The 116,289-nt window shown below is 32.4% G+C and overlaps 8 protein-coding genes and 1 non-coding gene across 12 annotated transcripts; 4 read left to right on the top strand and 5 right to left on the bottom strand.

Moving 5' to 3' along the window:
- The first annotated feature begins 22,521 nt into the window (after positions 1 to 22,521).
- Positions 22,522 to 23,564, top strand: LOC137823164 (uncharacterized). Its single transcript, XM_068628316.1, has 2 exons — positions 22,522 to 22,963; positions 23,108 to 23,564. The coding sequence occupies exons 1-2, from the start codon at positions 22,606 to 22,608 to the stop codon at positions 23,446 to 23,448; spliced, it is 699 nt and encodes a 232-aa protein (XP_068484417.1). The 5' UTR covers positions 22,522 to 22,605; the 3' UTR covers positions 23,449 to 23,564.
- Positions 23,565 to 28,727: 5,163 nt separating this feature from the next.
- LOC137823163 (outer envelope pore protein 16-2, chloroplastic) lies at positions 28,728 to 30,875 on the bottom strand. The gene is made up of 7 exons (XM_068628315.1): positions 30,529 to 30,875; positions 30,386 to 30,437; positions 30,189 to 30,263; positions 29,866 to 29,897; positions 29,711 to 29,744; positions 29,053 to 29,120; positions 28,728 to 28,975 (listed from the first exon to the last, which is right to left on the bottom strand). Exons 1-7 carry the CDS (start codon positions 30,664 to 30,666, stop codon positions 28,832 to 28,834), a joined length of 543 nt encoding a protein of 180 aa, XP_068484416.1. The 5' UTR covers positions 30,667 to 30,875; the 3' UTR covers positions 28,728 to 28,831.
- Positions 30,876 to 31,744: 869 nt separating this feature from the next.
- Positions 31,745 to 47,952, bottom strand: LOC137823162 (uncharacterized). 2 transcript variants are annotated; one of them, XR_011083073.1, is made up of 26 exons: positions 47,840 to 47,938; positions 47,642 to 47,697; positions 44,245 to 44,325; positions 43,791 to 43,890; positions 43,615 to 43,699; positions 43,465 to 43,514; positions 42,792 to 42,871; positions 41,451 to 41,510; positions 40,800 to 40,899; positions 40,635 to 40,712; positions 40,415 to 40,482; positions 40,222 to 40,290; positions 40,067 to 40,144; positions 39,886 to 39,981; positions 38,488 to 38,558; positions 37,814 to 37,894; positions 37,633 to 37,726; positions 36,429 to 36,527; positions 34,698 to 34,891; positions 34,494 to 34,608; positions 33,427 to 33,558; positions 33,241 to 33,348; positions 33,060 to 33,169; positions 32,875 to 32,979; positions 32,068 to 32,783; positions 31,745 to 31,976 (listed from the first exon to the last, which is right to left on the bottom strand). XR_011083073.1 is itself a non-coding variant. In XM_068628314.1 (25 exons), exons 1-25 carry the CDS (start codon positions 47,895 to 47,897, stop codon positions 32,285 to 32,287), a joined length of 2,667 nt encoding a protein of 888 aa, XP_068484415.1. In that variant the 5' UTR covers positions 47,898 to 47,952; the 3' UTR covers positions 31,745 to 32,284. The 2 variants fall into 2 exon arrangements, 1 of the variants encoding a protein (XP_068484415.1); XM_068628314.1 differs by having other exon boundaries at positions 31,745 to 32,783; positions 47,840 to 47,952.
- Positions 47,953 to 57,842: 9,890 nt separating this feature from the next.
- Positions 57,843 to 66,359, top strand: LOC137820218 (dihydrolipoyl dehydrogenase 1, chloroplastic). Of its 2 annotated transcripts, XM_068624169.1 has the most exons (16): positions 57,880 to 58,339; positions 58,800 to 58,946; positions 59,060 to 59,194; positions 59,359 to 59,467; positions 62,687 to 62,811; positions 62,977 to 63,102; positions 63,178 to 63,258; positions 63,927 to 63,989; positions 64,085 to 64,159; positions 64,244 to 64,322; positions 64,397 to 64,497; positions 64,705 to 64,818; positions 65,405 to 65,518; positions 65,704 to 65,775; positions 65,878 to 65,962; positions 66,154 to 66,359. In XM_068624169.1, exons 1-15 carry the CDS (start codon positions 58,040 to 58,042, stop codon positions 65,923 to 65,925), a joined length of 1,689 nt encoding a protein of 562 aa, XP_068480270.1. In that variant the 5' UTR covers positions 57,880 to 58,039; the 3' UTR covers positions 65,926 to 65,962; positions 66,154 to 66,359. The 2 variants fall into 2 exon arrangements, with proteins under 2 accessions (XP_068480269.1, XP_068480270.1); XM_068624168.1 differs by having other exon boundaries at positions 57,843 to 58,339; positions 65,878 to 66,359.
- A 1,581-nt stretch (positions 66,360 to 67,940) lies between these two features.
- LOC137820219 (large ribosomal subunit protein eL29z) lies at positions 67,941 to 68,677 on the bottom strand. Its single transcript, XM_068624170.1, has 3 exons — positions 68,562 to 68,677; positions 68,358 to 68,461; positions 67,941 to 68,228 (listed from the first exon to the last, which is right to left on the bottom strand). The coding sequence occupies exons 2-3, from the start codon at positions 68,457 to 68,459 to the stop codon at positions 68,145 to 68,147; spliced, it is 186 nt and encodes a 61-aa protein (XP_068480271.1). The 5' UTR covers positions 68,460 to 68,461; positions 68,562 to 68,677; the 3' UTR covers positions 67,941 to 68,144.
- An 11,275-nt stretch (positions 68,678 to 79,952) lies between these two features.
- On the top strand, positions 79,953 to 82,567 carry LOC137820325 (small COPII coat GTPase SAR1A-like). Its single transcript, XM_068624355.1, has 3 exons — positions 79,953 to 80,414; positions 80,508 to 80,639; positions 81,987 to 82,567. The coding sequence occupies exons 1-3, from the start codon at positions 80,286 to 80,288 to the stop codon at positions 82,305 to 82,307; spliced, it is 582 nt and encodes a 193-aa protein (XP_068480456.1). The 5' UTR covers positions 79,953 to 80,285; the 3' UTR covers positions 82,308 to 82,567.
- Positions 81,414 to 81,535, top strand: LOC137823249 (small nucleolar RNA snoR83). The gene has a single exon (XR_011083102.1). It is a non-coding gene; the product is annotated as a small nucleolar RNA snoR83 (small nucleolar RNA).
- Positions 82,568 to 85,327: 2,760 nt separating the features above from the next.
- LOC137820789 (conserved oligomeric Golgi complex subunit 4-like) lies at positions 85,328 to 93,250 on the bottom strand. Its single transcript, XM_068625034.1, has 3 exons — positions 92,552 to 93,250; positions 86,695 to 87,661; positions 85,328 to 86,042 (listed from the first exon to the last, which is right to left on the bottom strand). The coding sequence occupies exons 1-3, from the start codon at positions 93,175 to 93,177 to the stop codon at positions 85,413 to 85,415; spliced, it is 2,223 nt and encodes a 740-aa protein (XP_068481135.1). The 5' UTR covers positions 93,178 to 93,250; the 3' UTR covers positions 85,328 to 85,412.
- Positions 93,251 to 95,278: 2,028 nt separating this feature from the next.
- On the bottom strand, positions 95,279 to 107,109 carry LOC137820251 (calmodulin-binding transcription activator 5). 2 transcript variants are annotated; one of them, XM_068624222.1, is made up of 15 exons: positions 106,899 to 107,109; positions 106,598 to 106,745; positions 103,244 to 103,369; positions 102,636 to 102,751; positions 101,369 to 101,457; positions 101,153 to 101,198; positions 100,186 to 100,315; positions 99,684 to 99,800; positions 99,544 to 99,602; positions 98,671 to 98,707; positions 98,324 to 98,541; positions 97,338 to 98,035; positions 96,499 to 97,045; positions 95,691 to 95,990; positions 95,279 to 95,595 (listed from the first exon to the last, which is right to left on the bottom strand). In XM_068624222.1, the coding sequence occupies exons 2-15, from the start codon at positions 106,659 to 106,661 to the stop codon at positions 95,536 to 95,538; spliced, it is 2,607 nt and encodes an 868-aa protein (XP_068480323.1). In that variant the 5' UTR covers positions 106,662 to 106,745; positions 106,899 to 107,109; the 3' UTR covers positions 95,279 to 95,535. The 2 variants fall into 2 exon arrangements, with proteins under 2 accessions (XP_068480323.1, XP_068480322.1); XM_068624221.1 differs by having other exon boundaries at positions 98,324 to 98,707.
- Between the last annotated feature and the right edge of the window lie 9,180 nt (positions 107,110 to 116,289).

Raw genomic sequence — 116,289 nt, 5'->3', positions numbered from 1 at the left:
ACTTTCTTCTTTTCTAGAGTGGAGAAACTTCCACAACCGCTCGTACGACAGAAAAGAGCCGTGGCTTCTATGTCTGGCAGAGATGGCGCACTATAATTCATCCTAAACGAATCATATGAAGCAGATGATAATGTAACCACGCTAGACAAAACATCGCACATGTTATTTCTCACGAAGCTCATGCTCGTTTGGGTACCAGTACTCTCACCGAATTGTTCCCTCACGTCGATATTTACTGAGTATACAACATTGTCTTTGCATTTTTCAATTATGTTGAGAGCACAAAATCGCTTACCTACACAGAATGCGGTGCTCCTTTTCACACAGAACACGCCCTGTTCTTCACCGTCGGGGTATTTCTGCGTTATGAATTCTTTCACTTGCACAGGTGGACCGCCACAGTTAAGCTTAATAAAATACTTCTTCGGGTCTTCCATGGCTTTAGACATCACTAGTGTATTTATATATAATATGCTTTTTTGTTGGATTCACGTGGTGAGTTATATGATCCATTGCAGCGCTAGGGTTCATTTATAGGTGAAACTGCTGTATCTACAGATTTGGAGCGTTAGAAGAAAGCATGGAATATATGCTAAAGACCCACCTTCCTTCAAGATAACAAAGAGAACCAAAATGTTCTATTTATACATATCTTATGTATTTCTTTTTACAAATTTTTTTTTATTAAGGAGATTTTTTCTTTTTTAAATTTTTTTTTATTATAAATATTAATATTTATTGTGGGTTTACGAGCTTGAGTGTCAAAATATCATAACTTTTTTTTATAATGATATATTGACAATTCTCATTTTTTCATACAACCACATTACAACTTCCAATATTATTATTTTAATATCTTTTTCATATCTCCAAACCTACCCTTTTTATATATATTTATTTCTAAATTCATCATATTAAGAGTTGTATACAACTCCATAGGTTGTCAAAGTTGTTAGAATGTATGACTTTAAACTAGAGGGGTGAATGGTTTAAAGAGGGTTTTCACAAACTTTTAAGTCTAGAATGAAATTACTTCGAGAAAGACTTGATTAAGAAATCAGTTTGCCAAAACACAAAGCAAATAAGCATAGCACCAGAAAACAATCGGTTGTTTATACCAATTCACAAATACAAACTGAAATTAAAGAGTTCAAGGGATAGAGAGATTGAACACACAGGTTTATACTGATTCACTCTTAACCAAGAGCTACATCCAGTCTTCCCAGAAACCCCTGGGAATCCACTAAGCAATCAACCCTAGATTACTTACAACACCACCAAAGAAGTGACATTGATCCCCTCAAGACACACACTTCCTTTGGCTCAGCACAAACACCACTAAGAATGCTGATCTTGACAACCTCAAGAACACACAACACTTCTCAGCTTCACACACGGAGTTTCTTCAAAGTACAAAGGATTACACTTGTTACATAAAAAAATCTGAAATCAATACAATATGAAAATCCTATATCACACTCTTTGATCAAAGCAATCTCAAAAGCAAAATCATTGAAAAACTCAAATATGTTTTTCTTTGATTAAATCTCAGTTGTTTTTTGATACAAAATTTGAACAAAGTATTTATTGCATTCAAAGACTGGTCAAAGCATTTAAAACTGGAGTGTATTCAGTTATAAAATCATTTAATGCTCAGTCAAAGCACAAAACAGTTTTCTGTTATGGTCCCAAAACAAACAATCGGTTGAATGCTTAAATCAATCGGTTGTTTTGGTTTGACAGCAAGTCAACCATCAAAAACAGTTTTCAACCTTTCTAAAAACACTTAAGTATAAAACAATCGGTTGTTTCGACAAAACAATAGGTTGTTTTTCACTTAGTTTGAAAAACACATTTCATTTAAAAGGTTTGAGAATGCTTAAGCTTTGGATTCAATCAAGAGTGGATTTAACATATATAATCTACCGTAGATCTTATCTAAAGACAGCTTCAGCAACAACAAGCACATCCAGCCTTCCATCAACCTTCAAAGGGTTTGGATTCTTCAAAGCTTGAACACACTTGATTCAACAAAAGTATCATTTTCCATTTTTTTCTTCTAACCATAATTGAAATTTCACTTTAATAATTTACTTTATATTTTAATGCACTACAAGAAAATCATTAAATAGAAACTAATTTTAGAGACAAAAAATAATTAGTTGCTATATTGACTAAATTATATATCATTTTAGAAACTAAAAAAAAATTGGTTTGTAAATTAGTTTCTTGTTAAATAGTTTCTAAATTGGTATCTAAATAGCTACCAAAGTTTTAACTACCAATTATTTAGATTCTAAATTTGGTAGCAAAAACTTTGATAGCTAATTAGATACCAATTTAAAAAATATTTAACAATAATATAAACTAATTTAGAAACCAAATTTTTTTTTAATCTCTAAAATGATCTCTAATTTAGTCAATATAGCAACTAATTATTTTTGGTCTCTAAAATTGGTTTTTATTTAATGATTTTCTTGTAGTGATACTTAATAAAGTGAAATTTCAATGGAAATTTTATCTTTGCACCAAATTCACCAAACATATTTGAAAAAAAAAAGTATGTAAATAGGTAAGTCGTAATAGTTGATTCCTAAGTCTGATAACCTGTAACAACTTACCAATTATAGACCCATCTTGTTGGTAGGGTGCGTGTACAAAATCGTTTTGGAGATTTTGGCTATCAGGATGAAAAAGGTGATTAATAAAGTCATTGACGTTAGGCAATCTGTTTTTCTTGAAGGGATGAGGCTTTTGGATAGTGTTCTAGTGTCCAACAAAGTATTAGAGTTGCGTGTTCTAAAGTTTTATTACTAACTTCTTATTAAAAATAATTGAATATAAACCAATTTTACTAACCAAAAATAATTAGTTATTCCATTTTAAAAATAAAAAAAAATTATTGGTTTCTAAATTAGTTTATATTATTGTGAAATAGTTTCTAAATTGGTATCTAATTAGTTAATAAGATTTTTGCTAATAAATTTAGAATTTAAATAATTGATAGTTAAAATCTTGATAACTAATTAAATATCAATTTAAAAACTATTTATCAATAATAGAAACTAATTTAAAAATTAATAATTTTTTTAATATCTAAAATAATTTCTAATTTAATCATTATAACTGTTGGAGATCCCACATCGACTAGAGATTAGAGCCTTTCATTGTATATAAGTGGGTGCAAACCTCAACCCTATGAGTCAGTTTTATGGGGTTGAGTTAGGCTTAAAGTCCACTTCGTAATATGGTATCAGAGTCATTTCGAGCCTATCTTAGCACGAGTTGGCAGTCTCGGCGTGGGTGCAAACCTCAACCTCATGAGCCGGTTTTATGGGGTTGGGTTGGGTTAGGCTTAAAGTCCACTTCGTAATAATAACAACTAATAAAAACTGAATAAAAGTATGCGAACATAAGTTACTTTGAATAAAAATTTAATTTTAATCCTATCACTTTGGAAGGACGACATATATGGAAGAGTCACTCCTAAAAATTTGTATAAGAATCCCCTTTAATTAATTAATTCTTTGGTGTGATAAAAAAATCCTCAAATATTAAAAAAAAATGACTCATTCTTTAAATAATTCTCTTTCAAATGAAATTTTGTAAGGCTGCAAATGAAAAATCTGCTTAGGATGTGATAAAAGTTAAAGAAAATGTTTGTGGTCAAGGTTCTATTATAAGATTATAAAAATAATTAAATTGTCAAGTTGTCAACCACAGAAAAAGAATAAACGCAATAAGAAGAAAAGAAATATAAGAATTATACTTTCCACTGTGATTATTCTATTAATATAATAAAGGATGGATGCTCCTTTCTAGCATGATACTGATAATTATAGTGTAGCATAAACTATCCATTTTTATCATTATACCGTAATGATAAAATAGGATCGATGTTTTTTTTTTATTAGATACATATTATTTTCAATTTATAAAGGAATGTAGATTTCTATATTAATGAAAAAAATATTTGAAGTCCGTTTGGTCATTCAAATTAAAACCAAAATCCTTAAAACACCACCACTCCATTCAACCATAAAATAAAACTTGCAATAATAAAAGAAAATTTAATCACTACACCAAACAAATTCTTTAAAATTATTATGATTTTTATTATACTTATTATTAATAATAATATTAATAATATTAATTATAATATTGATAATAATAATAATAATAATATTAATAATATTACTAATAATATTACTAATATGAATAATATTAATCAATATTAATAATATGAATAATATTAATAAATATTAATAATATGAATAATATTAATAAATATTAATATAATTTATTTTATTATTATTAATAATAATTATATTAATATGTATAAATTATATTAATAATAATAAGTATAATAAAAATGATAATATGACCAAAGAACTTCTCTGATCTAGTGGTTAATGCTTCCTGGTCATTTGAAGGACTACTTGGGTAATGAAAGGTGCTACAAGTATGTGTGGTCAATTCTAACTGGAGCTATTTTTAGTGTTTGGACCTAAACAACAATATTTAACATATTTGAGTGTTAGGAATAGACTTGAAATGTTAATTGCTATTAAACGTTTGAGAGATTGATATAAATGATTTTTATACGGACATCAATTTCAATCAAAGAACTTAATATTGACATGCTAATCAAAATACATGAGAGTGAGAAAGATGAAACCTAATTCATTCTTTGTTTGTTTTCTTATTGATCAGTGTCAACATAACCAACTTAAAACACTTTTTTTGATTGTTTTAGTGTTATATTTAACGAATATTGTATTCGATAATTCACTATTACTTGTGGATCGATATCATATCCGTTCTTAAGGACCATTATTACTTCTGACAAACGCGGTGCACTTGTCATAAAAAGTCATCAACGACAGAGGTGGTTTAGATGTTTGACCATTTAGTATTTTAGAACTGATTAAGGGACAAAATACCTCAGAAATATTCTCAATTTATTTTATTTATTATTGATAAAAAAAAGTCTTTTTAAATAGTTAATTAATCTACTTAAAATGGTTACAAATTATCTAAATTATATATGATGGATATAGCCCAATGGGAATGACTGAAGAAGATGTGGCATCAACATAATTTCCTTCACTTGCTATAAATTAAATTAAAAATAAGAAAAACTTCCTATAAATTAAAGAGACCATGAATCACAAGCATTGCCATGCACCTTTTTTACATAACTTCAATCCGTTTAGTCATGACCTTCAAACAACATTGCTAAAAATGGAGGATGGGAGGATGGTAGGTGGCTATGGAGGTTAAATTGGAGAATGGTTAAATATGATTGGGAGCGGAATATGGAGGAAGAGTTATCTTCAAGATTGTCATTGGGTATGCTCAAGATCATCTCGTCTGGGGGAAGATCCAAAAGGCATGTTTTCGGTAAAATCTGCATACTCCCTTCTGGCCAGCATCAAACAAATGGCACAATGGATAATGCTTTTGGCCTTTTATGACCGTCGAAAGTCACGCCCAAAGTACTTATCACTGCTTGGAGAGTCATTCTTGACAGACTTCCCACCAATGACAATCTTATAAGGAGAGGTATACAGGTGAATTCGCCTTTATATGTCTTGTGCAGTATGTCAGACGAATCATCTCAACATCTCTTCCTCGAGTGTACATGCGCAACGAGTATGGTCCCACTGTTATCGTTGGATTGGCATTCTGGGGCCAACAACAAGGACATAAGGAATCATTTGGTAAACTTCTACTTAATCCACCTATCTAGTACACAAAACCAGGTGTGGAGAGGTTTATGGGCGGCAATTGTTAGAAGCATTTGGGAGCAGCGAAACCAGGTAATCTTTAGAGGAGGGATCCCCGATGCTGACAAAGTTTTCCAAAATGTTCAGTTACTGTCATGGCTGTGGTTAAAACACAAGGCAGCTGGATTCTCATATGCGTTTTCAGATTGGCTCTTGAATCCCAACCACTGCCTCCTTGAAGTTATATGAAAAGTTCTCTCTTCATGCTGTAAGCTGTCTCACTGCTTGTGTTTGTGTAAGGTCTTGTGACTAGTTGACATAGGTAGGAGTTTTGGGAGACGTGCTGAATGGAAGCGAAAATTGTTGTAACATAGAATCTATGATGGCCAAAGAAGGCGTTGCAAGGTTCTACGGTGTTTGCTGCTAAATGATGTAATGAGCATGCAGGTTCTGGAAGAAATACAGGTATGCTGAGTGCCTAATAGTAGTCATAGTTAGGAATGAGGGTGCTGCAACAAGGAGAGAATTACTATGAAGGTGGTTAAACCTTGGTGAAATCAAACCAAATACCTTAAACTCATACAGCTATCCTTCTTTTTCTTCACCGTAGCAGAGGGCATATGGGAATGCTTGCTAAAAATGGTGCAACTTCACCAGGTTTTGGCTCTTCATATGAACTTGCCTCCACAGAAAACCAACACAACGTTCATCTCTACCTTGTTTATTGGTTCTAATACTACTTAGATATAGATATCGTGTTACCAAAGCCAAAGTTTTATTACTAGCTTCTTATTAAATAAAAGTATCTCTAAACTTCTTTTTATTTAATTTATTGTTTATTGATAAAAAAAATTAAATAAAAATATGCAAACATAATTACTTCGAATCAAAATCAATTTTAATTATATCAATATGTAATAGGGGAGGGAAAGATAAAAAAGTTAGGTTGTATTGATTTTTCAAGTTTTTCTCAGTCAGAAATGTGGTTTTTATAACGTTTGGAATATCCTAAAGTATCTCTTTCTATTTTAATTTATTAATTTTTTACTGATAAAAAAAATTATATAAATATGTAAAATTTCATTAATAAATGAATAAATTCACACGTTATAATTGAAATCTAAATAATTCAAACTTAAATAATTTTTATATTTTTTATTAAATAATTTTTAGTATCATTTGTTGAAATATTACATATTAGTAACATTTTTAACGTTACCTTAATAAAAACTTTTAATAATAATTTTAAAATGTTACCCTTTTATTAAAAAACATTTACTAAATATTTTAAATAATATTTTTATTATTTTATTTTTGTATTAAAAATATTGTCAAAAATATTTAAATATTTAGTAAAAACTTTAAAATATTATCTCTTTATAAAAAGTCACTAAAGATTTTTAATAATACTTTTCCAATATGTTATTTTTTTAAAATATCACTAAAAAAAATTTAATAACACTATTAAAATGTCACATTTTTACTAAAAAGGTTATTAAAAGATTTAATAACATTTTTATAATTTTATTTATTTTAAAAAATATATTACTAAAAAATTTATTAACATTTTAAAATGTCAACTTTATAATAAAAAATATTACTACAAATTTTTAGTGATACGTTTATAATGTTATTTATTATTAAAAAAATATTACTAAAAAAACTTGGTAATAGTTTTTAAAAAAAAAATTTATTAAATAAATGTTACTAAAAATATTTAGAGATATCTTTATAAATGTCTCTGTTAAATATTTTATATATGTCTCGGTTAATATGTCAAAATTTTATTGAATGTGCGCTTTTATTCGTCACATAAAATGTTACTAAATTATATTAGGAATATAAATATTCGTCACATTTAATAAAATGTTATATCTTGTTTTGATTTAATAATTCTTTTTTATTAATTATCATATATCTAGTAGTAGTGATGTTCCGAGTATGATGTCACTTTTAAAAAGATAATTAATTATTATATTAAATAAATGAAATATTAAAAAAATATTAGTACCTTATTAATTTTTATTATTAATAAATAATTTTAAAGGTGTTATGTGGTTAGGTTGTTCATATTTTTCTGTATAAGGATTAAATCACATCTTCTAAAATCGTTCTTGTGTATGTATATTCTTGATTGTTGATAAAATAAATTAATAAATAGTTTTTAAATTTATATATAATTAGTTACCAAAAATTCTTGTTACCAATTATTTAGACACTACATATAAAATAAATGAATTAAGATATGTTTGTAATTTATTGTGTATTTATTTTCGAATGTGTTCGTAGAGAACATTTATGATAATTATTTTTTTATTTAATTTCTTTGTTTTTTCTTTACATGTTAACTTCCTTGGATGCTTAGATAATTACATGTAATTTTTTTTATCAGCAATAACAAATATATAAATACGAACCACTTTAAGGGTGGATCAATCCTTATACATACAGAAACCATCTAACAATGCCTACCAAACCAACAGGCGAAAAGCGCTGCCCCTGAAAAAACCCAAAAATACATCAAGCAATCAGACGCATACATTCCGAAGGTTCCAAACACGATCAGAAAAAGGGAACCAAAGAAAGCCGAGTTTTACAGAAATCCAAGACCAAACCTTAACTTGCATAAGATGTACTTAACTTGTGTAATATATTATAATGATAATAATAAGAATATAAATAATAATAATCATAAGATCACTAAATTGATTTAATGATTTTGGTGAAAATCCATTATCTTTGAGAAATGCCCATGATTGGAAGCTCTAGGCTTTAGGAAGCTCTTTTAGAAAAATCTTCATTATGGCCTTAAAACCTCACTAACAACGTAATTAAAATCTCACTCACAATTTTTTACATTTCACATATCCAAACTCTCATTCTATTATTTTCTAGTAACTTCTAATTTTAAAACTTACAAATTACATTAAAGTTAAATAATATTTTGTTTCTTTGTTCCCATACGCTTCAAACTATTGCCGTCCATATACCTTTCCACACAAAAATTTTGTTTAGAGTTGATGTGATTAAAAAAAAGCTCCTGAAGTGGTTCCACGGGTCATTGTACTGCTTGTGTAATCTATACCTATATATAAAGGGGATTCCCCTCTTAACTGCTCTTCATTTTTTTCCCCATTTTATCTTTATATTAATATTTAATTTTATTATTGTATTATGGTAATTGTGTCATTTCTTTTTTTTTTCTACAATATTTGGTATACGTGGGGACAGTTTTGAATTGAAAGAGAGGTGGAAGAGTGGTTTTGAATTGAAAGAGATGTGAAGGAACAATTATGAATTAAAAGAGAGGTGGATGAGCGGTTTAATTTATTTTCAAAATCAGTTACATTTTATTAATATTTTATATATTAATATTTTATTCTTATTTTTATTATTTTGTAACTGTTTTTTTATATATAGTTATTTTAAAAGAACAGTTAAATATAAAGAGAATTTTCTTAAATAACCGTTTTTTGTTATTTTGTAGACAGTTTTAATTTAATTTTCTATTTGTTGTTTTTCTTTTTGAATCAGCAGAACGGTTTTTCATTTTATTTACGAAACAATTTGAATCCGCGAGAGCAGTTCTCGATTTGATACATAACAATTTATCATTTGATTTACACAACAGTTTTCAATTTGATTCAAATAGATTTTTCATTTCCTCATTTCTTACCTTTTTATTCCTTCAATCAACGAAATCTAATGTAAACTCTCATTTTCTCTCTGTTGATGTTGTTCCGTCTCTCTGTGGATGTTGCTTTTCATTTTCTAGAGAAAGTGGAGAACAAGATCGAGAAGTCGATGTGGTTTCATGCGATTAGTCATTTAATCTTGATTTTTTTCAAGCCAAAAGAAAACTGTGAGGGGAGTCTGAGAAAAAGAGGGAGCAATCCTAACACCCCAAGTCACGCGAAGATTTCATCATCTTTCTCAGTCACATTGTGCTTCGTTGCAAGTTCGTTTTGCATTGTGATTAAAAAGGTTTTTCCTTCAATTTCTCGATTAATTTTACTCCAAAGTCAAGATGAAGACTAATGAAACTTTTTATTAGAGTTCGTGTGTTTATACTTGAATTAATACATCATGACCTATGCAGGCTGGACTTACTAAGGCTTATTGAACTTCTTCTTTATTAAATAAGCATATTTTAATAAAAATATGCTCAAAAGGCAAATGGGAATGCTTGCTAAAAATGGTGCAACTTCACCGGGTTTTGGCTCTTCATATGAACTTGCCTCCACAGAAAACCAACACAACGTTCATCTCTACCTTGTTTATTGGTTCTAAGACTACTTAGATATAGATATCGTGTTACCAAAGCCAAAGTTTTATTACTAGCTTATTATTAAATAAAAGTATCTCTAAACTTCTTTTTATTTAATTTATTGTTTGTTAATAAAAAAAATTAAATAAAAATATGCAAACATAATTACTTCGAATCAAAATCAATTTTAATTATATCAATATGTAATAGGGGAGGGAAAGATAAAAAATGTTAGGTTGTATTGATTTTTCAAGTCTTTTCTCAGTCAGAAATGTGGTTTTCATAACGTTTGGAATATCCTAAAGTATCTCTTTCTATTTTAATTTATTAATTTTTTACTGATAAAAAAAATTATATAAATATGTAAAATTTCATTAATAAATGAATAAATTCACACGTTATAATTGAAATCTAAATAATTCAAACTTAAATAATTTGTATATTTTTTATTAAATAATTTTTAGTATCATTTGTTGAAATATTACAAAATATTCATATTAGTAACATTTTTAACGTTACCTTAATAAACACTTTTAATAATAATTTTAAAATGTCACCCTTTTATTAAAAAACATTTACTAAATATTTTAAATAATATTTTTATTATTTTATTTTTGTATTAAAAATATTGTCAAAAATATTTAAATATTTAGTAAAAACTTTAAAATATTATCTCTTTATAAAAAGTCACTAAAGATTTTTAATAATACTTTTCCAATATGTTATTTTTTTAAAATATCACTAAAAAAATTTAATAACACTATTAAAATATCACATTTTTACTAAAAAGGTTATTAAAAAATTTAATAACATTTTTATAATTTTATTTATTTTAAAAAATATATTACTAAAAAATTTATTAACATTTTAAAATGTCAACTTTATAATAAAAAATATTACTAAAAATTTTTAGTGATACTTTTATAATGTCATTTATTATTAAAAAAGTGTTACTAAAAAAACTTGATAATAGTTTTAAAATATTTTTTTTTATTAAATAAATGTTACTAAAAGTATTTAGAGATATCTTTATAAATGTCTCTGTTAAATATTTTATATATGTCTCGGTTAATATGTCAAAATTTTATTGAAAGTGCTTTTATTCGTCTGATAAAATGTTACTAAATTATATTAGGAATATAAATATTCGTCACATTTAATAAAATGTGATATTAATAACATCTTATTTTGATTTAATATTTTTTTTTATTAATTATCATATATCTAGTAGTGATGTTCCGAGTATAATGTCACTTTTAAAAAGATAATTAATTATTATATTGAATAAATAAAATATTAAAAAATATTAGTACCTAGATTAATTTTTATTATTAATAAATAATTTTAAAGGTGTTATGTGGTTAGGTTGTTCATATCTTTCTGTATTGAATCACATCTTCTGACATTGTTCTTGTGTATGTATATTCTTGATTGCTGATAAAATAAATTAATAAATAATTTTTAAATTTATATCTAATTAGTTACCAAAAGTTGTTGCTACCAATTATTTAGACACTACACATAAAATAAATAAATTAAGATATGTTTGTAATTTATTGTGTATTTATTTTTGCATGTGTTCGTAGAGAACATTTATGATAATTATTTTTTTATTTAATTTCTTTGTTTTTCTTTACATGTTAACTTCCTTGGATGTTTAGATAACTTCCTTGGATGTTTAGATAATTACATGTAATTTTTTTTATCAGCAATAACAAATATATAAATGCGAACCACTTTAGGGGTGGATCAATCCTTATACATACAAAAACTATCTAACAATGCCTACCAAACCAAAAGGCGAAAAGCGCTGCCCCTGAAAAAACCCCAAAATACATCAAGCAACCAGACGCATACATTCCGAAGGTTCCAAACACCAACAGAAAAAGGAAACCGAAGGAAGGAAAGCTGAGTTTTACAGAAATCCAAGATCAAACATTAACTTGTGTAATATATTATAATGATAATAATAAGAATATAAATAATAATAATCATAAGATCACTAAATTGATTTAATGATTTTGGTGAAAATCCATTATCTTTGAGCAATACCCATGATTGGAAGCTCTAGGCTTTAGGAAGCTCTTTTAGAAAAATCTTCATCATGACCTTAAAACCTCACTAACAACATAATTAAAATTCCACTCACAATTTTTGACCTTTCACATATCCAAACTCTTCACTACAAGAAAACAAGTTATTAGCTTCCAAATATTTGCGTGGGCCAGCAACGGACGCTAATATCGTCAGCTAAAATGACGCAAAACCCATGCAAAATAGCATTCAACGCAAAACGAACGCACTTGTGGATTTTTTTATTTTATTTTTTTTAAATTCAGTTTGCGTCGGTCGTGGCCCACGCATATGCGTCGGCTTGCATCGGCTGCGGCCCACGCATGTTTCACGTTCCCCACATTAATAATAATAATATTAAGTACAATAAAAATCATATTATGACAAAAGAATTTGTTTAGTGTAGTGGTTAAAGTTTTTTTGTCATCCAGAGGATCTGGGTTCGAATTTTGCCCACCCCAATTTGTGTGTAACATGATTTGCATTACATATGAAATTTTATTTTTTCATCCTTTATGTGTCGTCCATTTTGCGTGGGCTTGCCCCACGCAACCTGGGCCAAAGTTTTTTCGTCCAACTGTGGTCAACGGAAATCCGACGCATAAGAGTCTATTTTTGGCCCACACTAAATTCTTGTTTTCTTGTAGTGCTCATTCTATTATTTTATAATAATTTCTAATTTTAAAACTCACAAATTACATTAAAGTTAAATAATATTTTGTTTCTTTGTTCTCATTGCTTCAAACTATTGCCACCCATACACCTTTCCACACAAAATTTTGTTTAGAGTTGATGCAATTAAAAAAAGCTCCTGAAGTGGTTCCACGGGTCATTGTGCTGCTTGTGTAATATATTATAATAATAATAAGAAGAAGAATGAATGTAAATAATAATAATTATAATTATAATATGATGATTTAATAGTTTTGGTAAAAATCCATTAACTTTGAACAATGTTATTTAAAGTAAAAAGGTATAATATATGAAGAATATCGAAAGTTGATTATCTCTTAATTTTTTTTTAAATAATCCTATGATTTATTTTTATTACGTTCATTTATATGATTATTTAAAATATTACAAAAATATTTTTATAATTTCAACATAATCTGAAACATCATTAATACTTATTATTTTGTTATCATCCTTTATTCAAAATATCACATAATATATATATATATATATATATATATATATATATATATATATATTCTCCACTCATATTTACAAGGGGAGAGTTGTTCATAACTAATCTCTATTACCTTAAATACCTTTAGATTAAAGCACTCCCTAATCAAAGGAAAAGTTTGAATTTTTTTTTATCAGGAATAAAAAATATATATACACAACACCAAAGAAAAAGTTTGTAATAACAAATAAAACAGAAGAAGAAGCATAATTTATTTATATATTATGAACTAAGGTCACTTAGTTCAAACATTACATTATTTTATCTTACAACAACAAAGTGTATCGAGATTAATAGATAATTAGATTTAAACATACTAAGAAAAGATTCATTTAAAACCAACATTTCGAACTAAATATACCACCATGGATCGCTCTCTTTAGTGCACACCTCTTACTATGGCTCGGGGTTCTCGTAATACCTAACCTTGGGTTGGAACTCACACTGCTCCTTATAGGACACCAAGGACGATGCTTGCAGGTTCGGATCTCTGTTCTGTTTCACACCGGAGTCACTGTCGGAGACATTTCTTAAAATCGACAACATATTATTCCGTATTTCACGTTCCATCTTTTCCTCCATTTTTTCAAACACCCTATTCGAGTAATCCGTTGTTTGCTTCACCGGGCGCTCCATCTCCACGCGCAACCCTTTTCTGTCGTTTGTTATCTTCACTTTCACACTCACCGTTTCATCACCGCCGAAGAGGAAGGCGTGTGTAGTCTTCACCCTCTCCACTTGGTTCGCATCGCGTTTCTTCTTTTCTAGAGTGGAGAAACTTCCACAACCGGTCGTAGGACAGAAAAGACCCGTGATTTCTATGTCTGGCAGAGATGGCATACTATAATTCGTCCTAAACGATTCATATGAACCAGATGATAATGTACGCACGCTACACAAAACATCGTACCTGTTATTTCTCACGAAGCTCATTCTCGTTTGGGTACCAGTACTCTCACCGAATTGTTCCCTCACGTCGATATTTACTGAGTATACAACATCGTCTTTGCATTTTTCAATTATGTTGAAAACACAAAATCGCTTACCTACACAGAATGTGGTGCTCCTTTTCACACAGAACACGCCCTGTTCTTCACCGTCGGGGTATTTCCGCGTTATGAACTCTTTCACTTGCACAGGTGGACCGCCACAGTTAAGCTCAATCAAATACTTCTTCGGGTCTTCTATGGCTTTAAACATGGTAAATGTGTATTTATATATAGTATTCCTTTTTGTTGGATTCACGTGGTAACAGTTATATGATCCATTGCAGCGCTAGGGTTCATTTATAGGTGAAACTGCTGTATCTACAGATTTGGAGCGTTAGAAGAAAGCATGGAATATATGCTAAAGACCACCTTCCTTCAAGATAAGAAAGAGAACCAAAATGTTCCATTTATACAACAACCTGACATAAATATTTTGGTATTTTTTTATAATAATATATTGAAAACCTACATTTTACCCTATTACAACTTCCAATATTATTATTTTAATATTTTTCATATCTCCAAACCTATCCTTTTTATATACATTTATTTCTAAATTCATCATATCAAAAGTTGTATACAACTCCATAGGTTGTCAAAGTATCATTTTTCATTTTTTTTTCTTCTATCCATAGTTGAAATTTCACTTTAATAATTTCACTTTAAGGATTTCAGCTGGTGGAGAGACTTGAAGGGGGTTTGGGGATGGAGGATTGGGGTAATTCATTTGAGAATTGTTGCGAGTGGAGAGTGGGAGACGGGAAGGATATTTTGTTTTGGAAAGATGTTTGGTGGGCAACGAAGATTTGAAAAGTAAATTCCCAAGATTGTTCTCTTTGTGTGGTAATTAGAAGGTAGTTTACAGTCTTATGGGGAGTGGGTTAATGATAGATGGGAGTGGAAGTTAATTTGGAGGAGAGGTCTGTTTGATCGGGAAATATGCCAGGAAGTCCAGCTGTTACAAGAAGTGCATGGAAAGACCCCTATCTTGAATTCTGCAGATAGTCGAGTTTGGAAGGCTGATAAGGATAGTGGTTTCTCGATAAAATCTGCCTATGCTCTTTTAAGAGGCCCTGTTGAGGGAAAAAGTGTGTTTGTCTTCCTCTGGAAGACTATTGCTTTGCCCTCAGCACAGATTATCGCTTGGAGGGTGTTGATTAATTCGATTGCCACAAAAACTAACTTGGAGAGGCGTGGGGTTTTGGTGGATACCAATCTATGTAATTTTTGCAGGATGGTTGTGGAGTCGACAAAACACATGTTTTTTTATTGCAGGATTGCTTGGTTAGTCTGGAATCAGTGCTATACATGGTTAGGGATTGCGTCGGTTGACCATGTTGTCCCAACAACTCACTTCTTGCATTTTAATTTGCTAAATGCTCCTGTCCAGGTTAATGTAGTTTGAAATTGTGTTTGGATTGCTGTAGTTAGTGAATTATGGAAGCACAGGAATAAACATATTTTCCAAGGAGGGGTGATCGATCCTTCGGAAGTATTCACTTTGGCACAATTAAAGGCTCGGTCTTGGGTAACTTCTAAAACTGTTTCTGCTAGTTTTACTTACTCTGAGTGGTGCATTGATCCTAGGGCTTGTATGTTTTCAATAAAGTGAGCTTTTATAAGAGTTTACTCCTTCGGTTGGGTTGTTTGTTGTTCTAAGCTTCTAGTGTTCTTTTTGCCCCTTGTTATGGTTGCAAAGAGATTGTATTAGGTTTGGTTTTGAGTTTGTACGGGTTAGATTTGAATTTGTACGAGTTAGTTTTGAAATTGTATGGGTTGTACGGGGTTTATATTGGTAGATTTGTTTGTCTCTTTCTATTTGTTGGTTTGGGAGACCAGTGAATTTGTCTCTTTATTTTTAGTGGTTCCTGTTATTCAATCCTTATTGCTGATAAAAAACAAATTTACTTTATATTTTAATACACTACAAGAAAATCATTAAATAGAAATCAATTTTAGAGACAAAAATAATTAGTTGCTATATTGACTAAATTAGAGATCATTTTAGAGACTAAAAAAAATTTTGGTTTCTAAATTAGTTTCTTGTTAAATAGTTTCTAAATTAGTATCTAATTAGCTACCAAAGTTTTACCTACCAATTATTTAGATTCCAAATTTGGTAGCAAAAACTTTGATAGTTAATTAGGTACCAATTAAAAACTATTTAACAATAATAGAAACTAATTTAGAAACAAAAAAAAATCTCTAAAATGGTCTCTAATTTAGTCAATATAGCAACTAATTATTTTTTGTCTCTAAAATTGGTTTCTATTTAATGATTTTCTTGTAGTGATACTTAATAAAGTGAAATTTCAATGAAAATTTTATTTTTGCACCAAATTCACCAAACATATTTGAAAAAAAGTATGTAAATAGGTAAGTCGTGATAGCTTATTCCTAAGTCTGATAACCTACAAAAGCTTATTGATTATAGACTCATCTCGTTCATAGGGTGTGTGTACAAATTTGTTTTGAAGATTTTGTCTATCAGGTTGAAAAAGACGATTAATAAAGTCATCGACGTTAGCCAATCTATTTTTCTTGAAGGGAAGGGGCTTTTGGATAGTGTTCTAGTGGCCAACGAAGTCTTAGAGTTGCATGTTTTTTTAAAAAAACAGTTAAAAAGTTGTTATATAAACAACAGGTTGAATTCAAAACAAACAAATTGTTTTTCAGAAAAACTATCAGCTCATCTTAACTGAAATAATTGTCTGAAACGAACTTTTTGGTGCCCTAACAGAATTTTGAAAAACTTTTCCGCAGTTCAAAAATAAATCTATTCTTTTACAAATAAACAAATTTATTTTTGTGCAATAACCTGATTTTTTGAGAAAACTTAAGAGTTTTTTGGGAAAACATTTAAAAACTCTTTGTGCTTGATCTTACCACCTTGATTTGGCATATAGGGTAGGTCATGAAGCAAAAGGCAACCTTAAACTCACTCTATCCTATATACAAGATCACCTAATTACACATTACAACCTTCAAAGCAAACTAGCTATTTTCTTCATCAAACACATACTAAGACATGGTACAGAAGAAGCTTCATCCATCTTCAACAGTTTTCTCTTTCTGTTTCTAAGGAGGCGAATCTATTTGACTGTGGATATTGGGTTAATGGTGTCTGGGTGTAGAATTTAATTTGGAGAAAGGTTTTTTTTTGCTTGGGGGAGGATCAGGTAAATCAGTTTTTCGATGAGATTTCTAGTAAAAGGCTCAGGTTGGAGACCATGGATAGATGGTTTGGAAGGATAGCGAGACAACAGTGTTTTCAGTCAAGTCTGCTTATGGTTTATTTAGGGAAGAGGGAGTTGAGGAAAATATGCGGATGTACAATTTCTTCTAGAAGATTAAGGCTCTTCCTTAAGCTCATGTCACAACTTTGAGGGTAATTGAAAAAAAGATTGCTTCTAAGGTAAATTTGGAAAGACGAGGGATTGGGGTCGAGAGCAACCTTTGCTGCTTGTGCAAGGAGTCAGAGAAGTCAACAAGTCATTTGTTCTTCAGATGCAGAGTCACTTGGCTAGTGTGGAATCTCTGTTATGATTGGTTAAGAGTGAGTTCGATTGATCCTCTTGTTCCTGGATCACATTTCGAGCAGCTCAAAATCCTTAATGCGTCTATTTCAGTTAATCTGATTGTGGGTAATGTTTAGATCGCATTAATTAGTGAGATTTGGAGATACATAAATAATTGTTCATTTAAAGGAGGAGTGGTTGATCATTCTGAAGTTTTTTCCCTAGCACAAGTTAAGGTTTGGTCTTGGATCTCTTCAAAGATACAGTTAGTGAGTTTCTCGTTCTCTGACTGGTGTATAGAACCCCTGGTATGTATGCAGTCAATTTAAAGTTACTATTAGGGCGGCGAGGTTGGTCCTTGATGTTACTGTTGTATTTAGTTGGTAGTGTGGAGGTAAACAGTAGGCGGATCTTTTGAGATTTTGTTTGAGTATGGGAAAATGTGTTTTAGTATATCCTTCTTTTGTATGAGGGTTAGACCACCCCTTTAGTGGGTCTGTTTAATTTATTTGTTTCTTGCTGATAAAAAAAAAAGGTAAGTCATAATAACACGACTTCATTTCTTAAGAAGGCGTTATTCTTAAACACAGCTTCAATTTAGTACAAAAAATTTCCACAAAAGTCATAAGGCACAACTCGATTTGGTTCAATGAAAAAGATTGAAGATGTCGTGCTCATTGAGCATAACTTTGTTTAATGTTGATTAGTGTTCTTAAGTATTTTTAAAAGGTGAAATCGTCTGACTTCGGTGTAACACAAAAGTCGTGCATAGGGGTAACGACTTATGTGTCTTATTTTTACACTAAAGTCAGCATAACCCTAACAACTTCAGTTCAAATTAAATAAAGTTCAATCCCACCGTTTAGATCGTCCCTTCTATAATGTTGAACGAACAGATTAGACAATCTGGTATAAATAAGACGGTCTAGACGATCATCGTCTTCTATGCATTATTACATGGTCTTCGTCTTCTCCAGACTGTGTATAGTCTTGTATCTTTATGTTATAGTAATTTTAATCAAATGATACAATTCTTCTTTCATTATTTTGCCTTTTGTCTTCTCTTTCTTCCTATCAAGAGCCAGTAATGATTAATTTTTAAATTTTTCCATATCTTTGTATCTTCATCTTTCTAATAGTAGACACTCAAGAATAGAAAGTCTGGATTCACAATTTTTCAAAATTTTTTTTCTTCAAATATGTTTATAAAAACTAATTTGAGAGCAATTTCAATATAGGTTAGTAAAAAAAACAAAGTAATCTTCTCGTTTCAGATTTTTCACAACATTAAATATTTCTAGTTGTTCAAAAAAGATAGAGATGTATGCGCAAACATGATAAAAGATAAGTGCAAATGTTAATTTAATCAAATTTGTTTAAGAAAAAATAAACCTCAAAGATATCTGATAAATAGAAAAAAAAATTGTCGACAAAGAATTAAATCAATTGATGAATACTCCAACCCTTATACAAAACAGCCCTCACAACCTATGTATTCACCTACAAACCGTCATATGGGTAACTCAATTTGATTAACCAAACACTCTTCGTACTGAAAAACAGGGATGAATAGAGTGATTTCGTGATTTCAAATTTTAATGTTTTTTTTTTACAAAATCTCTTTGATTAAACGTATATATAATATATATATATTCAAAAGATTTCGCTCAACTTATTAGTCAAAAAATTTTACTCATTTAATTTGTTCATTAGACCGTCTATAATGAATATATGTTATATATATTCAGGCTATCTAATAGATTGTATATCATAGGACACTCACTTCAGCCGTAGATACAATGAGTAAACAACTTTCCATTCGAATTAGCTTTTGTAAACATATTCGGAAAAAAATAAATTGAAAAAAAGTTGAAGATACAAATATATGACAAAATCCAATATTAACCAATGACTCTTGATATATCATAAAAGGACAGAAGACAAAGAAAGAAATAATGAGTAATCAATATAGATTTCAAATTAGTTATTTTTAAAAATATTATAAAAATAATTAAATTGAAAACAGTGCATAATATTTATTTTAGTTAAGAATTTAGAATAAAAACGTGTAAATATTAATATTTTTCCGTTGATGAAAGAATAATATTATCCATCTATAGGTATGACAAAGAAATATATTGTATTCTATTATTTTATGTCAATCAATTCACGTTTCTTTTTAATTGGAAAACAAACAAAAAAAATTGAATTTTCTTCCATTTAATTTTCCTAAATTAAAATATTGAAATTTCAAGTTGTCAACCACAAAAAAATAATAAACGCAATAAGAAAAAAAGAAATATAAGAATTATAATCCCACTATGATTATTCTATTCTATTAAGATAATAAAGCCTAGATGCTTTCTACCATGATATTGATTGATTATAATGTAGCATAAACTATCCTTTCTATCATTATACTATAATGATAATATAGGATCGATGCTTTTTTTTATTGGATATATACTATTTTCAATTTATAAAAGGAATATGGATTTCTATCTATATTAGTAAAGAAAATATTTGAAGTCAGTTTTGTCATTCAAATTAAAACCAATCCCTAAAACTCCACCATTCCATTTCAAGATAAGAAAGATAAAATAAAATTAATAACATTTCATTATTTTTAAATATTAGATTTAGGCTCTGGACAAAATAATGAAAGTTTGTATGTGTCAATTTGTGTATATTTTTTTCTATCGACAAGAAAAAATAAATAAATGTGATCCACTTGAAGTGTGGTCCAATCCTTATGCAGAACAAAGAAACAAACACTTCATTCTCCACATACATCAAACTTCGCATGAAAGCTCCAATACTAACACTAGCAAAACCAATTAAGTCCTACTTCGCCCAACTGTCAAAAAAGCTAACTTCCCTAAAAAACAAAACAAACACCAACATGTTACCCTAAAAACTTTTTTTAATCGAAAGCATACATACATGTGGTTCTAAACACCAATCGAAGAAGAAAAAACCACAGAAGGCAACTTTGAGGAAATTCAGGACCAAACATTTAATTGTGTCAATATGTGTATATAATTGTGTGTGCACGTCACATGTGATGTGCATGTGAATGTTGATGTGTGGGTCTTTGCTTACGAGTTTTTTTTTTTTCTTTTTTTTATCAGCAAAAATGTGTACATGCTTGTATGTGTGTCTAGGTCTAGATTTGAGTGTGGGTGTTTGTGACTATTGTGTGTGTGAGTGTGGTTGTGGGTGTAGGTGAGGGTGTGCTTGTATTCATGTGTATGTGGGTGTATACATTTATATGTGTGGTTGCGATTGTGTGTAGGTGTGGGTATATACATTTATCTGTGTGTGGTTGCGATTGTGTGTAAGTGTGGGTGTGAGTGTGTATGTGGATATGTGTGGGTTTGTGTACATGTATGCATGTGTATTTATGTGTGTGGGTGTGGTGTAGGTGTAGGTGTGTGCACATGTGTATGTGTGTGTCTATGTGTGCATTTTTGTGTAAGTGTGGTTGTGATTGTGTGTTCCTATAGTTGTGGGTGTGGGTTCTTGTATATACATAGGGTGTTGATATGTTGACAGTAAAAACATACATTTCACATCTCAATAAATTAATATTTTATTTTTAATTTAAAAGATTATTATATTAATTTAAGTGTTTGTTAAATATATGTTTTTCACTATTTATGGTGTTAAAGAAATTTTTTTTATGTACATATATGTGAGCTTGCTTACATAAGTTATGTGAAAACGTCTACGTGTATATGTACGTGAGTGTGGATGCGAGTGTATGGGTGGGTACGTGAATGCGTTTATGTGTGCTTGTGTGTATGTGCATCTGTGTGGAATTGATAATTTGTATGTTGTATACGTGTTTGTGCATGCATATAGGTGTACGGTATGTGTTTGTGCATGTATGAGTTTCTATATGTGTAGTGTTTGGTTGTGTGCCTTTGGTATTTCTTTCTATGTTTCTATTTGTGTGGGTTTGGGTGTGAGATGGGAATGTGAAGTGGTATGAGATATCGGCAAAAAAAAAAAATTAATGTAGGTATTTCAGAGATACTTCAAGACCAAATTTGATTGACAGCTTCACTTTCTTTAATCAATCTAAATTGTGCGAAGTGTTTGTTTGGTTGATGGTGAACCGTCGACGTCAAACCCACCCACTCGTAGCATTTTGACCAGATCAACCAAGCTACCATACAAGTATAGAAAAGATGTGATGTTGTTTTCGTTTCCTCCTCACACATGCTACAAATACTATTCTCCAAAAATATCTCCGGTTTGCCAAATTTACTTTAGATGATATTTTATCCTCCAACACCCCTTTAAAATGTGTTGATGGTTGAGTTGGTGCGGGTGTAAAATGATTTCAAATTTTGTACAAATGGAAAACTGCATCTCAAGAATTAAAGGTGTGCATGTAAAGTTCTCAAATTTTGAACAAATGATAATAGGAAAACGTTTTGCTAGCACTGCAGATAGTAAATAACAACATTCAACAACCCTTTATAATAATATTTTAATATTTTAAATTAAAAATTAAAATGAAAATAGTTAAAATATTAATTTGTTTATTTGTTAAGCGTATGTATTTACTGTATGCCGTGTGAAGTATTCAATAATATGTATTGGAAAAGTGCATCTTAAGAATTAAAGGTGAAAATAACAGTCCATTTCAATTAACATTCTCTAGGGTTAGTCAAAACAAACCTTATCCAAAGCATAGCGGAAGATAGACGCTACCTTCCATGTAAGACAGTGACATGTTTTATTCCTTCACCAAAGCACCAATATTCACCATTGTCATAAATTTCTGAGTGCAGAAGAGAGACACAAAGGTTCCATTCCATTCCATTCCTCCATGGGAAACACTCAAAGTAGCAACTACTCTGAGCAGTATCCTCTGGGCAATTCACCTCTGATTTTCCTTCGCAAGACCAAGTTCGGGAGAGGCCCTGAGGCTCTCCACACTTGGACTGCTCACTACAACTCCTTCAGAAGCACCTGTGAACTCGAGTTGACCAAAACCAACGCCGATTACAACCAGGATCAAGAGTTAACCATCTCAATCCACGACCACGCATCAACCCACCCAAACGACTACTTTAAATTTACGTTAGACGTGACTGTTAAACAAGGTCTTCTCTTGGGAGATGCTAAAGTTACCGGAACTGCAAGCGTGCTGCGTCTTCCGGTCTGCAAAACTCCTATGGCGCAAGGTGGGGTCCTCAAGGCCTCCTCCTACTTATACGGAACTCACACGGACCGAAAGGGTCTTGTGGTGTTGTCAAGAGCAAGAACACACGATGATGATAAAGTGCTTCCTTACATGATAACTGTAAAACACTATTTTTTCTCTGCAGATTATTCTCACGGTGTCTCTCTTGTGGCCACGATTTGCAGTACTAGCGATGATGGAGGCTTCAGCGTTGAGATTGAGAAGCCTTCAAAGCATTCGAAAGGTGAGTTGTTGAAGATGTTTGATGATGTCAAAGCAAATGGGTGGTGGCCTCATCCCACCACTTCTGATTGGCCAATCCAGCTTCCAAACCAGAACAACAATATTCCTGCAATTCCTTCTTATAATAACAACAGAAGCATCAACAACGGTGGATCTTTTAATGGCAATGGTAACGGTTGTTATACAGTTAATCAGCATTTTTACGGTCAAGGATATCAAAGAATTGCGTTCAGAGATTTCTAGAGTAATAAGGTGATCACGTTTTCTTAGGAAAGGTTTATCATCAACAACTACATGTTCTCTGTATGATGTACCCTTCGATTCTGATTGTTTAACTTTGCTAAACCTTTTTCTTAGAATGTTTGCTTTAACCATCTCTTTAGTTAGTAAATAAATATATTACATGTTAGTTTTTTTTATTAGTAAATAATAAATAAAAATAAAATGAAATAATTCAACGATGTCTCAATCCTTATACAAGAATACTCAAATCAAATTACATAGCAATCAATCAACTGGGTTCCAATAAACTCTAAAAAATCAACTGGGTTCCAATAGACTCTAAAAAGACAACAACCAGAGTGTCATAAACATTACTAAACATATATAGTCATGACTACATCCGTACACAAATATAACATCATTACAAAAGACCCTAACACCTTTCAGTCAAAATAATAAAAAAAAAAAAAACTCTCACAAAAGAAGACAAGATGGAAAATCATCTTACAACCTTCTCCAACTTGTAAAGGGTCTTTACCAATAAGCTTAAGCGAGTCAAACCAACCGAGATCAGAAGTACAAAACAGACCTGTGAGATACTATGAAAATAAAAAAGTCTGAATCACAATAAAACTTCTAAATAAATCATTAAAAAGAAAACCACGAACATTACTCTTTATCACAACCCAATACCAAGTTTTCCTTTGTACCATAGTAACCAAATCAACTCGCTTATTCCTAAAAATAAACATATTCCTATGTTTACAAATTTTGCCTATAATTGCTACCGAGATCCCCCAACATCTAATAGCAGCATCCTTCAAACTTATAAGGATGGCAATACGGGACGGGTCATGCGGGTCGGCCCGCAAAGCGCGGGACGAGCTCAACCCATTTAGGCTCGCCCTCAAAACCCGTAGCCCGTGCGATGACCCGCATAAATAAAAAATTATTATTATTTTATTTTTCTGAAAAAAAAAATCATACATCACTCATTCATCATTATAGTGCAACTTTTATTTTATTTATTTTATTTTATTTTAAAAAAATTAAATTTAATGTACTAAAAAATGAAATATTTTATTTTAATCATCTAAAGGAGTTAGTATTAAGAGTGATAGTTATTACGAAAGAGTGGACTTTAAGCCTAACTCAACCCCATAAAATCGGCTCATAAGGTTGAGGTTTGCACCCACTTATATATAATGAAAGACTCTAATCTCTAGTCGATGTGGGATCTCCAACACACCCCCTCACGCCGAGACTGTCAACTCGTGCGTGGGACTATATATTATGGGTGGTCCGATAGCGGTCCGATAGCGGGTGGCACGATAGGCCCAACAAATACTCGCTAGGATAGGCTTGAAATGGCTCTGATACCATATTACGAAAGAGTGGACTTTAAGCCTAACTCAACCCTATAAAACCGGCTCATAAGGTTGAGGTTTGCACCCACTTATATATAATGAAAGACTCTAATCTCTAGTCGATGTAGGATCTCCAACAATAGTGGATCTAGTTTTAAGTAAAGTCTTATATTTGAAATTTGTTAATAAAAAAATAATATAAACAAGAGATTTCAATAAGATTCTCTTTAAAAAATTAGACATCTTCATTAAAATATTTTGTAATTAAATTTTGATAAGATACTCATACATTTATACACATATAAAGGAAAAATATATGCAAACAAAACTTTAATTATTTTTAATCAAGCATTCTAACCTCATATTTGAATTCATATTTTTATCTTAATTGATTGAATTGAAACATGGATAAAATTTTATTTTTCTAGCAGGAGAAATATTTTTTTCTTATAGTTAATGAATTTTAATTTTTTTTTCAAATATTTTTCTTATGCAAGCTGACCCGCAGTCCTGTGGACTACCTCTTATGTGGGGTGAGCCAATGCCAAACGTGGGGCGGGTCAGTCCGCATAGTCACCCCTAGACTTAAACAACTTAAAATGCATTTATGTGTCATAATGAGAGACCAAAAACCCCAACCACTCGAGACAGAGCTCCCAAATTCTTCAGGAAACCCTATACTCAAAGAAGAGATAATTTATCGTCTCCTCTCTCACATCGCACAGGGGGCAGCGGTCACATAACAGAGTGATGCCACATCTTAGTAGATTGTCCTTAGTGACGATTGTATTAGTCAACACCCTCCATGTTGTAATTTGTGTCTAAGGTAAAGTCTTTAACTTTCAAAAGTCTGCAAAAAGGTCTCAATACACGGCAAACTCCTTCCCCTTTTAGATAATTATACTTTACCTTCACAAAAAACATTTTAAACTCTACATCCCTCCAAATTCACTTATCAATCGTACATTCACCCTCTACCAATAACAACCTCTTGTTATCCAACAAAAACAGCTCAGTCTGACAAGATTTCCACACAAAGAGAACCATTCTCCACCCCAGCTTCCATGACCAACTATTGTTATTTCATTCACTAACTTGTGACAAACGACCAATATCTAGAGAGACTGAAAATAGCCTAGGAAATTTTTGCATTAAAGATTCATTATCCACCCACCTATCCTCCCATAACCTAATTTCTTTTTCATCCACTACTTTCCACCTTCCTTTGTCTTCAAAAACGTTACCTCATTCCTCCAAATTCCGTACTTTCCTAAAGTCCCTCCACCACAAAGATTTCTTGTTATTCCTAACCTAGGACCTTAAGTTCCTCCACCCACCATACTTAGAATCTAAGATATCCTTCCATAAGCCACTCTTTTTAGGCATAAGTCTCCAAATCCATTTTTCCAAAAGAATATAGTTAAACCTTCTTATATTTATAACCTATAAATCTCCTTTTTCTTTCAACTCACGGACCTTATCCCACGCCACCCGGATAATTTTTCTACTATCTAAGTCCCAACCCCACAAAAAGTTCTTTTGTATTCTTTTTACTTCCTTTACCACAGTAGCCAACATACAAAAGAAGAAAATATAAAATAGCGATAAGGAGGTAAGAACAAATTTGATGAGACATAATCTGTCAACCAAAGAGAGAAATTTACCTTTCCAAGCGTCCAATCTACTCCATAATTTATTAAACACTCCTTCTCAAAAAACACACCTCTTATGGTTTCCTTCTACCATCACCTTCAGATAAGTAAAAGGTGCCTTAATAATTTCACAATTAAGAATAAAAGCATAAAACACAATCTAATTGACGCTCACACCCACACCACCAACCTTACTCTTAGAGAAGTTAACTTTAAGGTCAGAGGCGAGTTCAAAACACTTCGAATTATTTTTAAGGTCATAACACTTTGAGTTGTGGCTTTACAAAAAAGAGAGTGTCATCTGCATATTACAACATACTCACATCCACCTGTCTTTCCTCGACCTTAATGCTCTCCACTATAACTTCTTCCTTTTCATCTCTCTTACCACCTCTGCTAGCCCCTCAGCCACAATGAGAAAGAGAAAGGGTGCTAACGAGTCCCTTTGCCTTAGACTTTTTTTGGTTTGAATTAATAGTTGGACTTCCATTTACAAACACCAATATCGAAGAAGTTTCTAAGTAATTCTTTATCCATTCAATCCACTTTCCACAAAATCCTAGAAATCCTAGTTTTCTTAACATGTAATAAATAAAATTCCAACTTCAATAATCATATGTCTTTTCATAATCTACCAAAAACATAAATGAAACATAAAAATGACCTTCTGAGTATCTAAATCCAAATAATATAACAACAGTTTCTGAATTTCGACATCCATAAACAAACATGAAATCAAGGACAATGTTAAATTTTAAATTTTATTTTATGTTAGGTGTATATCTTAAATGATACTGAAAATTGACTTTTCCAAATAAATGGACCCACTCCTACTAGACACACCCCCTCTCCATCGTATAAAATTGGGTCCAAACTCACCTAGCGGAACCAATTGAACCTTTTAATAGTGTTAGGATTTCCAGCTGTCCACCTAATTCTTTATTTTCCTCATTAATACGCCTAGGGTTTTGTAGCCTTCAAAACCCACTCTTCCATCCACATCTACACTGCACGTTTTCTCTCCGACAGCCACGTGTGGCCTCTCACAGCCACGTGTGGCCTTCCACAGCCACGTGTGGCCTCCCACAGCCACGTGTGGCCTCAACACCAAAAGTACACTGCGGAATTCTGTTATCACTGAATTATCAAAAACCTACCAAACCTGAAATTTCAGAATAGACAAATTTGATATCAATTACAAAACTAGAAAAATCGCTTTTGGCAAGCAAGACTTCCTATCAAATAAGTTGGGTTCCATGAATATGATTTTTCTTTTTTATTTTTTCACTAACATCCACAATTTTATTTCATATATCTTTTATTATTTTATTGAGTTCATGAATCGTATATGGTAAACATTTTTTTTTTGCTGCTTATACAGATTTTATTTATTTATTTCGAGAGCTCTCCAAAAGTAGATTTTAAATTTAATTCTTGACATATGCTTTAGAGATTCAATTATTTGATAATCATGTGCCAGTCTTTTTGATAAATTAACTTTCTTTATTCGCATTATTATACCTCTTTCTACACTTTCAAACATAAAAAAAAAAAACGGTGTAACTCTAAAGTAGGGTTTTTTTTCATGTTTTACTGTACAGTGAAGGTATTTATTGAAGGTGATCAAAAGTACAGAGGAAAAATATATTTGAGTTATTGAAATTAGTGAATAACGTAATATATAAAAATTATTAAATAGAAATTTATTTTAAAAATTAAAATAATTAATTATTATAATAATAAATTAAAAATCATTTTAAATACTAAAAAAATTATTAATTTTTAAATTTATTTTTATTTTTAATAAATAGTTTTAACTAAATTAATATCCAGATTTTAACTATCAAATTTATAATCTAAAAATTAATTTAAAAATCAATAATTTGTTTAGTCTTTTAAAATAGTTTTTAATTTAATAACTATAACAACTAATTATTTTTATTTTTAAAAATTAATTTAAAAAGTAATTTTTTTTCTTTAAAATAATTTCTAATTTAAAAATTATAACTAAAATTAATTTTTATTTAAAATGTTTTTCTTGCAATACTAATTAACCCTATCCTGTTTCCTGTTCACTTATACGGTGTTCACTTATACGGATCAAAAAGTCAAATTGTGAATCTTGAAAATTAATCAAATGTAATGGAAACCATATATATCCACTAAATATTCTTCCTAGAAAGAAAAATCTCTTTTATATTTAAAGGTTTTAGATGATTGTTTATTAAGGAGATAAACAGATTTACAGAAGCAAGAAAAGAAAAGAAAAAACTTAAAATCCTTTGACAAGACAACTAAAATTGAAAAGGAAAGGTCTTAAAGATGTATGATAGTGAGATTGAAAAGCATAAAAAGGTAGGTAGTGAAGTGGAAGAAGAGAGGCATTTAGAAAATCCCAGTGAGAAGATTTGCAGCAGTGGAGATAGCAGCTCCTGTGATAGCACATTGCACAATCTGTTCATGGTTCGAATCATCCAATGTAAGTGCAAGGGTCGCCCCTGTGATTGCTCCCGCAACTGCGCTGTTTTTCTGCATCAAATATAATCAAATTATAGAGAATGGATCAAGAACATAAACATGAAACCAAGAGAGAAAAAAAGTGCTACCCAGTCATGAGCTCCACGAGCTTCCTTCAACCCATATGTCAGACCTGAATACAATCCTGCAGCCACTCCTGCGTTTCAAAGAATCTTTTAAGCTCCACTACGTAAATAGGGAAAGAAATCGTGCAACACTTGACAAATTGACAAATTCAAATTTGAGATATTATAAAACATAACCTAACTCTACCTCATAAAACATAAAACATTACCTCATAAAACATAAAACATAAAACTGTCATGTCCTAACTTAACCTCGTAGATTTGCCTCATTTATTTGCCTCATTTATATGCCTCATTTATAGAAAACCTCATAGAGTTGCACTCATTTATGAAGATTTGCCCTCATTTATAGAAAACCTCATAGATTTGCACTCATTTATATGAAAATGAAATGTCTCAGATAAATGTCTCAATTAACCAAATAAGCCCATATGGGTATTCCAGATAAACTCTCTTAATATATGGAATCTCCAAACAGAAGAAAATAGAATAGGCAAAACAAGAGGAAAATAGAAAATATTGAAACTCAATTTGTCATTTGTACCTTTGGCAAATCGAAGTTATTAGACAGCTTAAAGCAATCACTGATTCTAGAAAATTCACATTTTAATATAACATAAGCAAATGCTGTCCTGATTAGGTAGAGGGAAATTTGAAATACCCCATTGTAAGGACTCTTTGCCCGTGCTCTTCACCTGAGGATTAGACAGATAAAACAACAAAATTAACAGAAAAAAAATATATATTATACAGATGATCACTCTCAGATTTACAATTCATGTTCACTTGAGGTAAACATTATAATTAAAAACTCACCATGGCCTCCAGAGATTTGTTACTGGTCTCTCCTAAATGCACAAACAGAAAAGAACAAAACATCAATACTAAGACAAATCAGAGCTTTCCACCCCACAGATGTTCAGTACAAGAATGGTAAGAGAGGGAAATAAAGAATTGAACAGAATTTCTTCTCTTTTATTCTTCTTTATTGGGTGTCAATATATATTTGTAACTCCAATAATTCTTTGAAATATCCATATTCCGGTGGACTCACACTTCACTTGAGAAAGAAAAATAAAGAGTAAAAATGAAAGCAATGGTTATTAAAACTCCATGATGACGAATCTGGCATGATGTACCTCTAAGACCTGGCAACTGATTTTTCTTTGTGCTTGAAACTTCTGCAGGCAAACCAGTGCTATTTGCCCCGTTACCTGCGAATATGCATATCATGTTTTTGTTTAGAAATCGGACAACATTTGCAAGAAAAGAAGAAGGAGGAAGTAAATGAAAAATAATATAGAAAGAGAGAGAAAGTGGAAGAGTGTTTGTGGACCTTCAACAGCTGTGAAATAAGCCTCGCGGGAGACAGCTTGAAGGGCTCCTATCTGAAAGAAAAAAAGCATGCATGCGTTGATGGAAAAGGAAGAAAGAGAAAGAAAAGGGTATTGTGAGAGAGAAGAGGTTAAAGATAGATACTCCAGAAGCTTTGACGAAGCTCTCGAGGATGCGGTTGAGAAGAGGGTGTCCAAGATCGAAGAGTCCTTTCTTGTCGAAGTTGCAGAGTTCATCAAGAAGAGACCGAGTCTCCAAGTTAGAACTGGTGTTCAGATTCATCTTCTTATCTTAGCTATGATTGATTCAGTTCACAAGTGGGAAGGGAGAAACTCAGTGTTGGTAGTAATAGCAGCAATGACGTGAATCAAAGAATACTGTGTAGAAGAGTGGGGAAGGTTAGAGGACACGTGGCACGTGACACGTGGCTTGTGAGGCTACGAGAACGCGAAGACGGTGCCAACTGTTAATGCCTACGACCAGCTCCTCTTCTGCACATTTTACAAATTCAACTCCCTATATTCTTTATTTATTATAAATAATTAAAAATAATTCATATTTTTTAAATTTTAACTTTTTCATTATGTATTATTGCATTGTATTACGTATATACAATATCTTTTTAATTTACAAAACAAATACACTTCAACCTATTTTAAAATTCCTTCAATAAATAGATAAACTATTCATATATTAAATAAATAGTTTAAACAAGATACATTAATTGTGCGTTTAGTTTATAGAGATAATTTTCCACGTTTTTTATGTCATGTTGAAAATTAATAGTTATAAGTTTGATACCTCAAACATGAATACTAACCTTAAATGTAAATTATTTTAGAATGAAGTTAGTAACACTTCCGCTGAGAATTCTTTTTGTTTGTCTGATTCCCTAGTGTTATTCTTATCCATTAGAATTTTAAGGGAATTTGAGCCTGCTAAATACAAATAATGTAAGTAGTTTAGAATATATTCTAATAATTTAAATTCATTTTTCCACTATAATTCTATTGTATTCACAATTTTTAAAAAAAGGTTCAGTATCCAATGTTATAACCTTCAGCTTGCATTTATCTAAACTAGATAATACGATATGCCCAATTTGATAAATTAAAAATTAGAAGCATCACTCTACACGTCTATTATATTACATGATCTACCACTAGTTAAAATTTATTAAAAACTATAAATATTAAGAGTATAATTCACCAAAGATTTTTCACTATAATAAATAATAAATTTCAGTAAAGAAAGTATTAAAAAATTGTGTTGGTAGAATTAATAGATTTTAAAGAATTAAGAAGCGGTCTTGGGCGAAAACTAAGCAACGATGGCAGAACTATATGGGAGTTCCAATGCATACGTTACAATTCATTAGATTTACATTGGATCATGTATTCTTCTAAGTACATTTTGGGAGAAAATGGCCCTAGAAAATCACTGCACATATCCCCTACATCACATTCACCACCAACATTGGGGAGGAGAAAAAAAGGTAAAACCTGTGTAGGGCGAATATTGGCGCCCTCTATGAATAAGTTAATATAACTTTTATAATGATAAGGTGATCAAACCCCCCAACCCAGAATCCTCTGCAGAATTGAAAAAAGAGCTGTAAGAGGTTGAGAAGGAAAGGTAAAAGAGAATTATTGCTGGTGAATGTTACACAAATGCAACAGTTACCATGCTCAGAGCCTGAAAAGCCTACTAAGGCATAGGAGCAGATCGAAGTTGCTGCATAATATCTTGCACTGTACAGTATTTCCACAATTCATCCATAGAATGAATAATCAGAACTTACCCCCTTAGTAGAATGCAATCCTCACATTAGCACAGCAACCACTTTGCACCAGCAAATCCATTGGCCACAAACAATCTGCCTGACTCTGGTTTGAAAATCTTAAGATCCATTAACAGCCATCTCTGGTGGGGATTTTGGTGAAACCATTGTATGTTCCTCACCACCCAACTGTCCGTTGTCAGGTGTGCCGTACAACCTATCAGAAGAATTTCTACATGCAGCAGTTTCTTTCTCTATATGGTTCACCTCAGCCGATGCATTGTTATTCTCATAGCAGCTTCCAGAAACATGTTGCTCCTTTTCTTGATTATCCTCTATACAAGGAACAGTAATAAAGTTGACTAAAGGTTTCTTACGAGGTAGAACAGCCTGGCTCAAAGTTGAACACAAGGCAGCAAAAACACGATCTTTAGATTTTGAATTTTTTGACAACTTTGGCATCTGTAAAATCTCGACCTTCGACAATTTTCTTTTCAGCCTGAGAGACTCCATTGTTCCTTCATACTCTTCAGAGGCTTCTGGCTTATTCCTTGATGGTGGCCTGTAGTTTTCGTCATCCTCATCATCATCGTAGTCAACCAGCCCACCAGATCTTGGACTGAAAATCATGAGAAATGCATTATACCTTACAGAAGATGATGCTGTCCAAATTAAATAGACCAATAAAATACAATGAAAAACAAGTATACCTTAACTTTGAGTAGCTTCTAGCATCTCCATTGGATAAGGCAGCTTGCCGTTGTTTCACTTTCTGATTATGTGAATTGGATGCCGAGGTTGTATCCTCTTCATCACTGATTAACAACCAAATGTCTGGAGACTCAATGCCAGTTGTACAAAAATCTCCTACCATAAATGTGAAAGGGATATATACCTGTCCTCGTTGAAGTAGTCTTCCTCTTCTTTCTCCGGAGCACGCTCATCAAGTCGTCTTCGAAGGTCACTCAAAATAGAAGTGTCATTCGTCCCATCATTCTCCAAACACTGAAGCAAGCACATAATCTTGAGTCAAAATTGTACTTCGTAAAGTGTGGGTGAATAAAAATTGGAAATACCTGCTCATATTTTATTTTCAATGAATGAATGGAAACCAAGTACTCAAATTTCACTAACTGGTCCCAGAAAGAATCAACTATATACTTCAGCAATAGTTTCATATTCTCCTGCATTATGCAATACTATCAGTTCAAAATTGCCCGAGGTAATGATATCCACAATGAATACATACAAAAGAATGATACCTTACGAATATACTCAAAAAGTTCAAGAACAGCTGAATTGAGCAGATTGTAGCGATTACCATTAGCAACAAAGGCATCTACAATTGGTTTCAGAAGATCACTTCTAACGAAATGATTTATAAGATGCTCATCCTGCAGGGCAACACTCAAAACTGTTACATGTACTGCAAGAGACAATTAACCATATTCACAAGAAACAAGAATCATACAAGGAAGTTAAAAAAATAGAATCAAGTAGTAATATCCTAAAACAAGATAATTAATTTCACATAAAAAGATTCAACCAACTATCTTAAAGGTTGAGTTTCAAAAATAATACCATGAGAACAAGTTATACAAAAGAGTTAGTGATAACAATTTACATTAAAGATACCAGCATAAACAACTTAATGCAGCTATAACAAAGTAAACTAAATTGCCCAAAAGTTACATTCTGGCTAACTGATATCTTCCGCCCCTCTTGAAAATGAAAGGTCGGAGAATAGCCTGATTAAAAAGAAAAAATTACAGCCATTTTTACAGTTATCAAAAAAGATGCTCCCAAACAGCCCAGATTTCATACTCCAAGGTCCTCAAACCTAGTTTCCTTCTCAATAAAATTAAATGTAATAAGCTCCAAATTGACAAAATGTACAACTCAACAATTCGTCCATAGAAGCTTATGGAAAGAAATAACAGAGAATAAAATAAGTTATAGGTTCCACATACAAATGATTTCCAATATTCCACTCTATATTTCATAACTTCAGACCATTCTCAAGCTTAAATCACTAACATTACTAGTCAATATGCCCTACCCTAAAAAATAAATAAATCAGTAAAGCGCCTCCTTAAAAATAAATACACAGGTATCAAGGTTCATTCTGTAATGATTGGGGGAAGGGGTTTTATTTTCTGTTGATATAAGGCTGTAAGTGTAAGACCTATATGAACCCTAAAATTACAAGCCTGTGGCAGAATATCAAGATTGAGTTGATACATATAGAGTTGGGGAAGGGGGATCTTCATCTGACATTTGCATGGCCAAAGTCAAAACAGACAGTATCTGCACAAACATTTAAACATACATGACGTGAGAGAATAGCACGAACAAACCGAACAGCGCCAACAACAAGGTATTTTTCTCTTCTCCGTGACAGTAACAGAATTTTCTCCATTACTTTATTCAAAAGAAAGTTACACCTGCAAAAAAAAGAGACCCATGTCTCAATCACATTAAGTGATCAACTACATAAAGTCATTCAGATTACTGCCTGGCAAGAAGGAAATACTTTATCCTGTATGGGTGGTGTAGAACGCAAAAGCATAGCAATTCACATATGTTTGATAGTATCTCTGGCTTTGTCCCACTCTGACACTTTACTTGGCTATTCACATGAACATTTTCTGTAGGACATGATGCTGTTATCACATCAATCAGTTGACTCAGATGCTTCTCATAGAAAATATCGATAATAGTATCCCTCTGTCAAGTAAAACTGAAAAGTTAATAAAAAAAAACTCCAGTATAACCATCTAATAACACAAGAATGAGACACATAATGCATAGCATACCAGCTTCTCAGAAACAAAATCAACAGATTATTAAATTAACACAACTCATTTTTCAAAATTTGCAACCTGCGCAAACAAACTAAAATGAGAAATAAGAGAACGAAACCAATCCCACAATTAATTTCAACAATCTAGCTTGTCCAAGTCCAACATCTCAATGTAAAATTTGCACGACAAGCAAAAAGAACAACTAATAGGACAGTCTAGTATAGCATCTTCAAACCCAGGTTGCTATGTTAATCTCAAAACCTAGCTCAAAGAGGGAGGGCTATACCCTCGTTTGATACACTATTTTAGTCGTCAAGTCAGTATGGAAACTACTACTACTCACTTACACCAGAAATGTGTTCTTGAATTCTGTAATAGTAAACAAGAAAAGGAAAAAATAAAATGGTAGTACATGACTCAATTCGAGGAAGTAAGACCAATATTAGAGGCCTGCCCATCTAATTCCTTCACAATAGTTTCTTCCAACAACTACATGCGGAGTCCCTCAGACCCCCTACCAATCCAATTATCACAAGATGCAACCTCTTCTAAACAGTAACAGGAAGCTGCATAGTAGCTCTATGAAAAATTCAACACCACAAAATCTAATTATAAGATGAGGATTGCCCCTTTTTGTATACTATAGTTTTTCTATACTTAATCAACGTGTTCCAAAAACACCTCCTTACACGAAGGGCTGAACATTTTGGGCAATTCAATAGTGAATAACACAATAGAACCAATAACAATAGCTAAAATAGTCTCTAATAACATTTGAACCTAACTCAACCCTACTAAACCGACTTGTAAAGTGAGGTTTATATTCCAATTAGATTGCAAATGTAATAACTTATTATATCCTTTCAAATTGAATTAGTAGATTATAGAAGAAAATAAATAATACTCAAGTATTTTGCTAAAAACATTAAAAAAAAATACAATGATTTCTATAATGAAGACTATAAAAAGGGAAATAGAATATTTGTCTAAAGAGGGGAAAATGGCATTAATTATCTTCACAATGAACATCGTAAAAAACAAGATATTGTCAAAAAAAGATAATAAAAAAAAAAACTAAATATCACTATTTTATAATCAAATCCCCTTAAAAAATAGGACCTTTAATATTATATATATATATATATATGTGTGTGTGTGTGTGTGTGTGTATTGAAACATTTAAATTTAAAAAAAAATGGGGGAGGACTCCTAGTAATGTGAATAGATCCATCCTAAGCATGCCTACAATAATAATAATTAATACAATATAGTTAAAATCAAGAAAAGTAATTTTTTTTTAAATATGATTTAAATTTGAAGTAAATTCTAAAATAATAAGAATGAAATTTCACTTCCATCCTATGATCACTCCTAGGATTGTTGACTCGTTTGGGTCAAGCCAAAAATTAGTTAGAAAGCAAAGCAAAATTATGAGATCAGAGAAAAGGACCAAAGCAAACCTGTGCTCCAGATAATGAGCATGGGTCTAATAGACTGCGAAGAATCTCAAGAAACTGGCAGTGCATGTCATCTCCAAAATCTGTTATCATACCTCTAACCTGTACATTACAGAACTTGATTAAACAAAACTACTATTCAGAATCCATATTTTTTCACATTTTTATTGGGAATAAATTTCATGCACCGAAGTTTATTTCCATATATTATTAAGGCTAAACTACTATCAGGAACTATAGAAAGGTCAATATAGTGGTGCAACTTTCAATTTAACTTCCAACAAACTTGAATAAACAATACAACAATGGACTACTTATCAAGTATTTAAATTTAGGAGGTTTAGCACTTTACATTGACAATTAACAGATGCAACAAATTTTAAGAAGCATTTATTAAGAATATTTAAATGTATCATAAATAGATTATCCTGGTAGTCCTTTTAAATTCATATCCATTATTTCCATTTATTATCTAGGCTAAACTACTATCAGGAACTATAAAAAGGTCAATATATAGGTAGAACTTTCAATTTAACTTGAAGCAAATGTTTGATTAGACATGAGACTCGTGTGAACATACAACATACAGCATTCTAATATATTTCTTCTATAACAATAAACAATTATTTACCAAAGCCACGTAACTTGAATTCAAATTGCAATCTCTCTTGTACGATTTCTACATCTTCTAAGTTTTCTAAAAGCCAAAAGTTAAACCTCTGTTATTTAAATCCACTAGGACCAGCCTAGTTGGTGGGGGTTTGTATCGTTTGCAGAAAGAACCTAAGTTCTGACCTTGTCAACATCATTGTACACCAAAAATACTCTTGTCTATTCACATCCCTATACCAAAAGAATCCATTGTTTCATTCTTTAGTTCCCTTCCTTCGGCTCCACATGAGTTTGGAGCCAGACTTCTGACTACCACCACTTGAACAAGGAAACAAGTCAAAGCGTGGAACTAGCCATCTTGCAGAATAATCGGTTTCACAGTTCAGATAAACAAAAAAAATGTATATTTCAGCTACACTATTGTATTTGCTAGTCTTCTTAACACTTCAAACAAGGTATTGGCAACCAAGCAACCTGTCTCGTAAATTAAACACACAAGGAGAAAGTCATACACACACAAACACCAAGGTCATTTGATTTCCACCAGCATTCATCTAGAAAGAATATGTGACTTCATTTACATTCAAAAACTTACCAATAGTCCAAGAAGTGTAATTCCCTCCTGTCGAACAACATGAGACCGCAGAAGATTAGGATCCTGATTCAAGAAGAGAATGAGGATATCTGTTCTGCAACCATCACAACATTGCCCTCTTAATAATTAAGCTTAAATGTCAGAAGGAAAAGTAAAAAACCAAAAAGGGGAGCATCAGTACCCAGTAAGCATAAGCTTTTTGTCTTGACTTTGCAAGAGTACATCAGAGATTATGTCAAAGATACCCTCATTCATCAGATCCCTACAAACATATTTTCAAATCAATGAAACAATGAAATTTAATAAGATCCCAATAACAGAAAACTTGTAGCAGAATAAAAATGATAAATAACTAGGAATTCAGGTAGAATAATAAGGCATCCATGCTGCGATGTCAAAAAATAAATGTGAGAGCTTCCTTCCTAATAAGAATTTCATTAAAGTGCTTTCATGGAGATGGCTTTGATAATTATACATAGAACTTGCTTTCTAAAGATGTTTACTGTCGTAGAAAAATCACTGGGCATACACTTTGTGAAAAATCAAAACTGAAGACATCAAATCTTCTGTAAACAAGTATGATAATAGTTTTAAAATAAAAAATTATGGAGTAAGAAAAATTAAAAGCATACGCAAGCCATCATGGCTCCACTATTGAAGATTCCGTTACCATAAAAGAAGTAGCACTTTTAGACATGCTTGATCAAATTATTCCTTAGAAAAAAACAAAAAAACAAACTTGACAAGAATGCAATCAAACAATAGCAACTGATTTTGAAAATTGGAGAACACAAGCTTAATAGCAGGCAGACACAGTGTCAACTGTCAAGCTGTACCAGTCCACATGCTACATACCGAAAGAGTCGAAGCTGCTGCACCATCTGTAAGCTCTTGCTACAACTACAAAACTCATGCAAGAAATGAACCTGTCCACCATAAGGAGAGGCAACAATATTTAACATAAGAATCACCAGTAATGCCAATAATGAACATAAAAAATGGCATTAACATTAAAGCCGTATAACATAAAAGATAGGAAAAACACTGTATTAATATATATACATAAATACAAATAAAGGTCAAGCAGGCACGCTTCATTTGAAAGAAAATAAAATTCAAATTTGGGCCAAAATCAAATTACAATCTATTTGTCCAAACACTTCCTCCATCAGTTCCATACTATTAACGAAACTCATTAGGCATGACTTCTAAGAATAAAACAAAATGATAAAAAAGAGAATAAAAGCTCGCTGCCTGTCTATGTTCTAAGTGAGAAACAAAGGGTAAGGCAACCATTCCTTCACAAAGACTTGTAGTATGGTGCATCCTTTAAGCATAGAAGAAAAATGATAGACTAGATTAGGCATTGTGTGGTCTTTCCTGTTAATGCCCCGCATCATCTATGATATGGCCAAAGAACTACTAATAATGTCTCATGCAATCCAACTCCCTAAGGAAGATTTTGAAGTTGGTTAGGCCCAGTCAATTCTCAATTCTAAAATTTCCAATCAAAAAAGACATCTAATATTACAAGGGTACAACTAATAGAAACATATCTCATCATGGGATGGCACATGTAGTGCAACAACTGATATGGAAACTGGAGAACAGGAACTTCAGTTAAATCAGGCTGAGTTTAGCTCTAAAGCATGTGCAGTGATATGAGTTCAAAACTAAAGGAAATCCTGATGTGATTGTAGCTCTACCTATTATAGAATAAATAATGCAGCTACTTTACAGAGTCCATACATGTATAACTAACTGAACTGTATTCAGTTAGCTGCCAGGCTGTCAGATAGGAGTCAGTTATTAGCCAAGGCTCTATTAAAAAGTCATAGATTCAGAAAAATAGATAATTATGATATTATCTACATGAGTTTCACAAACCCTATCCGTACTAGTACCTTGAATAACAACACAACAGTTTATGGAGGGTGGTACCTTGAATAACAAAATGCATATTTTCCAATGTTTTGAAACAAAATCAGATTCAAGAGGGGGAGCATAAAAGATCAATAGTTAATAGAATAATGACCTAAATAAAGTGTAGAGAACAACAGGAACCATTTATTGGCATAACCTCACACTGGAATTCCGTTTCTTCTTTTAGTAAAATTTCATCAAATGGGACTGCACACACAAATAATAAGCTATGCCACCAGGAGGGGAAAAGTCAACTTAAGAAATAGCAATGTCATGCCGGAAATAGTTAAGTAGTATTTGTCATGGCCAGGAGAAAAAAAAAAGACGTACCATATTTTTCTTTGATTCAGAAGAGGTGGTGGGTGATTTTAACCTAGCAAATAACTCCTGGATAAATGTGCTGTCATCCTTCAATAAAGAAACAACCTAAAAATAACAGAGGAGTCAAAGCAAAATATAACAGTCGCTATATTAAATGTAAGCCTTCTTTCCATACAAATGAAAATCTTACAATGGCATTGTTGGCATGTACAATGGAGTTAAGATTAGCAACAGTAGCCTCATCCAAAACTCTAGCCAAAACAACATCCTAAAAGCAGTAAAAAAAGGTAAGAACCAAATTACAAATAAATAGAGTAAACAAGAAAAGGCTTAGAAGGAGCAAACCTTCAAAAAACCAACTCTATATGTCTGATGTATCTTAGACAATACAATTGAGTTTCTTATAGGTATGGCCTACAAAAGAAAATAGGTAAATACTATGAGAAAGAAGTAAAAATTTCCTGGCATACCAAGAGATCTACCTACCACCTGGATTCTCTCCCAAAATAGAATAAATAATGAGATCACAAAATTATACCTCCTTAAAAATAACATGCTCCTTTAAGAATTTACGATGATGTTGAACATGGGGAACCTTTGGATCATCTAAATGACATAACAATAGATTCAAAGAAAACCCACTTTTAGTGTTTGTTCACTACATACACCCAAAAGTGCATAAAACACAATAGGATGAATGTCAAAATACCAAAAAGCATTTCACTAGCTTGAGAAAAAAAAGTGTTTAATGAACTTACACTCAAGGGTACCAATAATGTCCATCATTAACTCATCACTGAATAAACGCTCAAAAATTTGTGTACTGTTAAGCAAAACTGCAGGAGAACAAACATATATATAAAAAATGACAAATTTCAACAAAAAGGGACTAAAATTAAAATGGCACAAAAGTGAATACTGACTGATCCCTTTGATTATTTTGAAAATCATGTGAAGGCCATCCATATTTTCCAAGTCTTCACAAACTCTGAATACTTCCATAAGTTTCCCAAAAAAATCTTGCTGCATTGGAAATACAAATTAAAAAAGGGAAAATCAAAAGGGAAAAATGGAAGGAATTTACATATTTTGATTATTAAACCTCATAATAAAAAGGGGGAAGGAAATGAAACAGGATTGACTACCTAATCATTCTAAATTTGCAAACAATATCAGAATTAGTAAATAGTAATTAATGTTAGGATATAATGGAGCAAGTAAATCAACAGCATAACCAGCATCAGTATCACATAAGTATCAACTACGATACCATACATGTTGAAAACTTATTTGGAAAAATCAGAAAGTACACTTCTCTTCCAACAAACAATAAAAACATACCCAAAAAATTTATAATCCATGGTAACTTTCATCTAAATTTATTCAACTTAGTAAGAAAAAACTAGGAATGTTACATGAACGACAAGTCATGGATGACTCAAAATAATCATCTAGTCCATCCTATCCTTCAGTCCTTTAATTACTGGGTGATCCCAAATCATGTAGAATGAAGGTGCCTAATCTATGAAGACAACGTATGCACATACATATACAAGTGATTTAATTAATCTTACATCACTTAAAATTAGTTCCGCAAGTCGTGATTGATCTGTATTGCCACTCTCAACCACCATCTGTGAACAAAAAAAGAAGAGTAACTTCAGTGAAGCATGATAGATAAGTTTAAACAATCCAAAGAATAGCATAATTTGATAACACTGCACTAAAATTCAACTGAAGTATACCATAAATTGTGTGAAATATCATTAAAAGCTATACAATAGACAATTCATGCTAGTCCCCACCCCATTATAGCCATCAGCTATCAAAAGTACAATTTGCATTCTAATGAGTGGGGTGTCAATCCATTGGAATAAGAATTGCATGCTAGCCCCTGGAATTCATTTGATAAGGTCATGCTTGTTTTAGATCTTCTATTTCCTTGAGCTTGGGTGATGGTTCAAGGATTTCCAGAAGCTCCTGTGTTATTTTGAGAGGCTTTGAAACCAATAGAGATGTTAAAAGACTTTGACTCATTGATTTAATTTTACTTGGTCATTAAAAAAATTCCCTGGACAAGTGCAAAATTCATCTAGGATTGTGTAGTTTGCAAAGCTTCTCTGTAATATTCTGATGAAGCTCTAATTACGAGGGTGCCTAATCGGTTCAGGTACAAAGGAATTAGCATGCTCTGTTACATGTTTCTTACATTCCTTTTTAGGGTATAGTTTTGAAGATTTTGTATACTCTTGCACTTGTATCTCTCCTTTTTTCTTAATAAATTCTTTTTATCAAAGATTCTATAATTGTAGGCTGACATTTTTTTGTTTAGGATAGTTTATTAACATCTAGTTGTCAAACAATCTTTAATTTGGCTTATGGACCAGGTTGGTTGTCTAATGATGATCAGCATTGGACTTTGTGCTAGAAATTAGATATAAGGTAAGAGATATTTAGTTGGCTTAGTTAGAATAGTTAGTTAGTTAGAGAAGTTAACCTGTATAAATAGAGGGAACAAAGGTAGAAGGATTCGTTCAATTATTGTTATTTGTGAATTGGGCAGGCAGCACACTGTAGAAGGAAAATCCTTGGAGGAGAATTATCTCCTTTTCTTTCGTAACCACAGCTCAGTGATGGTAGGATAGGTTCAGCTAATAAAATCTCAGTATAAGTGATAAGGAACACTACTGAAGAAAAATAATTAGTAGTGAATCCACTGTTTGAGTCTATTTATTAATGATTTATCGGAATGTGGGATTTAATTTGTTATATTGTTGGTGGTAATTCCATAAACTAATGATAATTTCACAGCAAAATGGTTCCAAAAAGTAAATCAAAAACTTGCATGGATTGATGAATTTCAATTAAATAAACGAAGGCTGTAAATCAACTGAAACAAGTACTTTCATTCAAACCTTAAGAATCAAAGGAAGCGATGACAATTCAACTGTGGGCAAGTCCCTTGACTCACTGTTCACACTATGAAATGCCTCACCTGAAATACACAGTAAACAGTAAGACCAAATGGCAATATAATTGTTTCTCCCTCCTTTTTTATCTTTACCCTGATATAAGTTAAAATTTAGATGAAATTTTGATATTTAACACAGGAACACTAAGACATCGGCTTAAATTTATAGAAATAGTCATGTCATGCCTACAAATATTAAAACATGACAGTTTTTCATAAAATATATACGAAAGCTGCAGCAATCTACACCCAAAATAATGGTAGCATCAACTCAGCTCCAGGACCAATACAGTCATATCATATGAATTCTAAATACAGCACCAAATGGCACTTAAATGGTAAAGCAGTAATTATTTAAAATTAAGAATCAGCACATCAGATAAATAAATCACTAAAACAAAAAAGTATATATATTATTATAGTAGCAGAAGCAAAAAACAACTCCTAAGAATTAAATTTTCATTAATAATAGTTAACAATAAAATAAAAAACAAAAATTAAAAAGTATTAAAAAAATCAATAATTGAAAAGGTTAATGAGATATTTAGTAGATAAAAAATGTAAACAACCTCCAGTACTAAGAGAGAATAATAAGATTCAAATTTTTCTTAACTTACTATTTAAAGTATTAAAATGCATATTCCTTTGCACATTGCAAATGTGGTCCCTGAATAAAACAAGGATATGAATTAAGATCAGTTCCATAGCAGAAAGAAAAAACATACAGAAAGATGTGAAGTATTTCAATTTTAATAGTTATTTGCTACCATATGTAAGAGCAACCACCAGGTACTTGAAAGCTAAGTGCCAGTTCAGTAGCATATTCTGGATCTCTCCATGAAATAATTGTATCTGCAAGACAAAATAGTGTCCACAGTCAAACTGATAAACACAGTGAACCTTGATAGGCTTCAAGAGCAAATGGTGCACTTCTAGTCATTACCTTCTTGTTTCCTGTAAATATCATCAGGAGAGATGCGATGCAAAAGTATGTTTTCATTGTCTTCTTCATCATAAACAAATAAACCCAGATCTTCTGATCGCTGATGCATCATTCATTGGAATAAAAAAAAAATTAGATCAATCAACCACCTATTTCTGTTTAACATCATATTGTGTTGTCAACTCTAAATTGAATCTTTATGCACTAGGAAGATGAGGATATAATGGTATTGTTATCAGATATGGTAAGACATTAATTCCCATCACTGTCACCAATCATTGAGGAAACTACATATTATAAATTATTATCTTAATAAAATGCAAAGACAAAAGCCTCTGACCATACACATAACCAGATATAAAGTGGAAGTCAAGCATACAATATAGAGAAGTGCTCATATATGCAATATAAATGTTAGTAACAAGTGAAAGCTTTTATCAAAAAGTGTGCAAACCTCCAAATAATCAACAGTGACATGCCCAGTGCCTTGGTCATCCCATTTCCCATCACCATTCAAACGATAGACCTTGACACGCTGAAATCCAATAAGAAATACTTCAGTAAAGAGGCAGTGTAAACATCTTGACCATTCAAGATATCGAGATTGAAAACAATTCCTAGTAACTTCTCCAAATGTCCATATTGTATCAAGTCAGAATTCAAAGCCATATTTTTCTTTCATTTTCCCTTTTCATTAAAACATATTATGGAGGTACAAGTGGAAGCAGTGTAAACCAAGCAGCATCAGCAAGGAAAATCACAATAGAAAAGGCTTCAACAAATAAACTAAAATGAGAATGGCTTTAATTTTCATTTTCTCTTGCACTAGTGTTGAAGAAGTAAAATTGGAAGAAATACAAACAGAAAATACACAGTACAGTAATATTATAATTTGGTTATATCTCTAGTTGATGTAACGTCTCAACAATAGACAAATAAACACACCAATAAAGAGTTGATCATATATAGCATACTGCAAAAACTGTAGGAAGAAGAGGACTACAAAAACAGCAAGTGAAATCAGTAAAAGTAACTTAGATCTAATGACCTTTATGACCACTTGATTTATGACATAAGACAACGGCATGCCATCAAATGAAAGCATTAAAAATAGTGGAGATGATCTAAAGGGAGAATTTTAAGACATGGTTTATGACATAACACAGTGCCATCCTTTGTTCAGAGCAGCTGATCACACCATGTGAAAGAAGGCCTTTTGTTGAAATTGGATAGGTAAAATACAAGTAGTGAACAAGTCAAAGTTGAATCAGATGACTAAAATGTAGATAAGCTTGGTAAAACTTTCCTAAAACGCTATTCATTTAATTTGGCTGCTTATTATAATGAATATAATACAATATTAATCCAAGAAAATGTGGTAAAAAAGCTCCATGTTCCAAATAAGCAACTTCTTCACAACTTCCTTTTTGTGCTAAAAGGGCCCTTAAATCAACTTGATTCTCTTGTCTTTTTAGAAGGGCATGATGGAAAAACTAAAAAAATACTCAATTATTTTTTGTGCAAAAAATTGTATTATGAGTTTATGATAAGTAATTTCTAACTCCCAATTAAGATGGTTAAGGATAAATGCTTAATATTAATGTGACTGCCAAGAGCCATAGTAGTCAATAGTAAATAACAGTGCAGTGTGGCTGCCCCCAGTAACACTATAGTAGGATGGCCTCCATTTGAACCCTAAATAGTATTATTTAGTTGTATATGTGCTAAAAGCAAAAACAGAGAAGAAAGAGTGATGCGTCTTTGAGTTGCAATCATTTAGTCTTATTTGCAAAGATTGAGGATGAGACAGAGAAGAGACATGGGTCTTTGAACATGCCCGATATTGGAGAGAGAACTTGCCAAAATTGATGGGTAGGCACTGGAAATGAAGAACCAACCTTTAGAAATCTGAAAACTCACCAGAAGATCAGCAGTGAGTGCTGCACATGGCAGAATTTGAACAGAGGAGTTGAGAAGCAGAAGTTGCAGAACAGAGGAAGAAGTCACGGAGCTATGGCAAAAAAGTAGAGATGACAGAAGAGAAACAAGTGATAATGAAACAGAAAATGCATCAGATTTAAGATGGGAATTTTTCAAGTTGGGCCCCCAAAAATCCCTGAAAAAGGCTGGCTTTCAGGGCCAAGCTTGAGTTTTGTCGTTTCTGGACAGTAATGCCCACTACAAATTTTGGGTGCAAAATGTGCCAACAGACAGGAGCAACACAACTGCCCTTGTAGTTGGAGAAGCAGCAGGGTGCCACAACACTCTGCTCTAGCCCTATTAACACTTGATTAATGACTACAGCGGGCAAGCAAAGAGTGTAACTGCATCAAGAGATCATAAAAATTGGAACAGGAACTAGGGCATTGCATCCTGACGTGACATACCAACAACTTTCCATGTTCGATGCCAGCCTATTTCTGGTGGTACACAATATGGAGGGGGTGGGTTGTAATACCAAATCATTTTCCTTAGAAAATGAATTTAAATCTAACTAAACTCATAAAATCTTCTTATAAGATGATACATAATGACATTTTTAGTGGATGTGGAATCTCCAACACACCTCTTTATGTCGAGGACTAACTCAAACATGGAAATACAAAGGTAACCGATGGCGGGTGGCACAATAAGTCCAACAACCCTTGCTAGGATAGGGTTTGAAGGGCTCTAATATCATCTTAGAAAGTAAACTTTAAGTTTAACCCAATTTTACAAAATCGACTTATAAGATGTTATTTGCACCCATTTATATATTATAATTTGGTCATATCAGTAGTTAATGTGTTGGCCACCTCATGTTCGAACATGGGAATAAAAGTAGAACCTATAGGGGGTGGTACGATAGACTCAACAACTCTTGCTGAGATAGGATTTGATTGGCACTAATATCTTCTTAGAAAGTGTACTTTATACCTAACTAACTATCAAAATCAGCTTGTAAGATGTCGTTTACACTCAATTATATAGTATAATTCTATCATAAATCATAACCACAAGGTAAAAGAAAGTGTAAACACAACCCTAAACCACCACGAGTAATCTTCACCTTTTTCCTTAACTTTGAGAATACTTTTTATCCACCCTCATTCCATAAATCCTTAACACTATCAATTTTTTGTGACCTATTAAATTTAATATAAAAGATGAAAGAACATTTAATATACAATACTAAATTTTACTAATTATTTAGATATGAAAATGTTAAATATTTTTTTAATTCAAAGCATTATAAATGCTTAGCATTTTATTTGACACACCTATTCTTATTCCCTTATACAGTGCTCCATATAAGCACTCGTCAGCAAACCTATTATCAACTAATCATCCAAATCCAATCACGAATTAATAAAGGGCCTTGACTATCACATCACAGCCAATATGTCGGAAATCCTACTTTTTATTATCTCCTAACATACCATATAAGTTGATACTTGATACTATAAACAATCTTCGAATGGAAACTCTTTCTAGAATTTAAAAAAAAAATTAAGAGGAAAATCAAAACAATTAATAGTTTATCACACCAACAAGATACAACATAAAATGCGCATTCAAGCATGAGCACTCTCCCCCACTTCGTTGCCTTTCATGTTTCTAAAAATATCAACCAAGTAAAGCATTGCATAAAGCATAACACTAACTGAGTGATAACTAAAGATACACAGTGAACCGCTCCAACTGAATACACAAGCAGTAACACTTACTCGCACGTTCACCAATTCATCAACAAAAACAAATCGATACGGGAACTATGAACACGTCGAATAGAAAAAGCAAAATGCAATTCCATCCACTAAAACTCGAGGATAAAGCCTAGAAGCTTTCAACTACACATAAAGCACACTTGCCTGCATCGAATTAGCGTTTGTCTGCGATTTCTCCGGGGCGCCCATTGCAGACAGAGCTAAAAATTTCAAAGCAAAAAAAAAAAAAGAGATACTGAATTTTGGGGTTCAAATTAGGGTTTGGAGGAGGAAAGTAGCTTGAAAGGAGATAAGAACTATAGCAAGGGAATCGAGCTTGGGGGATCAACAGGAAACCCTAACCGCCATTGACGTAGCATGGTGAAGGTTCCACATGTACACTCTCTTCTTTCTCTCTCATATATAATATTCTCCGTGCAAGAGTGTGTTTCCGAGACTTTGATTATGCAAAAGGAGAAACAGAAAACACATACGCCTCAGGAAATACCGAAAACACCACTATGTTCCCGCTGAAATTACTAAAACGCCATTGGCTACTGACATTCGCTTTACACGTGTTCGTCGCTGGATGGATACCGACTCACTAATTCCGTTGGTCTAAATTAGTTTGACTTATATCTATTTTTCATTTCCGAAATAATAAGGAATTTTAGTTTTATCTTTATTTTTTTATAAATATTCTTTTTAACAGTTCGTCTTTACTTATTGGAAAATTCAAAAATTATGGTCAATCTAGAAAACATTTATTGCAGTCCAATTTCAAAATATAATATTTTAAAAATAAAATAAAACAAATATTATTTCTCCAATTCAAAATAGTTTATTTCACCAAAATCGAAATTAATACATTCTATAAAATCTATATTAATGATTATAATTTTACATACATTAAATATATATATATAAACTAAATTTACATTCATTTTATAGAAACTAAATAAATTCATTACGAATTAAATTTTAAAAATTATATCATAAAAATGAACTTCAATTATATTTTAAAAATATATAATTACGACTTATTTAAAAACATTATAATTAGGATGTGATTTGACTTTATATTTATCCTAAGAACAAAAAGTATTATATTTTTAGTATTCAATTCGTCTAAGCACCAAGTGATATATTTAAGTGATTCCTTAAGGTTGTATCTATTTTCAAACACTCACATTCTATGTGGAAGAAGACATGATCAGCTTCATTTCTCGAAAAGATTTGAGTTTTTCTTTAGAAGATAAGATAACTCATGGAATTTTTGGCAACATATTTAAGAGATTTTGTCGTCATTAATCCTTATTAAGTAGTTGTGACATGTGTGTTTCATCTAGGTGAGATTGATTGCATGTTTTGCGTAATTACCCATATATGTCAACTTTATATTTATTATGTTTTTTTTATTGTCTCATTATTGGAACCAATGTCCTTATTTTGTTGAATAAAATCTTTAAGCTTAATATGTGTGAGTTATGGATTTGATTATCAAGAAATCAAGAAATTTATTAAATAGTAATCAAAATTAGAAAAAAAATAATTAGTCATTATATTAATAAAATTAGATATTATTTTAAAAACTAAAAACTAATTTGTATCTAAAGTGATTTTTATTGTTAAGTTGGTATCTAAATTAGCTATCAGGATTTCAACTATTAATATTTTAGATTCTAAATTGGTCTCAAATAATTTTTTAGAGACTAATTTATATTCTAAAATATTAATAGATAAAACATTGGTAGCTAATGGTTAGATACTAATTTAAAAAATATTTTATAAATTTTATTAACAATAGAAACTACTTTAGATATTAATAATGTTTTTAGTCTCTAAAATGATCTATAATTTAGTCTCATAGTAACTAATTATTTTGGTCTCTAAAATTAGTTGCAATGTGATTATTTGCTTGTAGTGAATAATGCACTCTTGGAGCATACAATATATATGTAAAAGGATTAGGAGTCACGTGTTAACTTTATAATGTTTAGTGTTAAGTTCTCTTATTTGATACAAATTTTTTAAATTACTCTATCTATGCCTTTTCTCATGCTCAACGTGCATGGAAACTACTACAACATTCACATATTGTAGATATTAGCTTATAAATTTGGTGGGCCACTAAATGTTTAGTTTCTCTAAACATTTTAGGTTGGGTGATCACCTTTTGGTGAAAATATTAGCTTTTGGTTACTATTTAATGATTTTTTTTACTGATGGTCAACTCCATTTTTTGAAAAGGTTTGAATTTTTCTTTAGGAGGTGACTTGTGGAATTTTTGTCAACATATTTAAGAGATTTTGTTGTCATTTATCATTGTTAAGTAGTTGTTACAAATGTTTTGATCCATGTGAGATTGATCGCATGTTTTGCATAATTACCCATTTCAACTTTATATACATTTTTGTGTGTTTTTTTATTGTCTCATTATTGGAATCAATGTCTTTGTTTTGTTGAATCAAAACTTCAAGCTTAACTATGTAGGAGTTATCATGTGTAGGGTTTGATTATGAAGGAATAGTATGTTGATCAAGGATGATCTTGAAGCTTTGATGTCTTCAAATTCATGGTGTTTGATGGAAGGTTGGAGTTGTTGTGTGTGAGTGGGTTTTGGGTGGAATGATGTGTAATTCACTATTTGTTTGAATCTAAAACAATTTGGAATCAAAACCTTTTTGAAAAAAAATTGTTTTGTGAAGAAGTGGAAAAACAACCAATTGTTTAGTCGTTTCTATCGGTTGTTTATCACTTAAAGGTTTTTGAAAAGGGTTTGAAACTATTTGACTTGGTTGACTTTGTTAGAATGTATGGCTTTAAACTAGAGGGGGGGTGAATGGTTTAAAGATGTTTTTCGAAAACTTTTAAGCCCTAAATGAAATTACTTCGAGAATATCTTGATTAAGAAATCAGTTTTTCAAAACACAAAGCAAAAGGCACAGCACCAGAAAAACAATCGGTTGTTTCGCAGAAACAATCGGTTGTTTATACCAGTTTACAAATATAAAAACTGATTTAAAGAGTTAAGGGATAGAGAAAATGCACACAGAGATTTATACTGGTTCACTCTAAACCCAGAGCTACATCCAGTCTTCACAGAAACCACTGAGGAATTCCACTAAGTAATCAAACCTAGATCACTTACACCAAACCAAAGAAGTGACCTTGATCCCCTCAAGACACACACTCCTCTTGGTCAACACACCAACACTAAGAATGTTGATCTTGATCCCCTCAAGAACACACAACACTTCTCAGCAAACACACAAGGTTTCTTTCAACAAATACAAGGATTACACTTGTTACAGAATGAAATTTGAAATCAATACAAGAGAAAATCCTAGCTCACACACTTTGATCAATCACAATCTCTAAGCAATCTCAACTTTTCAAAAACTCAAAATCAGTGAAAAACTCAAATTTGTTTTTCTGTATATATCAAAGATGTTGTTTGTTATCAAATCTTAACAAACTATTAATTGCCTTTAAAGATTGGTCAAAGCATTAAAAACTGGAGCGTAAATAGTTAGAAAATCATTTAATGCTCAATCAAAGCACAAACCATTTTTCTGTTATGGTACCAAAACAAACAATCGGTTATTTCTACGAATCAATCAGTTGTTTTGGTTTTGACAGCAAGTCAACCATAAAAACAGTTTTCAACCTTTTCTAAAAACACCTAAGTATAAAACAATCGGTTGTTTAGACAAAACAATAGGTTGTTTTTCACTTAGCTTGAAAAACACTTTTCTTTTAAAGAGATTGAGAGTGTTTATGTTTTGGATTCAATCAAGAGTGGATTACATATCAAATCTACCTCAGATCCTATCTAAAGGACAACTCAGCAACAGCAAGCACAACCAGTCTTCATCATCCGTCAAAGGGTTTGGATTCTTCAAAGCTTGAACGCCACTTGGTTCAACAGACTTTGCTGTCAAACCAATTCAATCGGTTATTTCGGGAATTTAACCGATTGTTTGTTGAAAATCCATAACAGAATTTTTGTTATGTTTGCAAATCAGCTTTAAATGTTTTCTAACAGAATAGGCTTCTACTTTAAATGTTTTTAACAACTTTTGGAGTATTTAAAAAGGTTGTTATACTCTCTTAAAGTTTGATAACAGTTTTGAGACATTTGTGAAAGTGTGAAAACATATTTGAGTTTTCAAGATTTGCATTCAAGTTTTTGGGTTTTCTTAAAGAAGTGGAATAGGATTGTTGTAATCTTTTGATTTGATCTTCATCAGGTGTAATCCTTTCTGAATCTATTGTATTTCTAAATATTGGTGTGTAAGTGCAAAATCAGAAGTTACTCTGATTTTTGTGGTGTTTGTGTGCCAAAGGAAGTGTGTCTTGAGGTGTTCAATGTCACTTCTTTGGTGGTGTGTTTGTAATCTGGATTTTGATTGCATAGTAGATACCCATTAGTTTCTGGGGACTTGATGTAGCTCTTAGGATAAGAGTGAACTAGTATAAATTGTTTGTGTGTTTTTCTCTTACCCTGAACTAATTTAAATTCTGCTTTTAAGTTGTTTTTAATTCCGTTGATATAAACAATCGGTTGAATCGCAAAAACAACCGGTTGATTTTATGTAAATCAACTTAAACAATTATAATTGATTGCTTTCTGGATTTCTATATCTGTTATTCTACTTTGAACTTCATTATACCTTCAAAGTTTGCGAAAATCTTTCATAAACAGTTCACCCTCCCCCCCCCCTCTTGTTTAAGGGCATATATTCTAACATAGTACACTCTTTGAGCATACAATATATATGTAGAAGGATTAAGAGTCACATATTAACTTTATAATGTTTAGTGCTAAGTTCTCTTTTTTTATACAATTTTTTTTAAAATCATTTTCTCATGCTCAACATGCATGTAACCTACTTACAACATTCACATATTGTAGATATTAGCTTATAAATTTGGTGGGCCACTAAATGTAGTTTTTCTAAATAATTTAGGTTAGGTGGTCACCTTTTGGTTATTAGCCTTTAAATGGGATTTCTAGTTATATAGTGAACCTAAGTGATCAAATATGTATTTCATCGCTCATCTCATTCTTTAAAATATTAAAATCATGATTTTAAGGAATACACTAAAATGAAACTTAAAAGGGGTATTAGGGATTCAAAAGATGGATAAGGATTAAAATCTCTACATCAAGCATACGATAAAAAAATTAACACTTGATGACATAAAGTGTAAAAGTTGATAACTCTCATAAACTCCAAAGTATTTTGAAGAACTTAGGAAAATTAATTCCAACAACATAGTCATAATAGAATATGATTATGCAAGTGAAGTTATCCATCAAGTTGGGTGGAGATGAGTAAACATGTTGAGTGCCTCTTCTTTAAGAGAGGTGGGGAAAACTTTGCACCATATAGCCTTATTTGTAGTGTAAAGATTCATTTGTGTCTTGTAGACATTCATATGCTCATTTGGATATGTGAAACCATCATAGAGCCTGATATTAAGCCCATTCCATTTGGGCGGGAGTTGAGCCTCCATGGTTTCATCAGTAAAAGGATGTCCTTTTGGGTCATCCTCCTCATCAATAATTTGTGTTCGTTCGGTATGTTGTTTGAATGCCTGATGGGTATGAGTTCAAATGATTGCTTTTTTTTTTACTTTGGGTAGGCTCGTTTGAACGAGATTGCTCTCTACGCTCAGATCCGACAACTCGTCGTTTTAATTCCTTATTCTACTCATTGAGGAAATCTGGCCAACATCGCACACTCATACAAGAAACCCTCAGCTTCTTGAGTTAGGACTCTGATAAGGTGTTGTAGTTACAGGATGGGATGTCAGGGTGGATGACCCTAATCATAAGCTACCTTAGGCTTATAACCCTCCTAATTGACTGAAGGAAAGCTAGAAAGATCCATCGGCAAGCGTCATTTTATACATTTTAGAATGACGAGTTGTTATGAAGGTCCTTCTCGGCATCATTGTTGAAGTGTTTGGGTGAGGAATAAGCAAAATATATTCTTGCTGAGTTGCACAGAGAAATTTGCGAAATACATTATTGAGCCAGAAGCATGGCATCTAGAGTCATGAGGACAGCATTCTACTAACCCACGATTCAAAGGGACGCCAAGGAATTCTCGAAAAAATGACTGGAATGCGAAAAGTTCGACCCCTTAGTCAGTCTACCATAAGAAGATTTGCACTTCATCCTTCCTTTTTGGTCCTTTGTTATATGAGGAATGAACATACTCGGCCATTTCCCACTAGTGAAGGGAAATGTCAAATTCTTGATAGTGACAGTGAACTACTTTATCAAATGGATTGAGGTCGAGTCCTTGATAAAAATTATAGCCCAACAAGTTTAATGTGTTTTTTGGAAAAAAATCATATGTGGACACGACCTCCCATATTCAGTGGTAACTGACAACGATAAACAGTTCATTGACAAAAAATTCGAAGGTTTCTTGGTTCAACTAGGAATCAAGCATCACGTTACATCAGTCAAGCACCCATAGACCAATGGTCAGAGTGAGGCCACCAACAAGGTCATCCTAAGATAGATGAGAAAGAAACTCAAGTCGGTAAAAGGTTTGTGGGCGAAGGAAATCTTAGGTATCCTCTGGGGATATCATTGCACACCTAAATCCTTCACAGGGGAAACACCTTTTCACCTCACTTATGGGGCGAGCGTTATGATCCCGGTATAGACGGGGAAAACCTCATAGAGGAAAGGAAGCTTTGAAGAGGAAAACAACGCAGATAACCTGAGGATCGATCTGAATCTCATTCACAAAGTCAGGGAGAAGGCATAGGTAAGAGAATAAGTCGTCAAAGGAAGGGCAACCCGACAATATAACTCTCGTGTTAGAGCTCAAACACTCCACAAAGGAGACTTGGTATGGAGGAAAATCGATGATGCGAGAAGATGTTGAGAAGAAGGGAAGCTCACAATTGGCCCATCAAGGTGGTGGACACATTGCAAAATGGAGCTTACAAGTTCCAGAAGTTGAGTGGGAAATTAATTACAAGAAGATGGAATATCACCCACTTGAAAATATATTACAGTTTAAATCCACGGTGATGCACTTTTTTTTCTTAGCTCGGATTTTTCCCTAAGATGGGTTTACCGAGCAAGGTTTTAACGAGCCAAACCTAAGTAGAATAAAATCTTTGACTTTAGCGACAATCTTGTCAAGCTCCTCTAAAATAAGCTCAATCACGAGTAAAAGCTAAAAGATAGTTCAATCAAGAATTAAACAAGCATAATCATGAGTAAAAGCTAAAAAGTAATTCAATCAAGAACTAAGTAAACTCAATCATGAGTAAAAGCTAAAAGATAGTTCAATCAAGAACTACGCAAGCTCAATCATGAGTAAAAGCTAAAAAGTAGTTCAATCAAGAACTAAGCAAACTCAATCACGAGTAAAAGCTAAAAAGTAGGTCAATCAAGATCTAAGCATGCTCAATATGCTCAATCATGAGTAAAGGCCAAAAAGATAGTTAGATCAAGAACTAAAATTGCTTTATCATGAGTGGTAGTTAAAAAATAGTTCAATAAAAAACAAAACATCCCCAATCACGAGTAAGAACAAAATCAAACAAAACGATTATAAACAAAAAATTGTCTTAGTCATCAACAAAATGATCATCTATTACCTTGTCAAGGTAAAAGTCTTTGGGCTTGATGTTAGGGCTAAAATAAATAGCCTAGCAAAGAGCCTTCTTGTAGGCTTTAACATACCCAAGGGAAGAGTCCACAAGATTATTATTTTCAGCTCTAAGTTCTTCTTCTCAGGCGTTCAATTCTCTTACCTTGGCATGTAGGCGCCCAAGGCTTTCTTCGTCATCTTTCTCGACCACGATTGAACCAATCAGCTCCGTGTAGAAGTCCTCAAGATCTATTTCCGCACTCTCTAACTTGTCCTTAAAAACTTGGTGACCAACCTCGGAGTCTTCCAGTTTCTTTTTGGTCAAGAAGATTCGACGGCATGACTTAGTGCCCACCCTAGTGACGCATGATAGCCATGTAGCGAGCCAACATAATCATAGTCGAATCCGCATTGATCAGAAGATCAACGTCATAAGGGTCAAGGAAGAAATTACCTCTCGTGCTAACATGGTGACCGCGCATACTCACGAGCCACAAGGAGTTGGAATGCGACACCAAGGTAGAAATGTGGTACAATCGAGGAATCAAACCATCTTGGCTTTGAACATTCACAAGTGTGGAGAAATCTGGAATGACATGTGGAGGAAAAGGAGAAGCTGGAATTTGAGGAGGAGACTTCAGAGCTCGAGCGGAAGGCTCGGGGGAGCGAAGTATGTCTACCGGGCTGCCCAAGCGAACAGATGGACTCGATGGCTCCGAAGAGGCCCCCCCTTTTGCATTTTTTCCTTCTTGGGAGGATTGAGGTCGACCTAAATCCCTTGGCTACGAGAAAAGGCATTCTTCTTAGCCTGCAGGACTTTATAGTCGAACCCCTTTCCCATCAGTTATGTGCAAACAAAGGGAAGAATCATACAGCTAGACACACACAAAAAAATGAAGAAAATCCTAAGACCTAACTCTCACTTGTAAAGACCATGATGGGATTCTTGGCCAATAACACTCTTAGCAAAGCCCAACTATTGATAGGTCGGGGAAGGCTCTTGAGCACGACTATGTCAATTATTTCCTCCTCATTGACAAAATGTTCAACCTTTGACTTGAATTTATAAGGCCTATGCCAATACAGAGGAAACTTGGTGGAACCGTCCACATGGTAAAAGATCATTTTCCGAGGATCTTTATGGTTGAAAACCTTAAAAAATTGATTCTTAAAGCCTTTAAAGGAAGAAAAGTAGACCGTGAAGAGGGAACCGTTTTGGACACCATTCAATGACACTCAATCGACCTCAGCACCGTGTTTCAGTTGGTAGAAATACATGAATTTGTTTATAGTAGGTTGTATGTGCATATATTCACACAACAATTGAAATGACTTCAGGAAAGCCCAATACAAGCTTTCCTAAAGTTGGCTGGGAGTAATATTCATAACCAGCAGCATGCCGCTCTCAAAGGACGTTAGTGGGAAAGTAACTGCCAGTTCTTTAAAAAAGTACTCGTATACGTAGCTCAGAGGGGTACACGTATACCTCACCCGAAACCCATAGATAACTCTTGTAGGGCACATAGGGAAATTTATCCCTACACTTCTTGAGAGCCTCACTTTGATTGGCTACCTTTTGGGAAGACTCCCCCTTTCAGGTTTCCTCATGATGATGAAAGTGATGGGAGATTGCAGAAAGGCAGAAACCTCCTCCAAACGGTTGGAGAAGGTCTGACTTGATGACGCATACTCACTATCTACGAGGTCAGACATGCGAGGAAAAGAATAACTATCATTAGAAGTAGAAGAGGAAGCCATGAGACCGTACCTAAGCACAAAAGCTTGAATCTTGTGAGGAAAATGAAGGAGATGGTTGTGGAAGCAATTGTGGCGTATAGAAGCACAAACGAAATGAGGATGCGAGAAAGTTGGATATGTTAAGCGACACTCATTTTGGAAGAATATTAAAGGAAGATTCTAGAAAAAAAGCAGAATGGGGGAAAATTAATACGGGAAAAAGAATCGCCAAAAGGGGAAAATGTCCAATCTCCTTTTTCGTTATTTTAAAAAATATAAGTAATACATGTGGGAACAACTTGTTCGACCTTTACCCACCAAGCTCAGGCAGAATAACTTGGTATCTTATTCGTCCTCGATTGTTTAAACACCTCGATCTCCAAATTGAGGGCTTGTGTACCTGCTCGACTGTAGGTCGGACACAACTAATAGCTCGGGGTGACCATATGACTTCGTAACCGAGTCATCATTTACCATAAATGACCATCATGAATAAAATGACCTAATCAATGAGCCTTAAATGATGAACAACTATTTATGAAACTGTGAATAACAGTTACATGACTAATCCAAATGACTCATAACAGTCCACTCAGAGGATACCAGGTTAACCTATAAGTACTCATTCTCTAAGAAGTACATCTTATCTTATCTCATACTTTTAACTCTCATACTAAGAACTTATCATTTATGTGCTCCTATTGACTTAAGCATCGATGAGTCATTTTCTAGTAGAGCTTCCCTTTCACACTGAAGACGAGCTGAAAACTCATTCCCAGACAATATCCAATTTTGAGAGAGTTGTACTCCCAAACTTTTTTTTTAGAAATACTCCATATCAACAACACAATTAAGAAAAATGGCATAAGTTTCAATCATTTAAAAATATACTAAGAAGAAAACATTAAAACTTTCTTATCATTTTACAGACAAGATATTAAATAAAAGCAAATAAATATAATGAATATCATCTAACACTGGTCACTTATCATATGAACAAATATTATAAAAAAAGAGTAAAAGGATTCTTAAAAAATACAACAATTTGTACCTATTTTGTAGTTGGAAGTTGGAAGCCATTACTGATAAGACACATTGAGAAGAAGGTGGGTTATCCCTCTGCACTCCCAAACCAACCAACAAACTTTCACTCACAGAGAAGCATTTATTTTCACCATTTCTGATTTCCTCCAAAATGCCATCATCCATTTCTCTCTCTTCTTCTTACGCTTCCACTGTTTCGAGGCCACGTCACTCTTTTCCTCTCTCCGGTGGCACCCTCGTCCCTTCGACTCTCAATTTCTGTGGTCTCCGCAGCAAGGCATTCACTTCCAGTTCCCTCAACCACCACTGCCACCGGCGCCGGCGGCACTCCGCCGCAGTGTCCGCCGCTCTTTCCAACAACGGTACCGCTCCCACATTTTTCGACTACGACTTGCTCATCATCGGTGCCGGCGTCGGTGGCCACGGCGCCGCGCTTCACGCCGTCGAGAAGGTACGCTCAGCGCTTCTTCTTCCGACGTTTGGATCACTGAAAACCTTTCTCTCGAGCGCGCCCGCGCTCTGTCGAGTTTGAAATTTCAGCTGAATTTTGTAATGAATTAGAAAAGTTAGTTTAATTGAGACTGAAATACAGTTTTGTTCACTCGTTTTATACTTCGATTTCAGTTTTTAGCTAACTTTAAAGTTTTACTTTGTCACTCAAAGTGTATCTGTTTCCCTCAGTTTATTTGTTAACTTTTCTAGACATGAGAATGTTACACCAAACAAGTATTGGACGCGTAATCTAGATTAACAGCAAATAGCCAAGTTTTAAAACTTAGAGGACCAAGCTGAAACAAAGAAATAAGATGAGAGACAAAATGTATTTTAGCCGTTAATTAATGAAGAGATTGCGTTTTGGTAAATTGTTATATTCTTTGGAGAAGTTTTGAAGCGAGGAGGTGGTTTTGCAGGGCTTGAAAACGGCCATTGTTGAGGGAGATGTGGTTGGAGGGACGTGTGTGAATAGAGGTTGTGTTCCTTCTAAGGCACTTTTGGCTGTGAGTGGTCGTATGCGAGAGCTGCGGGATGATCATCACTTGAAGTCGCTGGGTTTGCAGGTAATAGTATTTTGTTGGAATTGATAATGAGTGAAATGTGTTTAGAATTTGAGAATATAGTGTGCTTTTGTGGCAGAGAGATTGGTGGTATTATGATATATTTGCTGTTTTAGGTTTCTGGTGCTGGGTATGACAGACAAGCAGTTGCTGACCATGCTAATAATCTTGCTTCAAAAATCCGTGGCAACTTGACCAACTCCTTGAAAGCTCTTGGAGTGGACATTCTCACTGGTTTTGGAACTATTTTGGTAAGTGACATGTTGTGCTATGTGGTGTAATAGATAATGGCTATTGTGATTGCCTTTGGAGATTGAATTATTTGTTTACCAGGCAAGGCTTGAATTTTGACCACAAAAATGCAAGAGGTAATTTTAAATTTTTTGTCTACTGCCTTGACTGTGGATCCATGCAGGGTCCTCAAAAGGTGAAAGTTGGCTCTTCCAACAAAGTGGTAACTGCAAAAGACATCATCGTTGCCACTGGGTCGGTTCCTTTTGTTCCTAAGGGCATTGAAGTTGATGGTACGCCATACACTACTTGTTTTATCTTTTCTCTTCATGACGTTATTGTTTTATGCTAGCATCTCTAGTTTTACTCAATGAAAGGATTTGATTATAGTCACATCTTCCTCCTACCAGAAACTGGGATGTACAATATCATTTATGATTAGAATCATATCATGCCACTAGTGGCATGACATAACTAGTAGAGTGCTATCAGTTATAAAAGCAGTTAGCACCCAATGGAAAAAGAAAGCTATCAATTTGGCATTAGAGAGATGTTTTGATGGATAATTGTTGTAACTTGAGAACCTTCCTAATTATTTCAGCATATTTTTATTTCCTTTTTTAAAGGTTTTGGTTACTAACTTACTACAAATAGAGATGAAGAGAATGTAACTGTAGTGGTGATTGATTTCAATAAAATAATTCTTTATTTTTCAAGTTGGTATTAAAGCCTAATTTGGTATCAGAGCTCCGATCAAGGGAGTCTTGTTTCCGCTACCTTGTTAATCGCCATCACCCTTGTTGTTCGCCATTTCCGTTGGGGTTAGTGGTGGGCCAAAAAGGTGTGCCCCACCCGTCGCTGCCATAGATAGGGTTGTCGGGACATTGTTTCCGTTATGAATCAAATGATAAGGGTTGAATCATGTCTTTGTTTTATGTTTTTCAATGTCTAGTATGAAAGCTTTTAAAAAAAACTTGGTCATTTGAAAAGAATGATTGAATCAATGACCAAGAACTTTGGATCATATACCCTACCCAAAGGTAGCTAGAGCCTTCCTTTTCCATATGTTTGTTTTTAAAATCTATTAGAGAGAAGTTGTGTTAACTGCTCCATACCTTGTCAACAGGTTACCCACTCATATCTTAAATAACATTTGTCCTATTGAGTCTTTTTTGTCTTTTGTCCCCTCTACTCCTATTGTGTCAAATCTACCTTGTCAAGTATTTTGGATATTCTGGTTTTGTTCACTCTCATAATCCTAATTGCAATAAATTAGATCCTAAAATTCTTAAAGGTGTATTTATTGGTTATCCTACGAATGAAAAAAGGATACAAATGTTATCATCATGAGAGTTGTCGTGTCTATATCACCATTGATGTCACCTTTCATGAAACCAAGTCCTTTTTTGTCATCCCTAAGCTTCGGGGAGAAATCACTTGAAGCAGAGGAACTCTCCATTCTGTCATTAACATGTATATCTTTACAAGATGCTCAAGATCCAAGTGATGATGCAACAACAAATTATGTTTGTATTGAGGAAGAAGACAAATTATTTGGCAAAAAATATCAAACAAGATAACCCACTTTGTCTCCAGAGTAAGAAAAATTGTTTGACTTGGAGGTGAGGATCTCTGAAAGCAACATTGTGGAGGTAAGTGTTACTAAGAATTTATCCACTGTGTTGAGAAAAGGAAAAAAGATCATGTGTTAATTATCCTATTTCTTAATATGTCTGTATTGACAATCTTCCTGATAGACATCGAATCTTTATTGTTGTCATTGATGCCATAAAAAATCATACCTCAGTTCAATAAGCCTTGAGAAGTGAACAGTGGACTCAAGCTAGGAGAGAGGAGATGGATACATTAGAAAGAAACTCCACATGGGAGATTGTTGACAAACCAAGAGACAAAAAAATAGGGTGCATGAAACATTAGGTAGATGGGTCAATAGACAGTTATAATGCTAGATTAGTCGCAAAGGGGTATACTCAAACTTGTGGAATTGGCTATGAGGAGACTTTTTTCTCCTGTAGCAAAGATGAATACAATTCAAGTTGTTCTTGCTATAACAACTCATTTTGTATGGGAATTACATCTGTTAAATGTGAAGATTGTCTTTCTTCATGGAGATTCCTCTCGGATTTGAAACCCATGGTGGAAGGAATAAAAAATGCCTCTTAGAGAAGGCCTTACATGGTCTTAAACCTATAAAAGTAATGATTTCCTTAAGATATAAGCAAAGTTAAGGAGGTCATACTTTATTCATAAAACACTGTTACAAGTAAACTTACACTATTGTTGGTCTATGTGGATGACATGATTATTGCAGGAGATGATGAAACATAGAAATTGGCTTTAAAGGAAAATTTGGCAGCCCAGTTTCAAATGAAAGACCTGGAAAAACTTAAGTGTTTCCTTGGAATAGAGGTTACTTATTCAAAAAGGGAATTTTCATCTCCCAAATAAAATATGTACTTGATCTCCTTAAGGAAACAAATAAGTTAGGATGTATAACCTCAGGAGTTCCTATTGAACAAAATCATAGAATTGGAAGTGAAGATAGCTCTCTTACAGAAAAAAACCCAATATTAGTGATTAGCAGGAAAACTCATTTATTTATCATACACGAGATCATACATTGCTTATGAAGTTAGTGTGGGAGTTTATGCATGATTCAAGAGAAAGACACACACAAGTAGTTGACAAAATTTGCCAGTACTTGAAGTTAAGTCCAGGAAAGGATACACTTTGATCCTGAAGATATATGCAATGCTCTGTTATTGACAGAAATTTCTTGGAGAGAGTCTAGTGACGGAGAAGCAAAAAACACGATAGAGTATCTTGTTTTAGTACAAAAGCTGAATTTCAAGCCCTTGCTTAAGGTGTGTGTGAAGGACTCTAGATAAAGATCATACTTGATGACCTTAAAATTAAGGTTGACATCCTTATGAAATTATATTGTGATAACAAGCCAGGCATCATGAGCATTGCTTATAATCCAGTCCAACATGATAAATCAAACATATTGAAATTGACAATCACTTCATCAAAGATAATCTTTGACAGAGACCTAGTGGTTACAATTCCTATTCCTAAATGATTTCAAATAGCAAGTATTTTTTTTCACTAAAGGACTTACTCAGGGCAGGTTCTAGGCAAGTTGAGGGGGAGTGTTGTAAATATTTGATTATTAGAATAAAAAATATTCTCAATATCTCTGTAGTAATTAGGAAAAAATATCTTCAAAATCTTCCTATTTATTTCAATATATTTTTATTTCCGTTTTTAGAGGTTTTGGTTTTTACAATTGTAGTACTTAATATCAATAAAATAATTCTTTATTTTTCAAGTTAGGCTAGAGAATAGTAAAATGTGTATAAGGAGATGGAGATCTATATTCAGTTATATTTTGATACTGTTCCTCACACTTTCTGTTTTTTTATTTATTTATTTTGTGTTGTAAGTTTTATTTGGTTTCAAGAGAAACCTCACCAAGTATATACATTCAGGGAAGACTGTGATTACTAGTGACCATGCACTCAAACTGGAGACTGTTCCAGATTGGATAGCAATTGTAGGAAGTGGCTATATCGGCCTTGAATTCAGTGATGTTTATACAGCTCTTGGAAGTGAGGTATACTTCTCTGCTGCTCTTTTTTTTTCTCCTTTCTCCGTTGTATTTTTTACATTAGGATGTTTGAAAGTTTTTTTTTTATATTATTTCATTGTTTGTAAAAGGTAGAAACCTAATTAGTGCATGAGTTGTATAGTTGGTAATAGTAATAATAATATACTGCAGGTTACTTTCATTGAAGCTTTAGACCAGCTCATGCCAGGATTTGATCCTGAAATTAGCAAGTTGGCTCAAAGGGTTCTCATAAATCCCCGGAATATTGACTATCATACTGGAGTTTTTGCATCAAAGGTAATGACATCCGGTAATTTGTAATATAAGATTTTGTTGAGTAGCTATTCTTCCGTCATCATGTCCTCTATATAGGTCACTCCTGCAAGAGATGGAAAACCTGTCACGATTGAGCTCATTGATGCAAAGACCAAGGAACAAAAGGAGACTTTAGAGGTACCCTAATGTTTTTCTAAGGCTTTTAATTAATCATTTAACTCTTAAATTTTCTCCATATACTAATTGGTAAAGGTTGATCGGAGAACATATGACCAATGAACACACTCATACCTTTTGTCATATTCATTGTATAGTAGGACACTCTTAATACAGCATTCTCTAACGGTATGAGAGACCTTGTAATGACCAAGATCACATTTTCAAAATCCAAGTGGTTAATATACTCAACTTCAATAAATCATAGAGAGAACTGTGTAGCAGTACATATGCATGTAGCTGTGCTGAGGTAGACAACTTTGTGGCTGAGCGTAACTGGGACAGAAGGGGTTAATAGTCAAGGATTTCACCTTCCAGCATTTTGAAATTTACATTTGACTGTGCTTAGCTTTAGAGGCCGGTGACTTTTGTATCTCCATTGAATTTTGTAGTTCAATCTCAAATTCTTGAACATTTGAAGTGTTAAGAATGGGATTTACAAGTCCGCACCAAGGCAACTATCTGAAAATTCTCAATTATAGATGACATTTAAAATATCTAGGAATCCATCTGTCTATTTATCTACCCATCCATATATGTATACATGTATGCACAGCCACCCATTCATACCTTTACATTCATATTTAATTACTGACTTCTTAAAAGATGATGCTTCTGATTTGCTTTAGGTGGATGCTGCGCTAATAGCAACTGGAAGGTCTCCTTTCACACAAGGTCTTGGATTGGAAAATGTATGCCTTTCTAACTGAAATGTCTTTATGATAAAAGGTTTTCCTCAAAGGAAATGATTGGGCATTTGGATATTTTCCTTTACTTCTTCCTCCAGATTGATGTTGTAACACAGCGTGGTTTTGTTCCTGTGGATGAGCGCATGCGAGTACTTGATGCAAATGGAAACCTGGTTTGTTTCAAATGTTTAATGTGTACATTATTTTTTTCTTGGTCTGACACATTGTTACTGATTTAGGGTATGATGGAATAATAGGTTCCTCATTTGTATTGTATTGGTGATGCAAATGGAAAGATGATGCTTGCTCATGCTGCCAGTGCGCAAGGAATTTCAGGTAAGAAGCAAGTAATTTTGCTTGTAATATTTGAGTCATTTGCTTCCTTTACCTTATAAAAGATTGTTGGACAGTGGTTGAACAAGTCACTGGAAGAGATCATGTGCTCAATCATTTAAGCATACCAGCTGCTTGTTTTACTCATCCTGAAATCAGCATGGTTGGATTGACCGAGGTATATAATATTCTCTTTTTGTTTATGTTTAAGCCTCCACCTGCTGCTTTTTTCATTCTTTCATATGCATGGCTAACTGTCCTCTCCTCTGTTCTTCTGCTGTGTTACTCCCTTTCTTTCCCTTGTATTATTTTATATCTAAAATTTCTGCTTGTTGACCTTCACTCAGATGAACTCATGTATTATGGTTAAACATATTATATGCAGCCTCAAGCAAGGGAGAAAGGTGAAAAGGAAGGATTTGAAGTAAGCGTTGCCAAAACAAGTTTTAAAGCTAACACAAAGGCCTTAGCTGAAAATGAAGGGGAGGGTCTTGCAAAGGTTATATTTCTGTATCTTTTCCCTTGATTCTATTATTCTACAAAAGCTTATTTGGGTTGGATTGTAGAGGAAATGGTCTTAAAACATCTGACTTTTAAATTATGTTATTGTGCAATGATATTTTAATTGTGATTATAATAGGGATATTTTTTGGAAAATTACTGGATTCCCCTTGCTAAAATTGATTGTTATCTTGATCTTGTTACAACCTTGAAAAAAGTGAGACTTGATTTGCTCAAACTACCCAAATATGATTATGGACTCTTCCAAACAAAAACAAACTGGGGATCTTAGCTCACTTGATTTTTAAGATCGGGATGCTGCTACTGGGACTGACGGATTTTATCCTCCACATACCTCCACCCCCTTACCCCGCCAGTTAATCTGAAGAAATTGGGACCTAGCAGTTAGATGCCGATTATGAGTTATCTACTAAGAATTATTACTTTGGTGATGTTAATGCTATTTGGTTTAGAGCAGGGAGTCCTGATTCACTTCTTGAATTCATTCTGGCCATTTTTCTCTGGGAACATTGTTGTTCTTTATCAGCTCCTTTGTTTACTATTTTTACGCTGTTTTCCTGCAGTTGATATACAGGCCTGACACTGGAGAGATACTGGGAGTTCACATTTTCGGGTTGCATGCTGCTGATCTCATCCACGAGGCATCCAATGCAATAGCGTTAGGAACACGTATTCAGGTAAATTTTTCCTTCCAAAGCTGTCAAATGTGAGAGCCTGGGATTTAGTTATTAATGGTCGCATGTGCTACATTGACAAATAAATAAGGTTCTCTATGCCATGTTTTTAAACTTACCTGTTAATAGCCTCAAGAATCTGTTTATCCTTTATGTGTGTCTGTATGGTAACTCCAACATCAATGCAGGACATAAAATTTGCCGTTCATGCTCATCCGACTTTGTCTGAGGTGCTTGATGAGCTGTTTAAATCAGCAAAGGTGAGCTACTGCATAATTTACTTCCAGACTTGCACGTTCGTACACATAAATAGTTATGCCTGGTGTTTTAATTCGTGTTCCCCCTTCAATTACTAAAATCAGGTTAAAGCACAAGCTTCTGCGCCAGTAAAGGAAGCAGTTGCAGTTTAATCTACCTCTGAGTATCCGTTTTACAAGAGAGTTTTAGGTACAATGGAGTTTCAATGCATCACATCTTCTGGCTGAATACTTCAACCCATTCAGAAACCTATAAAAAAGGGAACCGTTTGAAGGAGTTTCGGAATGGATGAGTGCCTCATATATTATTTTCTTGGCATGTTGTTAGCTTCCAGCAATGATTATATTCCTGTCTCACTTCAAATACTCGTTTTCTCCCAGTTGCAGCCTAGATGCCTTCATCTTCAGCTTGTAGCAGTTGCCTATTGTTCATGTTCGGAGGCCTTTGCGGGTACCCTATTTTTTCAATGTTTTAGTTTTGAGTGCGTACATAAACTGTCAGTTTTTCTTGTATGGTTTATCATGGTATAACCGTAACGATAATAACGCAGTCCACTACATAAAGCAATTTTGTTCTACATTTAGAATTTTGTGGCATCGATCGTTCCAATCGGATTTTGGTATGCCAAGATGATCGTCAAGAACCACGTGATCCTGTTACGATCAAAATGTTTATGCCGTCATGAATCATCTAAAATCTAGTTACACACGTTCATTTACTAACTATAAATTCTGATTACTAACTTTATCTTCATTTGTGGACTCGTCAACTTAAAACATTTACCATTTTAAACAGCTACTGCTCAGGCCACTAATAGCATGCCACTGAAGACGGGCATGGAGCATATTTAGTTCCAAATTCCTTCACAATTACAGTAGTTGCTTTACAACAGAGCCATGGTTGAATAAAGTCAATGAAGATGGTTTACAGACAATCACAGCCTGAGTTATATGCAAAATTCAGTTTCTTAACCTTCATGCAAAAATTACTTACCAAACACAGTTAATTGTGAGCCTCGAATTTAAAAGGTGGCAACTTTAGTTTATGCAATTTTAGATCATTCTCTACAAAACTTTAGAGAAAAAATTAAAATAAAATCTTCAACAATTTTTAAGGAAGAATTTCATTTCATTTCATTATTTTTTTTTCTATGCTCTTATAGAAAAGGTTCACCAAACAAATTATGATCCTTCACACAACTCCAGTAGCAAGAGCAGAGGCGTCAAGAAAACCCCCACTTATAGTGAGTATGGCAAGAGATCTACATTGCATTCACTAAACTACATAAACAATAAAAGGTGGAGTGGGCCTAAATTCATTCATACATCATAATCGCCAATACAGTAACAATCTCAAGCAGATGAATTTATTTCAGTCTGCGTAATTGTGAACAAACTTCTTTAGGCTATGATGAGCATACCACAAATAACAATTAAAAAAATTATGAAAGGATCTAGATATAATTTTAGAAGGAATCTTTTTTCTCCATCCGAACCATCTCTTGGCAATGAACAAAAGACACAAACCTTCACATAAAAAAAATTCAACACCAATCCAGCAATTCACTTTGTTTCTTGGTTTATGCATTGGAAAGGATCAAGATATAATGTTAGAGTCAATCTTTTTTTTCCATCCGAACCATCTCTGGGCAATGAATAAAAGACACAAACCTTCACATACAAAAAATTCAACACCAATCCAGCAACTTACGTTGTTTCTTGGCTTATGCATCGGAAAGGATCTAGATATAATGTTAGAGTCAATCTTTTTCCTCCATCCGAACCATCTCTGGGCAATGAATAAAAGACACAAAATCCTACACATTCATTCCATTGATAAGAAAATCCAACACCAATCCAGCAACTCTTTGTTTCTTTGTTTATGCATGGGAAAGTGTAAAACTTCTTTTCAACTTGGGCCAAAAAGGTTTTCAAGACACACTCTAAAATCAGCCATCTCCTAAACCCTTTCGACATTTTCATCTTTCGGATACAAGTCAGGGTATGAAAATCCAAGCTTCTTCCCAATTGAAACTAGATCCAAAAATATGGTGACATAGTGCTAAGCTAACCATCAACAGCAAATGCATGCAATCTCCCTTTTCTTTCCAGAATTAAGACAACAAATATTCAATTCTCACACGAACATAGCCACAGCAATGACTAAATGATACCAAAACGTTGACATTCATTCCATTTGATAAAAAAAGTTCAAGGACCTTCTCCAACAGAAACCAGGAAAACAAAACTATAAGAGTACTGCATTCTCTGAACAAATTAATTATACTACTGAAAATTGATTCCAAACAAAGTTTACCATTAAAAACAAAGCTTAAAAAACCCTAAAGGTTCCGTTAGAAAGTGCCGCCACTTTACTCTTCCTCGGAAGCAGTTTCCCCACTCTTCTTGTTGTGCTTCCTAGCGTACCTCTGGTTCCTCAGAAACTTGGGGTCCATCTACACCAATTGCCAACAATAATAAAGCATAAAAATCTTTAAAAAAAAAGAAATTTAACAACCCCAAAAAAACATATACATCCGCATAACATAAGAGAACCTACAACATTAAAAAAGTGAAAATTTTACCCCTTTGGTGGAAGTGTGGCGATGCCTCTTTGGCTTCTTGATGCCATTCTTGTGGGCCTTGTAGGACTGGTTATGTGCTGTGTGGTTCTTAGACTTCGCCATCTCTGCAATCAGAAAACGCAGAATAAGATATGAAAAGGGACAGAGCAAATTGTGAAACGCAAAATTCGAAGAACGTTGTGAGGGAAAATTGAAGACACTAACCGAAAAGAAAGTGATTGCACAGTTTAGCCGGCTAGGGTTTTTGGAAGATGGCTTTGTATATTTATATATTGAGACGAAACGTTTTAGCGTTTTTCTCCTTAATGACGATAATGCCCTGCCCGTAAAAAACACAATTATAAATGTAGGGCAGAGATTAAAATAGTTTAAGCCCAATTAATTACAACATCTATATTAATTTTATTAAATGTATATTTTATTTATCATAATTTTAAAATATTTTTTATCACAACTATGGATACATTTTTGGCAATTTCTTCCTATATATTTTCAAAATTTTCAAAAGTACCAAATAATAAATATAATTCAAAACTAAAAAAATACATTCTGGACAAAAAAAAATAATCCAAAAACACAAAATTGAAAATGCATTTTGGAATTCAAAAATATATTTTATAAATTTAAATTTAAATATTTTCGGATAAAAGATTCTAGAAGTCATTTTTATCTATATTTTTTTATTGAAGGATATTTTCGTTATTTTTAAAGAATATTTCTCATAGTAGATCGGATGCATGTAATTGATATGGTGGAGGGAGAATTTGCCTTTTTACTTCTCGTTTTAAAATTATGAAGTTCGGACACTCCTCTTAAATGTCGTCAGTCTTTACTACATAGTTTTAGAATATTACATTTCATAATATAGATGTGGTTCAATTTGATGGTAAAATCAATTTATAATTTCTATTATATAAGGATGTTTATTAGGTTTACTCATTTAAATGGCTTAATCAGATTTAAATAAATAAAAATAAATTTGCTTGAATTGTTTTTATGATTAAATAAAATTTAGAATAATTTGAACGGATCAATCTATCATGGGTAGTTATTAAGCTTAATACTTAGTTCTGATTGAAATTTAGTTATTTATATATTTAAATTTGTTTTAGTCTTAATATTGAATTTGTAATTATAACTCTCTTTTTTAGTTTTACTCATACTAATTATACAGTCTATTTTTCGAAAAATATTTTAAAAGTATAAAAGAAATGGAAATTATAAGATTTAATGAATAAAAAATTCAATATTTATGATCTAGTTCACTAAAATTAATTGCAATTTTGAAGCATCTCTAACCCTGTTTCTTAATATACTACCGAGATTAATGTTATATAATTTAATTAAGAATCCAAATAAGAAAATTTTCATCCAACCTAAAAATTCAACGAGAGTTTTATACATGGTCCCATGTAAACCTTAAAAATCTTGAAAATTAGTAACATTGCTATATTTTCATCTGTTTCATATATTAATACAAAAGATAGATAAAGATACAAAATCTTGAAATGGTTTATACAAACTATTAGTATTTTAGTGATTATAGACATTGTTAGACCAAATTTACGAACTAACATGAAAAATATTAGTCTATTAAAATTTGAAAAACAAGTTTCCATTACTTGAAAATCATGTCAATAAAACTCGTTACAAGCTAGAACATCTTCAAAAAAAATAAAATTATTTGTGTTAATTGACTTAAAAAACCATTTTTAATAAAAGCATATAATTGCTGTAGGTGACGTGTGATTCTTATTAAACAATAGTTGCTTTTATAAACAAAAGATCTTAATATTTTTGTCTAAAATGTTAGTGGGAGAGAAATATACAAAATAAAGGTATTTAGAATATCCAGGGAAGGAAGTATAAAGGAAGAAGTAAAGTAAATCAATTAGTAAATGACAACCTTCTTATATAATTACGATCAATTATCGCATTCGATATATTTTTCATTTTGGAGTTTAAAGTTCTTTTGAGGTTTTATCTTTAAAAGACGTCAATGTTCTCGTTCAAAGTTTAGTGACTTCAAGCCAGTAATGTTTTATTTGAAAACTTCGTGATTTTCAGTCAGTCATACTTGATCCCCTTTTCTTCAAGGGTCATCATATTTATAGGCACGTCACCATCCCCAGGGTTAAATTGGAAAATTGACTTAAAGATAAAAGATATTCTCTTCTTCAAAAATTGGATCTCAAGGACGTCATTGGTATCCCTAGGTTGAATAAGTATTGGAAAATTTACTTTAAGGTAAAAGATATTCTTTCCTCTAAAATTGGATCTCAAGCATCATTAATAATTTTGTTATACATTAAATCTTGGATCTTCAATAATTGATTTGTAATCCCACTTATCTTGTTATTTAACTTTGATGATGTCATGTGACTGAGGTAGAAGTCCCCAAATGTGTAAGTATAGATGAAACTTTTAAATTGTAGATAATACCATTTTCATGAATTATATAAGGAATGTGTGTCTTAAATATGTCGAGTATGTTTACTTTGGTATTCCTAAGTTGGTTCCACAATATGCATGCACTTATTGTAACTATTTTTGTGTTATATAACCAACATTTGCATGTGTCATAAGCCTTGTAATCGATTAGGCTTTGATGCATAATTGATTATGATTAGGACCTTAATCGATTATGGTGTATATCTTAATTGAATATGGCCTTAACCATAATCAATTATGCATCCAAGCCTAATCAGTTATGAGACTTTGGGGCACATATCAATTTGTGTTAAACTAATTGCCCTATTCACCAAAATGATGTATTTGTTGAAATTCATTTCCAGGTGTCTAAACAATATTGAGTTTATATTATAATTCGTTAGGCAATATTGATTTCAAAATTATATTAACTTATAGTACCATGATAGTTGTCAACCTTCATAGCTTTTGAGTGCCAAAAAAAATCCATAATTACATGTGGAGTATTTTTTTCTCTCTTTAATTACAATTTTCAAACATAAATATATAAATATATGTTTCAACCTTAATAAACAAGCATTGATCTTTATTTTAAAACAAAAGTATTTCAATAAATTTATAAATGACACAATTTTTTTTACATTAAAATCACATCAATCATATCATCTAGAATATTTTCACTCAAACTCACACTTTCAACTTACTTTACCTATATTTAAATAACATAACTTTCCACTTTTTTTCATCTCGTTTTCTTTCATTTCCACTCCACAATCTTCCAAACAAAACATTAATTATAACTAAGAAAGTGATAAGTGTCTAATTTTCATAATATTTCATATTAAAATATAGACACTTATGAGTATTAATTGTTAATTTACATATAAAATAATCTCTAATTTATGAATTTATATTTGTTTACATTTTTTTGTGATCTTTAATTGAATAAGAGCATTTTTTTTATGAGTTGATTTTAAATTGCGTTGTCTTTTGCTTCCTTGGTCATCTTCATAGCTACTTGGTTTGTATCAATTTTATTCCCAAATTTGGTGTTAATTGCAAATTTATAAAGATTAATGGAGATTTGAACTAAAGAAGAATGATATGCTAAAAGGAGAAAGCTGTAAGGCCCAAAACGCACAAAAGAGAGAGAAAAGTCTAACTCAGCAGCGAGAATTAATGCATCAGATTAATTGGGCTATTTTATCATTAAGCCCATTAGTGCAACGCAGGAAGTCACCTAACCCTAGCAAATTAGGTTAAATAGGGGGCTAGAGACACAACCATAGTATGCAAGATTGAGGGGAAAACACCATTATGTGACTTGTAACCGAATTGGGAAAATAGAAGGTGTTAGAAGATGTGTGGCTAATTCTATCATGTGGATTTGAGAGTAATATGTTCGAACTCTCTATTATGTATTGAGGTGATATTTACATATAATATAATATTCAGTTCTTAATTGATTATTGTTATTTTTATTTTGCTTCTAAATATTTGTGACAGTTTGAGAATCTTAAATCTAGCTGAAAGGTATTTTTAGGGTTCTGACCTAGACAACAATACTTAACATATTTGAGTGCTAGAAATAGACTTGAAATGTTAACTGCTATTAACGTCTGAGTGTGACTCTAAGTTGTTTTTATAAATATGTGAGAAATTGATATTTAGGAAACATTCTTAGGAATTTTATATGCGAGAATCGATATAAATGAATTTTCCATGGATATCAATTTCAATCAAATAACTTAATATTGACATGCTAATCAAAATACATTAGAGTGAGAGAGATTAAACTCAATCCCTATTTTTTCGATTAAGCAATTAGTTTTTGATTTGTTTTCTTGTTAATTCTTGCCATTATAACAATCTTCAGACTAACTTTTTTATTGTTATGTTTTATATTTAACAAATATTGTACTTGAATAGTCAATTATTCCTTATGGAATCGATATCTGTCCCTATGAACAATTATTACTTCTGACAACGCGATGCACTTATCGTAAAAGTTTATCAAAAAGATATTATGAAAAGCTAATGTAACGAATTATAATTAAAAGACAACTACAAGGTGATAAATTTTAGAAAAGAAAGAAAAAAAATACCTTAAAATGAGATATACTATATTTTTAAACTTATTATTTTAATAATATTACATTGATTACTAATACATGTTTACAACATCTTACATTAATTACTCAAATAACCAATTCCATTAGTTTTTTTATATAAAAAAATAATAAAATGAATAAAACGGGTACTTCAGAGGTATCTCAACTCGTACACAAAAATCAAGAGTTATAATAACAAACTAAGAATGCAGCTCAAAGCAACCAAAACAACACTAGAAGTTGCACAATCCTAACTATTAACGTGAACCCCATTAACTAAAGCTACAACAACAAGCCATGGTTACAAAGGACCCTAGAAACACAAAATCATAATTGTTGCATATTTAGCACATTGTAAAACTGCATGTCACAGTTTTATCTCCTCCCCCCTACCAATTTGGTTTCTATTCCCTACATAATTTTGGTAGGCATAATTGAGGTGTTAACCATTGAACAACAATTCAACTTAAGAAAATTTGAGCATATGAGGCTTAATCTCCTTCCCCTGCCAACTCTGGTTTCTATTTCTTGACCCTGCATCACCCTCAACATCTTGCACTTCTGGTTCCTACACAACTGCAAACTTTGGGGCAAGCTTAAGAATCTTCCTTCCTCTATGAAGTCCTCCATCCTTCCTTTTTTCCTTCAAGGCACCTCTTCTACTTGCCGCTATTTCCTTTGAAAGCTCCCCATTTTTCCTTCCACACATTCCCTCCCATGCTTATTTTCTTTTTGTTGCCCTTCTTATAATGCATACATAAACAAAAACCCTTATGTAACACCATTCCAATAAATTTTTTCAAACTAATTACACATAGCAATCACAACTAACGAGCCAAACCCTACCGTACATCAACATACCATAAAGCAACATAAATATCATAAGGAATATAAACAATTTAGAGGATATAGTACCTAGTCAGAATAAGCAAAACTTAAGGATTTAATCTTCCTCCTCATTGAGGACCAAGCTTGTAATTGTGCTAAATTAAAAATCTCTTCAAAATCCACTACCCCTTCCTTGAAAACTACTTTATTTCTTTGACTCCAGATACTCCATAGAATTGCTACTCAAACACCTTTCCACACTTGATTCCTGGTCCTACTTAGCTGCATCAAGTGTTGTTTAAGGCCATTATGGTAAGCAAGTTGTATCCCCACCCATTTAGCCACCATCAACCAAACTTGGTAGGCTATCTCACATTCCACAAAAAGGTGGTGAGTTGTTTCCTCGATCTTGTTACACAACGGACACAAAGTAAAAGACAAGGTAATACCTCTTCTCAAGAGGTTCATTATTTTCAGTACTTTCCTTTTAAGGATTTTCCAGACAATGGTTAGAGCATTAGGTGGAGCTTTTATTGCCCATAAGATTTCCATAGCTAAACAAATTACAAGATGATTCACATTTTGTACGATATCATATGCTAATTTCACTAAATAGATTCCTCCCACTTTAGTTAACCAGGCAACCTTATCATGGGTGTCCAAATGTATTGTGACCTCCTCCAGGTCTAGCAAAATCTGTGTGATTTGTTCACTTTCCCCCTCGAAAAGGTTTCTTCTCCACGACAAATTTAAGACCCAACTTGTACTATTCCAATTGCCCACTTGTTGGATATAGATCCTCTTGTTATTTGATATAAGATACAACCCTAGGTATTTTATATCTAGGAGCACATTACCTAGCCATTTATCTTTCCAAAAACGAGTAGCATTACCTGTCCTCACTTTCCAGATCATTTGTTTATGGAACCAACTATCCGTATTCCCTTCTTCGCACGCTAAACACAAATCCCTCCACCACTAGGATTGTAAATTACTCCTTAAGGATCTCTCATTGTTATCCTTTCTGACATATTTAGATAGAATCACATCTCTCCAAACCCTCGACTTTTACACCTTCAGTTTCCACATCCATTTAGCTAGTAGAGTCATATTGAAGCTTTCAACACCCTTAATACCTAGCCCACTCTCATTCTTAGGTCTGCATATTGACTCCCATTTTATCCAAGCTATTTTACGTCTGCCACTTCCCCACCCCCACAAAAAACTTCCTTTGCAAGCTCGTTAGTTCTCTGCACACCGATGTCAAGACTTTAAACAGGGACAAATAAAACAATGGTATTGCTATGAACATTTATTTTATCAGGCAAACTTTTCCAGCAAAGGTGAGGTGCTTTCCTTTTCAATTGAACAATTTCTTGCTAGCTTTTTCTATGACCTCTTTACATAAAGACTTTTTCCTCAAATTACCACCAACTTGAAGCTAAACATTTAAATGAAATAGACATTTGTGTGCAGTTCAGTATATTGACAAAAAAAATATAACAATTGACTCTCAACTTCAACAACACTTACCCTTAACTCTCAATCCTAATTCTAATTCAAAACATCACAAAATTGTCTTTAGAATTAGGATGTCTTGATTATAGCTTTGACACACCCATCCCACTAGTAATATTATTTATTTTTCAAAGCAAATGGAACCATTATAACCTTACATTTATAATCCAAATACTTGTTTATTTGAATATAACCATCACCCACAAGCTTACTCAAAGATCCACTAAAAAAAAAAATGCTGGAATTAAATAATAAATTTGGTGGTCCACAAAAATAGTTCTCTTATTTAAATTTCAAGTTAATCAAAACTATTTAAATTCTTTATTATTCTTTTCCAGTTTATTTTCTATTGATTAATTTTGTCTTGAACATTCAAAACAAACATAGTGTTAAGACTAATCCAAAAGTTCAGTTAGAAATATCTACAAACAATTAATTTATCTAAAATACGACGGATATTCAACAATACATGGAGATAATTTTATTTTTTTAAATTAGTGTTTTATAAAGGTAAAAAAGTATAATTTCCTTTCAAATCTTCTCTATTTATACAACTTTCATTATATTTCCCACCTACTTCTCTTTCTATATTTTATTTTCTATTTATTTTATTTTTTTCTAATAAAACTAAAAATGAACGGAGGATTAATACTATTATATTTTTTAACAGAGTATTTATTGTTTAAAATTCATTAAAAAAACCACCTAAGTTATTTTAAATTTTTTAATATTCAAGTGTAGTTTAATCTAAAAAGCTAATATCAATATTGCAAGAATTATATTTAAAATTCAAATATGATAAAACTTCTCGATTTTAAACAGGTTAAATATGATACAAAATTAAAATTTATGAATTATAAAAAATAGTTTTTTCATTTAAAAATTTCAATAAATATTTATTAAAAATGGTTAAGGTATACTATATTTTTAAACTTATTATTTTAATGATATATTACATTGATTACTAATAAATGTTTACAGCATCTTACATTAATTACTCTAATAACCAATTCTACTAATTTTTTTTATCAACAAATAATAAAATGAAGAAAACAGGATACTTCAGGACTATCACAACCTGATTATAAAAACCAAGAGTTATAATAACAAACCAAGAATACAACTCAAAGCAACCCAAACAATACCAAGAGCTGCACAATCATAATTATTAACGTGAACCCCATTAACAAGAGCTACAATAACAAGTCATAGTTACAAAGGACCCTAGAAACACAAAAACATAATTGTGGTAGTTTTAGCACATTGTAAAACTGCATGTCCCAGTTTTATCTTCCCCCTACCAATTCTAGTTTCTATTTCCTACAGAGTGACCAAGTTAGTAGGTTTAGTTGAGGTGTTAACTACTGAACAACAATGCAACTTAAAGAAAATTTAAGCATATGAGGCTTAATCTCCTCCTCCTACCAACTTTGGTTTCTATTTCTTAACCCTGCACCACCCTTAGCATCTTGCATTTCTGGTTCCTGCACACCTGTAAAACTTTGCGACAAGCTTAAGAATTTTCCTTCCTCTATGAAATCCTCCATCCTTCCCTTTTTCCTTCAAGGCACCTCTTCTACTTGCTGTTATTTCCTCTTGAAAGCTCCCCAATTTTTCTGCCAACTGATTCTCCAACCTTACCACACATTCCCTTCCATACTTATTTTCTTTTTGTTGCCCTTCTTATACTGCATACATAAACAAAAACCTTTGTGTAGCACCATTTCAATAAAACTTCTCAAAATAATTACACATAAACAATCACAACTAACCGAGCCAAACACTACCGTACATCAACATATCATAAATCAACATAAATATCATAAGGAATATAAGCAATTTAGAGGATATAGTACCCAGTCAGAGTAAGCAAAACTAAATGATTTAATCTTCTTGCTCATCTAGGACCAAGCCTGTAATTATGCTAAATTAAAAATCTCTTCAGAATCTACCACCCCTTCTCCGAAAACTACTCTATTTCTTTGACTCTAGATACTCCATAAAACTACTACCCAAACACCTTTCCACACTTGATTCCTGGTCCTACTTAACTGCATCAAGTTAAACTGCATCAAGTGTTGTTTAAGGTCATTATGGTAAGCAAGTTGTATTCCCACCCATTTAGCCACCATCAACCAAACCTGGTAGGCTATCTCACATTCCACAAAAAGGTGATGAGTCGTTTCCTCAATCTTGTTACACAACAGACAAATAGTAAAAGACAGGGTAATACATTTTCTCAAGAGGTTCATTCTTGTCGATATTTCCCTTTTAAGGATTTTCCAGACAAGAGTTAAAGCATCAGGTGGAGCTTTTATTGTCCATAAGGTTTCCATAGCTAGACAAATTACAGGAGGATTCACATTTTGTACGATATCATATGCTGATTTCACAGAATAGCCTCCCACTTCAGCTAACTGAACAACCTTATCCTGGGTGTCCAGATGTATTGTGACCTCCTTCAGGTCTAGCAAAAGTTGTGTGATATGTCCACTTTCCCGCTCGAAAAGATTTATTCTACACGACAAATTCCAGACCTAACTTGTACCATTCAAGCTGCCCACTTATTGGATATAACTCCTCTTATTATTTGATATAAGATACAACCTTGGGTATTTTATATCTAGGGGCACATTACCTAGCCATTTATCTTCCCAAAACGAGTAGCATTATTTGTCCCCACTTTCCAGAACATTTGTTTATGGAACCAGCTATCCGTATTCCCTTCTCTGCATTCTAAACACATATCCCTCCACCACTAGGATTGTAATACTCCTCAAGGATCTCCCATTGTTATCCTTTCTGACATATTTAGATAGAATCACATCTCTCCAAACCCCTTAGTTTTCCACCTTCAGTTTCCACACCCATTTAGCTAGTAGAGCCATATTGAAGCTTCCAACATCCTTAATACTTAGCCACACCCCCATTCTTAGGTTTGCATATTGACTCCCATTTTACCCTAGCTATTTTACGTCTGTCACTTTCCCACCCTCACAAAAACATCCTTTGCAAGCTCACCAGTTCTCTGCACACCGATGTTGGGACTTTAAACATGGACAAATAGAACAACAGTATTGTTGTGAACACTAATTTTATCAGGCAAATTCTTTCAGCAAAGGTGAGGTGCTTCCCTTTCCAATTGGATAGTTTCTTGCTGACTCTTCCTATGATCTCTTTCCATAAACACTTTTTCCTATGATTACCACTAACTTGTAAACTCATATATTTAAATGGAATAGACATTTGTGTGCAGTTAAAAATATCCGCAAAGAAATGTAGTAATTGACTCTTTACAATAACATCTAACCTCGATTTATGAAAATTGACTCTTAATCTTTTATACTAATTCTAAACATCGTAAGATTGTCTTTATAGTTAAGATGTCTTGGTCACTAACTTAACACATGTAATAAACAATATTACCAATTCCATTATTAATATTGTTTATTTTTCAAAGCAAATAGAACCATTATAACCTTACATTTATAATCCAAATACTTTTATTTGAATATAAGCATCCACCTACAAGCTTCCTCAAAGATCCACTAAAAAAATGCTGGAATTAAATAATAAATTTGGTGGTCCACAAAAATAGTTCTCTTATTTAAATTTCAAGTTAATCAAAACAATTTAAATTCGTTATTATTCTTTTCCAGTTTATTTTCTATTGATTACCTTTGTCTTGAACATTCAAAACAAACATAGTGTTAAGACTAATCCAAAAGTTCAATTAGAAATATCTACAAACAATTAATTTATCTAAAATACGATGGATATTCAACAATACATGGAGATAAAAAAAATTTAAAATTAGTGTTTTATAAAGGTAAAAAAAGTATAATTTCCTTTCAAATCTTCTATACTTATACACTCTTTCAAACCAAACAGCAACCTCTTTCATTATATTTCCTACCTACTTCTCTTTTAATATTTTATTTTCTATTTATTTTATTTTATTTTTCTCTATTTCTTCTCGTGGCAGACTATCATAGTCTATCCACTTTTAAACTCCTAATAAACAACGAACTCGCTAAAAAATATGATTTATGTTTGATAAAAAATAAAAAAATAAAACTAAAAATTAACGGAGGATCAAGACTATTATATTTTTTAACAGAGTATTTATTGTTTAAAATTCATTAAAAAAATCACCTAAGTTATTTTAATTTTTTTAATATCAAGTGTAGTTTAATCTAAAAAGCTGATATCAATATTGCAAGAATTATATTTAAAATTCAAATCTTATAAAACTTCTCGATTTTAAACAGGTTAAATATGATGCAAAATTAAAATTTCTGAATTATAAAAAATAGTTTTTTTCATTTAAAAACTTCAATAAATATTTATTAAAAATGATTAAGGTGATATAAATTTATTACTAAATAAAAATGACATAAAACCTAACATAAACACTCATCTATATATTATATAATTATGAATTATATAAATTAATATTTTTTAGTAAAAATATTTTTCGTGATAACTCATTTAAAAATATTTATTCTTTACTTTTATAATCACAATAAAATTTCATACAACAAATTTAAATTTTTAAAAAATTAATATACTTTTCATTTTTAAAATTATATTAAAAATTTATTAAAATTATCAAAAAAAATTAATAAATATTTTTTAAATTAAACATTTTATTGATACATATACTAAAAAAATGTTATTGGTAGAAGAAGGCAGAGAAAGACTTTGAATGAAAAATCAGATTCATGGCTGCCAGCCACCACCTACCAACCTCGTTCTTTCCTTCAATCTTGTGCCAAAATCAAACCAAAAAAGGGGTTTTTAAAATAAATAATTAACAAAAAAAAAAAACAGAAGTGCATGAGTGTCTTGCATTGCATTCCCACTACATGCGCAGACACGTGATCTAGGATCTCTCTCTCTCTTTCTCTCTCTCTGGGATCTGCTACCGTCTCTTTTCAATTCCCATTCTTCGTTTTCATTCCTCCGATCTGCGACTTTTCTCTCTCTCTCTCTCTCTCTCTCTCTCTCTCTCTCTCACTAAAACACAACACAACACATCATGTTCCTCTTCGACTGGTTCTATGGCATTCTCGCATCCCTCGGTTTATGGCAGAAAGAAGCCAAGATTCTCTTCCTCGGTCTCGATAATGCCGGCAAGACTACCCTCCTTCACATGCTCAAAGACGAGGTTACCTTCCTCTCTTCTTTTTAACCCCTTCAAAAAAATTTCCCAATCGTTCAAAAATTATATTTTTTTTTTAATTTTGAAACTTGGTTGCAGAGATTAGTTCAGCACCAGCCGACCCAGCACCCCACTTCGGAGGAATTGAGCATTGGGAAGATCAAGTTTAAGGCTTTCGATTTGGGGGGTCATCAAGTTGCTCGCAGGGTCTGGAAAGACTATTATGCCAAGGTTTTTTTTTTTTTTTAAATTTGCTTCAACCTCTTGATCTTTATGTTTGTCATTGATTTTTTATGTTTCTTTGGTGGTCATGAGCAATGGGTTGTGTGATTTTTGGAGTTTCTGAAAGTGGGGTTTGTTTAATATCAGGCACTCCCAGTTGGATTGGATGGAACATGTAGCTGATGATAGGGGTTTGGGCTTTGTAATGGTTTATTGCTTCGTTGTTTGCCTAATTGCTTTTGATAAGGTTGTGATGCAACCAACATGTTCATAACCTGGTTATTGTATTTTTAGTTCCTTCAGCAACTTAACTTTGACTCTGTTTGGATAAATAAACTTCCTCGTAAACATGCTTATAGAAGAAGGAATTAAAGAAACATGAAATAAGTTCCTTTCATGCATGGGCTAAAATCAGATTTCTGGCGAAGTTTCTTCTTAATTATTTGTTGGGTTTACTTAATCGATATAGCATTTCTACGATAATGTTTCTTATACATTGGCTGGTTATGACTTCTTCACTGACCTTACAAACCCAGGACCTTCTCTTCCATGCTGGCTTGTTCATTATGAAGTGCTAGATTTACTGATGAGGTTTTTTTGCTGTGGTTTCTGTTGATTTACTGTTGCTGCTTCTTTAAAACCTCTTCCTCAACATTTATAGTTTGGTTTCTGGCTTGTGCAATCTTTTTTCTTATTCATTCTTCTGGTTAATAATCTAGTATGACTCAACTGTCTGCTTGATTTCTCGCAAGTGCTCATCGATCTGCCATATATGCCTTCATAATCCCAGATGAAGCTCTTTGTATTTATCTGATTCATGGGAGGCAAATATTGACAGTGGAAGTTTCGCTGATAGCACCTCTAAACCTTTTTGGAGATGTTTACTAGTTGATTTCCTAACATATCCTGTTTTTCCCTCAAGAATGAGAAAGAAATAACGTACACAAGAGTGGAGGAAGGAACAAATAAAAGATTGCCTAGATTTGTGTACTAGGATGATTATCAGTCTTCCTAATAAATTGAGTCATCCTTTAAGCATCAGAAGAAAATCAGGATTCAAGCCACCATTGTAAATTGATGCATTCTTTCACTTTCAGAGAGGAGATGTATATCTTGAAACTTAAATATGAACTTCGCTTGGTCTATGTTGCTTATTATCTGGATGCATAACCTTTTCTATTCACCAATTCTGCTAAATGTTTGATTCACTTTTCCACTATAGCTTCTTAAAGGTTGGTGGTTTCTTTAGCATATCAACAAGTTCTTCACTTGTTTTTACCTATAATCTGCAATGACTCTGATGATGATGATAGTGTTGTTGGATACTTCAGAATTCTCACCTTGCTGTGTTTCCAGGTGGATGCTGTTGTATACCTGGTCGACGCCTACGACAAGGAGAGATTTGCGGAATCTAAGAAGGAGCTTGATGCTTTGCTTTCAGATGAAGGCTTAGCAGGTGTTCCTTTTCTTGTTCTTGGCAACAAGATTGACATCCCTTATGCAGCATCAGAAGAGGAGCTCCGGTATCATCTAGGCCTGACCAATTTCACCACTGGCAAAGGAAAGATCAACCTCACAGAATCCAACCTTCGACCCCTTGAAGTTTTCATGTGCAGCATTGTGCGCAAGATGGGATATGGTGAAGGCTTCCAGTGGCTTTCCCAGTACATCAAGTAGAGTCCTTGGTCATTTGCAGTGTCCCTTTCTCTTGTCAACTAGCTCTGTCTGCAGTTACATCAGAAGATCTTTTTACTTTGTTTTTGCTTTTGATGATTTTTGATTGGATTATTTGATACAACTGCAGTGATATTACATGATAAAATTTGTATCTTGAAAGAATTTTTTGGGGAATGTTCTCCTTTCAAATACTGGATTCTGTTGTAGGATGGTATGACTTGGCAGGAACTATTAATAAATCTGGAAGAATCTTTAGTCCATTTTCTTCTTTGTTACATATGAATGGTGGCTGACTTTTCTCTTATTTCTTCTACCTTGTGATCTGGTTATGATTTTCCAAATAAGAATAGAGAGGAATGTGCTATTTAAATAGAAATATTAACATTTTTTGTCTATGACTAAGTATTTGAAAACAATGTTGGGCTGTGACTAGTTTAACATCATCTGGGAGGAGCAATGTTTGACCAAACACATTTACATAAAAAGTTCTTGAAAATAAAGGGAGTTTTATTTTGGAGGAACCAAAAAATTTAGAAGAAAGAAAAATGAATATTTGTAATTTATTATATTAAAAGTCTCTTATAGATTTTAATTGCATGGATAATGAATGACACATAATCTTAGAGATCTAAAAATGAACATGTGTAATTTTATGAGGAAAAATATATTTGACTTTTTTTTATAATTTTAATGTTCTTATTCTTAGTTTTAATTCTTTTATTTCAATCCATAAAAAGGTTGTTACATATATGTATATAGCTTAAGGATGAAGTGAAAAAAAACCTCGATTACTAAATCCTCTAGCATTTTCATTCTTTTATCCCTAACTTTTTTTTCTTGGAAAACCTTCGTTCTCAAATTCCCAAGAACGTTTTGTTCTTTTATCTTCAAAGCTGTTTCAAAAATCTTCATTCTTAAATCTCCAAATCACTTAATCAAGCTGCACACGTCTAACCATTTATAAGAGCATGGAATCAAAACTTCATCTCATGTTCCGATATGTTTAATATATAGTTTCACATTGTTTGGAACTTGAGATTAAAAACAATTTATATATTTTAAAGATAAAATGATAACTCTAAAAATGAGTAAGAGAACTCCAATAGTAATTCTTCAAATGAAGAGGATACCTTACTCTCAATAACACCACATTCTTTTCTCCTCGTGGGTGTTTAACTATTATTATTCGTTGTTGATGTTATATGCAATATTATTGTTAACATTTGCTTAATGATGTGGCGTGGTTATTATGCTATGAAGAAAACTATACGTAAATCTTGCCCTTAATTTGGCCTCCTTGACTCAAATCTTGACAATGATTTTATATGTCTATCGTTAAACTACCTCTTCTAATTCATGTGCTACCTTCTGGAAAATTTCTCCTTAATTAATGCAAGACCATGATCAATCTCTTGATAATTGATCTATTGAGTATATTTAATAATGGATATTTCAAAGTCTTGAAATTATATCTCTCTTGAAGAGTATGAAGTTCAACATTGAAATTTGAAGATTGTATTTTCAAGGTATCTTGAAAATCCAACAAACATTAATTATTCATTATCTCTTTGTGAAAAAATATTTCTCTCCTCTATACAAAGGGAGCTTGTGAGTAAGAGAAAAACAAACAAGAGAGAAGAAAAGCAACATAAAGAATAAATATTCGCTGTAGTGTAAGATTAGAAATCCCAGTGAAATACTAGATAAACATTGTATTTCATTATTGTTGAGTGAGATTAAGTATTATCCTCATTTTAAAATGAGAGAAATAAATGTTGTAATCATACTTTCATAGTAGAAGAGTTCCTATAAATTTTTATTTTTATAAGCAAAGGGAGGTTGATAGCTGCATGCACACCATAGCAAGGAAATAAACTCAGCTTCTTACTTTAGGTTCCAAGAGTTACTCCCAAACTTTGTTCAATTCATGAATCATGACCACAGAAACATCGAATCTTGTGTTGTTAGATGATATAACTATGGACAGCAGCATTGTTTTTCACCAATGATTGTTTACTCATACTACCTAGTGAGCTAGCTGCGTTGACTTTGGAAGGTAGCTGAAAACTTGCATTAATAAATGAATGGATTTTATGACTAATACTGAAAGAGCTTGTCTTGTGGACTAAGTTTTGCAGTGGACTTAATTAGGGATTATGGGTATGCTATTTGCATCATGGAATATCGTTGAACCTAATTATTTAACCAAAATATTATTAATTAAACGCATATATGCCCGGAAAAAAATACATAGAAAACTATCCTTATTGATTATAAATTCAAAATAGAAAACAGATTGACAAGTAATGGTAGTTTCAACATTCCAACAGCTTCCAAACTAAAGTGTAAATTTTGATGGGTAGTGATAAATTGACAGTACATAATTTTTACACATTACAACTCTCAATACTATTATTTTAATATTTTTTAATATTATTTAATTATAAATTTATTCTTTATTATATATATTTATATATAAATCTATCACATCAAAATTGCATACAACTCAAAGGATCAAAATTGCATACAACTCAAAGGATCAAAATTGCATACAACTCAAAGGATCGTCAAAATATCATTTCTCAATTTTGATATCTACAAGGGTTTCTAAGATGTTTTGCAGCATATCTGATGTGATCACAGAAGTAATCTGCGAAAAGTGATACTTTGGACTTTGCCAGCACCATGGTTTAAATAACAATTGATTATCCAAATAAATGCTACACTTATATTCTGTATCAAAACGCAGGAAAGAGTTGTTTGGAAGTGAAGTTTTTGATGAACGAACTTTACTAAACAAGTATGAACTAAGTCTCAAAATTGATTTACAAATAAAAAATACAAAATTGGAAGTGGCTATTCAGGAACAATGACCTTTTTACACAAGATGCTCTGTATATAAGCGTATTATCTTGGCCTCTCGGGTGGCATATCTGAGTACTTGCTTACTCTTTTGCCTTTGAAGCTAACAATGCAAGTCGCATAATGAAACTGAATGTTAACTTACCAAACACCAAAAGTAGTAAGAATGAAGATGTATTACTTATCAGATGAAAAATTAAAGTAGAACAAAGAAAGAATGTGAAGAGAGCATATAAACGGATATTACAACTTCACAGCAGCTATTGCTTCTGGTTTAAAATCAACCCGCAGACCCAATACACGCCTAACCTCTGCTGGAGTTAATCTCCAGGTCATAGGTCCAGAATTCTCACCCCAGAAATCTAGAATCTCAGAAACCTTTTCTAAATTTAGAATTGTTGCCATTTGAGTAAGACGTGCAAACTTGTCTCTGACAGTTCTCTGTGTCATGACACTGAAATGACTTACCAAAGCTCTAGCATCTCGGTCAAGCTGAAGACCGCCTAGCTGACTAAATCTTTTCTGCATCATAATAACTTCTAGCCTTTTCACAATGAAGTCAATAATCAAATGAACAAAGGTGTCATAATTGTTAGCAGTCATTAGTGGCTGCAGCCATGCCACATTTGTCTCAACAGCATGGAGAAGTCTCTGAACCCATGGGTCATTCACCTCATTATCTGCATACTCAACCTCTGAAAGCTCATAGCTAATTGTTCCAACGCTGTCTAGTACTGGTCTTATTCGAGGTGTAATGGTTGACACAAGTTGTTCTATGCCAGCAGTCAACGCTTGCTTGAAAGCATTGCTGCAATCTACCAACTCAGTCAAACAAGATTTTACCTTTTCTCGATCAGCTGGTGCAGGAAACACCTGCATGAAGTTATTCAGTCCGTTAATTTTGCAACTTTAAGATAGGCAAAGCAAACAGACATAAAATAAAGAATGACCTATACATTATAAACCCACAAAGGAAAAATTGACATTGCGCTATATAATCTTAGCAGGTAGTTAAGTCTGTCATCAGGATGGACTAATGGAATATAACAGTTTTCTGAAATGTGATGACAGTACTATGCAGAGAGGAGCAGCAGAATTGGAATATAAGAAAGATGATGGTCATATCTGGGAGGTAGAAAGCAAAACAAGTCATTTTCAGCCAAAAAAATGAGAAGGTGAGGCGAATATACTGAATTATGTAGGGGATCCAGCATAAAGGAATTAAATGATTAAGCATCCGCCGAAGATAGACAATTCTGATTTTAGATAAAACTCTAAATCATGTTACAACAATTCATAACTACATCCTGCACAAATTAAACGACACAAACTGCATAAACACATTTTGTGAATAATCCCTAACCTAGGAATCTAAAATAACCTTATAATGGGACACCAGGCACACAATGCATAAGGCAAGGGTGTGCCAACTGTACTTACTGCTAAAATTAACATAGGAATTCAAAATTTAATGAATTTCATTAGTGATATATATTTTAAGGTAATAAAAATATACGTCACTCACCTCACCACATTGTTCTTCAATTTCATGTTTTAGCTTCAGAACATACTCACTGCTAACATCCATATTATTCAAAGCTGTTGCAATTTCTGTCCCTGTCTTTTGCACACCAACGCCACCAAAGAACAACTTTGCCCCAAGGTTTGGCTCTCTTATCTTTTGCTGCAAGGCTTCATGGTATTCATTACCGAGCAAACTGCTGGCACCACTCAAAACAGCTACAACAGAACTGATATTCGAAGTGGATATTGCCCTCCGCAGGCAACTCTGCAATACATAAAACACATCATCCACCATAGAAGTGGTAAGGCTGTCAGGCACATATTCATCAATCCTTATTGCTTTCCTGACATTCTCCAACATGAAAAATCCCTCCAAAATGACATAAAAGCCGGTTAAATCTTGTGCGACCTTGCTGAAACTGCCACTCCGGAAAGCCTTGGTGGCACGAGGAAGCAACTCAGGGTCAACAGAAGTAAGCCCTTTGATCTTTGAAATCGTGAATTCAGTGTAATCCTCACCAAGCTGCATAAGGGAGAGAATCTCCTCCAAATATAACTCAACCTCTCGTGGGTCAGGACCCTCAGGACCTCCTCCAACAGAAAGCATATTGGTGTTGTGTGCATTTATCTCAGAGGACAACTTAGCCAACTTCCTATACTCCATATACTTCTTCAAAATCACAGAACCACGAGAATCACACTCCTCCTGAAGCTCACAGATGGCATACACAATACCATCCTCCCCACAAAGACCACTCAAGATCTCACTATTCTCCTCAATCGCCAACACAATGTCCTTAAACAAATTGGTCAAACAACCAACAAAATTGACATTCCGCTGATCCATTGTCTCCACCAGCTGCTCAAACTCCATTCTTGACCTCATTGTAATCACCTTCTTCAAGTACCCAACATAGACCTGCAATCCTTCCTCCTCCACGCCTAGTGGGGTGAAGAGGCGAATGAACCTAAGCAATGATTGATCCAGGTTCAGCATCGTGGAACAAGTTTTTTCCTTACCATAATATGAAGTTCAATTTATGACCTCAATGCAAAAAAATATATACACATTATCTATCATCCAATAAAAAAAATCATTGTATGAATGATAGTAACAAATGTGAAAGTGAACAAACTAATTGTAAAAGTAATGATAGGAACCTCTAATATTTCCAATAAATAAAGATTCTCTCATCATAAAATGCAAACTCTAGTGACTTTAAATAAACTTTACAAGTGCAACGTAACCTACACTGAGAAAAACTAGGAATAACAAACCTAACAAACTAGAATAATTCAAATAACTATCAAGATTTTTAGAAATTGGCTTATTGAAAGTAAACAAACTCCACCACTTTCTGACTTGAAAGATCACGTAGATAATGATATCTGACACCAATATGTTTAGTTCTCCAATACATGACAAGATTTTTCGAGAGCTTGATTGATCCGTTTGTGTTCCACAGAAGACTAACTCCACCACTTTCTGACTTGAAAGATCACGTAGATAATGATATCTGACACCATTATATTTAGTTCACCAATACATCACAAGATTTTTAGAGAGCTTGATTGATGAACTGTTGTCACAAAAACAATATCAATACACTCACAATTTTTAACTCCAATATGTTCAAGAACCCCCTTCACCCAAACACAGTGGAAAGCACATAAGGTTGCTGCCACATATTCAGCCTCTGTTGAAGATAATGTGACTATGGCTTGTTTCTGTGAAGTCCAACAAACTGCTGCCTCGCTGAGCAGAAAGACATACCCTGAAGTACTCTTCCTACCCACATCTCTTGCACAATCACTGTCGCTATATGCCAAAAGTTTTGAAACTGTCCTTCTATAAAACAAGCCAAAAACCAGTGTACCTTTAAATACCTCAATGCCAAAATCCAGAACCTCTCTTGCATATTTCTTTTGGCATACGTTAATTCCATTTGCATTGTGACTTACTTCAACTCCAAGGAAGAACCTCATTTTATAAGGTCCATCATCTCAAATTCTTTCTTTACAGACTTCTTAAACCTTGCACACAATTCTTCATCATTACTAGTATATATAAAGTCACCAACATACAAATTTACCATGATTGGTCTTTCTTCTTTTCTCTTGATTAATGGGGTATTGTCATGCATGACTGATCTTTGTCAATCCTTCTCTCTGGAAATAACTGGATTCTATTAAACCATGTTCTTGGTGCTTGCTTTAATCCATACAAGGCTTTGTTGAGCTTATTACCTTGTCTTCACCATGTTTGATGAAGCCCTCAAGTTGATCTACATATACTTCTTTCAATTCCCATTTAAGAAGGCACTTTTCACATCTAGTTGGTAAACATTCCATATCTTTTGGCTGCCACAGCCAACACAATCCGAATTGTGTCCCATCAAGCTACCAAAGCATACACTTCACTGTAGTCTACCCTTCAGTTTGTGTGTACCCTCTTGCAACAAGTTAGGCCTTGTATTTGTCAACCTTGCCCTCCTCGTTAAATTTGGTTTTGCAAATCCATTTCACTTCAATTTTCTTGGCATGTGTTGGCAAAGTCACTAATTCCCATGTCTTGTTTTTCTCGATGGCATTTATCTCAAGTTTCATTGCTTCTATCCATTTTTCATCATTCACAAATTTATTATAATTTGAGGGATCACCATTTGACATAAACAAAACCATACCTACCTCCTGTTAATTAGAGAAACCCTCTCCACTTTCATAGTCCAACAGCCAACTAAGTGGTCTTCTATCTCTTCTTGGTTGTTACTTAGGCTCTAGTGTGTGCTCAAAGTTGCAAGCATTGCTCACACTTTTGCTTCTATAGTTGATTCTTTGTCAGAATCCCCCATGTCATCACCCGCAATCAAGAGTATTTTGTTTTGTTTCTTTTGAGTTTAGGGTTTAGGGTTCCAATGCCATTTTCTTTCTTTCTTCAAATATAGCATCCCTATTGACTGAGATTTTCTTCAACACTAGATCATACAAGAGGTAAGCCTTGGATTTGTCACTCACTCCAAGTAAGATACATTTGAAACTTCTATCGTCCAATTTAGTTCTCTTCTTTTTAGGTATATGGACGTGGGCAATGCAACAAAAAACCCTAAGTAGTTAACTATGGGTTTCAATCCGTTTCATCTTTCTTCTGGCACCATCTCCTTTACTACTTTGGTAAGGCTTCTATTGATCACATGGTTTCTCCACTTCGTAGCTTCTACCCATAAGGTCTTCAACATCTCTTTCTTGGTGAGTAAGCAACACACTATATTATATTCGTAATCGTTCAATTTCTTTGTTGGACTACTCCATTTTATAGTGTGAACACAATTGTTAACTACCTTTTGATGCCATGCTCTATGCAGAACTGATTGAACTTGATTGAGGTGAATTCTTGGCGAGTAAGCAACACACTATATTCATAATCGTTCAATTTCTTCGTTCGACTACTCCATTTTATAGTGTGAACACAATTGTTAACTACCTTTTGATGCCATGTTCTATGCAGAAATGATTGAACTTGATTGAGGTGAATTCTTGACGAGTAAGCAACACACTATATTCATAATCGTTCAATTTCTTTGTTCAACTACTCCATTTTATAGTGTGAACACAATTGTTAACTACCTTTTGATGCCATGCTCTATGCAGAACTGATTGAACTTGATTAAGGTGAATTCTCTTCCCCTTTCTGTTTGTAAACAACATATTGCTTTCTGAGCTTCTTTCTGAACCAGATTCTTGAAGCATTTGAATATTTCAAATGTTTCACCTTTTTTTGTTTGCATGAAAATAAATCCAAGTTTTGGGAGAGTAGTTATCTACAAGCACTAGCAAATATCTCTTACCACCATTAGAGATTGGAGAGATCGGTCCAAACAGGTCGCCATGCACCGATTCAAGTTTTTCCGATGCACTCCAATGACTTTTCTTTGGTATTTTGTCTCGATGTTGCTTACCAATATTACACACCTTGCAAACCCCATCAACTTTCTTGAATTTTGGTAGCCCTTTCACCATACATTTCTTCTGCATGACAGCAATGAACTTATGATTTACATGCCCATACCTTCTATGCCATAAGTCCTCTATGTTCTCCTCCTCAACCTTTAAGCATCTCCTCGGAAGTGATTTCACTATAGCATGAATCAAAAACATTTGATCCACGACCATCTTGTTGTTTACAATTTTACCTCTATGAGATGATAAATTTTGAATGTCCCTCCTTTTATTATAATGACCATGAAGTTTACCTAGGCTTAGAAAATTGTTGATCAAGTCTGGCACAAATTAAACATCACTCACAATTTGAGTTAATCCTTCCACTTCAAACTTGACACCTCCTTTCCCTGCAATGACATTATCAAGTTGTTTCAAAATCTAACTTATGTAACTTTCGTCTAGTTCAATGAACCACCTTTTATCTCCTGTCATATGATTTGAACAACCACAATCGATATCCCTTTGTCCTTAGTACCCTGAACTTCAGCATGTGTCATTAGCAGCAACTCCTTCCTCATTAGACTTAGCATAGTTTGCTTCCTTTTGTAGACGTGGACATTCAAGTTGGTAGGGTCCTTGCTTTTTACACTGATAGCATATAATAGCATTTATGCTTGCAAATGTTTTGGCTCTTCCTTGCCCCCTCACGTAGCTGCTACCTCCTCTTTGAGAGTTATGTCTTCCTCTCCCATGTCCGTAATGTGTGCCATGTTCAACTTGCAGAACTTGTTCTTCACTCCTTTTCTCTCTTACTAAGTAGTGAAATCTGTAACTCATCCGCAGTTAAGAGATCAATGTCTGTAGATTCTTCAATTGAGCAGCATACAACAAAGTTGAAGTTGTCTGTCAGATATCTAAGCATATATAAGTATCTTCCTTACGATTTTCACATAGTTCATATCTGCCCCGTAATTCCTTATGCCATTTGTTGTTTCCATCACTCTTCCAAAATAATCATTCACTGATTCTCCCGGCTTCATTTCTAAGGTTTTAAATATCCGTCGAAACCTTTGCAGCTGTGCACATTTCACTCTAGCATTCCCTTGATACTTGACTTTCATAGATTCCCATATTTGTTTAACCGTTTCTTTCTGTGAAATGGTCTTGATGATGTATTTATCAATGGCCTTAAATAGACAGTTCTTTGATTTCAGGTCTTTGAGCTTTGCTTCATCCAATGCCTTCTGCTGTGCTACACTGAAGGTTCATTCTCCTTTCGTTTGTTGATTCCAGATTCAATAACACTCCAGTACTCTCTCATTGAAGTAGATTCTCCATGAGTAAAATCCAGTGATCATAGTCTCGACCAAATTTGGGGATACATGGTGTGGTAAAATTGCTTGATTCTGCCATTTCACTTTCTTGACTCACTCTAGTGTTTTTTCCTCTCAAACACTCTTGTTTAACTCACTCTAGTGTTTTCCCTCTCAAACACGTGTAGTTTACTCACTTTATGAAGCCTGTGGTGGAGCTCTGATACCAAATGTAAAAGTACCGATCGGAACTTCTAATATTTCTGATAAATAAAGATGCTCTCATATCATAAAATGCAAATTTAAATAAGCTTTACTTGAAAAACTACGAATAACAACCCTAGCAAACTAAAATAATGCAAAATACTTATCCTGCTCTAAAAACCATCTTATTAAACGTAAACAAACTTACTGGCCTATATTTCAGCAAAGAATATTTTCTAATAAAGATGTAACCAAATATAACAATTTGCAACTGGATGGCAGAGTTCCAGCGAAAAAAAAATATGCATACACTGTTTACTCTTATCTGTAGTATATATGTATATGTATATGCATTACTCTCATAATTTAAGATATAGGAAAAAAAGAGATCCATGATTGAACCTGAGAATGGCGGGGTGATCGCGCTGATCCACTGCGGCAGAGAGCTTCTTCCTTACGATTCCCTCCAATTGCTTCTTCGCTGCTAACAAGCGATCCCTCTGAAGCTGATCGGAGCCGGAATCCTTGTATTGCGCGTCGATCTGGAGGAAGGTCTGGACGTAGCGCGCGGCGGACTCGTAGTCCTCTGCCTCGAGTGCACGGTGGACGCCTTCGAGGGAGTTGGCGCGCTCCACGATGGCGTCGATGCGGAGGAGCGTGTTGCGGACGCGCGACTGCGCCAGGTCAAGCTCGCGGACCTTGCGGCTGACCTGGTCAGCGAGGTCGGAGGTGGAGGCGACGTTGGAGAGCATGTAATCGGCGTCGGAGTTGACAATGTCGAGGACGTCGGAGGAGCGCTGGAGCTGGAGGAGGTGACGGTCGAGGTCAGTGCGCTGCGAGAGAAGCTCGTCGAGTTCTACGTCAACGGCTCTCTGGTGAGCGATGCACTCGTGGAGGAGGCGCGTCATGGCGCCGACGTCGGTGAGGGTACGCACGTATTCGACGGCCTCCGCCGTGCCGAAATGAATTGAGTTGGCGAGGGTTTCTTCGTCCGCTACATTATTCCCGTTGGCCTCAGGCGTATTCATCTTTCTCACACCATCAATTGCAACAACCCAGTTCTCAGATCAGATACCAAATAACATATTTTCGCACCATCTTTTAATAAAATAATTACTTAACAACTTTTTTTTATTAAAACGCATATAAATTTTGATTAATATAAATTATAGTTTGAATTTATAATATTTAAAAATTACATATACATAATATAAGTTTATGATAAAATAAAAAACAAAACACTCTTAAAATAAATATTAATATGACACGACACGAACATTAATACGATATAGTATGGACATTAATACGATAGAGACTGATACGACACACGGATACAGAAATACGTATAATCTTTAGAATGTAAGACTCAGGACACGAATCTATATATTATATAATTATAAATTATATAAATTAATAAAAAAAATTTATGTGCACAAATATGTTTCAGATTTTTTTTATAATAGAAAGATGTTTTTATAACTAGTTCAAAATGTTTTGTTTCTTGTTGTTATAATTATAATAAAAATTTATACAAAAAGTTCGAGTATTTATAAAATTAATGTATTTTTTTAAAAAAAAGTGTGTTATACCTGTGTTAGAATTGTCATAAATCTAACAAATATTTGTTGAATTAGACACTTCATTAATGCGTGTCCTATAAGTATCAGTGTTTGATACGTGTGACCGACACCATCACGTCATTTAAGAGAAGTGTTTGAATCTCTTAACTTATTATATATAAAAAGTTGTTCCCTAAATTTTATTTTATTTTAAAAAAATTATATAAATGACATAATCACAACAACACTTATGTTTGGTTAGTACTGAAAAGTAAATTGTTATTTTCAAATGTAAGTGTAACTTTGTTTTCATCCAACAAAATATTAGTAAAAATAAACATGAGATCTAACAATATTTAGCCTAAAAATAAAGTGTTAATGTTTTTTCATCATTTATTAGGAAAACAATAAAGAGGTTCTAACAAAACTCTTTACACAAAAATTTAATCCCAATCTTAAAAAAATTCATAATTTAAACAAGATAGAAAACTTTATTAAAAATATATGTGGCAAATTAATGAAAAATAATTAACATTATAAACTATTATTAATAACTTAAATCGGCTTACGTCATGTTTTAATTGCATCTTTGTTGTCATAATAAGGTGAGGAGGTTATATTCTTTTATGAAATTGTGAAAAGATAGTTTCATAAGAATACAATGATAATATTTCCAAGCTTATTTAGATGACACTTCACATAAAGTTTCGAATTAAAGAGATTATGCAAATAATATTAATTTATGACAATCAAATACCTCACATATTGCTCCTAATATGCTTTTTTTAATTATTTATTATGTTGTGGAATTCCAACAAAGTTCAATGGGAAAATAAAATACATTTAACTCATAAACACTACATACAACACCAACAAAAATAAATGATTAAAAAAAGGAAATCAAGCACACAAATTATTTATTCTTTTAACAATACTATTTTAATAATTTATTACTATAATTGAAGAAAAAAAACACTATTAAATTATAAGTAACACATATATTTGGGTGTCCCATTCGATTATGTTTGTAAAACACTTCAAAATACCTATTATTTATGTTGTATATTCTACATTTCACCAACTTTCAACTTGATTTTCTTAATTCTCATCCACTAAACTTTATCACCAAATCACTGCAAATCAATGTGCCAAGCATAAGCACATATCCACGCTTTGGTGCATTTTATTAAGAAGTGAACTTTCCGATAGTGAATGATAAGGTCAAACAAACTAATAAACTCTAAATAACTCTGATATCATATTAACAAATAGATTTTAAGCTTAACTCAATCTTATAAAACTAACTTAAAAGATAAGGTTTGCATCCACTTATATACTATGAAATGTTCTTATTTCTAGTTTCACATGGAATCTCCAACATAATTAAATATGCTTTTCAACTTGAAGGAAACTATTCAAAATCATATTAAATATTTTGTATTGAGAATGTAGCAGTTTATAGTTCAGTAAATAGGGTATATATGCAAGTTATATCTGATTTAGAGGGTCAAAATCTCTAATTAAGTGTTATATATGGTAATAAGCCTTTCATTGTATCATTCAAACACGGTTTCAGCAAATATGACCTCTATTCAAATATAAGAAGGCTTGTTATGTAAGTTACAAACTCGATCTTGCATCAGAAGCATCCCTAATATGGAGCCTAAACACAAAGACTACCTATTCAAGACATTTAAGCAAATTGGTTTAGATCTACACCAGGGAATTTACATTATCTACACACTACTATACAAAAGAAGACACCAAGAATTCACTAGTTTGCTACATTTCAATTATGGGGAAACCTTGTTTTGGGAAGATACCAAGCTATATGTCGGATAACAGGTCAACTTCAGAAGAGATGAAATCTTCAACTTCCAGATCCAGCTGCACAAAGCAGTTCAACAAAGGAAACAGACATGTGAAATAAAACAAAATCAAAACATGAAACATTTGACATTTGACATTTGCATGTTACCAACCTTTGCTTGACTATATGCTAGCTTCATTCTTCTATATTCTTCTTGTGCTTTCTTAGATCGGAACATGGCCTGCACACGTACGACAGACCTCTCGACACGTTCTTCGGCTTGTTTCAGGCCGGTCCTAAAGAAATCCTCCTCTGCACCCTCTTCCTGCTTCCCATCCTCAGCAGAATTAACCTGGAGACCACGGAAGCCTTTTCTCTTTAACCGCCATCGCAGAATTGCTTTCTCTAGCACCCCAACAGACCATATGATTTTTTTATATTGCCTCCGGACTTGAAACCCCCTGAAAGCAGCCTGCAATTTAAACATATGCCATTAATCTTTTCCAGGGTATAAATTGTATTATCTACTCAAGCTGTTGGTCCTGATTAAACTTTAGATACAAACTCTCACACATTATAGATGCATAGATAAATTATCCCCCAAGCAATAACCAAACAATTAAGATACATTTTCAAGTGTCACTGTTGTTGTCTACCACTGCACTGCCAATGATCTCTCCCAAGGCTATCATTAGATGGTAATGTTAGTCCAATTCCAGATTCAGAAATCACATGGTATTGAACTACACCAATATATTTCAGACAACTATGATTCAAGGGTAACCTTTCTAACAAAATCACATAGTATTGCTCACTTCTTATAAAATGGTAAAATTTATTTAAATTCAACTAAAAAAATATTGAAATATGTTGCCAATAAAGGTGCTTGGATGATTATGAATGTCCCAAATAACTTGTGGAACAGGACATGTGTTTACTAAAGAGAATGAACGATAATAGACAAGAAGAGTAGCTCTTACTTGAATTTTAATAGCCTGACGCCGCATGTTCAGAAATTCTCTACGGTGTTTCCGTGTAAGGAATCTATGCTGAATTCGAACAGCAGCTGCATTTGATCTCCTTGTCTCATACTTGCGAAAGGCGTGTTGAATCCTCATTGCTGCTACTATATGACGTGCTTGATCCTCTGGACTGCTAAATTCAACTGCCTTGTATTTTAAATTTAGAGAATGCTCCCTATATGCAGCTTGAATGCGTGCTGCGGCCCCAGCAGCCACTCGATAAGCTGCCAATGTATCCTTTAAGTACATCTGGTCCTCAGTGAGGTCTTCAGTATTTACTGGATCAGTTAAAGCAGTTTCTAGTGTGCCACTGAGATTTCCAGCCAAGCTCATGTCATTGAACTGCTCAACCAGAGACTTTTCGGAAAGGTAAGCAGCTAAGCCATCAAAGCCGTTCATAAAAGCAAGATCAGCAGCAGTACATCCACCAGGATTTTGCGGAGTAGGATCTGTGACCACGTTTGGCCTTGCCCCAGCAGACAGCAGAGTTGCAACCATTTTCTCCCTGCAGAAACAAAATTTAAATTTTAAATCAAATAAACAATGAAAAGTTTGTTCACACTCATAACTTGATTAAAAGGAGGAAAAAAAACGCACAAGAAAGTATTATTATATGGAAACTGAAAATATCATTTGGTGTCTAATCTCATGAAAAGATCATAGAGATTATATTATGTTGTACAATGAAACGAAATGGAAAATAACTTGGACATGAAGTCGAGTCAAAATGATTTTAAGGTCAATGTGGTTGCAGCTAGGCTAATTGTTCAGATAAGTAAGGTATCCATGTATCATACATTCCATAATAAGCTGCCCAATGAAGAGCTGTCCATCCAAATTTGTCACGGAAATCTAGCGACAAGCCTGACCAAGAAAATAAGGTGATTGCCCAATCATATCCAAGTACTGCACACAAATGAATTACACCTTGCCCTTGAGCATCATATTCAGTACTCTTGCAGCCTACAATAATTCGTTCTAAAAGCCATTCCTTTAATTTGTTTTTCAATGCAATTTCAAACAAGCTATCTTTTACTTGTGAAAATGGAGTTGTTTTGTCATCAATTGACTTCAACAAGTATTGCCAGCTTTTGGAGATAAATGATGTTTTGAAGGAAAATCTTCTAGCCTCTTTTACTGCATTTGGTGATACTACGCTAGAGAAAATATCAAGGGTCTTGTCTGTAGAAAAGAGCAAATGCGCAAGCCTCATCTGAAGTCGAAATTCATTCCAGTTGTATTTCTCTTCCATTGCAGCAGTTGGATCGTGCAAAATGGGAGTACGATACTCAAAATTAACAACATGGCTAATAGGCTTGTGGCCATCAAAGCTCAAATAGATATTGACCAATCCAGGGGAGTGTGGTGGTACCCAGCATCGGTAAACCCCAACCTGAACAATTTCTACAGGAAAACTTACATCACCACAGACACACACTAGGTTGAGCTTTGCAAGGTGTTGATAGTTACTATGAAAATATCCAGTTACCAGGACCTGCAAGAAGTATAGAGACATGAAATGTTAAATTATAATTGCAAAAATATAAAATAAAAAATGGTAGCCAGAGTGCTAATGGTGCCTGCTGAAAATGAAAGCTTGTGCTGCTTATTTAAGTTCTAGGTTTCATATTAAAACTTTGAAATTCGACAGCCATACTAAGACTGAACAAAAATGCAGACAAATAAACTAAGAAACTATATATTACATTTGGTGCCAAAGGATGCAATTATAACAGAAAATAATTACTAGCAATAAGACATGTGAGAAGAAGCAAAAGGAAACCTTTGTTTTTTCAGTGGAAGATGCCCACGCAGGGGACACCTCTGTGAGATTAAATACTTGATCAGGCAGAGAAGATAGCTGATTATCTGCCACCAGTGATGAATATGGTTCATGAACAGAAGAAATCGATGTTTCAAGAGCTGACTCGTCCATGGAACACGGTTTATCTGATATGATGTTGTTCATCCACATTCCAAAGCTGTCCTGACTTTGCAAGCCTTCATTGACCAAAGTGCCCAAGGTATCAACGCCACAGGGAGATGTAGGACTATTTTTAAGCAGATTAATAGTTTCAGAGAAACCGTAAGGAACACCGTTGCTCCCAGAAACTGAGTGAGTTATATTACCTAAAGAAGGAACTTCTGCTGAAGGAGTACTGGATGCCTGGTAACAAAAAGCCTAATATAGGTTACAACAGCAGCTATCACAATTTCTAGAAAATAGACAGAAAGAAGGAGCAGAAGAACACAAGAACATATTGAGACAATTTTATCTATATAAACAACAACCCTATATGTTTTTACCATCAATTTAAGTGATATATAAAATATATTATATCGTACATATATAAGTGCGAAAGATATATCATACACCAATGTACCCCAAGGTTTTCTTTATTTTCCTCTATTTCAAGGAATATCTTACCCTTCCCATAGTTGTGTTTTACTTCATTTATCTTCTATTAACAAATTTTTAAAGCATCCAAGCACTTGACAAACTCACCCTCACTAGCTACTAACGGAAGGTCCCATACTCCTCGATGTGGGACTTTGCACCTCATAATACCGAAGTCCTTATCATAGCATTGCCCCAAAGAGTCAACCTGTTGATGACTTTCACTCTGATACTTTACATGATGATACTTCAATCAACTTGTTGGTTAGAACCCACCACCAGTCAAAACTTTTGGTTGGTAGCCCTTTCCTAGACACGGACAACTAGCTCTAATACTAAGTTAACATGTACTCAAACACTTGGGAAACCCACATTCAAAAAGCTAGTTATTAAGAGGGGAGACTCAAACACTTAAATGCTTCACCGAAAATTCATATTACTAAATGTGGGATTTAGGCGCTGCATAATGCCCAATCTCTATCATTTTTCTATTCAAGAAAATTCGACGAACCAATGATCCGATAAAACCTTCCATAAAGCATTATGAAGAAGCTCAACACAGCTTAAAAAAGAACATAGCTGAAATAAAGGCATTACTATCTTACATTGCCAAAGTTTCCACTCAGTAAACTTTGATTTTGGTTATTTGAACGTGGAACATTGCCTGCCAAAAGTAAATTTAACATATAATTAACAACGTTGTTTCACAACAAGCAACTGATTCTGTTAAAGCACAAATAATTACCTCCACTAGATGTAGTAGAAGTGTTGGCATTTGAAACCACTAGGTCATCCCATTCAAGTGTATTAATCTCATGAAGCTTCTGTTCATAACTTCTGACTGTTAAATTGACATTAAGCTCTGTTTATCTCCAAAAAAAGATAGAAGGGATGAGGATATATACCTAGTCAAGGAAAGAAAGCAGCAGTATGTATATGACAGCAACAGTAATAATACATATGGGATCATTAGATCATAACCAATAAAAGGACTGATTTATGGTTTCCTTTGGAAAGATGGCCATAAAACTAAAGTGGTTGGAGTGGAAGGAATAAAAAATTTCAATGTATGAAGACATGCACTCATTCTCTTTATCTTTTTATTATCCTGCTTCTTTTTTTCTAACCAACACTTAGCATTTGAATATAAGATCCCAATATCACAAAGAAATGTAGTAAGTCATTCATATTGACAGCTTCAAGAATATAACTTGTAAGAATGTGGACATCTAAAAGTTATTTCTCACCAGGACTGTAATCACTTTTCGTCCCAGAATCTAAGTCTTCTGATGGAATCCAAGATGCAGCTGGATCAGAGACAGAACTTGAATTTGAATTTGAATTTACAGGTGTAACAGGAGAACTTTGCAATTGTATCTGTGTCATAAACCACCACCAAACAAAGGTTAGAAACCAAATTATTCAGTAACTAGTTCAAATGCAAAAGCATAAACGGCACATCTCCAACAGTGGAAGGGAAAGGCTCCTCTAAATTCAGTAAGGGTGTATGCACCTTTGATTTAATTTGAATTAGAGTATTATTTTACTAAAATTTTAGGGTGGATGCACCAGTTGCTCACTCTAGACACAAACTCTTTAGAGGAGCTTTTTCTTAGCTTAAGAAGCCTTTAAATATATGCATTGGCAAACAACACCGTGAATTTCCAACCAGACCATTTTATCCCCCCTCCCCTTCCCAAATAAAAACAAAAAACAAAAAAAGAATGAAGTAGTTCGAGAGAATAAATGAAATTTCAAACCAGAAAAATTTAAAAACATAGTGTCAGACACTATTCTTATAAACAATTTTTGGCATCCAGACATACTCAAATGATCAGGTCCACATAATGTGAGCTCTAATACCAACAAAACAGAGACAAAGAACAATTTTTTGACAGAAAAGTTTGCTTAGGAGAGAGTTGCCCAGCCCTATCATATATATAGAAACATTGCTCGAAGAGGTTTCTCAAAACTAGGGATCAAATATTACAAGATCTACAAGATATTCGGCCTAATTATGTAATATGTATTACGTAATATAAGGCAATGATTGCATATAAATCAATCAACTATTCTAACACATTTTCAGCCTCTATATCATAAAATTTCAATAATTTTATCACAATTTCAACAATACAATCTTATCATAATCTCATTTAGATATGAAGTTAATTTTGTAGAGGAATAAGGAAGAACGAGAACGACAAACACAACCTCTTTTGTTTCACGATAATGAACGAGGACTATGTGCTCCAAACTCCTGAAAACAAAACCATACCAATCGTAACTCACATTACCATTTGCAAACTTCTTTTCTTTCTATTTTCAATAAAAATGAAAGAAATACACAACCCCTGTTACTAACTCAGTCACAAATACAAACATACATGATATATTAGAATTGGGAACCTAAAGTCAAGCAAAACATACTTATCAAGCAACCAATAACATCTACGAACGAAGGTTGGGTTGTCTAGGCCATGTGCATAGTATACATGGATCCTTTCTTCATTGCCAACCTGATTGAATAGGACAAAAAATGATAAAGGAATGAAAAAAATTAGACACATGAATAATTAGTGATTGAATTGAACATTAGAATTACATATAACAAAATACTGTAGAAAAAGAAGTTGATAAAAGAAAAAGTATGGTGTAATATGATGACAAGAGTAAAGAGAAAACATAGTTTATTCCTCATGTCACTGAGCGAGAACGATGAAAATAAATTAATTACTTTTTCAATCTCTCTATTTAAGTACAAAGTTCAATTTCACATCTCTATTTTAAAAATGTTCAGTTTGGTCCCTCAATTTTTAAACTTCATGCAATGCATTCCTCTTCATCAAGCCAAAACTGATGGTATTAGAATTTAAAACTAATGGCAGTAACTGCCACTATTATTTTAATTGGTAAAACATTAAAAAATATTATAAGTTTACAACTGTAGATGTGCAAAGCATAGAGAATATGAGATGTAAATCTAGCAGTATCCAATTAGTTAATTAATAATCCTAAATCTAACAGAAATGATGTCTAAATCCACATAATGTCAAAAACTCCCAAATGCCACGATATTTTATTCCCTTCAAATACCATACTAAAAGAAAAAGGAAGTATAATATACTGATGATAATTTATCCCCCTCTATACTTAAGAGATAACTACCACGGGGCCATATACCATTAGGTGTAGTTCGCTAGGGGTTTGTTTTAGAAATCTAGTAAATAAGCTAGCTAAAAGCTGATAAGAAGGCTTACTAAATTAAGTATTAGGTTAAACTGGCCATTGAACTAGCTAATAAGTATAAAATGACAGTTAATTACTGGGCCATAACTTGAACTTTGGTAATTTTAAAATAATTGTCACTTTCCAAATTTTAATTTATTTCACATTATTTGTCATCCTAAAAGAAGAAGAAACACTGATCAACTGATGCCACTGGCCACTCTAAAAAAACAAAACTTCAGTTAAACTACTTCCAGAGTCCAATTAAATGGGATCAAGGAAGGCACAACAAAACATTGCTATATTGAAAAAGACCAATTTTGCTATGGTAGGAGAAAGCATTAAATGATCAAATTCAACACAGGAGAAACCATTAAAAAGGCCTGGATACATGTTCAGTAAGCTTTATTTAATGGCGTAGCTGTTAACACCAAACTTCAAATAAACACCCAGGAAATGAAATCCTCACTTTTAAGTGTTCGTGAGCTTCTTTAACAGTTTTCCCATCACTTTTCTTTTTCCAATTGTGACCATCTTTTCTGAAGTTTCTAAGCATCTTGCGGTCAAATAGTACAATAGTACCACCTGTTTTACAAACAAAAATATAATCTAGCATTAGCACTGATGATTCGAATCCTGTTGGGCATCATATAATTCTCAATACTGAAAATACTAGTTAGATGCAAAAATATTACTCTAGTTAAAATTTCATTTGATAGATCTATGAAGGAAGAATGCCAAAAATTATTCATGGAGGTTTTACACATTGCTTTATGTTCATAACATACACACTTGAACAATGCATAAATTTGCGTATAAAGCCTTTTCTTCTTTTGCCTATCTTACCTTTTGTTGAGATGTGCTTCAACATGAATTGAAAGATCTACATGTTTACAAATTTATAGCATAGTGTACAAAACATGAAATGCTCAGGAGCAAGAAAATCAAGACGCTACATGAAAAATAAAAAATAGAAGTTGAAAGAGACAAGAACAATAATGATGAGAAGCAATCTATATGACAATACATATCTAATTTACAAACATCAAGTTGCTGTTAATAGTAGCATATGATTACTTTCGGGTAAATGCACTGGCTTGGCATTAATCTTGAAATATTTGTGATTACTGAGCATGGCATGAATCTCATTTGGACGAAGCCATCTGCTTTTTGCTTCCTCCATAGTATTAGTAACTTCCAGATCTGGGCCACGTATAAGAAATTACTTTAGAAAAACAAATCAAGAAACATGACTTGTATGCTTTGATCATTTACCACACAATTGGTATGGTAGTAGTGGTAGTGATAATATTTGCAGTGGGAAGCAAACAGAAAAGAAATACATAGAAAATACAATTTTGTAAGATTCCTACAAACCCCATCTTTAAAAGTACAAGTTTCTATACCATATTTAACCAAAAGTTTAAAGCCATGATTTCACATCTAGAGGTTTTAACTTTGTACTTTCTTTAATCAGTTAGGATCCTAACAAAAGCTAATATTGATATTTATGTTTGACATCTCAGCTGGCTTACTGACTCTTGGGACCAATCCTTGTAAAGTCATGAACCTTCTCGCTATATATGTTGCAACATTTTGTTTGAGCATGTAAAATTCCAAATTAATATATTCTGCAGTCACCAAGGTTATCAATGGAAGATGGAGGAATGCAAAAATTCTGCATATAAACAGGCCATTGTGTCATATGTATGGTGCGCCCATACCAGACCTCCCTTCCCAAATTTCCTATGGCAGAGGGTCAAAAATTATAGTGATATGGCAGCACTATAATGGTTATATAACAACATTGCCAGTCACAACTGTCTATCTAATAAGACACTAACAAGTAACAATTCCTAAATCTTATAAATATTAGCATTAACAGGAAACAATTTTACTCATAATCATAGCAAACACAATACATAGAATTTATTTTTAATAATATTTTAAAGAAGTTCAATTTAGTTTAAGTCAGTGCTCAGCACAGTATTTCAAACATATGGTAAAAGATCGTTGCACTATTTAAGCACAGTTCCAATAAATTACTTCATATCAACGTACAGGAAGAATATAAGAAGGTAAAATGAATTGAGTTTATCTCATAAGTCAAAGTCAACTTATGCACCTTAGTTTTTGGCGAAATCTTTTATAAAAATGAAGTCCATAAATTAATTTTAACTTCTGGGAGAAATTCAATTCATGTTACCCGCTTATCTTCTTTTCTAGCGGCACTTATAGAAAATTGTATCTAAACGAAAAGCATTTTCTACTATAAGGAAACACAAAAAACAGGGGAGTTGTCGTGGTACCATTTTTTTTTTAACTTCAGTACCAATACCCATAAATTAAGTTCTCAAGGAATGATTTCTTGTCAGTTCTCCCAAAAGTATTTGAACTTCATCAAATTTAAACAGCAGCCAGTACTAGATCAATTAACAAAATCTCATATTACTTGTTTTCCCCAGAAACACCAAGAGAAGTTCAAACTTGATGAAGAAGAAACACTCTTACAACCAAACCAGCAGTACTCTGTTTCTTAACTTCAAGGTTGCATTGAAAATCACACTCTAGCATCTTTAGGAGACAAAAACTGTTGGAAAATATGTTTATATTTGTAATTTAAAATTTAAAATATTTTGTTGGAGATCCTAAATTGACTAGGAATAAAGTCAGATTATAATATATAAGTGAGGACTATTCTCATCTTATAAGTTGAGTTTGTGAGGTTGAATTGGACATAAACCTACTTATTAAAATGGTACCAGAGTCCATCAGAGTTTATCTTAGTCAAGTTTTTTGGGAATATTATGTCACTGTTATCGAGCTCCTGGTAGATTTAGGCAGTGCTTTTGGGATCTTATTCTCATAAATAGTGTTCAGCTCTTTGAGAAAAAGAGAGCAAAACACAAAATATAAGTTCCAGTTTACTTATATATAAATACTCTGCCATTACAATAAAATATATTTTTTATCTAGTGTCACACTTCAACCCAGACTATCCTAAACTTTTTTTCATCTATTATATCTAATATACATGATGCCTATTATACACATTTTCTGTCTTTTAATTCTGATGGTATTTACTATTTGTTTTATTACTCTAATTTATATGTTAAATTTTTCTATCCAACAATATCAAGAAAAAATAAGTTCTTAAGATTTTTTATGAAGTGAACTTTAAGCATAACTCAACCTTACAAAATCGACTTATAAGGTGAGATTTCCAACTCGTGTGTGGAACTATATATTTATAGATGATCCGATAACGACCCAATAGCTAGTGGTACGATAGGCCCAACAAACTCTCACTATGATAGACTCTAAATGACTCTGATACCATCTTAAAAAATTGAACTTTGAGTCTAATTCAACTTACAAAATCGACTTGTAAAATAAGATTTACACTCACTTATATACTAAACCGACCTTATCTCTAGACTATGTGGGATCTCCAACAAAATTCTCTTTCTTTGAGTAATATGCCTCTGTTTCTAAAACATGATTGCATGGAACATGCAATTCTTGCCTCTACGCCTCTGGCAATATTTCAATTGCAATGTCTTTCTTTGTGCAACTCTTGCATTATTCATAGTGTCTATGAGTAAGTAATCATCTATAAGAAACTACATTCATAAGTGCCCTTGGATGGCTTTATATTGTTTTCAATAGTTCTATTGGCTGACCTTATTTTTTCTGCCACTTTAACCACCATAAAAATGGAAGACAATGGATCAAAGGCAAATAAGAAGAGGCACTATAAGTGTAAGAGACATGTTATTGAAGACACATTCACACACCCAAAAGTGATTGAGAGTTTATTTATGGTGAACAACAAAGTAATAAGATATAAGTATTATTGTATGAGACACATTAGAACTTGTGCTGATAAAATAGTTCGATGACTGATGATATATTTTGATAATGAACATTTGAAAAATTTTAACAAATACTTTTTATGAGATAGAACAAAGTTTACATGCAATTTATCTATATATGTATAATTCGTGACATCATATATCATATTAAATTGACTACAAGTATGCTTTAAGGATAAAAGTTAGCCAAGTATTTCATATGAATTTGAGAGTTAACAAGCTTGCTTCTTAGTTGTGTTTTACAAGTAAAATTCTTGAAGAATAAAACAAAGGCACCTCAAGACATAAGTCCTTTGGAATTTTTGACATCTGAGGGTGTTATTTCTCTTGACTCCGTCAGCTCAAAGTTTTTTGCGAATCCGATGATAACAGAACTAACAGGTCAAAATTCCACACAAAACTCAACCCCCCCAGTAAATAAATAAAACCATGACACAAATAAACATAAAAAAAAGTTGGGAATTCTCAAAGAAAACTGAAACTTAATGAAAGTGTAGGTTCAACCAAACATGAGCACAATCCAACTAGAGAGGTAAGAGAAGAAGAATGCAAGTACCCTGCAAGGTATGAAACCCATGTATCTCTGAACTCACAAGCTGCCCCGTTAAGTCGTGTGCCATCACAACAAGACAAACCAAGGGCGAATTTTGGCCCCCAATACCTCCTTCTTTCACCACAAAACCAACAGTTGCATCACCGACAACCTTAGCAAGCAGTCAGCAAACACATGATTAGACAAAAGAGCAGAGTACACGCAGATAAATAATATATAGAGAAGCATGAGTTCTGAACAGAAAACGAAAATGGTCAAAGTCAAATGGGCAGAGAGAGAAGGAAGAAAAGGTGAGAACTTTTACCCGATTGCGCAAACGGGTATGCTGGAATCGGAAGAGAGAGAAACGCTGCTCGGAGCTTAACAATAATCACACTGGTTCCTCTGTTCCTTTTTCTTCACTTTCTATTTTTCTTTTTAATTTTCGAATTATTTTATTTTTCTAACGATAATATTCCATCTTCTAAAGGTCAATCTTTGCCTCGGATATGATTAATTGATTTTAAAAAGAAAGCAAAGGAAAAAAAGTGCAGAAAGGAAAGAAAAAGAAAACAAAAGTGAGATGGTTTTGAATTATTTAATTAAAAATGAAAAAAAAAATGTCTAATTATGTGAAAAGTGAAAGAAAAAAATATGAATTGATATAAATATTTTAAATAAATCGTAAAATCTTATTTAAATTAGAGTATTTTGATTTTGTTTATAAAAAATGCATTATCTTCCTCACTCTTTTCCCCGAAATTTAGAGAATGATAATGAGATTTAGTATAATTGGTCGAAAATAATTTGATCTGATTTTTTCTTAAAAAACATAAATTTTTCTTTTTCTATTATTTTTTGAAAAATGTGTAACAATTTGATCGCATTTTTCAACATATTGTTGACTAAAACTCTTAAGTTGTTGACTACAACTTTTATCCTCAAATCAAAAGAAATGGGCTTATTGTTTTCAATCAACCAATTTGTTCCAATTCGAATCATGTTTTTTAAATTAAAAATAAAAAATAGTTAAAAATTTATTTATTTTATCATATTATTTGAAAGATATAAATGTATAAATATGCAAAGTTAATTATTTACCTAGTTAATTAAATTTTAAAAATATTTATATAATAACATGTGATATAAATAAATAGAAAATAATAAAATTATAAAAAATGACGGAATTTGTCAAGAATTTCATTTTTTTTGGTCAAAACGACTAAATTAACCCATTTTATCTCCTTTACTCTTTAATTTCACAATTTTTTGTATTGCACACTAAATAAACAATTACTTAAAATATAATTTCCAAAATAAATATTAAAAATAATAGAAGTAGAGAAACTAGTAATATATAATTGAATAATAATAACAATGGAAAAGACTCTCCAAATTTATATATAATAATAATTTTTAGATCAAATATCTTAAAATAGCAGGTTGAGGAGTAATTAATCTCTTAATTCATTCAAGCATTCAATAAAAAACAAAATCATGAAATACTAATCAAATTAATTTAATATGAATAATCTAATAGTTGCATCGAATTTTGAATTTCGTTACAATTTTATTTTTAAAAATATAATTAAATAATATATATATAAATTATTATTAACTTTAATTCTTAAATAATATAAGGCTACATTAAATATACTAAAATATATTATTTATTTATTTATTTTGTGTTTTTAAAAACAAAAATATTTTTCATTCGAAATATGTGAAAACAAAATTATATACAGTTAGGGCGCGTAAAAAAAGTTTTACGGTTAGCGGCGCGTGGGTGGTTACAATACAAATTCCGGCGAAAGCCCAAAAAGGACGGTGGCACGTTGTGGTCACCAAATCATTATGTCGCATGCAGATCCAACTTTTCATTATGTAACACAAAATACAACAAACAAATCTATTCTCATTCTTTGTGTTCGAAAACTGTATATAAACAACCACAAATTCAACTGTTTCACATTTTAGGAATTAATTACTTTAACATTTTATAAAATTTTCAGTTTAATCTTTAATTTTATAAAATGTCTTCATTTATCACTTTTTACTAAAAAACTAGTTCAATATTGTATTTTATAAATACCCTTGATTAAAAAAAATAGAAATAATAAAAATTCTGGCTCCACATATTTTTCTTTTCTTTCACCTATATAAAGGGTATTGTGGTACAATAATGGAAGGAAAATAATTGGTACTTTTTTTTCTGATCATGACTACATTTTCTTTACTTTAGTCATCTTAGGCTACAGTTTCTTTGCATCATTCAAAAATTGTTATCATAATTAATAGTACTTTTTACTTACTGGTGCCATAACTTTTGTATTGGTACATATATCTACCTCCATATGAATTTACACTAATAAAAACTATTAAATAAAAATTAATTTAAAAGAAATATTATTTTAAAAATTTTAAAAAAATATAAAATAAATTGTATTATTAATATATATATATATTATTATATGAGAGTACACGATACTTTATATTAACTATTAATAGTTAAAATTTATATATAAAAAAACACCTATGGATATATTATTTTTAATTTTAGATTGGAGGTGATATACTAATATTAAATTTGTTTATAGTTTATAAATATTTTTATGTCTTCCTTTAAAAAAACTCAAGGCACATAAGGTAAACGACCTTTAACATCACATACTTATATAGTTGTATAATATTCTTATTATAATAAAATTATTTAAGAAATTTTAAAAGAAAATTAAATATAACTTGGTTACACGTGTACTTGTCGTTAGAACTTTTGAAAGGTTTTTAAAAGCTTTTGAAGTTATATTAAAATATGTCTTTTTAAAAATAATATATTATTTTAAAATAATATATTATTTTTAAAAAGACATATTTTAATATAACTTCAAAAACTTTTAAAATTTACACTCATTTATATATTATTAAATATTGGATAAGTATAAATTTGGTTCTATTTTACAATGAAATGAAAGTTTAGTTAGAATTGTATATATACTTGATGTTGGATTGATTGAATTGAAATTTTATTTTATGGTTTGAATTGAATGTTTTAAGTGATAATGGGTTTTTAGAGTTAGGTTCTAGTTAAATGATTTTGAAGTATGGAATAGTTTCAAAGGTTTTAAATATTATTTCATTAATTTATTGTGTTTAATTGTGACTATATCATTAAATAATGGATTCCATTATTGGTTATAATATAACATGAAAAACTTATAGTTGGGAAGAATTATTATTAAGTTGATGAGACATAATTTGATGATTAAGTTAATAGATTCAGTCAGCTATTCAATGAAAAATTTGTATAAAATATGTAATTTTGGTTTTGAATATTTTTTATGCAAATCTGGTCTTTATATTTGTAAAATTATTATTTTTCATCTCTAAATTTTTATATGTGATTTTCATCTTTACATTTTTCTAAATCCGCATTTTGATCCTAAATTTGTTTGCCTAATTTTGATATTTTAACTTCTCACTATTCATAAATTTGTTCAGTTATAAATGTTTACTACTATATTTGACCTTTATTAACTATGCTCTTTGTTTTTAATTATGGTGGTGGTAGAATTATTTATTATGGGAAATATTAATTAATATTGTAGGAGATATTCAACATATAGAATATGTTTATCTTTTCTGATCATAATTTGAAATTTAAATTAATAAATGTGTTGTCATAAATAACATAAATGAACTCGAAAAATTTGAAATAGAATTGATTATATTTTGTCATTGTACCTGTGTGAATGTCAGGGGCTGAGTAATATTGATCCACGTCTTAGTTGTCCAATTCTTCAAGTCTCTCTACCTCTTCACGTGCCTTGGTCGGCCGGCAGGGGTACCTGCGATTGCACTCTGACGCTAAAGTCAGCAATGGTGCTCAAGTGAGAGTTCTCTCTTAGTATGAAAAACGTACATTTTCATTCTTTAGGAGTTCCTTTAGTAGGTTGACTTGAGTCTTGGTCCTCTGGGCCAAGCAACTGACGACTAGAGACATGCTTAGTGGTATCTGGGTCGTGCTTGGTAGTTTCCTGAAATCAAGTGAGTGTTCTAGAAAACGTGTTTGACTTATTCAACGGAAGTTGTAACTGCTCGCTTCGCGTGTAACCACGTTCTTGATTTAATTTAAGTTATTCAATGAAGACCATTCGATCGTGAATTATGATCATGTATGTGTAGAGTATTAATATATAATAAGATAAATTTATTTACAGGCTGTTCGCATAATTCAAAATAGTCGTTACTACTTAATCTATAATTATTGAATTGATCATTTATTTTTATAATGAACTATTATTAGTTAATTATAACATTAAAAATTCTGTTATCAGATGTTAGATGTTGATAGTTTCGTAGAGATATGAATATGCAGGTACAATAGATATTTTAATTAATTAAATATAGAGAAAATATTATTAAAAAAAGTGTACCTTTTGTAGGTTTAGTAATCATCATTTCTCTTCACCAAATTTGCTAATAACGTTTCCTACTTTGCTAATAACTTTTCCTTTTCATTTAATTAGGTCAAACTATTCTTAAAATTTTATAGAAATTTACTAATCTCAAGTTTATATCGTAAAAGCTTACAAATATAATTCACAATTTACTAGAAAAAAAATTAATAAATTTTAAATCTAATTTAATCTCATAAACTGACTTATAAAATAAAATTTTAATACAATCTCCAACATTTAAAATGAAAAGATAAAATAAGTTTACGAATAATTAAAAACTGGAACTAATTCTTAAGAATTAAGAATCAAAATTGTAGACTTTATAAAATACAGAAACTAAATTTAAATACCAAATATACAAATTCTGCAAAATATAGAAAACAAAGTTTCAACTAAACCCCATTCAAATACTATTCACTTAATATATATATTTTTTCATAAACTATTGGAAAATTGGTTGGAAATGTGAAACAAAAAACAAGAAATGTGAAATGAATGAACATCGTACATAGAGATAGTTACTTGCACTTGTTCAATAACTGATACCGACAGAAAAAAGTAAAGACGAAACTGTATATGACCTTGTTTTGTTCGTTTTTTATTGGAAGAAAACTACACACAAAAAGAAGATCAATCCAAAGTTAACTGTGATGGAGACACCTCAACTACAACCCCATAAACATATATATATTATGTTCATTGTATCTATTTATTAAAACAGAAATTGCAGGTCTAACTTTGACTTGTGCAACTTTATTTAAAGTGTTCATATTGCAAGAGGAGCACATCCCACCCACACTTTCTCATGTGATTCAAGAGTTCTTTTTCATTCCAATTTTAATAATCACAAATTGTTCATGCCAATTTTTAAAATGGAGGGAAAGAGAAGAAAAAATATGGATGGTAATGGTTGATGCCTATTTTAATTATATTTATTTTATTTTTAATTACAAATATTATTATATCATTATAATAGGTTATTAAATAGATGTTGGGTGAGTTTGTTTTTTGTTTTGAAAAATTATTCTTTAGTGGAAAAAAATTATCATATTTTAAAAAGTGGATAAAGTTATTTAAAAAAAATATCATAAAACAAAATTTTAAATAAAAATTAATTTTAGAGAAAAAAACTTAATGACTTGCAAATATATAGTTCTAATTAAAAATTTAAAAACTTAACTACAAGTAGGTCAAAAACTTAATCCAAACTGTGTTTGACCTCAAATCCAACTTTTTAAAATGCTGCATAATTTAATGAAATTATAAAATGATTGGTTAGTAAAAAGTTTAAATCATAGATATTTAAAACCTTAATAATTTTTATAAAAAATACATTTCTTCTATTTCATTTTTTAATGTATTGCTCCTATTTCATTACTATATGGTATTTTGTCTCAGCATATTTATCTTTCTTTTACATTGCCTTCAGAACCAATTATTTCAACTTTAAGAAAATAACGTTTAATTAAATGAAAAAAAAAATTGAAAACAAATATTTGAAACATGTAATTATTTAAAAAGTTTATTTCTCTATAATTTTAAATAGTTAACATTCCTTACTTGGATTAATGAGGGAATTTGAGAGGATGGAAGAGAGTGGATTTGTGAGGATTAGAGAGGATGAGTGATGATACATGAGGTTGTTTGGATTAATGCTTTGTTTGGATTAGGAAGTGGAAATGAGAGTGGATTTGAGATAATTTGAAGGAAAAGTGTGAAGAAAGTTAGGGTGTTTAAATTAAAGTGAATAGAGTGGAAAGTATGGAGAAAGTTTATAAAAGTTTGTTAGTGATGTGATTGAAATAATATTTTTTTAATTGATAAAAATGTAAGTTTACAAATTTATCATTATATTTAAAAATAGTTAAAAAAATAATTTTATTTATTTATTTATAAATTATAATTAATTTTAATTAAAATATTATTTAAATATTTATAATTATAAATATTTGATAAAAAAATTATTTTTATATTAAATAACATTATTATTTTTATCTTTATTTTTTTTACTTAATATAATTATTATATAAATTCATTTATTTTTATTATTTATATTTATAATTTATTATATACATGATATGATATGATTAATTATATTTTTTATAATAATTATTTTTTATAACTTTATTATATTTTTTATATTTAAATTGTAATTTTATTTTAAATAAAAATAAAAATAAAAATAATTTAAGTTTAAAATAAAAGGGGTAAAAAATAGGGATGACAAAGCGGGGCGGGCCATGCGGGCTGGTCCGCGGCCCGCAGGTAAAAAACGCGGGGCGGGCTAACCTTTTCAACCCGCTAACCCGCATTAGCCCGCGGCCCGTGCGGGCCAGCAGCGGGGCGGGGTGGGCTGGCCCGCTAACCCGCAAGAAAAAAAAATGTCATTGTTTTAATGTATGCAGATGACGGAGAAGATTATAATTATGAAAAAATGAATGAAAGTTCTTCTAAGGCGACATCCAATGTTATTGAAATGGAAGAATGTCAATAATGTTTATGTTTAATGTTTTTTAATTAATGTTTATGGTTATGTTTAATGTTTTGGAATTAGGTATGTTTAATGTTTTGGAAGTGGAAGAATACTGATATTTGATATTTATGTTAATGTTTAATTTTTTTATGTTTGACTATGTTTGAAAAGGAAGAAAAAAAAATTGGATTTGATAATAACAAATATATAGGTTTAATTTGACAATTTTTTAAGAACAAAATGTAAAAAAAAAAAATATTTAATTTAAAAAGAAAAAACGCGGGCTGGCCCGCAAACCCGCGGGTCAGCTCTTATGCGGGGCAGGTCGGGAATTCTAACCCGCAATAACTTTGCGGGGCGGGTTGGCCCGCCCCGTATTTTTGCGGGCCAAGTGCGGGGCGGGCTAGCCCGCTTTGCCACCCCTAGTAAAAAAAGTAAATATATATATATATATATATATATATATATATATATATATATATAATTTTCTTCGCAACTATGCGGAAAAAGTTTGAATGAAAAAAAAACTTTGGTTTTCGTGCTTTTCTATTTTTATTGCCTAGGTTTCCATGATTTTTCTTGTGAATAGTACATGTTTTTTTTTGTCCTAAAACAAACGGAACCTAAGGGATGATAAAATGGATTTGTGAGAATGATTATTGAAATTTGTGGGTGATGTGATAGTTTTGAAGGAAATTTATAAATTATTTTAAATATGTAAAATGTAAGTTTACAAATTTATTCCTGTCATTAAAAACACAAAATGAGAACCAAGATAAACAATTCTCCTTACAATGAAAATGAATCCAAATCGAATCCACACAACATGAGATCTAAGAGAATCGATTCTCTTACATATGTTCACAAGCCAAAATCGATTATGCCTTCTTTTACACAACAATGAGAATCGATTTCCATATCCAAGAGAGTATTGAAGAAAAATATTATTATCATACGTGTACATCCGCAATAATCTTTGTATATGAGAGAAGAAAGAAAAATGGATGTAACTCACTCCCTCGTCTGCACCCTCTTCTTCAAATATGCAGATCCAAACAAGAGAGGAACTCGCTCGTCCATCCGCGCTTAGACTCCATCAGTGAAAGCAAACAGGTCATAAGAGTTTGGACTCATCGTCCATTGTTTTCACAACATGAAAAATGAAATAAAGATTAGATAGAATGAATTCATTTTATCAAAATCTTTATCTAATAACTTTGCATTCACAAAGTTTTTTTAACTTTTTTTTTTCATTTTACGAGTTCATGAAATATTAAGTTACATACATGTACATGGAGCAAACTTAAACACATATTTAAAAAAATTAAGTTTTTAGAATGTGAGAATTGAGATTAAAGATTTGGTGAATTGAACTAGCTATGTGATTTTGAATTGTAAATGCATATTGCATAGCATGTGAAATGATGGTTTTAAATGTGTTTTTGGTATTGGGTAACGAAATTGAGGAAAACTAAACAAAGTAAAACAATGCTAAAGTAGTGTAGTTTTGCTTTAAAAATGTGTATAAATAAGCAAGAAGAGATAAATGATTTTTTTTTTTTTGAGAAATTTTGGTGCAAATTTTTGTGTGTGTATGTTTTGTTGTATTTTTGCGTTTGAGCACGGAATTGGAAGCTTAAGCAGTGCAATCACACTAAATTTATGTAAAAAAGTTATTATTCTAATATTCAATTACAATAATGTAATGATAATGTTTCTTGTTCAAGTAACAATTTAAAATTAAAAAAAAAATATCAATATAATTATTTCACTTTTAACAAGAGTCGCTAACTATTCAATTGTTATAATATATTGAATAGTTATAATATAATGATAATGTTTCTTGTTCAAATAACAATTTGAAATTTGAATAAGAAAAATATCAATATAATTATCTTATTTTTGACAAGAGTCATTAATTTTGGATGGATCGTAACTAGTTTAAATATTAATTTTAAAATCTGTTTATAATTTTTACTAATAATAGAAATTATTTTAGATATAAAAAAAATTATATTTTATATGTATTTTTTTTTTCTTTATCATTAGTTTTCTTATATAAAAATATATTGGACAAGTTATTTTAGCTGGACTTTTGATTGAAAATTTGAAATGTGGCGAAGTTTGAGATTAAAAAAATAAAATAAAATAAATAAATAGTATTTAATTAATATAATAATTAATTATTTTTGTTTTTAAATTTAATTTTTATTTAATGATTTTTTTAGTGTTTACTATTCATCTTAAGGAGGTGATATATTGACACCATAAGTAGTAAATACATACACCTAATATTCTAAAATATTAATATTTTAATTTAAATATTATTATATTATTATAAAGAGTTGTGAAGTGTTTGTGTTTTACTATTGGTGTCAAGAGAAAAGTTTTCCTTCATCTTATTATTGTAAATCTTAAAATATTTTTAATCAAATTTTAAACATCGTATTTTCACTAAATGAATCAGTGAAATTGTTAAGAAATAATACAAAATCTAGATAAATGTCATCTATCAATATAAATATAAAATTAAGATTTTGTAATGAGTGATTAAGGAGGGTCAAATCAGATTCACTTTCCGTAAATGCTGAATTTAGTTGTGTTGGCCACACCAAATGGTTCCTTCCTGTTGGAACTTTTTGGTTAATCAGAAAAAAAATGAGTTATTTCAACAAACTTCAAATACAATCCTAAACAAATCTATATCTCATTTGTTAAGCAGTCAAATCCAACTGTGTTCATAATTATGTTTCTCAATTTTTTCACCAAAAAATAGTGCTAATCTA

The sequence above is a fragment of the Phaseolus vulgaris genome, chromosome 9 (genome assembly GCF_000499845.2).
Source record: "Phaseolus vulgaris cultivar G19833 chromosome 9, P. vulgaris v2.0, whole genome shotgun sequence".
NCBI classification, from domain to species: Eukaryota; Viridiplantae; Streptophyta; class Magnoliopsida; order Fabales; family Fabaceae; genus Phaseolus; species Phaseolus vulgaris.
The sequence above is the reverse complement of the archived record's forward strand: the minus strand, read 5'-3'. Positions and strand labels throughout refer to the sequence as shown.

What these genes read in the sequence shown, in the direction of transcription:
- LOC137820325 (XM_068624355.1), top strand. Translation starts at nt 80,286, where the DNA reads ATGTTCCTCTTCGACTGGTTCTATGGCATTCTCGCATCCCTCGGTTTA. An exon ending in TTCACATGCTCAAAGACGAG is followed by an intron (nt 80,415 to 80,507) that starts GTTACCTTCCTC and finishes ACTTGGTTGCAG; the next exon opens with AGATTAGTTCAGCACCAGCC. An exon ending in GGAAAGACTATTATGCCAAG is followed by an intron (nt 80,640 to 81,986) that starts GTTTTTTTTTTT and finishes CTGTGTTTCCAG; the next exon opens with GTGGATGCTGTTGTATACCT.
- LOC137820789 (XM_068625034.1), bottom strand. Translation starts at nt 93,177, where the DNA reads ATGAATACGCCTGAGGCCAACGGGAATAATGTAGCGGACGAAGAAACC. An exon ending in GATCACCCCGCCATTCTCAG is followed by an intron (nt 87,662 to 92,551) that starts GTTCAATCATGG and finishes ATCATTGCTTAG; the next exon opens with GTTCATTCGCCTCTTCACCC. An exon ending in TTGAAGAACAATGTGGTGAG is followed by an intron (nt 86,043 to 86,694) that starts GTGAGTGACGTA and finishes AACTTCATGCAG; the next exon opens with GTGTTTCCTGCACCAGCTGA.
- LOC137820251 (XM_068624221.1), bottom strand. Translation starts at nt 106,661, where the DNA reads ATGGCACACGACTTAACGGGGCAGCTTGTGAGTTCAGAGATACATGGG. An exon ending in GAAAAGTGATTACAGTCCTG is followed by an intron (nt 99,801 to 100,185) that starts GTGAGAAATAAC and finishes GGAGATAAACAG; the next exon opens with AGCTTAATGTCAATTTAACA. An exon ending in TGAGTGGAAACTTTGGCAAT is followed by an intron (nt 98,708 to 99,543) that starts GTAAGATAGTAA and finishes TTTTGTTACCAG; the next exon opens with GCATCCAGTACTCCTTCAGC.
- LOC137823163 (XM_068628315.1), bottom strand. Translation starts at nt 30,666, where the DNA reads ATGAATCTGAACACCAGTTCTAACTTGGAGACTCGGTCTCTTCTTGAT. An exon ending in GCTTCGTCAAAGCTTCTGGA is followed by an intron (nt 30,438 to 30,528) that starts GTATCTATCTTT and finishes TTTTTCTTTCAG; the next exon opens with ATAGGAGCCCTTCAAGCTGT. An exon ending in CAAAGAGTCCTTACAATGGG is followed by an intron (nt 29,121 to 29,710) that starts GTATTTCAAATT and finishes TTTGAAACGCAG; the next exon opens with GAGTGGCTGCAGGATTGTAT.
- LOC137820218 (XM_068624168.1), top strand. Translation starts at nt 58,040, where the DNA reads ATGCCATCATCCATTTCTCTCTCTTCTTCTTACGCTTCCACTGTTTCG. An exon ending in CTGGAGTTTTTGCATCAAAG is followed by an intron (nt 63,103 to 63,177) that starts GTAATGACATCC and finishes TCCTCTATATAG; the next exon opens with GTCACTCCTGCAAGAGATGG. An exon ending in GCATGGTTGGATTGACCGAG is followed by an intron (nt 64,498 to 64,704) that starts GTATATAATATT and finishes TATTATATGCAG; the next exon opens with CCTCAAGCAAGGGAGAAAGG.
- LOC137823164 (XM_068628316.1), top strand. Translation starts at nt 22,606, where the DNA reads ATGGGAAACACTCAAAGTAGCAACTACTCTGAGCAGTATCCTCTGGGC. An exon ending in CAAAACTCCTATGGCGCAAG is followed by an intron (nt 22,964 to 23,107) that starts GTGGGGTCCTCA and finishes TTTTCTCTGCAG; the next exon opens with ATTATTCTCACGGTGTCTCT.
- LOC137823162 (XM_068628314.1), bottom strand. Translation starts at nt 47,897, where the DNA reads ATGAGAGAGAAAGAAGAGAGTGTACATGTGGAACCTTCACCATGCTAC. An exon ending in CGCTTCCTTTGATTCTTAAG is followed by an intron (nt 41,511 to 42,791) that starts GTTTGAATGAAA and finishes TTTTGTTCACAG; the next exon opens with ATGGTGGTTGAGAGTGGCAA. An exon ending in GACTACTTCAACGAGGACAG is followed by an intron (nt 32,980 to 33,059) that starts GTATATATCCCT and finishes GTTGTTAATCAG; the next exon opens with TGATGAAGAGGATACAACCT.
- LOC137820219 (XM_068624170.1), bottom strand. Translation starts at nt 68,459, where the DNA reads ATGGCGAAGTCTAAGAACCACACAGCACATAACCAGTCCTACAAGGCC. An exon ending in GCCACACTTCCACCAAAGGG is followed by an intron (nt 68,229 to 68,357) that starts GTAAAATTTTCA and finishes CAATTGGTGTAG; the next exon opens with ATGGACCCCAAGTTTCTGAG.